General features: G+C 39.5%; 2 protein-coding genes and 1 long non-coding RNA gene across 4 annotated transcripts; 2 read left to right on the forward strand and 1 right to left on the reverse strand.

The window, feature by feature from the left end:
• The first annotated feature begins 21402 nt into the window (after positions 1 to 21402).
• CCNH (cyclin H) lies at positions 21403 to 35095 on the forward strand. Of its 2 annotated transcripts, XR_012832917.1 has the most exons (10): positions 21404 to 21548; positions 21797 to 21919; positions 23201 to 23274; positions 23553 to 23763; positions 24071 to 24234; positions 27508 to 27578; positions 29441 to 29552; positions 30131 to 30191; positions 33248 to 33381; positions 34148 to 35095. XR_012832917.1 is itself a non-coding variant. In XM_075739274.1 (9 exons), exons 1-9 carry the CDS (start codon positions 21432 to 21434, stop codon positions 33284 to 33286), a joined length of 972 nt encoding a protein of 323 aa, XP_075595389.1. In that variant the 5' UTR covers positions 21403 to 21431; the 3' UTR covers positions 33287 to 33437. The 2 variants fall into 2 exon arrangements, 1 of the variants encoding a protein (XP_075595389.1); XM_075739274.1 differs by lacking the exon at positions 34148 to 35095 and having other exon boundaries at positions 21403 to 21548; positions 33248 to 33437.
• A 134-nt stretch (positions 35096 to 35229) lies between these two features.
• RASA1 (RAS p21 protein activator 1) lies at positions 35230 to 100147 on the reverse strand. The gene is made up of 25 exons (XM_075739273.1): positions 99674 to 100147; positions 82461 to 82610; positions 78798 to 78933; positions 76740 to 76810; positions 74398 to 74515; positions 73364 to 73395; positions 71685 to 71737; positions 70833 to 70983; positions 65182 to 65260; positions 62094 to 62214; positions 59747 to 59903; positions 57292 to 57379; positions 54562 to 54639; positions 53144 to 53301; positions 52772 to 52848; positions 47546 to 47718; positions 47176 to 47335; positions 46860 to 47002; positions 46029 to 46144; positions 44936 to 45022; positions 42479 to 42546; positions 39567 to 39655; positions 37931 to 38008; positions 36795 to 36929; positions 35230 to 36102 (listed from the first exon to the last, which is right to left on the reverse strand). Exons 1-25 carry the CDS (start codon positions 100132 to 100134, stop codon positions 36019 to 36021), a joined length of 3063 nt encoding a protein of 1020 aa, XP_075595388.1. The 5' UTR covers positions 100135 to 100147; the 3' UTR covers positions 35230 to 36018.
• Positions 99953 to 104521, forward strand: LOC142599374 (uncharacterized). The gene is made up of 4 exons (XR_012832918.1): positions 99953 to 100090; positions 101197 to 101289; positions 102017 to 102382; positions 103770 to 104521. It is a non-coding gene; the product is annotated as an uncharacterized LOC142599374 (long non-coding RNA).
• Positions 104522 to 144179: the final 39658 nt, after the last annotated feature.

The raw sequence follows: 144179 nt of genomic DNA on the forward strand, positions 1-144179 counted from the left end.
TTTTGAATGAACAGAAGGAAGCTGCCTTTATTGGCCTGACATCCGCTTTTATTGGGAAAAAAGTTGTAGGTGACACTTTTCCTCCTATAAATAAACAGCTATACGTTACATGCTTATTGTTAATTTATGACCATCTCCTAATATTGGAAGAATCTGTCTGTAAAAAATACAGAAGCTTAGCTATAAGAAAACTTACATTAACTAGAAAGTTGCTTAAGGCCTAGAACTGTTTTAAAGCCTAGAATCGTGGGAAAGGGGTTTCTAATCAAGGTAATAGGTAATGAAGCTAACTGACCATGGCAATGTACAATGCTGCTACGTTCCTTGTACAGTCCCTACCCAACCGGACAATAGGCCCGGGAATATTAATCTTATGAAGTAAGTTGTTATGGACAGGTGTATCCACAGCAAGGATACTGCGCCTGCCTGGACGAAGAGGGTCATCCAGCGAACACGGGTGCGAGACCACTGACGACCACCAGAAACCCCTGAGGACCACCAACTCAAATCACTGAGCATGCGTGACGGGGAGGGGAATATGGAAATGGATTCCAAGAAATGATTATCATCGGACCGCCTTTTCTTGGAAAAATAATGAATATGTATATTTTGATTCTATAGAACCTGTATGTTGGTGATCACCTGGTATGCACGTTTGGTGGAGCTGTTTCCCCCGTGCATCCAGTGCTGCAATAAAGCAAACCTAGGGTAACTCACGTCTGGTAGATTTTCTTTAACAGATGGCGACCCAGATGGGACCCTAGGATGCAAGAGGAAGAAGCACCAGTTAATTCTCTGGACAAACCCATGACCAACGCTCAGTGCTGGCAAAATAGGTGAGTTCACCTAAGAGACTTGGACACAGGTGTTTCCAGACGATACTGGGAGTACTCCTGTGTTTAAACTTGCTAAAAGATTTGGTAAGAGGAAAAGAAGTAAGAAATGGGAAATACACCCAGCGTTGAAAGGGGGACGCCCCTTGTTGAGGTTTTGGAAAATTGGAATAAGGTTTACAGGGCACAGACTTTGCTAAAGAAAAGACTGATTGTGTTGTGTCAGGAGGAATGGCCATTCCTAACTCGAACTCGAGGGGGAGGACCTATGGATATTTGGCCTCCCAAAGGAACTTTTAAGCCCCATAAGTTCAAGTTTTTAAGGACTATTTTAGAAGATACTGCAAGTCAAAATATTGATTATTGGTATATTTGGTATAATTGGTCTTGTCAAAGGCGTAAGCCATCTAAACCATGGGTAAGCCCACTTCCCTCTGCCCCTGAGTCCGAGGAAACTGACCTTCCCCAAGCAGGGATATTTCCCATGAAATTGGATTACATCCCAAATCCCAGAGCAGGACCAGGAGCTCCTCCTGATGTCCTTGCAGTGACTGCTGTGATGCGCCACGAACCTTGGAAATAAGGTGATTTGATTATGTGGCAAAGCAAAATGCCAAGATAAGAGATGATGCAGAAAAATGTGCACAAATGCTATCTGGAATAATCACTGATTATACACCTAATTGGAGTGACATGAAAACTTTGTTGAGAGAACTATTCCAGATGGAGCGAGATAAAATTTTTCAAAAGGACCGAGAAATTGCTCAGAGGGGTCAAGGATTAAATCCCTGGCCCACTGAAGACCCTAACTGGAATTTAGCCACAACCGATGGAATGCAAGCTTATCGAGCAGCCATCGGACAATTATTGGAGGCCATACGGCAATGTGGCGAAACAGTTACACATTGGACAAAGGTCCTTGAATGCAGACAAAAACCTGATGAACACCCCAGTGATTATTGGATAAGATTGAAAACTACCTTGTTGAAATACGGGGGAATGACTAGAGAAAATTTTCAAGAACCATTGGCTATTAGTATATTTGTGGAGCAGTCTTCTCCTGATATAAATAAGTATTTTAAAAAGCACATGCCCGGGTGGCAAGAGGAAACCCCGACTAAAATACTGAGTATTGCTGCGTTTGTTTTTGATGGTAGAGATGAAAAAAAAAAAAAGAGCACGAGAGAAATAAACAGGAAAGAAAACGAGAGCAACAGGAAAAAGAGAGAGAAATTAGTTTGTTGGCTGCAGCAATGACACAGAATTATCAATCAAGAGGAAGGGGCAGGGGAATTTCAAGGGGAACTCCAAGAGGAAGGGGACGCGGGGGAAGGGCTCCCTTTCTTTCTTCCCTTAACCAATCTAATTCTAATACTTTAGAGTGTTTTTATTGTGGGAATATAGGACATACCCAGCGAGAGTGCCCACTCTGCCCAGTAAGCGCTGGACAAGGATCAAATCCACCGTATCCACCGCGCCCTCACTCACAATAGAAAATGAATGAGCTGAATTCCATGCTTACCGAAGGACTGCGAAAATGCCGAATGAAGGAGTGAAGGTAAATGAGTATGGACAAATTACTGCAAAGGTAAATGGACTTTTTGTCAAATTTTTAGTAGACACAGGAGCAACTTTGTCCCTTTTGAATTATGCACTCCCACAAACATTGATTTCTAAGGAGAAGGTACTTATAAGAGGGGTTGTTGGACAAGAAATAAAATATATTTCAACCCCACTTCCAATTATCATTGCAGAGAAAATGGTATGGGGAAGATCTGTGATATCTCCAAATTCACCGGTGTCTTTGCTAGGACGTGATCTTTTGCAGGAATTTGGTACTCAAATACTCCTTGCTCCGGCTGGAATCAAATTAATAATCATGGGAGCAGAAATTGTGCAAATTCTACAAGAAGAAGAATCGGCTTTTAAAATTCCAAAAGGACTTGAAGCAGTTCCCCAGGAACTGTGGAGCAGCTCTGGTGATGATCTAGGATTATTGTTATCTGCAGAACCAGTAATAATTAAAACAAAAGGAGGGTCACCTCCATCACTTAAACAGTACCCGATTGCAGATGAGGCTATCCCAAGTATTCAAAACCAGATTGTAGTTTTCTTAGAAAAAGGAATACTCAAGGAATGTCAAAGTCCATATAATACTCCGATCTTGCCAGTAAGTAAACATTGATTAGATAAAGATGGGGATCCATTATATAGATTTGTTCAAGATCTCTGTGCAGTAAATGAGCATGTCATTTCCCCACACCCTGTTGTCCCTGACCCAAATTTAATTCTTACCCAAATACCTGTATGGGCACAATATTTTACCGTTTTGCATTTAACAGGAGCATTTTTCAGTATACCTATTGCTGAAGAAAGTCAATTGATTTTTGCCTTCACTTGGCAAGGGAAACAGTTGACTTGGACACGCTTGCCACAAGGGTTTACTAGTTTGGGGCTAGTTTACTAGTTTACTAGTTTGGGGCTTCCAGACTATTCTAAACCCTTTAAAATTTATTGCACAGAAAACAAAGGAACAGTAAATGGAGTTTTAGTTCAAACTTTAGGGCCACTTGAAAGACCTATAGCCTATTATTCTTGCACATTAGATTCAGTAGCAAGAGGAACTCCATTTTGCGTAAGAGCTGTGGCTACCGCTGCTGAGTTAGTAGAAAAAAGCCGGAACATAGTCTTGGGACATCCCCTAGTAGTCTGTGTGCCACGTGAAGTTGAAATATTATTGAAACAATATGCCGAGAAAGCACTTTCTCCACAAAGAGCACATAAATATGAACTAATACTTCTGCTTGCTGACAATTTAAGATTGGAAAGATGTAATACCTTGAATCCTGCCACCTTAATGCCACTGCCCACGGATGGAGAAAAGGATGAACATGATTGTGAACAGGTGATCAAAATGACGAGCAAACCACGAGACAACTTATGAGATCAACCTTTGGATAACCCAGATATGAACTTGTTTACTGACAGTTCCTCCTATTATGAAGAAGGATGGAAATGTACTGGGTTTGCTGTTACCACAGAAACTAAGGTATTGTTAGCAGGACCTTTGCCTCCCACTCTAGGTGCTCAAGGCGCAGATATCATTGCCCTCATGAAAGCTGCACAATATGCAATCGGAATATGGGTTAATTTGTATACTGACTCTAAGTATGCGTTTGGAGTTTGTCATGCTACAGGTATGCTGTGGAAAGAAAGGGGATTTCTCACATCAGCAGGTAAAACGATTGCCCATGGACAGCAGATTCAAGAACTTTTGGAGGCGATCCAATTACCATCTGAACTAGCAGTAATATCTATTAACCAACCAAGAGAATCAATTGGCAAAAGGCAACGAGCTTGCCCGACAAGTCATCTTTGCAATGACACTGACCCATCAAGGAGAGCTCGACTGGGAATTGCCAGACATGCAGAAGCTGTATGAGGAACCTCCCGAGAAAGACAGCCAGCTCTGGGAGAAGCTGGGAGCCGAACGGCAGAATGGACAATGGACTCTAGGGGGGAAACCACTACTCCCAAAAAGGTATTTAATACCCATCGCGCGATGGCACCATGAGAAAACCCATGGTGGACCTGAGGACCTGGGAATATAGCTTTGAGAGTACAGAGACTGTGGGCAGCACCAGGGATTTACACTGCTATTAAGAGAGTTTGCGAAGGGTGTTGACTGTGCAAACAGTATGTCTCTTTGAAAATCAAGGCACCAGCAGGAAAACGACCTCCAGCAACGTATCCTTTTCAAAAACTACAAATTGACTACGCGGAAATGCCTAGGGCTATGGGATATGCTTATTTACTTGTGATTATTGATCAGCTTTCGGGCTGGGTGGAGGCTTTCCCAACTCGAAAGGATGACTCAAAAGCAATAGTTAAAGCATTGTTAAAAGAGATAATACCTAGGTAACGGAGTTCCTGAAATAATTGACTCGGACAGGGGAACACATTTCTCTGCCGCAATTTTAGTGCAAATTTATTATTCATTAAATATCAAGATGCAATTGCACACACCTTATCATCCACAATCGTCAGCACAAGTAGAAAGGATGAATAGGATGATCAAAGACAAATTAGTTAAGACCTGTAAACAAACTGGCTTGAAGTGGCCAGAAGCATTAAATTTAGTACTTTGGGACATTAGAAATACACCGAGGCAACCAGTAGGTGTATCTCCAAGCAGACGTTTTATTTGGGAGAATTTTAGCAGTACCTGAAACTTATATTCCAGCAAAAACAAGCCTTTTGGATGGAGATGAACAGGTAACTCAATGTTTATTGTACTTGCAAAATTCTTTTATGCAATTACGAAATCATGCTGATTGGTATCAAGGGATAACACCTGAAATTCAGGTACACAATATTCAATATATCAATATACAATAAAGTGTATATAAAGAATTTTAAACGGAAAAATAGATTTGAGCCCAAATGGGAAGGATCTTACGTGGTGTTATTAACCTCCTTTTATGCTGTAAAGGTACAAGGAAAAGAGACGTGGATCCATCACTCACATGTGCTTAAAGATTCCGTGACAGAATGAAAATCAATGCACTGCTGTATTTGCTGATTTGTTTTCTCTTGAGTAAGACTGATACCTTGTGGACAAAGTTCATCCTGCGATACCAAGATGTACTTACAAATGGAACCATAATACAATATAGTAATACTAGGCTCTGGGAGCAAACCTTTTGTAAAGTTTGGGGAACTAAGAATGCAAAGGGGGGAAAATATTGTAGTGGGTAGAAATACTGAGATTGTATGGAATCGTTTGTTTAATCCTATTGTTTTTCTAGAATTTTTTATTAGATTTGTGATGGGAGATCCTGAGAATGGAATGGAATCATCAAGAAGTTATACATGGAATATGTATCCATATCACACATATATATATGAGCCGCAAACATTTACAAACATTTTTTGTAATGTATTACATTATCAAAGATGGGTTTAGGAATTTCCCGGTAGCACATGATTATGAATCTCCATGGGGTTTTCAAACTGGCATTTCTAATACTGACAAAATAATGACCAAATCTAGATTAAGTAAATGAAGTTTAGTTGGAAATGAAGAGGAAACTTTTTGGTTAAATAACACTCATGTTTCCTTAATGAAGTCCTTTGCAAAGAATTTTAATTTATACTGAATGTTGGCTTTGTGCATCTTTACCAAAATCTGTAGGTCGAGGGTTTGATTTAATTGGTATTCCAATTCCGAAGGATTCAGTTTGGGAAAAGTTTTGGAGAAATACTTCTATAACGACTAAATATAAGGAGCAAACATTAACCATCAGAATTCCTCCTTTAGAAGAATATCATAACATCCTCTGTGTAGAGAGATGTTACCCCCCAGAGAATTGGACTTGGCAGTTTTGTCTTAACCACGCTTTTGTGGGAAATTGGACTAAATGTAACACAACTAATCATATTAAATCTCGCTTGAGCTGGGCTTGGAGGGGACCAAAGGCACTAGGAGTATTTTGGTTATGTGGTGACAAAGCTTATAAAGTACTTCCACCACACTGGGGAGGAATTTGCACTCTAGGATTGGTAACTGTGGATTTACAAATTCTCCCTAAAACTATAAATGTTCCAATCTGGCATCGCACCTTTTTAACTCATGTTAAAAGGACCAATAACCCACTAACAGAAAAACCCTCAGGATTTCACTCTTTTCTCCCATGGTTCATACCATCTTTAGGGGTGAGTGAACTGGAAAAAGCGATTTTAAACATATCAGGAGAAACTGAAAAATTGGCAAATTATACCGCTCATGGGTTAACAACCTTGCAAATTGAAATTGCAGAACTTTCAAAAATTACCCTACAAAATCGTATGGCCTTAGATATGATGTTAGCATTACAAGGCGGAGTTTGTACAATGCTAAATGTGAGGTGTTGCATGTATGTAGATCATTCAGGGGAATTATTGACTGACGTACATAAAATCTGGGAGATTAGTTCTCAAATGCGACAAGTACAAAAAGACGATGCATCTTGGGGTTTTACTGACACTGTGTCGTGGTTGACTTCCTGGGCTCCTGATTTATCTGTGTGGCTCAAAAAGGCGCTTGCTGCTAGCCTTATTGATCATAGGGACTGTATGTATAATAGCGATTTTTCAATGTTGCATAACCTGTTTTTCTAGTATAGTAGCAAAATTACAAGGAGCTTGGAGATATAAATAATTGCAGGGATGCAATGAAAACAAAAGGAGCGAATTGTAAAAAATACAGAAGCTTAGCTATAAGAAAACTTACATTAACTAGAAAGTTGCTTAAGGCCTAGAACTGTTTTAAAGCCTAGAATCGTGGGAAAGGGGTTTCTAATCAAGGTAATAGGTAATGAAGCTAACTGACCATGGCAATGTACAATGCTGCTACGTTCCTTGTACAGTCCCTACCCAACCGGACAATAGGCCCGGGAATATTAATCTTATGAAGTAAGTTGTTATGGACAGGTGTATCCACAGCAAGGATACTGCGCCTGCCTGGACGAAGAGGGTCATCCAGCGAACATGGGTGCGAGACCACTGACGACCACCAGAAACCCCTGAGGACCACCAACTCAAATCACTGAGCATGTGTGACGGGGAGGAGAATATGGAAATGGATTCCAAGAAATGATTATCATCGGACTGCCTTTTCTTGGAAAAATAATGAATATGTATATTTTGATTCTATAGAACCTGTATGTTGGTGATCACCTGGTATGCACATTTGGTGGAGCTGTTTCCCCCGTGCATCCAGCGCTGAAATAAAGCAAACCTAGGGTAACTCACGTCTGGTAGATTTTCTTTAACACTATCAGCCCATGTTCTATAGTGTTTTGAACCGGAAGACCTACCAACACCTCCCTTAACATTTTGAAGGAATATTGTACTCAAGTTCAGCTTGTTTATCTACAGGAACAGATACCATGTTTTCTATTTTCCACCAGTAAATTTTGAAAGAGGAAATTCTCTCATGCCCAGAAGGTTTCTTAGATCCAACCTTCCTCATTGGCATACATATAAAGCAACTGTAATTTTAAACATGTTCACTTTTAAGTTCTTGCATGAGGCATATGTTGATGATGTTCCCAGACACATCATTTCAAGACCACTTCAGAATTTAGGGGAGATCACAGGAGTAAATCATGAACCTTGAGTTATGATCTGACATATCCAAAGCTTTAGTTGCATTTAAGTATGTATTTGGTTCTTCATTAAGCACCCCAGAAAACTCAAAGCCCAATTTATTGCAGATTTGAACGACTGTGATTGTCATCATCAAGAGAAAAGTAGGTTATACCTATAAATGAAATGTATCGTATATTCCAAACAGGTAAGATATTTAATTTCATAACTTGCAAAAATTAATATTAAAAAATCAAGAATACAGCATTCATACAACACATACTCTTATGTGAAGTGAAAAGAAAAAGATTCTTAAACTCTAACCTCAGTAGAAAATCTCCTTTCTACTGCACACACGAGATGCTAGCCTAGGATCTCAGTTACATGGCAACCAGTATGACCACAGAACCATAGGGCTGAAGAAAATTTTAAGAGTTCATCACAGACTCCACTGGCCAAGTCAAAATCACCTCCTATCCATGGCATTTCTGACAGACACCCTGCGAAGGAACACCTCTTGTACAGCAATCCTATGTTTTTGCTAACATCTAAATAGAGTTCTCTTTTCTTCCATTTCAGCCCAAAGTTCTGTCCTTCAAAGACATGCAATCTTTCTATCACAATTTTTTCTCCTCATGCTTCTTCTCTATTTACTTCAGACAACTCCCATCTTTACATGACTATCAGAATTTCCAGCTTTTCTTCCTTCTTTGTTTTAGACTCTCAAAGAAGACAATACTTTTTTATTGAAAGTGCCCCAAATGGGGAAGAGGTCCAGCCATACCTGTGCTAGGCAGAGCAAAAAAGTAATATTAATAATGACACAGCCATTTTCAGCAGCCTGACATTGGTTCATATTTGGCTTTTCCAAAGGATAGCTACGCACCAAGGAATAACTAACTAGCCAGGTGCTTCGCATCCAGTATTTGTGCAGCTCATCCTGCATAACCATATTTTGCACTTCCATAAAATTTTCTCAAAATCGCTTTAAACCTAATCCTCTTTTCCAATGCACTTGCAGAGCATCCCAGGCTACAGTTTTCTGCAAATGTAATATTTGTACACATATGATATCACCCAGGTGAAACTAATGGAGCACACAAGATGCAGAACAGACTGTTATGGAAGCCTACTCAAGCCTACTGATAGGTTTTTCCCTTGATCACAAATCATTACTGTGATAATTAAAATAATTTCACTGTTCCTGGTTTAACAATAAAACAGGAGTAAACATAGTCAATTCCAAGTTTCCACACATCACAAAGTATTCCTATCCCACATGTAAAGGCATATATTCAAGGAAAAATGGGATAATTAATTTGACACTGTCTTTTCTAAATATACAGAATATGTTAGATGTTTTTTGTAGAAATAATTCTGAACCTGTTAACTATTTAATGTCAAGGAGAAGAGAAAATACTTAAAAGACTAATGTCCATGGTCATCAGACTGCCCTGCTAGCAATTCAAGGCTATTCAGACATGCAGAGTCACAGCCAACTTCTCTCTTTCTCCAGGGCCAAAAGAAAATTGTAAGTCCTTTTGGGAACCATTTATATTTCTAATAACATTTCTTCTCAATCAGTCTGTTGGGAAAGATAAGGATTTCTTTCCTATGAAAAGTCTAGTTTGAACAGAATCTCTTCCAAAATATTCACTACAAGCCAATGGTTCTTAAGGCATGTCAGGGTCCAGGCTGCCAAAACCCTCTGCCCTGCTTGCTCCCCTAAATTTCTACTCCTCTTTGTCCCCAAAGAAGAGCTTGGCAGTACGAAAGGTGACAGCGAACATGAGGCAGCACAGTGAAATTTTAAGATTTGCAAAGGCATTTCCATAAGGCAGGTACCCCATCTCTGCAACCCAAATCCTCTTCCAGCAAGGAAGTTACTTTTGAGTAACAAAAAGAAGATCTGTACCATTTCTTGCAACCTCCTATGTTCTCAAGTCAGTGGTTATCAAGTCAGGAAACTTTATATGTGCAGCTAGTAGTTATTTAGCCCTCAGAAAATTGCTCCCTGATGAGCCTAAGTTAATAGTATATTTTGAGTAATGGGTCAGAACAGTACTTTATATATGAGGTTTCATATCATCCGATTTGCCTGACAATTTTGGACCATCTATTTCTCAAATTCTTCATTCATTTTCTTTATGCCTTTACAATGAAGCTATAAAAGCACTTGCCAGCCTTCATCAGAGTCCTTTTTGTTACAGTTATTTCAGGCATTTTAGTTTAAATGCCTTGAAGTTCCTTCAGTTCAGTATATCCTACAGAGAAGAAAGAAGAAAATGTTTTCTTGCTGAATTTAATGCAATTAAGAAGTTAAACAGAAGAAAAAGCAGCTAAACCCACTTATACAAGGCTGAACTCTGTAAAGACCTACCTCTGTAAGTCCAGCAAAGAACAACTTTCAGAATGCTATAGGCCATGAGGTGTATGGGGGATGTTGGCTTGGCAATGCAGGTGACATGGTACACCATCACTTCGGACCATCCGTTGCTCAGAACAGCATTCTCTCTTCTGGCACTGTAAGCAAGCCAAGCAGGGGGAACATCCCACTTAAAACAGGCTTATGGCAAAGATGAAGAAGAGAAGGAATGATTTGATCCTGGTATTTCACAGACCATGAGCTGCTAGGTGTTAGTAAATCTCTTCATTCCTTGTCCTGAATTTTATGAATCTTGTCTTTTCTATTACTCTTTCTTCATCTTCAGAGGCAAAAAAAAAAAAAAAAAAAAAAAAAAAAGACAAATGGGTAAGTGTCTCATTTTCAGTGAAAGGGTGGTGTGGAAAGACAGTCATCTTGCATCCTCTCTTCCTTGCAGAAACACCTGCCCTTTAACAAAGAAGATACGAGGAGGAGGGAGGAGGGAGCAAGCCAAGTAAGGAAGCAACACCACTCATTTCTAAAGTAGTAGAGAAAATAGGGATCTTTACTATCCAGTCTTTCAAGTAATTACATAGGACAGGTCAGGCTTTGTCTCTCAGTAAAGGATTCTGGGTAAGATGAGTTAGAAAACCACAAATATGGGAAAATATTTTAATTTAGAAGTTTATTTTCATTCATGAACACAGCTATGAATAGAAATTATGCAATTCCCACAGAACATTTGGATGCCATAGCTAATAAGGAACAATGTGAAAAAAGTAAATACCACAAACCATAAAATACAAACTGCCAAACTGTATTAACTGTTTGTATTTAAGAAAGGAGTTTCGATTCTCCTGGGTTCATTGTCAGCATTGAGAAGTTTCTCATCTCTACCTAATTTTATTTCATTTATTTAAAGATATGAATAATTGCTTTCCTTCATAATAATTGCTACTGGTCATGTCACTGTCATGATCTCTGGAAGAGGTAATGAATTCTCAACCTTGTCTCTCAGTCCACTTTGTCTCAACGACATAGTGAAAGCAGTGACCTCTTCATAGGAAAATTTCTTATTAATATATTATGGTCTAAGAGCCACTTATACATTTTCAGATGCTTCCAGCTCCTGTGGCTTGCTGTAATTCCATCAGGGACAAAAGATTCAGAATCAGATGCATAGCATCCAACTCCATTATCTGCGGCATTTAGACCAGAGGGCAAAAACTCACATGATGAGCTGAGAAGTATTTTTGTCTGCTTCCACACAGCTGTGGTTGCCAGGGTAACTACATCCTCTGAAATCCTTGCGTGCAGCACATCTGCCTGGCTTCCCACTACCACTGGCTCACCCAGAGACATCACAGCATGGCAGAAGCGCGGGAAGAAGGATGAGATTGGCACACCACACTTTCATATATGAGATGCTCACATATAAAGGCTTCTTAGAATGCCATGGCCAAAAGCACGTAAAGTAATCTCATAAAGTAACTTTAATTTTCAGTATTTTGATGCCTTAGGATGAGAAAGAGAGCTCATGGATATCTTCAGGCTACACCTATAGGGTCAACACAACTGACAGATCTTGCAGTCACACAGGAATTTGAAGGTCTCAGAAAGAACTCCAGCAGCAAATAACCCTGAAATTTAGCAGAGTTTGCATCAAACATTACCTTTGCAACAACCTTTTCCCTTTACGTTAAAGTTAACCAAAGCCCCAGCCCTGAGCACTATGTTCTGGTACAATTCAGGTCCAGACCTGGATCTCGTGTTGTAGCTCTGATTTATTTACAACAGTGGTATCTGCTTGTGCTAACTAAACATAAATTTAACGATCCACATGCTATCTTGGCTTTTCATGATCATAAACCTTAAAGAAAGTGTTTGAAATGTTGAAAAAACTGAACCAGAGGTGTTCACCCCACATCTTTTAGTCTGGAAGGGGCCTACTTCTCCTACTTATGTGGCCTTCAAAGATATCTGCTTATTCTGCAGTGTCTAAGTTCTATCACTTTTAAAGCACATTTCAAGCACACTTGGTTCCAATAAATCTTTGCAAATGTGCCACAACAGCACTTTCTGAATATCAAGACGGTTGCAGTGAGTGACTCAGAGGTCCACATCCTCAGTTTCTTCTTAACTTCAGGGTACCATCAGTCCCCACTGCTGAATAAATGTGATGCCTGTAATTTAAGAATAAACAAACATCTCTGCTTCAGCATATTTAAGTTTTGCTCCCATGATTTGTGATTTCTTTGAGAGCATGAGCTTAATGTGGTTTTGAAGTTGTTCATTATTAAATGCAAAAGATTTCCTTAGTATTTTAAAAATGTAAAGGTCAGGAATCCCAAACTGTTGTTTCCGGTCTTTTTTTTTTGCTGATTTAAAGTCTGTGGTTTTGCTAAAAATCCTAACGTTTATGTCTCTGTATTGCATAATCAATGTAAGTGAATTATAGCTATATATGTATACATTTTTGTACTGGTTTGAATGACCCATACATTTTGCTAATACAGAATAGCACTCCTTTGACAAAATAATCACGCTCGTATCAGTGAGACCAAATAAAAAATAATATAGTACTTAGCATAAGCAAGAAAGGTAAGAAATTAATTTTACCTAGTTTCAATGTTAGGACAATAGATAGTCAAATACTGCAAAGTCAAGTAGAAGTCCCTATGATTTTAAATTATATATTCAACAAAGTCAGGACTAAAACATAGTATTTCAAATATTAAATTTAGGACTACTGACAAATTTTCAGTACCATTAAATATAGCAAATATTAAAATCATGTGGTAATAAATTGATGCATTTTCCCCGCTAAGGCTTTTAATGCTCTCCAGGACCATCTATAAGGTTAACTTTTTCTTTGAATGTATCACCTCCATGTTTGGAAGCTAGTTAGTCTCTGCAGTTAGGCTTGATAACAACACCACCACAAGAATAACAGAAAATTAATTATCCTTGTACTCGGATGAATTATGAGAAAAATGAATTATATCTCCTAAAGTTACCAGGATTTGGCCATTGATTTGAATGAAAATGGACTTAGCCCCTTGGATTCGAAAAAAATGAGGCACCTGTAAAGAACCTGAGATGAGGAAAACATAGTCATTGACAACAGTCTGAAAATATTTGTATCTGAAGACAATTTTCCTTCTGAGTACCTTCACAAAAATCCAATTTTTTGATGTTACTAAAACTTACAAAGACTATTATGAAAAATTTAAGCAAACAATTTTATCATTAAATCACAGGCTTGTTCTTTTCTCACCACTCACACACATAATCCTGAATAAATTTTTCTATATTTTTTGGTGAAATGCAGCTCCTCTGAGCTCCTCCATAGTTTTACAATACATGTGACACAGATTTTTCCACAGTTTTCCCATCTTCGGTTTATTATTGTAAAAGCACTGTATAGTAATTACTGTTTGTATGTCCTTTAGAGTACCAGCATAATTCATTAACATTTAGAGGCCATTGTACAGGACTTTTCATTTACAGTTTTTAAAAAAACCTACCAAGGTTAGTTAGCATCAATATTAACAGGGATATGATAAATGGAAATGAAGTGTCCCATGTAAGACAGTGGGTCAGCAAAACAAGTCTTGATTCCTAATTATAGGTGTTTCTGATCATACCTCAGGAAACTAATTTTTCCTTTATGGAAGCTTACAGGAACATAATTCTGGGTAGTTTTTCAGGTTCAAGTTCCACCTTTTCTCGTGGTGTTGCATATATGGTATGCTTTGAACAGAGAAACTAAATTTTTAGGCAAAGAAATCAAGATGAAGGTCACAGGATCCCAACTGCTGACACTTACAAAGGACAGCCTCCACTTAGCAGGCAATTAGTTTCTATCATGGGTGTTAATGGTCAAGCCTCTATATACCCACTGATCAGGGCTAAATTAACTCTGTTCAATGGATGGACACTCTGCCTGACCTTACTGGTAGGTCCCCACAATATATCAGATATGGCTGTACTGTGGGGGGACTTGGGGGGAAAACAGGACAGGTATCACTCCACAGAGAACAGCAGCATCCTGTCTCCACAGCTCCTGGTTATCATGTGTGGTGGGGTGACCCAGGCTGGAGGCCAGGTGCCCCCAAAGCCGCTCTGTCACTGCCCTCCTCAGCTGGGCAGGGGGGAGAAAAGATCACGAGAGGCTGGTGGGTCGAGATAAGGGCAGGGAGAGATCACTCGCCAGTTACCGTCACGGGAAAAACAGACTGAACTTCAAGAAAAATTCATCTCATTTATGACCGAACAAATCAGAGCAGAGCAATGAGAAACACAGCCAAAGCTTAAACCCCGTCCCCCCAGCCCTCCCTCCTGCCCGGCCCAACTTCACTCCCCATTTCTCTCCCTCCTCCCCCCCAGCGGCACAGGGGGACGGGCAATGGGGGTTGGGGTCAGTTCCTCACACGCTGTCTCTGCCGCTCCTTCCTCCTCAGGGGGAGGACTCCTCACACTCGGCCCCTGCTCCAGCCTGGGGGCCCTCCCACGGGAGACAGTCCTCCACCACCTGCTCCAGCGGGAGGCCTTCCCACGGGCTGCAGTTCTTCACCAACTGCTCCAGCGTGGGGCCCTCCCACGGGCTGCAGTCCTTCAGGAACAGACTGCTCCAGCGTGGGTCCCCCACGGGGTCACAAGTCCTGCCAGCAAACCTGCTCCGCCGTGGGCTCCTCTCTCCACGGGGCCACAGGGCCTGCCAGGAGCCTGCTCCAGCGTGGGCTTCCCACGGGGTCACAGCCTCCTTCAGGTGTCTCCACCTGCTCCGGCGTGGGGTCCTCCATGGGCTGCAGGGGAATCTCTGCTCCACCATGGACCTCCATGGGCTGCAGGAGGACAGCCTGCCTCACCGTGGTCTTCTCCAGGGGCTGCAGGAGAATCTCTGCTCCAGCGCCTGGAGCACCTCCTCCCCCTCCTTCTGCACAGACCTGGGTGTCTGCAGGGTTGTTCCTCTCACATCTTCTCACTCCTCTCTCCAGCTCCAGTTTATTTGGTGTTTCTCCCCCCTTATCTCTGTTACCCCAGAGGCACTACCACCACCGCTGATGGGCTCAGCCTTGGTCAGCGGTGGGTCCATCTTGGAGCTGGCTGACTGTGTCAGATATGGGGGCAGCATCTAGCAGCTTCTGGCAGAAGCCACCCCTGTAGTCCCCCCGCTACCAAAACGTTGCCACGCTGTCCTGCTTTCAGCTGGGATAGAGGTAGTTTTCTTTGCAGTAGCTAGTACGGGGCTCTGGTTTGGATCTGTGCTGGACACAGTGTTGGTAACACCGGGATGTTTCTGTTCCTGCTGAGCAGTGCTCACACAGAGCCAGGGCCTTTTCTGCTCCTCACACCACCCCACCAGCGAGTGGGCTGGGGGTGCACAAGGAGTTGGGAGGGGACACAGCCGGGACAGCTGACCCCAATGACCACAGGGATATTCCACACCATGTGATGTCATGCTCAACATATAAGGGGTTGCGGAAAGAACAAGAAAGGAAGGATGTTCAGAGTGATGGCGTTTGTCTCCCCAAGTCACCGTTACATGTGATGGAGCCCTGCTGTCCTGGGGATGGCTGAACACCTGCCTGCCCTGCGAAGTGGGGAATGAATTCCTTGCTTTGCTTTGCTTGTGTGTGTGGCTTTTGCTTTACCTATTAAACTGTCTTTACCTCAATCCACAAGTTTTCTCACTTTCACTCCTCTGATTCTCAACCCCATCCCACCGGGGAGGAGTGAGCAAGCAGCTGCGTGGTGCTGAGCTGCCAGCTGGGGTTAAACCATGCACATGCAAACCCAATACATGCTGTGCCTCTTTCCTACATCACCATAACAAAGGACTACCTCTAGAACAAACTCATCCTAATGAAGGTGGTGTGGTTTTAAAAACTCATGGTGGTTTTAAAAACTCATCCACATTGTGATGCATTTCATAAAAAATGAATATGGAGCTTTCCCTGTGGCCACAGTTACTCAAGCTTTTTCAGAAGACTCACGCCTGTATTTCTGGTAATGATTTTTGTACATGTATTATGTAAATAAAGCTTGCAACTCAACTGAAGGGCTGTGCACTTGTGTTCACAATATCCCTCCTCCCATATTTTTTAAAAGGACACTATGGACAACAAAGCTGAAAGGTTTTATGAATGTTTATTTTCAACAGTAAACTCTACAGGGCAAGACACTGAGCTTTAGGTGTCTTGTCTTAGGTGGTGCGTGCAGTGCTTCTTGGCCCTGCTCAATCACCTTTAGCTGTTCCAAGAGATCCTGGTTCTCTGTATCACCCAACACAGAAAAAAAGCACATTCACAGCAGCCATGGCCATCATAAAAACATTGCAGCACTTTGGTTTTGTTGGGCTAGAAGGAGCACAAGTCTGAAGGACACCTTGGACTAAGCTGAGCAAGGCTGGACCCCTTGATGACACTTCCTTTGTACAAAAAAACCTTCCCTGTTGAACGAAGAAGAAATACATGTGTTGCCTCCTGTTCAGGCCAAACCTATGGTAACAACAGTACCAACAAGAGCAGAGCTGTACGTGAATCCAACTGCAATGAAGACTGCAAAAATGCACAGTGGCCATCTGCAAGACCCTTATGCTCTATGTGAGACAAGGTGTTTTATAAAGAGACAGTAAGAACCAGCTGGCTCACACTTAAGGCAATGGAAGTTTTATTCTGAATTTAAATAGTGGGCTACTCACTTATTCCAGGTATGTAGCAGGGGCAGAACATTTTTGGGATCCTGGAAAACTGTCAGCTATTTTTTGTATAAGAGTCCTGTGCCACAGGGCCATTCCACCCCATCTCCCTTCAGGCAAAAAGGACATCACAGACAAAAATTCTTGGCAGACTTCGCTGGTGAGCATTAACTTCCCTGGGAATGGGTGGAGTAGGGAGTCACCAGAAGACCTCACATGTCAAAACGTGACTGAACTCAACCCATGGCTGCTTTGAAGGGGGAAAGCTCCCAGGAACTAGAAGCAAAAGAAAGAGTCCAAGGATGCAGAGAACTGCAAACCTGGGAGAGGCCACAGAAAGAAAGAGGAAGAGATGCTGTCCCTGGGATGCCAATGTGTCTCATTTTGACTTGAGGATTACCATTTGTTGCCTTCCTGAACTTCCTCCCACAGAAGTCAGTGCTTCTCCTTGCAATACAACCGAATCCTGGAAGCCTTGGGGAAACCTGTCCTTCAAAGAGGAAAGCAATGGGAGAGGTCTACGTTATATACTATATATAGCAAACACACCTATTTGCTCAGCAAGTTGCATCCACAGTGATGAGCCTACCCTATTGTCAAACCACAGTGTGTTCCCCAGGCAAGCCTCAGACCCTTTACCTCCTGTCACACACCTCTCATCAGAATTGTTCTCAAGGAAACTCCTTCCTGCCTTTCCAAAAATGGATGTCCTTAAAGAACTTTGTTCCTGAAGAACTCTCCAGCTCTGCTCAGACACTGCATCAGGAATAGCTCTGCGGCACATGTTGATACAAGCAGGTAAATTATGCTCCATTTATAATAATTAGGCGGTGGACATCATTCATGCTTTCAGGTAATTTTTCTAAGAAATTGTTAAGCACATTTTCAAATGCCTAGGCAACCAGACAACTTTTATTATCTCACAAGGTTTGCTCTGTTATCTCAGTATTTGCATAATTCTGAAAAGTATCTTTGTACATGTGATATTTAAAACCAGAATAAAACATAGACTGCAAACATTTACATTTGACTGAACAGAGCAACTGATTAATAACCCATACAGTTACTTATGAAAATTCAGACTGTATCTCTAATCTCATGGCTGCCTGTGGATGCTTTGCCCAACATGGTTTGGCATTTCATAATTAAGTTGCTGGTTTTTAACTTCAGTTTTAGATTTCAGTTTCCCAAAAAACTTTCTGTTCTTGTCATTACCTTTCTGATTTTAGCAACAAATTATAACTACTCTAGACTGTATTAGTGTATTCTACACCATTCTTTGTAGATTTTGTTACTTGTACAAAACCCACACTGCATCATTTCTACTTTTTATTAACTTCTTCAACTAAGAGATAATATATTAAAATTGTGTTGTAGGTAAAAAAGTTGTGAAAAGTGCTATAGTCAAAACACAGCACTAGAAACAGTAAATTTTTGGTTCTGCACATGGCTTGATAACAGACTTGCCAAAGGTTTGGCTGAGTATTTTATGATTACATTTTTCAAATGTGTTATCTGAAGCTGCCTTTCTCCACTCTCAGCCTAAATTTTAAAATCACTAATAATGCAGAATACCAGCTAAAGTCAATGTAGGACTAAAATCAATAAAGTCAATAGTTGTGGGGTATCCTTATAACTTGAACTCATACTGAAAAGTGAAAGGTATAAAATCAGTGGATATTTAAAAAAAAATCTGCTTTACCCTCTCTGCTACTCTTTTCCTTTTCAGAAATTGTCATTCCTATTCTTGTATGTTTTACACTAACACTGATGATGTGAAATGATGTATACTCCCTCTGCAAATTGACTGATTATTCAACTACACAATTCCTATGATTCTCTAGTTTACTATGGCAGTGTTATGACTAGATGCACAACAAAAAGGTATACTGTTTTGATATTTTTGGTATCTATGATTCTTAAAAATCAGATTTGTTCTGATGTCAAACTAGAGACGTTTGCTGCAATTTAAGGCAAAGAAATGACAGATTGAGAGTATGTAGACAATAAAATAATTTCCCATTATTTTAGGAAAAGAACCTTTGACATTTTAGACCACAAGAAACCATTTAACTTCCAACCCTGTGAACAGCCACATGAGCCTAACATACTTATCTTACATACTTCAAACACAAATGCAGTAACATCTAAAATCTGGTTGTTAAAGCACAAAGGCTATGAAATCCTGCTTCCACAACTTAATTGGATCTTATATGTAATGAGTATTTTGGGGGAGCAAGAGACTATTGAAGAAACCAAAGGGAGTATTATGAACCTGCAGGTTTACACGGATAAAACTGAAAGAGAAGCAGAGTGTTGCTATTATGCAGGAGTTTATCACATGCTTTTTGCCAAGGTTCTTACTATTCCTCAAGGAACTTTGCAGATAGACTTGAACTTTTAACTTGTAATCTCAGCTCTGGATCATCCTACCTGTACTTACTGAGTCTGGCTGGGATGAAGTTAACTTCCTTCGCAGCAGCCTTCATGGTGCTGTGTTTTGGATTTGTGACTAAAACAGTGTTGATAACACAGCAGGGTTTTGGGTTGTGCTGGGCCATAAAAAGAAGTATGCAAATAGTGATTAAATCTTAATGTCCTTTCAGCCACTGGGTATTGCTGCAGGTTTGCCTTTGTCTCAACCCACACATCTTCTCGCCTTCCTTCTTTTTTTCTCCCCAGCCCACAAGAGACGGTAGTGAGTGGCTGTGTGGGTGTTTGGCTGGGGTCAGCCCACACTGGAGCAGGAGCAGAATGTGTGGCCAGAGCCATAGTAATTTTGTAACTAATTTTTTAACTTTCTCTTTTTAACAATAGTGGAAAAAAATTGTAAGAAATGAGAGTGGAAAAAGGTTTGCAAGGTAAGACCAGTGTAAAGAAAGTTCTGACAACCGGGTATGTGCTGCCTAGAAAAAGAGGCTGAACAGAAACTCAAGTGTATGTATCTGAATGTCAATGCTATTGGCCTGCCTATATAGAAGCAGCTGAATAATTATATTAAATGAAAGTGGCAACAGTGAAAATATGCAAAATACTAGAGAGAACCATACGATTGGTGAAGCTGTCCTGGTTTCCGGCTGGGATAGAGTTAATTTTCACAAGAAGCTAGGAGGGGACACAGCCAGGACAGCTGACCCAAACTGGCCAAAGGGACATTCCGCGCCATATGACGTCATGCTCACTGTGTAAGGGGGAGCTGGCTGGGTAGGAGTGGTTGCTGCTCAGGGACGGGCTGGGTATCAGGTTGGCGGTGAACAAAATGCCTTGTGTATCACCCACTTTGTATGTTTTGTCATTAGTATTGTTATTTTCCTCTTCCTTTGCCATCCCGGTAACTGTCCTTATCCCAATCCACCAGTTTTACCTTTTTCTCTGAGTCTCCTCCCCATCCTGCCAGGGGTGAGGACTGAGCGAGTGGCCATGTGGTGCTCAGCTGCTGGCTGGGGCTAAACCACGACAGAAGCGATGGGACAAGCTACCGCAACAAGTTGTTAAATCACCTTCATAGAGATATTCATAGAAATCATACATCAACTTACAGGATATGATTAACGGTAACGAAATCAACTCTGACGTGTGATTGGACTATAGACTAGAACTGCTAGAGGACTATTTCTTCTCACACGTATTTCTTTGAAAACTCACTGCGATTGACTGCACTTGGTAAAATATAAAGGATTCCCTGCTTTTTTTTTTTACCCCCCTAGCAGTATTATTATTTGATGTTGATAAATTACATGCTTTCATAGCTACATGGATGGAAACTCAACAGTGAATGTCTTTTTTGATGCCAGCATGCTTCATGGTACTTTTAAAAAGCTTGAAAAAGCATGCAGCTGCATTTTATAGCCATGTATTACTGTGAACTGACGCAAGCAGGACCATGTAAGCTAAAGCCTCTGTACCACACACGGACACGAGGCCACGGTGCTCCCCAGATCCAGTGTAAGCGTAGCAGACGGTCTGCCTTAGCTAGCAGTACTTTTTTATTCCATGGAAAGACCCAACGACAGATCAAGAGTGTTTTTTGCGCGGCGTTTTGCAGCTAAGACCAGCACGCCGGCTCCAAGGAGAAGTACCTCACTCAGGCCTAGTCCAGCTGGTCCCTTCCCCCATGGCGGCCTGGGTCCTTCCCGTCCCCTCCCGCAAGGCTCGTTACCTTCATCTCGCCCCGCCAGAGCTCCCTCCAGCCCTCCGAGCTCCGCTGCCCATGGCTGCCCGCTGTACAGGGGCCGCCCCCCCGCCGCCACACACTGCCTTCTCCCCTGCCCCAAGCCCTCACGGAGCTCCTCGCCTCCCTCCCGCCAAACTACAACTCCCGGCACGCCCCGCGCCCGCCGTAAAGCGCGGACGTAGGGGAGCGGCTATCGCCGGTGTCGCCGGCGCCATTATCATCGTCGCGATGTACCACAGCAGCACGCAGTGTCGGCACTGGACCTTCCGCGGCGAGGATGAACTGGCGCGGTGCCGGGCCGACGCCAACCGCAAGTTCCGCAGCAAAGTGGTGGCGAGCGGGAAGGTGCGGGGCGGAGGGCCGTGAGGGGGGCGGCGAGGCCTCCTCCCGTCCGTCCGTCCTGTGGTGGGGGGGGTGTGTGTGTGTGTGTGTGTGTGTGTGTGAGGCGGGCGGTGTGTGTGTGTGAGGCGGGCGGTGTGTGTGTGTGAGGCGGGCGGTGTGTGTGTGTGAGGCGGGCGGTGTGTGTGTGTGTGTGTGAGGCGGGCGTGCCGGAGCGCAACCCGTGAGTCAGGCTCAGCTTTGCTCCCCTCAAGGTCCAGCAGACTGACCCTGTGCTTTTGGAGCCCCACGAGGAGCTGGCGATATGCAAATACTACGAAAAGCGGCTGCTGGATTTCTGCGCCGTCTTCAAGCCCGCCATGCCGCGGTCCGTGGTGGTAAGCAGCAGAGCAGCGCCTGCCCGGGGTGGCTGGGCTCTGCTTACGGCCTGCGGTGTGACCAGTCGCTGAGCCGCAGGCTTTGCCCTCTCCCTCTCTCTTCTCTCTTCGCTTGCAGCTTGCTTGTCGTATTCTTGAGAGCACGTATGGGTTTCCAGTTTTTTGTCTTCCAGTGCAGCAGCCTGTGTTTTGGACTGCTTTTTATCTCATTCTATTTTCTGGGCAGTGCAGCGGTTTCAAAAACAGAGTTATTTCTCAACTTCATCCGTTCCTTGTGTCTGTTACACTTGTGTAGATGGCTTAAGGGACAGGAAAGAAAACGTTAGCAAAGAGTAGAAACAACCCTGACAATATATGGGGTGACGATACAATGAAATTATGTCACTGTAGCTAAAGGAGGCGGTCCCAGAGTTGGGCTGTCTAGTCCAGTTGTATCTCAAGCTTCGGTGCCTGACTGACTACAAGGCAAGCAGCTTCAAGCACCTGTACTTGCACTAAACTAGCCTTGAAAGGAAAAAAAACTGAAGCAGGGAATGAAATTGTGCTTTTTTTGTCACCTAGCCATTAAGATGTATAACATATATTGTTCGCTGTCAGTCCTTCCCTATTCCATACAGTGAATAACAAAGATGAAGAGTGTCTGGTCTGAAGATGTGTTTGAAATGTAGGAGTAGGCTGCCCTTACACGCTCTGTGGAGCCAGGCCTTGTGTTTCAGAGGTGGCTCCTGTAAGAGTGTATGTGCTGCATCAGACTTGCCAAGTAATGGTTTTGGGAAACATCTGCTTTCATGACAGTGGTGTTCAGATCAGCTTGGAAATTTGGCACTGACAGACTGAAGTACTTCTAGACACACAGAGAAGCATAAGTGTTAAACATGTTGGGAAATTTACTGATTTAAAAAGTCAGATCTCTTGGCTGGGATTACTCACAACTTTCAGGATAATTTTTTCAGTCTTTGTTTTGTAAATTTAATTTAAATATCATATTTTTCTCATTAAGATATTGTAGGCTTTTTGAGCATTGTCTTCCCACATATGCCTAAAAATGGAGGAGAAGTAACCAAGCTGCCATTTTGTAAGGCATAAACGCATTAGACTTTGAAATATTTAACGGTATGGCATTGTGTGCATTTCACTGCCGTAGTGTATCATGTATGCCTGTACTATATATTCAAACTTCCCTGTTCTGTTTTGTGGTTTATTTTTTTTAATTTATTTATATTTTTCTTAATCTGTTTTTTGCTTCTATACTTAGTTATCCCTCACTTTTTTTTAATCTAGGGAACAGCTTGCATGTATTTCAAACGCTTTTACCTGAATAACTCGGTGATGGAGTACCATCCTCGGATAATAATGTGAGTTATCAATGTATCATGAGTTATTCTATCAAGCAGAACACTTGAGGTATAATCTTTATATCTGTAAAGACTTGAAAAAATGAGAAAGGAAATCTGAGAGCTTAAAGATGATTAAAGACAGAGTATGGTCCCTTTCATTTACCATTTGGAAAAGTTTGACGTGTTCAGAACATGGTGTTTTGAAGATAGACATTTTCTGAACAGAACTCTTGATAAAAAGGTAGATGCTGCATAAGTGTTTGTTGGTTTTATTTTTTTTTTGTTCCCTCCTCAAGGCTAACATGTGCATTTTTGGCCTGTAAAGTAGATGAATTTAATGTGTCCAGTGCACAGTTTGTTGGTAACCTTCGAGAAAGCCCTGTTGGACAGGAAAAAGCTCTTGAACAAATACTGGAATATGAACTACTGCTTATTCAGCAACTCAACTTCCACCTTATCGTCCACAACCCGTACAGGCCATTTGAGGGATTTCTAATTGATTTGAAGGTAGTATTGTTTTATATGCTACATACTCTATATACTAACGTAATTCAAATCTGTTGCAGGTTGTGTTAGAAAACTTTATTTTCTTTTGTGCCTGTGATCTTAAAGATCTAGTTTCTAAAGTGATAGGAAAATACCTGAAAGGAAGTCAGTTAAATTGTGGTCTTTAAGCACTTTAGATTTATTTTTGGAATAAGAAGATGGCCTGTTACTTTTTACCTTTAAATATAGTGTTGAATTGTGTGTTCTGAGCTCACAAACCAGAAGACAAGGAACAGCTACTTAATTTCCTAAATACTTATTTTTTTAGACTCGCTATCCAATGCTGGAGAATCCTGAAGTTTTGAGGAAAACAGCTGATGACTTCCTCAGTCGAGTGGCTCTGACAGATGCGTATCTGCTCTTTACTCCCTCGCAGATAGCTCTCACTGCCATATTATCTAGTGGCTCAAGAGCAGGAATTAATATGGAAAGGTAATCTTTTCTTTTTCGTTATAGGTATGATTTCAACAGTTTATTTGCTTCTTGTATAAAACTTTTTTGTTCTAGACATTCTTAAGTAGTAGAAGTGTCTATTTACACTTGTTAACACTCTGATATGTTAAGTATGTTTCAAAACTGAAGCTGAGCTGTACTGGTGTTTGTTTGTTTTCCAAGAAGTAGGTGCTAAATGCAATTAGTTGGTGTCTGGAGTTTGTATTCCTTTGGAAGAAGAAACAAAGTTTTTTTCAAACTGACAACATTGCCCTAATCAGAACAGAACAGGAATTTCAGACTCATCTTGAATATTAGAGTGAAGAAAGTGGAAATGCAGTGGAAACTAAGAGTACGAAACCTAAAGAAAAAAAAAAGAATTGTAAGGTATCTAGGGTTACAGAGTCAAATGAATTTATACTGAACTGACAGCTACAAGGCATATGGAAACTAAGGGCTGTATTTGGCTGGTACAACTGTTCAATTTCCATGGAAACAGATTAACAATAAGTTAATAATAACTGCTAAATCAGTCCTTTCTTACCTTTCTGTGGTCTGGCCACTGGTGGTTGCAAAAGCATTACCAAAGACTTGGCTAGCCTTGCTGAGATACTGTGGTGGGTTTACCCTGGGTGGGGGCCAGGTGCCTCCCAGAGCCGCTCTATCACTGCCCTCATTCACTAGACAGGGGAGAAAAGGTATAACGAAAAGCTTGTGGGTCGAGATAAGGGCAGAGACAGATCACTCACTAATTATCGTCACGAGCAAAACAGACCGAACTTAGGGAATTCATCTAATTTATTACTGAGCAAAACAGAGTAGAGGAATGAGAAATAAAATCAAATCTTAAAACACCTCCCCCCACCCCTCCCATCTTCCCAGGCTCAACTTCACTCCCGGCTTCAACCTCCGCCCCCCCAGCGGCACAGGGGGACGGGGAGTGGGGGTTACGGTCAGTTCATCACACGGTGTTTGTGCCGCTTCTTCATCCTCAGGGGGAGGACTCCTCTCATCGTTCCCCTGCTCCAGCCTGGGGGCCCTCTCACGGGAGACAGTCCTTCATGAACTGCTCCAACATGAGTCTCTCCCACGGGGTGCAGTACTTCAGGAACAGACTGCTCCAGCGTGGGTCCCCCACGGGGTCACAAGTCCTGCCAGCAAACCTGCTCCGCCGTGGGCTCCTCTCTCCACGGGGCCACAGGGCCTGCCAGGAGCCTGCTCCAGCGTGGGCTTCCCACGGGGTCACAGCCTCCTTCAGGTGTCTCCACCTGCTCCGGCCTGGGGTCCTCCACGGGCTGCAGGTGGAATCTCTACACCCCCTCATCCTTCCTCCATGGGCTGCAGGGGGACAGCCTGCTTCACCATGGTCTTCTCCAGGGGCTGCAGGGGGATCTCTGCTCCGGCGCCTGGAGCACCTCCTGCCCCTCCTTCTGCACTGACCTTGGTGTCTGCAGATGTTCTTACATCTTCTCACTCCTCTCTCTGGCTGCAAAAGCTCTCTCTAACTGTTTTTTCTCTTTCTTAACTATGTTATCACAGAGGCGCTGATGGGCTTGGCCTTGGCCAGCATTGGGTCCGTCTTGTAGCCAGCTGGCATTGGCTCTGTCAGACACAGGGGAAGCTTCGAGCAGCTTCTCTCAGAAGCCACCCCTGTAGCCCCCCAGCTACCAAAACCTTGCCAGACAAACCCAACACAGATACATGTTTTTTTGGTTTGGGTTTTTTCAAGGACAAAACACTGTTTTCTTCAAAAAACGAGCTGAAGTAGTTGCTGTAAGGAGCTATATCTGGAGTGGTTTAATTACATGATGCTCTGTGTGAGCACTTTGTGTCTAGAGTGTAATGCGTACAGGCACAAGGGCTGATGCTAAATGCAGACAATTCTATTTAAAGAAGCTCTCCTTTCACCTGCCTTAAATGAATCTCAAATCTCTCTTGTTCTGAAAGGGTGAGACGGTGTGGGAGTATCCTCTACAGGGTTCACTGTCCTCTCAGAATAGTGTAAAAGTGTTCAGGTGCTTACTGTAACTTGAAACTTTATCTCATTGCTGAATTTATATGCTGTACTACTTATGCCAAAATTCAGAAAAGTGTGCTTACAAAAAGAACTTAGAATAATTTGTAGATAGTGTGTGAATCAAAGTGTGCTTTTTCTTTGCATATTCATGAAGAACTCAAGTCTTTGTCACCTATCCGCACCATACATTTGCTGTAACCTTGTTATTTATTGTTTTACCTGAGTTTGAGCTGCTGGACCTGAGAGAAGCTAATGCTGCAGCTCAGGTCTTGTGGACCTGTGAGTAGGTGGGACGGAACTTGGCAGGTTTGAAAACCTGTTGGTCCCACAATGTAAATATTCAAAAAGTTACAGCTTCAGATAAAAACAGGTGCCACTGTGCTCTGGCAAACAGGTGGCTCCAAATTAATTGTCAGTTCTGTTATCAGCACAGGGTTAAATAATACTCTTAAGTTTGAGCTATAGAAAAGCAGTGACGTGAACAGAGCAGCTCTTAGTGCTGGTGCCTCAGTCTGGGAGCTGCAACTGATAACCTGTGTGTGTCCATTAAGTGAGTTTGAAGTTAACACAGACTGAACAGACTGATGCACTTAGGAGTCTTTGGATTTTTGTAATATATCCATAAGTGGACTTCCCGGGAAGGGATAAAACTAGTTGCTTGTTGTGGATCTGGGTGAGGATTGTTGCTCACATGTGTTGGGGTTTTCCCCAGCTGGTGTGTGCATGTGGTAATGCTCTTACTAAAAGGAAATTTGAATCTCTGAGGGAAGAGGAAGGGACTGAAAGACTCTGCAAGACAGCATTTGGGATTTGCTTTCAGCTGCCAGCAGAAGCAGTCCTGTATTGCAAGCTTTGCTATCTGTTGGTCTGTCTGAAGACTACTCTTCTGTAGTACTTGCTTTTCCAGCAATCATACTGTGCAATATTGTGATGTTAGTGTGACACTTCATAGAATGTTCAGCGTCAGTTGTCTTAACTCAGCAAGGCTTACTTACAAATGTTTAATTCTGCAGTGTTGGAACTTTGTTTTTTTACGTGGTCGGGGAATACTTCCTGTCATGTTCTTACAGAAGAATGTTGCAAGTAACAGATTTGCTTTTTGATCGCTTCATAGTACTTATGTAACCAAAGTGTTTTTACTAAGTCTAATTATAAAACTCCAAAAAAGAATAATGTGTTATATTAACTAATGGTAGCTGCCACAAATAATTATGACACTTTATTTTAAGAACTTATTCTTCTGTGTCTCTTTGCAGTTATTTATCAGAAAGTCTTATGCTGAAAGAAAACAGAGTATCCTTAGCCAAGCTACTAGATTGCATGAAATGTAAGTAAACATTGTAAAAAATACGTTAAGCGTATGTCTAAAGGAAGAAAAATAGTTTTTTCCAAACAACAAAAGCTTTAAGCAGAAGGGTGTGCTTCGAGTGGTTTCCTTCACCTCCGGGCTTGCATAAGGTAAGTAAAACACAGGCAGTACAATGGACTACCTGGCACGTGGATGCAAGGGGAGAAAACATTGAGACATTCCTGTGATATAAACAGATGAAATTAAAAGGCAAAGAGCCAGATGCTTCTCCATACGTAAGTGCTATAGTCTATTAAGTGCTAGCAGCTGACTCAACAGCGAGAAATCTGTTTTGGGAAGTAGATAATGGTTTCTGTAAATCAGGATGAAATGACTCTTCAGTCACAGTGACTTCAAAATTACACCTTCAGGCAAAAGCCTGCACATCACTACTACTACCACCAGAGGGTACTTTTTCTAAGCTAAATGATTAATGTTAAGTGATCTGCCAGGATTTATACTTCACTGCTGTTTTGCAGCTATAAAGATGTTTCAAAAGGTGTTTAGGTTTGCTAGTATGAGAATATATATACACATACCAAGAATGCTAGCATGGTTTAGTAAAGATAACAGAGAATATAGTACACTGATTGTTACATTTTTTTAATTAAATTAAAAGTCTAGGATATGAAATTTCTAGTAATCAGTTATTTAATGCTTTAAGCTAATGCATGCATTTAAAATGGGAGAGTGGTAGCATTAAAAATCCAGTCCTTTGACTAAGCTGACTTTAGTAGTGAATGCAGCATACAAGTTACCAGGGTCTACAAATTCATTTTCAATTGAATTTATTAAAATTAAGTTGCTCTTCCCTTTCTCTTCCTGCTAACAAATCCAGTCTTCAGGTTTCCATTGCTGAGGTGCAAAGGGAATGCTGGGATCTCTTATTCTTCACTTGCATTGTTCTGGAAGGTAGCTGTAACCCAAATGCAGCTCTTCTGTAAACATGATGCCTGGAAGGAAATCTTGAAGCATCTGTAGATTACTAGTTTTACACAGAACTGGTGGTAGAGGAAGAAGTCTTGTTTTGTGCAGGGTAGCTGTAAATTTCATTTATATTCTTAAGAAGACTGAAAACAATTTTGTTATTTTTTTTAAGAGTGAGGTACAATGCTGTATGTAAAAAAAACACAAACAACCCTGTGTATTTTGAAGCTTGTTAGCAGAGAAAAATGAACTTTACGTTGTTATAACTGACCTCGAGGTAGTCCCAAATCAATGGTGCTAATGACTTGTTTCAATGTAATTCCTTGTGCTCAGCTTCTGCTGTACCTTGATGCTACAATCTTCAGATGCAAGATGATAGTTAAGTCTTACATATGTAATCTTTGATCCTCTAAAGTTTGAGTGCTATGTGGGATGGGAAGTTCCGTAAGCAAGCAGTTTGGGAGGAGTTACTAGTTTGAATGTCTAATGCTTGCTTTGACAAATACAAGGATTTTACTTGGTAAGCTTTCTGTCTCAGCTGTTTGCAATATGTTGCATGTTGCCTTGTAGTGTCTTTGGAGTCTTTTTAAAATCTAGATACGATGCTTTCAAAACCTTACAAAAGTGCGAACTTCAAAACTTCTTAGATTCTGTTTTTTCTCTGAGTACCATTTTGATCTTTTTTTTGTGTGTTTGTAGGTTTGTTTTTTATTTTCCCCCTAGTAGAAGCTGCTTGAAAATGTGTACTGTGCTCCTGTTATAATGAGGGAAGGGAGGGTAAATTGTTGGCTCAAGCTTAAGTATGAGGGGTAAGCAATAACAGTAGCCATACTACTGATTGATAAACTTGTGTAATTCACTAGGTAGAGCAGAAATAATTTAATTTGCTTAGAGCTGTGTTGTTGCCTCTGCAGGCATGAAAAGTCTCATAAAGAAATACGAATTGCCAAGGCCTGAAGAGGTTGCTGCTCTAAAACAGAAGTTAGAGAAGTGTCACAGCTCGGAGCTTTCACTTAATGCAAACCTGTAAGTAGAGACTTACTCTTTAATGTGTTGAACTTCTGCCTTTTTTATTGCTATAGAAACAGTAATTTTCCCTGATCTGTGTGAGTGATTGAAAATGAAGACATCTAAATGTACTCACAAGGATGTCTATTCACATGCTTACTATGTGAATGTCTACTGGAAGCTGAGAACCAAAACTAAAGGTAGTGCTTTCAGTAATGAGTTAATATGTTGTTTTGTGCTGATTTGCACTGCAAGCTGCAATACTGATTATTTTGTAACTCAGAACTGGAATCCCAGGTGGCTTCTAAGTTCTGGCCTCTTGATGTCATATGTAATGAGAATCAAGAGCTTTAAAGTCATGCAATTCAAACAAGAATGTGTAATGGGTTAACTTTTTCTTAAGACTTATGTGGATGGCAAAGGACTTCCTGATTTTTCATTTCTGCCCTTTTCACTTTAGTACCCACTAAAGCTGTTAGTTGAGGCTTTGATAGTTTGTGACAATTATGTCCATAAACTAACCTTGTGGCCAAATAACGGGACCCTGAGTTACAAAAATACCTAAACATTTCACTTTTTTCCTGGATGGGGGTTAGGAAGAAGAGGAAAGGATATGAAGATGATGAATATGTCACAAAGAAATGTAAAATGGATGAGGTCAGTAAACCTATTGTACAACTACTTGTTTTTCCACTCTTAACTGCCAAGACAAAAGTGACAGCTCCTGAAACAAACTTCTCCATCTATTAATATTCTTTTACGTGTGGTTTTTTCTTTTCTTTTTCTTTTTTTTTTTAAAATGAGCCAGAGTTCATACTAGCCTGCATTTGGGAGTGTTCTTAAATACCAATCTTTTGTGGGGAGGGGAGAGAACACACAGGCCATCCTCCCAGTGGTTTCCTGTGTTTTGAAAGTCTTTTGACAAACCATAGAAAAACATGAAGATTAGTACTTAATTCCAGCGTGTGAAACTCCGTGATGCTAGTGAGGGGAAATAGCTGTGAAACTGAGATTTGGAATATTGTGATGAAAGGAGGTTTTGGAAGGCCGGGAGCTGAATACTTGAGGAGAAATCCTAGCTCTACAGGTGGAAACTCACTTCTCTGAATGCAGATGACATATTTGAGTATATGCTGAAATATAATCAAGCAGGCTTTTTTCACAGAAGTCTTATGTGGTGGTTTTTCTGCTGGCAAGCATTTTTGAAACTGTTTTCATTTACTTTATTTGGCTTCTTGCACAAAGCAGAAGTCAGCTGCTGGACTAAATTTCTATGTCAGCCCATTTGCTAGGAAGACTTGCATAAATTCCAGATGGGTAGCTAGTATCTCAGGTATAAGACCAAGTATAAATAACATGGAAACAGACTGAGGAGGATGACTCAACTAATGAAAACAGAATTAAGGTAATCCTTTAGATCCAATCTGAACACCTTTTGGAGTTTTCATTTGTAATGTTGACTGGAAGATGTAGAGAATACATTCTGGTGGAGGAATAGCTTTGTGAAGAACAGTGAACTGGCCTTCTTTTGATACTGAAGATACTGTACCTCCTGATAGTCTAAGACACCTTAAGAAAAACCTTTGAACAGCTGAAGAGGGTCATCTGTTAAAATCTTAACATAGAATGCAGGGTGTGTGGGTGGTGGGTTTGGTTTTTTTTTTACAATTCTGGGAGTCTTGCTATTACAAATCATCATAGTAGGTTGATGCTGTAATGTCAAACTAGAGTCTAAAAATGATTTGAACAAGATTATAATAAAGGCAGCACTGAAAGTATGTTCTAACAAACGTGGAACCTGAAGCATATTTTACAATAACTATTTAATGCTGTAAAAACTTTGAGTAGTGTTTACTCCAAATGCCAGTCTGAAAAATCATATTGAAACTGGCAGCTCCGTAAAACTAGCACTTTCATAACTTTCCATGTTCTCACAAAATGACTTGGAGAATGGCTCCAACTAAGCTCTGGATACTCACTTCTTCCCGACCACAGTTTATTTTGGAGGGGGGGGTCTTATTTTAGTTACACTGCTATGGTTTGAGGCAGTTTTGATTTTGGGGGTTGTTACTTTATTCACAATTGTTTTTCCAAAGGAATAAACTGATTGGATAATTGCCATAGTCTACAGCATTTCGTGATAAACTCTTGCACAGTTTTAACAGCTCTTGAAACTTAGGATTTTTAAATATTGATATATCTGAACTACCAAGGGTTTTGTACTTGTACAGTTTCATTTCTGAGTAATTATCACATGCAAGAACAGATCTGAGCTGGCCAGGACATAAAGGAGAAAGTGTGCTTAACTTTTTGAAAGCTTATAGAATGTGCATACTGCTCAAACCTTGAGACTTTACTAATCCCGTAGTCACCTGATGTTAATGATACTTATATCTGTAAGTGATTAGGCTGTGGTGTACAAGTGCACAATCACTTCTAATCTATTTGTAAGATTTTGTTTCTTGATGTAGTGGTTTACAGCTGAAGTTAATAGCATGGCCATAATTGGTACGGAGGTCTCATCAATGGGAAATCATAGAAGAAACACACAGGGTATGGGTTGGGCACAGATGACAGCACTGCCAAGGCAATGAAGCCACAAAACCCACAAGATATTAGAAAAAGGTTGCAATATAAGCTCTTGTGGAAATCTCTACATGGTTGTCCATAATGCAGAAGCATGAGCTGAACCTCAAACAGGAGGTAACAAGGGGCTGCTAAAATGACTGGGCTACCATGACTTTAAGACTAGGCATGGATAACTAGCTTTAAGTTTAAAGGGCTTAGTTACCACTAGTTAAGATCTTTTTTAGTCTTCTGTTCATGGAATACCTGTTAGGTATTAAATCCTGCCTGTAAAAGCATATCTTTTTTTGGTGTGGCTTTGGTGGGGGAGGGTGGTGGTGTCCTTGATAAGCATTGTGGCATGCTCGCAGAAGGAAGTAGGGCTTGGTGCCACGAGGCTTTCAGTCCTGTGTTCTGGGATTAGCCACTACTAGCTAAAATTAAAAAAAAAAAAACCTAAAAATCTTCACTTTGATATATTTACTTGACTAAGTTATTTCTGTTTTATTCCCTGCACAAGACACTGAGCACAGTGGCTAATAGTGCTTGGGAGGGGCATGCAGGAAACATTTCAAATGAATCCAGGAATCAAAACTTAATTGGAGTCTCACAACAGATTAGTGCACACTTAAAGAAGCTCCTTTGACTGTGCTTGTGTTTAGCAGTGGGAGCAAGTCTGAGCGGAAATCCAGATTGTGGGTAGCCTAAGGAAAGGAAATAATACCCTTTCATGCTGTTCAGCAGTTGTTGGCCATGACCTTGGGTCAGGCATGTCATGAGAATCTGAAGGGGAACTTGATGTGTGTTTTGTCAAGTAACTTCTGTGTAGGCCTTGCAGGAATTCTTATTTCCAGTTTGAGCTAGCCTGGCAAGTTGACCAGGACTGACAGTGCAGCAGTTGAACAGAGCAAGATAAGTGTGGTTCATCTGTCGAAAGTAATGTGGACAAGCACTACGTTTCAAATCAGTTTAAAGTTGCTATTTAAATCTGTTACTGATAGCAGCCACAGAAAAGTGCGTGAAACGTAATCTGCATTGGAGAATTTAAGTAACTGGCATACGTAGAAGTCACCGCGATGGCATGTGCAGCGGTATGTGTACCTGCAGCCACTTGCTGCTCAAGGTGTTGCTCTTCTCCCTTCCATTAGGAGGAGTGGACTGACGATGATCTTGTGGACTCACTGTAAGGGTGAAGGAAGAGGGAATCCTACCACTGCAGAAACTGCGGTTTGGAGTGAAGTGTGTGCCTGTCCACCACACGTTCTTTACTCTCTGTCATGAGGTATTCTGTCAGTTTTCTTTATCTTTACAATAAAGCATGTGACTTTACTAAAATAATTAGTTGTAGTTCCATTAAACCCTCATCCATTCATGGTCAAACTTAATACTAAGAAAAGTTTGCTTTAAGAACTGTGTCACTCAGGGGAGGGTCTTGGTTCAGGAACAGTTTGGGGTGTGACTTCAGCTGCTGCAACACTGCACTTGTCAAACTGGGCATTCAGTGAACAGGGTAGGTGGAAGCAGGGGACAGATCTGGTAAGAGACCCATACCAGCTGTAGAGCAGGATGTGCCCCCCTCTGCCCAAACTTGTCACTGAAGCAGCGACATGACACTTGGTACATTTGGGAAGTTCGTCTCAAATGTACTAAAACGCTGCAGCAACATACTTTACAATATGGAAAGTAATAATCACACCTTTGTGACTTAATCTGCAGCTGTGATCTCAGATTAGGTTGCTGTGACTAACTGACATGAGGGCAACTGAGAAGACTATTTTAAAAATCTTCCTAAGTAGTTACGTGTCTTCCAAACTGAGAGTGAAGTCCATTTCCTTTTCATACAGTGTTTTTGAACACAAGCAGTCTACAACAGGCACACCTTACTGCAACTTTGGGAATTTCCTGGTTCAGTTCTCAGCACTGCATTTTCTATGTAATGGGTAAATAGCCAGCCAAATCTGTTTGTTATACTACCTACACCCAGCCAACTAAATCTACAAAATAACCCACTTTATCCACCCTGGTTTTGACAAATCTTTCTATACCAGGGTCATCAGTTGACTAGCCAGGGAAGAAAATCAGATAGCACAACGTCACTTCAGCAAGCCTGACACCATTTACACACCGCTTTCATAATCAAGTGAAGAAAGCATGACTTAACACTGTGTTAGGTTGTGTGCTAAGTTCTGAACTAGTGGGAGGCTACAAGCAGAGCATTAAACTCATCACACACAAAAATGTTACAATGCAGACTGTGACTCATGTGACTGAATAGTGTACAGAGAGTAGGGCAGAAAAAAAGATTAATTACCTTCTCCTCTGAGATGCAGTGTGATACAGGCTTGGCAGCAATAGCTCGAGCAGTGGCTTGAGGGGACAATTTAAAAAAAAAAGAATTTGGGAGTACCAAGGTCTTGCAAACAGGTCTGTCTTCACTAGGCTGTACTAAGAGCATCCCCTCTGTCTACTAAGCATAGTACTCGCGGCACCTGGGAGCTCTTGTTGCAGTGCTGGCACCCACATTCAAGAAAGCTGCCCCAGCTGGAGAGCAGGGCAGCACTGCAAGAGCTGACTGCAAATCTCAAAGATGTGCACTAGTACAACAGCAAAGACCCAAAGATAAGGCTGAACAACGTAGTGTGGCAGGGAATGGAAAAAAGCAGTTCTGATTGATAGGCAGGAGGTACTGCGCAGTTGTAATGGTGTGCAATGCCAATTACACAATTACAAATGCAATTATCTCATTAGTCTTGTCAATCTCAGCACCCTTTTATTCCTTATTAGATCACTGCCTAGAAAAGTTACAAATAGTGATGCTGAAATACCCCTGAATCAACTGCATATTTTGCTGCTAATTTGTTTTAACAGTTTTAACGTCCACTTTCTCGCCCCATGAGAGGTATGTACAAATTGAGGCACGTGGAGGATTCATGCTAAAAAAGTGACACAGCATGAACATTTCAAAGTACATCACGTGTGCGGACACTGTAAAAAATATCCACACCAGCCAAAGTTAGGCAGTTTCCATAAAGAGTTGATCTGCAGCTTGATTTATTTTAAAAACTTAATTTTCACTTATAAAAATAATATTTATGGTAGACTTACAGTACACAAAAGACCAACCAATACATATTTTATAAAATGGTTTAATGAATGCATGCATGTCTGATACAATGATCAATAAATTTACTGAATTCAAATTATTTACTGTTGTAAACATTTTACAAAAGCATTGTGATTTATCTGGATATACAGTTCCTGATGGAAGAACTATTCAGACTGAATCAGTGGCACATCAAAAAATAAAGCTGACAAGACCCATTCTGCATATTCTCTTTCAACATGATTCCAGCAAGAGAAACAGCATGGTATAAAAAGTGTACAGTAAAGATTGTTCCTACCATAACATCAAATTCTGGAAACTGTAAATACAAGTTAAAGTGGTTGAAACAGTCAAAAGTCGTTATTATTGTAACCAGTCAGAAATTACAGTAAGAAATGTTATCCAGTTATATGTAGCTGTCAAAACAACGCGTTTCTTTTCATGTCAGTTGATAATTCTTTTTCCAACAAGACAGCAAAACTTTGGCAATCAGAGGTGCTGAAATTAATTCTCGAAGTTCAGGACACAGTCACAGCATTTTCTTTGCAGAAGGTGAACTGTACACCAAGGCTCAGAGGTTGTGAAAACCGTTTCCAAGTGGAAAAAAAGTGCAAATGTCCTGCACAGATAGCTTAAAAAGCTGCTGGTACAATCATTCACCAACAGAATCTTTGTTTTCTTTTTGCATAGTTCACACATCACTGGGAATGTGACAGGGTGTGCTATTTTTGGCAAGAGCAAGAAGAAAGTGATACTGGTGTGAGTTGCCATGTTGGGCATGCTGGATCCATGCAGAATTCAGGTAGAAGAGGGCTGCTACCTGATGTTATTTGACGCTGAATACTGATTTTGTTTTTGTTGAAGCAGTTCAGTAATAGCCAAAAGCTTCTTAAGAACATGCTGTAGAAAAAGTATCAGTAAAACCACACATTAGCAACTGGAAACGGAACAGTCTTGCTTGAGAAGTGTGTTCAGCATCAGCCTAACAGACCTGCTACTGCGTAGTTTAAAATATACTCAAACAAACAACCCCAGCTGATTCCCTGCTCAGTAAGACATTACTTTCAAAATGGAAGCCTAAACTGGTGTTACGAACTTTGGCTCTCCACCCACAGATGTGTTTGCTGCTTTGTGGTTTAACAGTGAGGCTGAGAAAGTGCACTGCTAACACACTGCGGGGTTTGCTGGAAGAGTTCGCTGTGCTTGTTTACAAAGGTAATTAGGAAGCAGAAATTGGCAGTATCAATAGAAAGCTAACAAAAGTAAATGTATCTCTCAAGTGAAAAGAACCAAGATCTTAAAACTAACAACCCAAAGAGCCTGTCAGGAGACAGTAATTTTGTGGCTTTAGGCTTCCTCTACATACTAAAACTTACTCTGGAAACTTTAAAAAAAAGTCTTTGGTTTTGCTGCATGAAGAAACAAAACTATGGACTAAGTATTTACCTTTACAGCTGATAACTTCCTGGTGAAATGTGTGTATTTTAAAATGTTTATCAGTCATACAGCTAGCCAGAAATACTACAAAAGTATTGTGATATGAAGGAGGGACTCAAGACACACTGTACCGTTTGTTAACCTTTGTTGTTTACCTGCATGACACCTCGTTCATTACTGAGGGTCCGGAGTTCATCTGAGTGTGCCACACAAATCTCGTGCAAGGCCGCCAGATCACGAGACAGGTCAGTTCTAGAGTGCTCTGTAGTGTCTGGAAGCTCAGGAACATTCTTCAAGAAAAGAGACAAAAGCGGGGTTAGGGCGCACAGGAAAAGTTACAGCTCTGCCGACAGAAGTGTTTTATACTGCGAACAAGTACTGCAACGTTAGTTTTTCCTTACTATGAATTATGTATTTCCTCCTCTACACAAGCACACATTTTATGAGTGTACTGCGATTTCTGCTCCTGCTGGAAGGGTTCTCACTAAAAGCTGGCACTGCTACACTACTGTGGAGCTGGCCAGAAAGCTACTGCATGTAGACACTCCTAATCAGTCTCTTCCATTAAATGAGGGGGAATCCACCCACTAGGTGCTTTTTTTTTTTTCAATCTAAATGAGAGAACAGCAGCAACAAAAATTCAGCAACTATCAAGTAACTCATTACAATGGGCATAAAACAATACTATAGTAATTAAAACTGTAGATTAATCCAACAGTTATTTTCAAACCAACAGTTTTCAGAGACCTCATGCAGAATCTGTCATTTATGGAAAACTAACGTATCATACTATGCAGAAGTTGCAAATTAACCAGAAAGTTAAGTTTAAAAGAATACAGTAACTGCAGTTCACTTTCAAACTACAATATCTAGAATGCATGCAGTGATACATTGGTAATGCGTAACTGAAATTCAACCTACTGGCTTTTAAAGCATAAAATAAAACTATGACAAATTATATAAGGAAATTTTGCTTTAAAACATATTTTTAAAGATTTGCATTTCTGGCCCAAATTTCTAATTCTCACAGCTATAAAGTCTATTTGAGCTTCCTACAGCTACAGAGGCACTAAATGAATAAAGTCTGAGATGAATTTGATAGTTTTAATTCTGTGTGACAGGCCAGCAATGTGCAGCTTCTAGACATGCGTAAGAACAATTTATTCAGTTATAAGCATTCAAAATTGTGTGGGAGCTGATACAGCTTTGAGCTAGTTAATAAGAAGTGTAAAGAATTTTCATTTACAATGCTGCTATGTAACTTCAGTAAAGATTTTTTTTAACCACTTACCCCAAGTTCATCCAAGAACATGATCATGCGATGTTTGTTGCTCTTAATGAATGGATTTACCCCTTCCATATATGGCTCCTAGTAAATTTTAAAAGTATTCATTAGAGCAAATCAGTGCCAAGATAATTGTCATACCTGATGTGAACACAGTGCAGTCAAATGACACTGCCAAACATCATCTGGAGTGATTTTATTTTTTCCAAGTGAATTTCTAATGTCTAGTGTGCAGACTGCAGAATTTGGTATTTTCTTATATTCAGAAGATTCAGAGTATTTCTTATATATGCATACTGACAAGAATTGCATTAAGACGAATGTCTTTTGACACCCAGCTGCAATGAACAAATGCTCTACTTTCAAAGGTATGATCAGAATAAGTGCCCTTGTTCTTGTTCTTTCAGTAATGCTGACATTCTGAGTTAGGTGTGTCAGAGAAACAACTTCATAATGCCGGCCCGAAGTCACTTCCATTATGCTGAAGTCAACAGATTTGTTTTTCAGCCATGTTTCGGGGTGGGAACCGAGACAGACCAGTTGTTGCTGGCATTCTCTTGGTGTTATAATAGAAACTTTACTGAAAGCTTGGTTTACAGTATTAATTATGCCTGACAGTATGAAAAAGAGCATGGATAGAAGGGGTGCTTTGAAGTGCTCCACCACAGAAAACACCAACCTAAGGAGTAAATAAACGCAGGGTGAAATCAGGGGAGGGCGAAGAGTCGGAGCTTGGCAGTTCTTCATTTGTTTCAGAACTGGATAATCTATACCAAACTGAGCATTTAAGCCTGATTAATCTCAATCTGAAAATTAATTACTATATATAGGTAGAACATGCGTGTGGAACACATTTCAAGGTTGTGTACAGAAGCACGCCAGTGGTACTGAAAGGTGCCTCCCCTTTGACACCAAATAATGAATAGAAATGCAGAAAAAAGCTGCCATCATCTATTTAAGGCAGAATATTTTTCCTTCTGATTCTTTACCATCACAGATTCCTGCTCTAACAATTTTCAGTTGTGTTTTTGATACAGATACTGTTGTGGTGGGCTGGCTGCCTGCCTTTCCTCTCCCACTTCTTCCCCCTAACGCAGGAAATACCGGAGTACGACTGCTACCTTTTCTGTTGCAAATGGAAAAAAAATAATGCTCTGCATACTTCCTCTGTTGTTAGTGGAACAGATGCCTGCTGAGTTTATTGGTGTTCTCATAGCATCAGCATATGGTAGCACCATGCTCTGTAATATCTACTGGCATGCATGGTCATTTATTCATCAATTATTTCAATGGACCACTGCTGGCATTCCTCCTACCAGATTCAAATTCTTCATGGGATGTACCACATCATGAACCTGAGTTTCTAGATCACTTCCTCTCAAATGATTACAGCTCCTCTTCCCAATTTGACCAGACTTTATCCTACTGCTGTAATTCAGACTGACACCCTGATCAGCTCTAAACAAAGAAGACAGAAGAAATTGCAGCAACAAGGCCTCCTTGCTGATGAGGACAAACAGGAGATGTAATTGGGCTTTGCACAAGAAAACAGCAAAAAATTTTTGCACATATTAAACAGGAGCATTGAAAAGTACTGGAAACATAGTTTTAGGCTGTTTTGTGTGTGTAAAATTATATTCACCTTAGCTCCAAATTCAACCAGATTTGCTAAATTCTGCACAGACTTGGCGACCAGCGTCAGCGTTCTTGCAGCAGTGGGGGAAGGAGAATCTGGCAGGAATACAAAGTAGAGAGTTACTGGCCATTCCATTTAAAATGAACAACAGTCACATGAAAGTAAAGCTCTTCTCCAATTCGTGTTTTCTCATGGTATTTTTAAAGTATTTTTAATATTATAACAGAACTGCATGTGGAAGATTTCACTTGGTGAAGTAAAACTTCTGTTGCTTTAGTAACCTCCACAAAAATATACTAATATGAACATCAGATTTTCTGTAATAGTTGCATACAGAACAAATATGGGAAGTAAGGTGGTGGTAGTAAGAGTCGGGTAAAGTAAAAACCATTTTCATAAAATGAAACAGTTCTGTTGAAAGGAGGATTATTTGTTGTTACAATAAAAAACCCCTAATTTATCTTCAGAATTTTAAAAAAAAAAAACAAAACACGTTTACCTTTTTCCTTGTTTGTGCATACCCACATAAGTGGGCTCTGACGAGTTACACAAATTATACTTTACTGGCATCAGAAAAACAGAGCAAACATTACATGCAATCATGGCTTGTATTTCCATGAAATTAGTGTCACGTGCTGCACAGTACATGAGACTTAACACCTGACATTAACCACTTTGTCAGTTAAATCTTCCTTTTCCAACAAGTTGTATTACCCAGTAGTATCTTAACCCTCCAGTTACAGTAAGTGGCCGGGCTGACAACCAGGTGTGAGGTGTTCCAAAATTGGCATGGTTATTATATAAGCTCTATATTTTATAATTCTTCATAAGAATGCTACATGCTGTTCATTGTCTACCTGCATCTTTTGTTGTTCTTTCTTCCCTTCCCCCTCCAAAATCCACTGAAAAATAAGTTCTAATTTTCCTTGCATAGCTGGAGCTATGCAGCTAATGTCAGTTGTTCATCATCTCTGGTGCTTGGTGCAGTACAAGCCTTTGAAGCAGCAATGCTGGAAAAATTGACTAGCCTTGATCTGGAACTTCAGGTTACAACTAACATAAAAAAGTGAATTACTTTAAACTCAAAGAAAGGATCTAACTTTTGAAGCAAAGATTTGTTTTCAGTTACAGTTGTCAAGGTGACCAGACTGCTGCTGATACTGAGCCGTACCTATACACCCAGCCTTCAGAATACTTTTTTCCCTGTTATGGGAAGAAGGTATGCTGGAAGCTTTGCTCCCAAAGGACTGCCTCATCCCTTTTTTTGATCAGCTCTAAAAGCCCTCCATGGAGTCTGTACGTTTACCTTAGCGGTAGTCAATATTAGCTGGATGTACACGAGCAGGACTTTAATGCTGACAGACAAGCTTAAAGGAGATTACTCGAATTTACAGGTAACTTTTTACACCTGCAGACACAGTGCAACCCAAGTTAGGAGGTACCTAACTTGCAAATTACCTGAAGAAAATAAACTCCTAAAGACAGGATCACTGTGTACCAGACCATGTTTCTCAAATATTTTCTCCAAAGCATGTACAGAAATGATTACTGGGTGAGAGAAAGGAACTTTCTGTTCGACACAGCCCTTCTCATAAGGCAGCTTAAAGCTCATAAGTATAGCTTAAAGAGAGACAATAGAAAGCATGCTACATTATCTTAAGAACTGTCTGAATAAAGAAAAAAAGCGTTTCTGAATCAGATTTCTGATTTCCTCCTATTTCTAAATCAGCATTTTACTGGTAAACATGAAAAAAACTGCTAGGGAGGGAAGGAGGAAGAGCAATGGCTAGTGCAAACTAAAAGCCCTCTAGCTTGGGGTCATCTTTGTCAAGAAAAAAACAACAGGAAACAAAGATGAAATATAACGTATGCAAACTTTTAAAACCAAGCAACTCAGATGTCCCAATATTTTAAGTTTAGTAATAAAGTTTTCAGTAGTTCCTGCCTTTTCTTTTTTCCTCCCACCGAAGTTAAGTTAAAAACACCCACAGACATTTCTAGGTGCTCAAGGCCATTGGCATGGGATAATCCATGCCCTGTTAAAGCTTCGCGACAGGAAAGCCCCACGCCAGCTGCATGCCAGATGCGGTCCCTGCTGTGCGCCACCACCCAGGCACCCCGGGAACTCCTCGGGGGAACAGCACCATGCCACAGGCCAGTGGAGCAGCTCTGCAATCCTGTTCTTGCTCTTTTAGTTCACTACTCTAGTGCACTCTACCAAGAAAGCATCAAAAAACTGAGTGAGACTTTACATGGTGAGAACATTCACTTAGGCAAGCCCATGGGAGTTCTCCTATTGATGGCCTTGACGTCAACCAAGATGACCATCTCAAGTCTGCACAACCTACCCTTTCCAAATACTACTCCCCCTCTCTTTCTCACCTTTAAGATTCTGAATATGAGATGGACTGTACTTAATGAGTCAAAGACTTCTCCAGTGGAAGCTATCTAAGCAGGATGTCCAAACAAGTTATTCAAGTGTAACTTTCTAGGTGCACAAATGTATTCTGAGCTCTGCAGACACATTTTCAACTTTATAAATGTTGCTCATTTAAGAGATACCATTGAACTTTAGCCGGTAATTTTGGCATTGCATTGTATTCAAAGTGACATCTGAAGATCACACACACATTTTTCACACTGCTAGAGTATATTCCACATTGATAGACTTTAACTCAAAATTGTATTAAATACCACAATGCATGTTTTTCTGGACTTTAAAACAACATTAGGGATTACCACAATCTAACTTCTGAGGGTGAAAAGCATATGCTGACTGCCTTATGGCAGTCAAGTGAAGTGGGTAGCATAACTTTGGACATAGCATTAAAAAAAAACTTATTCTTTTGCTACATTAGACACTAATTTAATGCCTACTAATGTATGAAGTATGAATTCAATCTGAAGCATATAGTCACCTGAGATGATATTAAACATCCTTGGGTTCAGGATAGCAGGACAAATCAGTCGAAGAAAAACAAAGCCACTGAAATAGGAAGAAAATTGTATTTTGTTCAATAAAATTAAAGAATGAATGTAAAATTGTGTAGTTTTTAAGGGTTCAAGTTAGCATGGATTCTCTTTGAGGCAGACACCAACCAACCGGCCTGTGCTCTGTGAATACGTTAACAAAGAAAGAATGTCATGCTATGACTTCAACTATGATAAAAGCTGGAAGAATAGGCATATTGATTTCACAATTAAGGTGAATGGTTGAAACCACGTTGGAAGAACTCAATTGTAAAGCCAGTATTGGCCCACACCAGCTTCAAAAAGGAGCAGCCCCTGGTCTCTGACCTCCCAAAGGTTTTCCATTGTCTGCTACAGCAAGGCATCCATCTCGCAGCCACCGGCTCCCCCACGCCAATGTAAGGAGCAGCGCAGGAGCGGTGGGCAAAGAGAACCTCTCTTTTGGCAGCAACACAGCCTTAGGTCACTTTAAGTCCATTCATATCCTGACGACAGGATGCTACAGTAGAAAAATAGTAAGGGATCTGCTACTTTCCCCCCTGAACTAATTGCTGCCATCTAGAAATCTGGGGAAAAAGTGCTCTGTTTTGACTGCAGAACTGGGACCTCATTCAACAGAAACAGAATAGCAGAACTTCAGTAGCATGAGAAAAATCTAGCTTTCTGTTAATAGCAGAAGGAAAACACATCCACCTCAAATTCATATGGACCAACTAAAACAATCTAAATCTTCTTTGATTTTGTTTGGAGTGCTTGACTGGTTTATACGACAGCAATACCAAAGCCTGACCACTTCTAAAAGAAGGAAGGAGACCTTATGCTACCTTGCCTGTTGTTAATACACAGTGATGGTAATGTCCATATTGCTTGAAAATGACACACACAGTAGTGAGGTTAACACACCTTCCATATGTGCAAGACACAGAATATATAGTGTTACACATGTTTCTTCTCCAAAACCCGTGAATTATGGGCTAGTAAGACAACGATTCTTGGCCCTATGCGAACTTAAAATATATTCTATGATACGAATTTAAAGCTATGAGGAAGTAAATAATTTTGAACTCATGGCATGTACACATATTCCTCTTTTAAAGTGCGCAAAGTTGAAGGTCAATGAGGTATGAATCCAGGGATGGACGTTGCTGACACAGAAGACCTGGTGCTTCTTACCCTGGTCAAGCTGCCTAAATTAAGAATGAGTCAATATCTACATGGGGGTTTTAGAATCAGAGAGAAATGGCAGCACCTTCTGACTGATATTGAAGGCAATGCCCCTGCATAATACCCTGGAAGACATAAGGCTTCTGGCTTCAAAATGATAATCACACGCCAAAGACAAATCCTCTGAAAGACTCCCTCCATGGGAAATTAATTTCAGCAAATCGTATGTCTGGCAGACACTGCAAAAAAGGAAAGATGTGGCCCTTAAAACCTCCAGTAGCTTTAGAAAAACAGTGTCAAGACCACATCTTCATCAAGGATTTTTGTTTGACCTGCACAGCAATGGGCAGGAAGAACTTGTGTATTGCACTAGTGTGTGAATGTTCACTGCAGGTTTTGCGGTTGGTGTGAGTTCAGAGGAGCCAGGTTCAGTAACCTGTGACATTTTTAGAGGAGCTCTGGAATATTTCAACATGATTGGGCTGGAGCAAAGAAATGAAACAAAACTGGGATGGCACGGAATTACGTATTTTCGGAAACCAACACAGAGTGTTAATTCAGAGTGATCAGAACCAGCAGCCCAACACCACAGCCTGAGAGGCTCCTCTGATGCAGAGAACTACATATCCCAACACAGACAGTACCTCGGTGACATCTGACAATGCCCCAGTTGTCTTTACGAGAAGCCATTAGATTCCTTTCCATGTTCGGTCTGCATTTTAAGGGGTGTGGATCTTAAACCATGTAAGATTTCTCCAGCAATTAACACACACTATGTAAGAGTCCTTGGGTAAGGCATAGTCCTCCCAGAAGGCATATGACAGGAACACAATCTTCAGAGATCACTGCTCTCTAGAGGTATCACAAAGGTTAACTATTGCTTTCAGAGTTGTTCTTCTTTCCCAGCATGAAAAGGGAAATTGCTATTTTAGATTAGTTTGTAAATATTGACACAATGCAAGTATATTCAGAGTGAAAACTATTAAGTAAAGCTATACTGACCTCTCTACAACATCATCTTACTTTGTCAAGGCTCTGAGAGTATGATTAAGAATCTAGCAAGATCATAATCCTTGATTGGGATATCATGCCTCAGCATCTTAAGTATCTTAAACACTGCTATAACCTATGTAAGTAGTATACAGTTTTGTCATTGAAACAAACATAGATAAGCACTCTGAAGTATGTCTGTAACAAGACTTGAAAACATTATTTCCAGAATAAAGTGACAAGTAACTTACCTAACAACTCTGGTTCTCATGGTGGTATTAGCTGGCCACTTGTTTTGAACAGACTTCTGTAGACACCCATAAATATACCTCAACGTCCTGCAAAAATCATAGCTAATGTCTCATTCCATTAACCGTACAGAATCAAAAAAGCTGGTCAGAAGGGATCTAGACTAGCCTCCTACTTGATACAGAACTATTATCGATTCTGTGTTTATAATTTAGACATAAGCTTTAACTTAACTTTAACTAAAAGTTAATTTGTAAGTTAATAAATTCATAAAAAGTCAATTTCTGAATTTATAAGTTTATATTAAGAAATAATTTATAAATGACACGGAAAACCCTCCATTAATACACAGTTCTATATGCAATTCAGTGATTATACAGATGTGCATTAAATGTTTTATAACTGTTTCCTGTTTCATAAATACTACTTCCTTTAAAAAAAGACAATTTTGATGTTTTGGGGTTTTTTCAAATGTTTATCTTCTTAACTAAACAACAACAACTATTCTTTCCATAAATGAGGGTTAGGTGTTTAAGAGTTAAGCAACCACAGCAATAGTCTTCTCCCATGAAAAAAACGGGAAAATTGTGGTGTACTTCAGAAAATGTTGACAGCTGCATCATATACTTAAAAGGAGTGCAGCTTTCAGTGCTAACCTTGCCAGCAAACACTTCTGTCCTACTCTGCCATCTCAAAATTGAGGATTTTGTTTACTTCAAAAGCTAATGACACAGTGAAAGAAAACTGTTAGTACTATCCACTTTTTATTAGATGGTTCAAATCTAAACTATGAATGCCAGTTATTTAGCAACTAAAATAAAGGTGAAAAAAATAATATCTGCATTTCTCTAGCACACAGAAGCAATCATAGCATGGTATCATTCCACTATTTCCTGCTTCTATTTTTAATATGCTGTTAATAATTCCATCTCTTTGTAAGAGGAGGAAGCCTGGCAAGAATTTGTTATCAACTTAGATATATATAATTGTCTGCTACCTTTTTGTGGAAATATGATATTGATTAGTTTTATTATTCTTTCCCCGACCTCTTGGGAATTTTCAAATACAAATCTGAACAGAAAAGTGGAAACTTACGGAGGCAGTATCTCTGCAGCCATGAATATTTTCTCCACCAATTCTGAAAGTATACTGAGTAGATGTGCCAAATTAGTGTTTACATCTTCGTTTTTTTCTAACTTTGAGGGATTTAACTAAAACAAAAAGAGAAAAAGATTAAGTTTCTTCTCCTAACTAGAACTACATATGTAGTTTCATAATATTACATGCTGAATACCACTTCAAAGTAAATTAAATACTCTGCTTCTGTACAAGTGTTATAGGACTCACAAGTCTGTTTCAGTGGCTAGTCAGGAAATGTGAAGAAGCAATGGTTTTAGGTTCTAATGCACTAGGCTTTTAACAGCTCAGATATTCACCACTATCCATCTGCATGACCTTTTTGTCTCTCTCAAACCAAATTTCTGAGGGCTCTCATCCTTTCCACAATTAAGTTAAACACAGAGGTTAGAAGAGTCATTTTAAAAACAACAGTTTCAGGATTAATAACAATCATTTAATATCAGGAAGTTTTAAATTAAACTAAAGTTTAGACATTGACTTCTACGATATCTTGAGTTTACTAGTTGTTACTTAGGTTAGTACAGAACAGCCTACAAATGGTAAATAATAAATACGTAATTTAAAGAAATTCAAAAGTTCTTTAAAAGTTCTACTATGAATATTGTTCAAACCAACATCTAGGGAAAAAAATAACCTCTTAATGAATTCAGTTCCTGTATTTCTCATGTAAATGAATTTTAGTTCTGAGAGGTTAATAAACGTCTCTGAAGCTAATGTTTAATGCAATTACAATGGTAACTGTGTCAACAAACCAAAAATCTTTAAAAACATAGTTTTAGGTATCACCTCACAGGACTGCTTGCTCTCCATTATCTTTAATATAGAGTCTTTCAATGCATGATGAACAAAACTTGTTGCTGTGGCTTTCATATACTGCTCCATAAGTGTACTTGCTAAAGTGGTGGCACGAAACAAGGTAGTAGCTTCATCTGAAAAAAAAAAAGACAGCAAAGAGAAAACGTGAGAAAAGGAGACAACAAAAAGTAGAGGAAAAATGGGCTGTGTTTACACTTTGATATATGTTGTAACTAAAGAAGGAGGAAAAAAGCCCTTCCCTCCCCACCTGCCCAGATTTCCAGTAAACTGTAATTTAGTGCAGTACCTTCCATGCTTATCTCCCTGTCATTTAGTGTTCGCAACAACAAGGACTCCAGCTTTTCATGCAGAAAAATCTTCAATAAAATGCCAGCCAACAGTGTTCTATCCTGTCCACAAACATGTGATAAGGCATAGACTACATGAAGCTCTTTCTGGAGTATAAGCTGAAAAAAAAAACCCCAGAATTTTAAAATATTCAGAAGCTTCTCCTAATGTATAACAGCTTTGAAAAAACTGGTATCATACATCTGCAATGATACATGTTACTATAAATATTATTTAATGATGTCAACTTGTGTTACTGAGATCCGTTTCAAACAAACAAAAAAAAGAGTTTTGACAGATGAACCAAGGAAAGTTAAACAATGTCATACCTCTTTAAATTCATTGTACTCCTCTTCTGGCATGATCTTCTCCATAGAATATCGTGCTCGAACACGCAAAGATCCTGGCTCTATACCCTTTAATGGTACATGGGAACTGAGTTGAAACCACTCATCTGTTGCATGTCCTTTTTGTAATCGGCTTAATTGGCAACGCATAAACACTTAAGGGAAAAAAGCATTGTTCAAGTTATCTCCAGCAAAACAGTGCTACTATTGAATAAAAAAACATTTTCAGCACATGTCATCTTGTTTCAGAAAAAGAGTATTAGTAAGAGTAATCAAGAATTTTGTCATCAATACATTGACAGATTCTCTCTTTAATGGTTTAACAGACTCCTGTAAACTGAAGAAGAAATACAAAGCGTTGTGTAAAGAATGTATACATCTACATCCAACAATGCCACAGATATTGACACAATTTTCTTTGTAATACCGAAGTAGTAAGTAAAAAAATGCTACCCTGCAAATCCAAGTAGCAGTCAGAAACTAAAACCAGATAAAGTGTTCAGAATTCGCTGCCCTCTTTCTAGCCTTGGGCTGAGACCACCATTGGGTCTGCTCCTTGAACACTTTGTAACTTCTCACTATTTATTAGTGTTGCTATGGCTTTCCAAAATATTACCATACCTATTTCTTTTATAGTAACTCCCAGGTTAAAGCTGTAACAGTTTATGCGATTTATGTAAAAAAACTGTTCGGAGGCAGCCTGCTGCCTAGATAATGATGAAAGTCAACTCGAGAACAGCCAAATTATTAATTCACCTTTCAGTGGTGTTGGTCCACAGTTCAAGTTTCACATTTAGCCCATCAGTCTGGATGTTTCAAGCAAACACCCTCTCTTTCCATGTCGCTCAATAAGATCTGTTTTTCAGTTTGTCAGATTAAAAAAAAAATCCAAAAATGAAACCCAAGAGTTTTGTTTTTTTCACATTTCTGCAAAGCTGATGCACCACACTGCCTTGCAGAATTTGTCAACAATTCCAGTAGATTTCCCATTGCCCCAGTGTTGAAATACACTGCAGGATATCATTTGATACTGGAACAGAAAAACATCACATTTATAATGCTCGCTTCAGGACACTCCTGTCGCCTATTTCATATTCTTTGGAGTTGGTAAACTGATATAAGCTAATGCATTCAAATCAGCCAAGGAGTGTGAAAAGCAATTTATCATCATCTGCTACTTATCACCAGTGTGGATGTGTATGTCTTTAGATCAGATAATCAACTGACTTTCCTAGAATATTTCCCCCCATCATCAAAGCTCCTGTACCTCCAACTAAGCAATGTGTTTTTCTTCTTATTTTGCTTGCATTTGTAAGGCACGTATAGGTCAGTGAAAGGAATGGTAAATGCAATACAGGATCTAGAATAAACTGATCATTTCATTTTTCCCTGTGGTTACAGTAGCGCATCATAGCTATACTATAAATACTATGATCTTGCTTTGATTAAAAAAAAAAAAAAAAAAAAAAAAGGTCGGAACAGAAATATCCATACAGGGATTGCAGAACAGTTGCTATTATAATTTATATTCAATAACTTTAAAGGAACAAGAGTTTTTCCCATTTAGCAGCTTACATTGAATTAGTAGCCTACCTTCAGTAAGAGAATGCTATTAGTTGAAAAAAATCAGGATATTTGCACTTTGCAATATAGCACATTTTAAAAGATATATAATATACAGAAAATCATCAAAACAAACAATAGCTAATCTCTTCTCTCCAGACACAAGTAAGAATTCTCCTGACAACAATCTTGATCTAGAAAGAACATTAGTACGAAAAACAGAAGACTGAGTTTTCTTAATGGCTTATTTGCTAATGAAACTTTGGGCATAATATTTAGTAACAAGGTTATATTTTGATTGTTAGTAATTAGAACCTGGGAATCAAAGTGAAAAGTGGTTCAAACTTAGGTTTGCTCCAGTCTTTAGACTGGAAATGAACCTGCATTTACTATGAAGCCTTTGTCTAACCCTGCAAAACGGAGCCATCAAAAAACCCTAGAAAAATCTAAATACTGATTCAGAATAAAAGCCATTTGAAATCTTGAGAAAGAGGAAATTCCTCGATATGTGGACATATTAAATCCTGCCTTTTGCAGCCACAAGTCACTGTTGCATAAGCACAGTCCATCCTACAAACTGGTGAGGAGCTGTTCAGGACTGGGAGCTTTTGTACTCACCTACTTCTTCAGAGATGCTGCTAGTAATGTCCTTTTGTTCTCTTATGGTGGCAGGCACTATGCTTTACTACTATTAATAAGCTTCTGATGGGCCCCACAGCCTGAGTTTGTCCCTTTTGCCCAAAGCCCATGTATGTCTGCATGAACATGCTTGCTACATGCATTGCACTAGACAAGCTTAGTGCCTGTTTCCTGGAAAATGTGCACCAGAACAAAGTTTCTTCCTGCCAGCTGCATCATCTCAGCTACCAGTTTCAAAAACAAGCTTTGACACTACTGCAAATAACAAATGTGCCTAAAAGGAAAGACATTGGCTAATACTTTGCTCTATGGACTTGCCTGCATGAGGTGACCACCTCCATTATAAAAATATTTCTTTTTCAACAAGAACTAATTTGAAATTAACCATCATGCTGCAAAATCAAACCAGAACTTCCACTCCAGTTCAACACTGTGTGGTATTGTCCTGAGAGATTTACTAATTTAACTGTCTAATCATACCTGACCATCCCAGTTTGCAGTAGCAGCAGATGAAGTCTTCATTCTAGGGCTTTATTTTTTCCTAGCCATAATATATATATTGATTCGAATAAATCCTTATGCAATTTGCAGTTAGAGAAACAAAGAAAATTTAAATAGGATTGATACTAAACTGTTTACTATGATTTTGACTACTGGAAATACTTTTTAAACCCAAAAATACTAAAATAATTACAGAATACTCATAATCAGCCAACTTCAAAGTCAAAGACTTGAAAACTCAGTATGTGTTTTAAAATACTGAATAAACAGCCTTCACTCTGGTATTTAACTTCTGTGTACTATGATGAAAGAAATAAAGCAGTGAGACCAATAACAGTTTTGGGTCTTCAATCTGCATTACGTGGCAAAAAAGCAAGCAGACAAGCTGGCTTAACCAATTAACTGGGAAGATGAATAGTACTAGCCTCACATGACTCCCACTTCACAGCAGTCCACATTTAAAAGCTATGGCTGAAAAGGAGAACGTCCAGGAAAGGAACCAATTCTCTTGCTTTTGATGAGTTCAAGGGTTACTCAGGCAATGCAGCACATAGGTAAGTTAGATAAGGTCTGGTTTAGCTCTTTCCCCACCCCCTGCACTTCATGTATTTAATAGGGCTGGGGACATAATCAGAGGTATGTGTTCTTTCAAGCTGACTTAGTCTAATCCTTATCCAAAAACAAAAGGACTGTTGGGTTATGCTATAAGAGTTTACCTAACCGCAATGAAGAAACTCAGCCAATCCTGCTCCTGAGCTAGATAACCTTCTATCACCTCTCATCAGCTGGATGCATCCAAAGCCAATACAACCTCCTTCATCTGGACAGAGGACAAAACTACAAAAACACTTTTAAAGAAGCTTCTCAAGTACTCCATTCAAGAATTCTCCTTTTAAAGACTCTTCTACTAACCAGAACTTTGGTGTAGATAGGTAACAGGTTTTCCAGCTCAAATGAATAGAAGAACAGTGCAAGAACATGGTCACAACTGCAACTAGAGCCCTTTTGTCTGTCAGACAGAATGTATCTTTTTTCCTCCTGCTATGCATAAAGTTTTCTAGTCAGAGGAAGAAGAAAGAGGTTTGAAATTGAATTAGGTTCTTCATGAGCATTCAAAATGAATAGTAATTCTTCTACTTTGGTCAAGGTTTCCCTACAAATCAAAGAAAAAAAGAAAAAAAAAAGAAAAAAAAGAAAAAAAGAAAAAAGAAAAAAAGAAAAAAGAAAAAAGAAAAAAGAAAAAAGAAAAAAGAAAAAAGAAAAAAGAAAAAAGAAAAAAGAAAAAAGAAAAAAAGAAAAAAGAAAAAAGAAAAAAAGAAAAAAAGAAAAAAAGAAAAATCAAGAAATTAGCACTGAGGCATATGTAACAGGCCAGTAAAGCAATATATATAACATATATAACTGAAAACTAATGCAATAGATTATAAATACTCTGACAGGCTTTAGAACAGACAGCTCTGAACACAATGGAAAAGAAAAAATCTTGTAACAAATTTGAAGGGGGCAGGGAGGGAATCCTGCCCTGCAGGCAGCAAAGAGGAGGCAGGGGGTTGCAGTTGCTCCAGAACAAGTATGGTGGGAAAAAAGATACCTTGAATAAGAAGAAAGAAAAGAAAAGAAAAAAAAAAAAAAAAAAGAAAGAAAAACTAAACCCACATTGTATAGGAAGAGAACTAACCTAAAGAAACCCCAACAATTTAAAAAAAAAAAATATCCATTTTTTCTATCGATAAGCTCAGAATCCATGTTCTTCAAACCCTTCTTTTCTAGGAAGCTGATAGATCTTACCACCTTGCTGTTAATTTGCTGGAACAGAAACAAAACCACAGTTGAAGAACCAGCTGTCTGGGTTAGATGAGGAAAATAAATTCTTGGAAACTTCTGTAAAAAGGCAGAAGAAAGTATCTATCCTTTCCCATTCAAAGTGATACTGACGTAACTGCAGATTTAAGCCCAACATACAAGGTGGTACGAAGAAAGTAGATATATGAGGTAAAAATGAAGAGAAAACAAAGCAAATTTTGTTTGGAGACTGCCAAAATTAAAAAAAAAAATCAATAAATTTAATGATGAAAGTAATACACCTTTGCTCCCTTTCTCTTTCTCACTGGAAGCAAGAAAAAACCTGAAAAGGAATTCCATGCAATCAGACTTACAACTCCATGGAACTTAACATTTTATGAAGCAGACTCACACTGACAGCTTTTCTTTCCTCTTGCTTTCTGGTAAGCACAGTGATTGTAAGGCATGCTGGCAACTCTAGAGTAGAGCTAGGAAAATCATCAGGTCTGGATTACTGTGCATTTTATTACTAAAAAACATGCAGGTTTGTAAAAACATTAATGCAAGGCCAGTACGAGACACGCAAAACATACAAACACAGCAGAATGGTGAGTGTAACAATGTACTTCATTCACTTGTGACAATGTGTGACAAAGGTAATGAAAACCACCCGAAGTAGCGATTGCTGCAATATATATGCATCTTTAAGAGAAAAATACTTACATATATCTGGATCTTTACTTTTCTTTGTTTTGTTACTAAGACTTATTTCAAATCTATTAATATCAGATGAAAGATCACTAGGAGAAAAGACAGAAAGTCTCAATTAATACCATACTTGACTGCATTTATGCTTATTCTAAACTCATTTCAATCCTGAGTTGTCATTATCAGCCAAAACCACTTATATTAACACAGGTATTTAAGTGCCTACAGAAAATTCTGCCCATATAGAAATTGGCTGAAAGGTTGCTGCTGTATAAATACACACACAGTATTTTTAAAAAGCATATGCAAAACAGCGCAGTGTTAAGAACCTTAAATGCAATGCAACTTACAAGTGAAATTCAGTAATTCAAGACGATTAAGACTTACTCAAAGACAAATTCTTCTGACCAGACAGGGTTCTGCCCTTCCCTGATGTGTGTTTTTGCTACCTGGACACTGTTCAGGTAGATGTTACAATATGGATTAGTAAAATGCTTTACTGGGAGCGTATGAGCTTCTTCTACATGCAAAATGAGACTGCTGACCTAAAAAGAAACACACATAATTTCCTTTTTGTTGCTAAAACAGAAATGCAAACCACATGAATGGATTATTTTTTTTATTCTCTGTGTGAAAGCAATGTTAATATATGAATACTGAATACAAACTAAAATTTTCTAGTAAAGAGAGCAAGGAACAGAAGTAATGGAACAACACTTTAAGAGGCAGCAGTGACAGAGTAACTCCAATAATTAATGAAAACAAATGTACAGCCCCATGCTTTTAAGGCATCTTGTTTTCTTCTTCTAAAATTATCTTTGAGGCATTATGATTTGCAAATACTACATTTCTGTGCACAGAAAATTTTACCAAAATTGAAGTCTGGGACCTTGAAGAAGAGGCATGGACGAATTGAAACACGATGGCTTATTTGGTGCCTTCCTAACAGATTACGTACAATTGCTTTATGCAACACATTGCATTCTATTCCTTTATGTAGATTAACATTTTCTTCACTTTTTGAAGTAAACAATTATTTCAGATTGTCACTCTTTCTGTTTAGTTTTTGCATCTTGAAGTCCCCAATTTCACCTGCCACTTTAACTGTGAATTCACCTAATTTAGCTCATTTACTCAGAAGTATCCAAACATCTTTAATGTTAATTACAGAATAGTTGTGCATCCTGAAAAACATCCCATTTCTTTCTCCGCTGTTAAAACAACCACATGCAATGTTCCTAATGTTCAAAAATATGAGGGATTCTTCAAGTATTTTCCTGTTATTCTCCAATCATCACAGATGTAGCCATTTATGACTACTCGTCCTCTACCTCTGAGGAAATTCTGGCAAGCACAGCACTTTCAAGAGGCCAAGAGAAATTAAGCCACAAGCATGGTTCAGCATGTATTTGTTACTGAAAATGAATAACAGCAGCTAAAGAAAACAAAATACACATAAGTCTGTCAAATTTTTAAAAAGTTTCCCATATGTGGTAAATTTTAAAAGTTGATACAAACACTGACTTCCTTACACTTTTAATCAAATGTCGTCAGAAATTAATACCTTGCAAAGCACGTGCAGATTGCCTAAAGCTATTTTGTTATAATATCTATGTACATAAAACCCAAAGTATAAGTCATTCTGGTTAGCTTCATAAGGGTACTGCGTAACTCCAAAAAGGGAAGTAAGTACATGCAGGATTTACTACTGTTGAGAGGAAAATTCTCCAATTTATCCTTGTTTTGCAACAAGGAGATAAAACACTCCCACACATGCACCACCAATTCCACAGTATCAGCTTCACCTGACGCAGACGTTTATTTGATGTTCCTGGACTGGTTTTTCTTAAACTGCAAAACATCTGCAGAGCTTTCATCCAGTCCTAAGAGAGAAGGATGCAGAATAGTGTAATAAAACAAAGTCAGATATAGCTTCTTATAGTGCAACAGATGTATCTAAAAAGAGTATCTGAAGTTTTCCCTTAAGCTTGGCAAAACCTGTTTTCTGTAATTCCAAAGTATGCAAGTTTGAATATTAAAGCAAAATCTTTACTGAGCAAAACCTAATAAAGCATTTACAAATCTGAACCATTTTCTCTTTTAGAAATATCAAGCATTACTAATGGATATACAGTGTGATGTTTACCAATTTTCCAGTCTAGTAATATTACGTGAAATTACAAATGGTATAAAAAATGATGCAAAACTTGTTTGCTTCTGAGAAAATTACAGTTGACAAGCCAAACTGTTCTGGTGATTCTCTCCAGTACTTCTGTATGGCAATCATAATACTGTATATACTTCAAACAAAAACTAAGACAGTATTAACAGAGAACCACAGAAGCATATATCCAACATTCCCCACTTTGCTCACAAATGCTTAAAGCAGAGTGGATGGATGGATTCCATTTTGATCAAGGAAATAAACAGGTTGTCTAACACCAAACTGACTCTAGAACCTTTGTGCATATTTTTTTTAATTAACTAAGTTGCTAAGAGGCATTGCCAGCTAGCCAGGCCACCTCTGAAAAAGTCACTGCAGCGTGAGAAAGTTGCTAACAGAGGAGCTACGCAAGGGGCTTTTGGAAGGTGGAAGATAAGTTACAGCCTCATTCTCTAGTTTTTATTCCCCAGCCACCAAATTTTGTATAGCTCTTGCAAAGCACAAAACGTAGGTTTTGACCAACAGCCTTCTTAAGCCTGTATCTCAAAGATCCGCCATCTATTCTGAAAGTGGAATTTAACGATGTCATTAAAAAACCCATAACACTGTTTCAATCTTAGCCTTCACACTATCTTCCACATCTTAAAAATACAGGAACATGCACTGCAGATATTCTCAGCTAGACCACTTTGCGAGTCAAGTTTCAGCTTTCGAAACCTTCCACAGAAGGAAAAGCTTTCAACTATGCATTACAAAGTTTCAGCAGCTTGTTTCCTTATTCTCAGGAGTGGCAATCGAAGAAACAAATGTCTCCTAAACACTCTAACAGAAATATTTCCTGGACGCATAGTACGGCTCTATCCTCACTCATGGGTGGAAAACCTTTCTCGTTTAATGCCAAAGCCTACAGCAGTGAGAATAAACAATGTGCCACAGTAAGCGCAGTGACACTAGCACATAAGGCTACATTTTACATTTGCTTTTGTACGAAACAAAGACAACATGCAGTCCATAGGATGGCACTGCTTTGATATTTACTGTAAGAAAGCCTTAATATACAAATAAAACTATTCTTCCATGAAAAGTTACAGACCAAAGAAAGCTGAACTTTCTCAAAAGAGAAATATCTATAAACTTTCCTGGGCCAAAGCCATATTATAAAAAAACCAACCCTGTATTCTGTATAAATGCAGTGAACAGCTTGTTCAGCAGATCAAGACCAAAATCAGATTATACCAAATGTTCAGGAAACAAGACAGGATATTCTGCCTTCTACACATTCTTAATTCTTTTAATTTCTAGAACATAAAAGACATTGGAGATGTGACAAAAATCCATGTACAGTAATAAGTGTGGAAATTAATGTATATATTCTCAATTACTATACAGCATGCTGCTTCTCCAAGACAGTACATTAAGAGTTGTGTGACAAATGCCATTGCATCATTCTGATGTCATCTCACCGACTTTCATAAATTTGTAGTAATTTAACAGGAAAATTTGTGCTTTCCTTTATATACAACACAAGAAGAATACTAAATTTATACAGCCTTCACGGTCTAGTGAATAGTAGTCTATTACAAGTACTGTAAACAGCTTCAATTCCACTCAAACAAAATCAAATGCAAAGCTTAACTTCTGATGCAAGAGTTGTATTTCAGACCTGTGGACTTTCAGAGCCATAAACTTCATAAGGACATTGCCTCATCTTAGATATCCCCTTCTGCTGGTGAGTGAATCTCAGAGAATTACGCTTCAATCCTTCAATTCTTACTCAGCAAACATAACTGCTACAGAGCTAGTAATGAAAGGATACCAACTAAAATTAGAAAACCTTACTTTCTGTGCACGATCCAGGCCCAAGACCATGAACAAGCACCAATTTATGGACAGGATAAGCAACTGCAAAAGGCAGGTGTTCAATATACTTTGGTCACTGGGCACACATATATGCGTTAGCATTTTAGTTCATATCAGCAATATGCCTTTGAAGGAAACCTCCCACTTAGTGTGCTTGGGTTTATAACATGCAAAAGTCTTGGAAAGTAAATTATTTTTCTGAAATGAACTACCTAAAAAAAAAAATGTTCTCCAGAAACACACGATGGAAAATAATGGAAGTTCAGTGCATGGGACCTGACTGGAACTTGTCCAAAGCAAAACCCCCAAGTGCAGGTTAACGTAGGTGCTGGATTCTCAGCTCTAACTGCTCCCCTTACACGTCCGCTGCTACTCCATTGTAACACCTGCTAACATAGACACAGCCACTAACTATTTGTGATACACTTCCTGTTTAAGAAGGGCAATATCATTAAACACCATATGGCAAAAAGTTACTTTAAAAATTGTATTTACCAACAAAAACTCTCACCTGTGCTTGTTCTGGAGTTTCGCCTGCAAAGTAAAAGATGTAATGCTCTTCACTAAAGTGCTGAACTACTATCTGAAAACAGTTTGGCCTTAAAAACAAACAAAACAAAACAAAGTTTTATTATTCTTTGTAATAGTAACAGACACTTTCACTCATCCATCTGTGCCAAAACAAAGTTTACACCGAACTAATATATTTCTGCAGTTTGTCTGTATGGAGCATAGAACATTGCATCAATTTTTGTTTGTATACACGTAGCATAATCTCACATGGCAAGAGGAAGAACTCCAACTAAAAAATTTCTCAGGTTCTTCAAAACTGCATTTCATTTTGAATGTATTATGTCATTTTAAGAAAACCACACTTCAGTACAGCTAGTTTGTTTTGAATATCAAGAAACTTTTAGAATGGCCTGTACATGCTGACTTACACTCAAGGCAAAAAAGAGCCATCTGGTAACGGAAAAGACTTGTCAACAAGGACTATTCCCAGAGACTTTAAAAGCAGGAGACGTTCACCATTAGTTCCCAACCAGTTAACTGCACATTAAGGATTTGTTCTTTCAGGAGTTCAGGAACAATATTAACACAAAGAATCCCCTATTTGAATGTGTCCCACAGCTCTCACAACCAATAAAATGTGTATTGGATCATATACTGATCATTGAATGTCTGTGACACAAACCTCCACAACCTTAAATGCAATTATAGTGTCTTTGCCTTTTTATGTACCTCCACTCATTTGCCAAAAAGTCAATCACAAGTACTTCCTGTTGTTAAATTACAAGCTATTTAAAGTGCACGCTTCACTCACGACCTTACACAGTGTGCTCAAGGAAATGTATCTTTCCCAAAACCAACGTTACATGAAGGACCCTACTTCATTTGCAAAGGAGTTTCAGTCTTCAGTTCCCCCATGCATTTTACTGCTGGGAGAAACGCTGACACGGTACTCTGTGGCCATCCGCAGAAGGGTGGGGGAGAGCAGGAAGTAGCAGAGTCTGGGGCTAATTAAATCATTGCCACCAAAGAACCATCAAAGCTAGACTTCACTGTACTTCTGAGAAAAGGGGAACATCAGTTTTTACCAGCTACTTAAAATGCAGGAGGAACCTTGTCTCTCCTTGAGCTATAGTCTCTCACCAACGGCTTCCTAAGCTGGTGCAACCATGCATCTCCTCCTACCCTCGTTTAGTACCACTCACTGTCCAACTATACTTTAACCCACAGCACAGTGTTTCTTAAAAACTGTTTAAGAGGCAGTCACTGTTAACTATTGTTTACAATATACACCAAAGCTTCCTGCATAATTGCCAACTTACATAAAAAACATTTCAGTATTTTTTTAATTACTGTTCCGGTACTCCTTATTTGTATCTATGCTCCTCGTTCCATTAGTTTAACCACTTTTTTTCAAAACTATTAAAAATATTTAAAAACCCCACAAACCAGATCAAACAAAAGCACCAGTTTTGCAGCTTAAGAAATGCCACTAATTTTAAGCATTTTTCTTGAAGTTTTTTCACAAAAATAACCAGAAGTTGACTATATATAATTTTTTAATAAATATTAAGGTCAATGGGATAACTAGAATTCCTGTCTAACACTTGTAGGACTAAGCATACCTATTTCTTCTACATGGTGTTATAACACAGGACGGCACAAGTTTTTTTTGCAACTACCAATGAACAAATATGTTAACTCTTTCTTGCTAATTACCAATGACAGCAAAGACTTTTGACTCTCAACTTCTTTGCTGATACTCATACCCCTTGCAGTTGGCATATTTTGAATCTCAAAATACTACAGTAAATAAGATTTGATGTGAAAATTAGCTCTGAATACATTAATTATGCAAAAACACATTTCTGAGGATGTTGACTTAGATGAACTAGTTTACTACTAAGTTGGTCTAATCTAACAAAAGTACTTGTTCTTAAATAGAAAAGCACTTACGGACTCCATCTAACCAAGTTAGCTTTCAAATACCTATCAAAAGAATGTAGATCTTTCGGAACTGACAAAATTCTTTATCTTGTCCAAAGGATTAAAACCCTTGGTTCATAATATCTAATGACTGTAATATGAAAGTTGGAACAATTAATGCACTCAATATTCAAAAATTACAATGCAAAAAAGCTCAAACCATCACATCTTATTTCTCAATAAAAATTTAATACTAAATTCTAAAATGTCTAGCTAGAAGTTGTTCATGTACAGTTGCTAGCAATCGAGTTGCCAAGTTACTAAACAGTTACTTGCTAAACAAGTTACTATTCACCAGCTACATCTGTCTACCTATGCTCTTGCAATCCACACCAACTACAGACTCTTGGTATGAACCAAGAGCCACAATGCAAGATGGGGCAACACATTGCCCGTGTCTCATGTACATGCCTCAAACTAGCAGTCAACTCTGCCGCTGCACATACGAGAATTAAAAGCCAGTGTCCTACCTGCCAAACAAACTGTCATGTACTCCATAGACGGAACACACGCTAAGGTCTATTAGTCCTTTGGGTTTTGTGGCTCGTTTTTCACTTTCAAAATAAATAAGCTGGGCATCATTTCCCTCTAATATAAAGTACAAGTTTTTCCATCTCTTTCCTTTACCTGTAGGAGAGTCAAGAAAAAAGTTACGATACTGTTTAAAAGAAAGTATAAATTTTGTAAATAAAAAAACCAAGAGGGCAGTTAAGTTTTTGTCAAATTGCAAACAGAAGAACAATGTACAGGTAATCAGAGTTAAGTTATATTATCAGTATACATACTCAATTTGATGCAACATGTGGCTACAACTAGACCCTCTTCACAGATGCAGGTAGCATTGCACAACGTTCTCTAAACATTTTCACTGATTTTAACAGCATTAAGCAAGTGCATATAAGCTGCTTGGACAGTGGATTCCTGTCAGTGTTAAGACTCCGTATCTAAACAGTTTGCAAATAATGATGGGTGGATCCCATTTATTACAATTTTAATGAAGAAACAGACTCTTGACACGAGAAAGTTACTCCTAACCTCTGACTAATGTTAACAGATTGTATTACAGTATATTAAAACAGTATGGCTGGAGAACAGAAATGGGAATATGTTTTATGCAAACTTAAATCTGAAACATGGCCCAAACATAACCATATCTAAGCATGTGGCTGGTTCCACTTGTTTCAGAGAAATTTTTCTCTGAACTACAACGGATTAGGAACTTTCTGCAACTAATTAATACAAAGTCCCAGTACCATTCGGAAAAAACTTTCAGCCTTAATTTTATACTTTGATCATCATAAAACAACCATGGACCTCAGTAAATGAGTATTAGCATTATTTTGAAAAGACAAGTCTAGCATCCAGTTATTACACTCTGCCTCCTAGATGAAAGTGATCTTACTGAGTTTGTTCCATATGCAGCTATGTGCATCTCTCTACACCTACTCTGTATTCCGGTTTGCACATTTAAAGTATCTCATCTTTCTTTTAGCTAAAGGTTTTCAATTAGTTCTTACTTGATTCCTCACTCTGTGACACCTTCTCTCAAAATCAGCCTTCTCAACAGAAGAGATGCTTTTCTTGTTCAGTTCAAAGGGTCTACAGTTTGGGGTGGTTTGTGTTTTTTAATGTCTCCTTTATATTTAGCTGTATTTAAAATCATACCCTCTTTCTCACTGTTGTTTGCTGTTCAGATTACAATCTGTAGCTTATCCTTCCGGTTATGGTCTCTGTCATTTCAGAAATTTTATTATTGATAGTTTATCTGTTTCCATTAATGCTGATTTTTTAAAAAGTAGAAATGTAACACTTAGTAAGGGACTAGCTTCCTCAGAACTTCAAATACTTGCTCAATGGCAATTCTTCAGGGTTATATCGAGATGAGTCAAGCAGTCAGCTTCTAATGTATTAATTGTATGTTATGTTGACTCTTGTCAGTGTTGGAGCCCTAAAAAAAGTTGCTATGTATCTTGTACAGCAGAATATACATTTTAAACTTAAGATTTAAAACATATGACCTAACTTGGAATAGCAAAATAAAACCAGCTGTGCTCTCCAATGAATGTACAGATTTATACTGTTCTATCTCTAACCTACTCCATCAGCTAGAATTTAATGAATTCTGTATTAAATAAAAACACTTTTTATGAAAATATACTTTAATGAGCTTGAATGCTACCTTTGACAAGGATGCCTATTTTTTGTGCTGCGCTCTGATTTTTTTCAGAACTGCTATTCAACGTTTTCACACTGCATGTAATTTTATCTATCATGTTGTTCTAATAATGTACTACTAAAGGAAAGAAGTCTTTCAAACTCTTCATACACTTTGTAGAACCTTTTCCCCACTTCAATTCTAATACCACTACTAAATTCACTAAGTATGCATGTTCGGCTTGGAGAAGAGAAGGCTGAGGGGTGACCTCATCAGTGAGGTGTGACTTCATGGTAGTCTACACCTTCCTCAAGGAGGGCAGTAGAACGGGAGGTGCTGATCTCTCTCTGGTGACGCGCGACAGGATACAAGGGAAGGGAATGAAGCTGCGTCAGGGGAAGTTCAGGCTGGACATCAGGAGAAGGTTCTTCACTGAGAGAGCAGTCGGTCCCAGGGAAGTGGTCATGGCACCAAGCCTGTCAGAGTTCAAGGGGTGTCTGGATGATGCTCTCAGTCATATGGTTTAGTTTTACATAGTCCTGTGAGGAGCAGGGAGTTGGACTGAGTCTTACAGGTCCCTTCCAACACGAGATATTCTAGGGTTCTATAATCCATACCTGCATTTTCTTGTTCAGAAAAATAATTTATGGAAGCAAACTCACTTTTTTTCAGAAGATAACCTTTTTTGACAATATTTTTATAAAAAGCATCCTTTGTTTTCCGACGAATTGTATTGTAGATTTCCTTTCCATCCACTGTATCATTAAGCACTTGTTCTTGGTGCTGGTAAACATGTAAGAAAAACATATTTTAAGCTCAGAAACTGCCATTAAAAAATTGCATACTATGAAACCACAACCAAGATCATCTTACTGAATGTTACCTACTCACTACTACTGTTCTTTCATGCATTTTAATAAAGCAATACCATTTTTCATACAATACCTTTGCTATAAATGTAATATAACTATTTCCATATTTCCAGAATTATGATGGAAGAAGAAAGTTTTCAATACAGACCAACTTCTACAAAGTAACATTGTGTCTTTTTCATATTAAATAGAAAGCAGCATTTCAGTGATTTGTGTTAAATTTATGCAAGTCTTTCAAGATTTATCTAGCTTCTAATTGTCTTCTACCAAAGTTTCAGGACTGAGTAATCATGGATAAACTCTGAAGCAATAAGAATGGTGCAGATTACAATTAAAACCGACTCAAAGTTGCACAGTCTCATTAATTTCATTAGAACTCACATGTCCTAACTGAATAGAACAAGACAAGAGAAGAAAGTAGAAACTAGAAACAGAAAAAAGGATAAATTCACACAGAAAATTGTAGGATCTGGAAACGCAAGTAACAAATGAGAATAGCCAAAAGCCAAGCCAAGTTTGACCTTACCAAGTAAGCTGATCAGCAAAAGTTCTTTAGCCATAAGAAAACATGAAAAGCAAGACTGTCAAGCAGTAAGAACAACATTGAGATAAAAAGCGATACGTGAACTGGCTCATATTAAATATTCTACTTTTCTTCCTGCCCATATATCTACAAGAATTATGATTTTGAACATCATGACAAAAGCAAGATGAAAAATACTTTGGTAATACTAACAGGAATTACAGGATGTACAATGGAAGCAACATCCAGGTGTTTATGAGCTGAAGGTAATCTCCATAATATAACTACACAATGAACAGTGCAGAAAACAACAGATCTAGTGACAAATATTTTCAAGTAAATTTGATATTGTACACAGGCACTCAATCAGATTGACCCTAGAAGTGTGCAAGACTTTTGAGTATCTTTTTTTCCACCCTCAAAAACATAGAGCATGGTAGTATGTGAAAGGGATGTATCACAAAGCCAAATAAATTGCACCACTGACCACTGAATTTTTAAACAAAGCAAGTCACAAATACATCTGAACAGGATAAAAGAATCTGAAGTAGTCTCACATAGAAAATTAGTCAATGCACAGATTATTAATACAGGAACTGCAAGTGCATATGCAAAAAGCTAAAATGAAGACAATTACTGCCATGATTCAAGAACAATGGTGGAGCATGAGGAAAGTTACTAGTGAAGCCTTTCAATGAGCAGTCTCAGGATTCACATTTGCTTTTTGTCCCAAGCACATTACTGAGCAAGAGTTAACAGCAGCAAACAACTGGGAAGCACTGATGACACAAGACAATTAGCAGTATAGGAAAGATCTGAATAACAAGGTGTAAGTCTACTAGTACAACATAAAAGTTACACCTGTTGATACTTACCACCAGAAAACAGAAAATGAGAAACGTGAACAGCTGAGTCATTCACAGGAGGACTGAGCTATGACATAACATGGCTATGACAATATACTGGGTCTTACAGGGATAGAGTTAACTTCTGTCACAGCAGCCCCTACAGAACTGTGTTTTGGTTCTGTGACTAAAACAGTGTTGGTATGGCACCAGTGTTCTGGCTCTTGCTGATCAGTGGTTGCACAGCCCAGGACTTTCTCCATCTCCAGTGGGACTCTTGGGTGGGCAAGATGCTGGGAGCAGACACAGCCGGGACAGCTGATGCTAACTACCAAAGGGATATTCCATCAATATAACATCATGATCAGCAATAAAAGTAAGGGTGTGTGAGAGTGTGTATGTGTCTCTCTGTCTGTCTTCCTCAGTGACCACTGCTCAGAGACCAGCTGAGCATCAGGCTCCTTGTGGGAGGTGGCGAGTTAGTGCCTTTGCATCACTCCCACCACCCCTTCCTTTCCTTATTAACCTGTATTTATCTCAACCCAGGAGTTTTTTTGCTTTTGTCCCCATCCCGCAGGAGAGGGGAGTGAGCAAAGGTGGGTCCTTAGCTGCTCTCCAGGGTCAACCCACCACAGAAAATGACAACTATATTCTGTTAAGTATTTCTGTTAAGTATTTTCCAGAGAGAAAGGGAATTACGTATGACATCGTACTGTAAACTGTTCTGGTCCACCTCATTCAAGAAGGGCAAGCTTGCACCACAATTGGTGGCAGCAGGGCAACCACAAAAACATTAAAAGGGGACAGGATCAGGTTTGCTATGCTTAGCTTAGTGAGCTGACTAAGGGAGAATACAAGAAATGTTCTTGTATTAATGGGACAGATCTCACAAAGGGGTATGAATTGACCATAACTCAATTTAGGGAGGAAATTAGAGGCAAATTTCTAACCACTGAAACAAGAAAGTTTGGGAACAGAGAGGGAATAAAATATACATCTATACTTTATAACAAGCTATAAGGTTATGAAAAGTTAAATGATGTGGTGTGCTTATTACTGGTGGTCTCTTAGGATGAACTTCTGCTATGGGGGAAAAGCGCTCCAGAACAAGTCCTGCAATCACCCCTGAAGCTCTTCTGTGCATACAGGTTTTCTCTGGCAGAAGAAAAACCCCAGACACAAGACAGGAGGGTAGCCTGGTTCCACCCAACATGGGACTAAGGCACAACATGGTTGAGCCAGGGACTAGAGCTAGAGGCACATAGCAGAGGATGAGCACCTCAGAGGACAGAGAGAGCTTACCATATTTTCTGTTGACTACAAGCCAACTTTTGGTAAGTGAACGCATTTGAGGATAAAACAAAAGAAACACATAAGTTGAAAAAAATAAAATTGGAGATGATGCTGTTTAACTACCATTGGTGTATCTGCTGTAATTCAGTTCATAAATTGATTTGATGATGACTAGGTCTGTGTCTTCAACAACAAACACTCAGAGGTGATGTCTTACCTGCATTGGAACAGGATCTTTAAGGTAATATCCTTCAACAATCTGTTCTTTTCTATAGTGCTCAATGATGTCAGCAATACTGTTCCAATAAGAAATACAGGATGTACACGTTAAAACAGGTTAGCTTTTCCTGTTTGAGAATTTGCTTTTTCATACAACCACAGAAAACTTTCTCACAAAGTTTTAATAAAATCAAGCATTAAACATCATAATCTCATTTGTAGCAATGAGAATTTACTACCATACCGAAGTCAAGAAAGTTCACAAAACTGTATTCAGAATGTATTAAGTCTAAACTCTGCAAAATATTTTAATTCCTTACTTAAAATGCCAGATGAGGACACTGCTTTTTTCAGACTCAAGTAGCACATGTGCATTACCAGCTCCCCAATCAGGCTAAAAATTGCTGTTTCATTGGTAATAATTTTCAAAGTTTAAAAGAACTAGGGAAGGGGAATGGGAGATACCCCAAGTGCAGAGAAATTTCTTTCTAGGAAGACAGGAACAGAAAATATTTAAAGCAGAGTTTACACAGATCATACTCAGAAATCACTGAGCAATCCTGTGCAATTAAATACTCCATCAGTAGCATTCCTCTACAGGGAAGCATTCATTCTACTTGCCAGATTGAGACTGCAATTGCATTTGGAAGGCTCATGAGAGACGTAGTGACAGATACAACCTGAAAACTCAAGGCATTTGAGTCGCTCTAACTTATTTTTGCACTTACTGAAATTTACACTGTAATAAAGAACAGCAACATGAACATCAATAAAAATTAATCATTCATATGCAAAATACCAACCTAAAAAAAGAGCTAAATAATTAAGTAGAAAACAAAAATATATTGAGCATGTCTTCTCACTTCATGTGTACTTAGCTATGTGTGCAAAGATAATCAACAAGGCATGCAGCAATTAAATCTTTGAGCTGTTACAACTGGATACAGTTGTGTTCAACACAGGAACAATATCTGATACTGTAAAAATACTATCAAAAAACATTTACATAAAGCTATAGCAAGGTATCTTTGTTCACTTTTCTCTCATTCCAAAGCTATGAACTAGTGCATGATTCATAAAATGATTACTCTTCCCATAAATATTTTTGTTTGCCAGGGATGACATGAATTTCTCTTTCAGTGTTACTGAAATCAAATAATTTATTTCCATTTTTACTGAGATGCAGTCTGCATATGCCATCTTCCGCATAAAAATTTAAATTTTGCAACACTACAGAAAATAATGACTCAGTCATTATATTTTGCATGTTGAATAGCTACTGCCAACATCTTGTACTAAGTAAAACAGCCTTCTGTAATTTTTCTCCCTCATCAAAACAAGAATACCTTGACTGCCAATGCCTCCTCTCCTTGCTTGGTTAAAAATACCAGCACGAGTTCCTCAATATAAGAAGGAGGGTACCTAATTTTTTCCGATTTCGTAAAATGAGCTGAAGAATAAACTCAGTTGCACCTGAAAACTCCTTTTTGCAGTCAGAGCACCATGCAGACTAGGACTTTATGCCTTGACAGAGCGACCAAAGGCTTGGCTCTGCAGCCCTCTCCCGCAAGCAAACTCGATTCTGATGGCCACTGGTATTATTGCCTTACTGCTATGACAGCTCAAATGTCTCAACAAACTGAACACTGCAAAGATGCCAGGTATCTCCAGACAAGCACACTACAGAATGTGAATCTGCAAGTGATCAGACTTATCTAATATGTAAAACACCAAGCATGAAATCAGACTGACCACAAAACTTATCTAGGGGACAGGAAAATGAATCATAGCCTTCTTCAATGTCTGACAGCAACAAAAATCCTACTTACACAAAATGTATCAAGAAAGGTACAAATAAGCACGGATTTTAAAAAAGATGCTAAGCTTGGTTTGATATACAGAAATAAAGATGGATCTCAATACAACATTACAGTTACTTTAGTAACTTTAAAATGCTCAGTATAGGGCTTGTTAGGTTCCCCAGGCCTTGGTTACTTGAATGATTTTAAAACTATCTTACCATCACGAGTAGTACCATTTTTTTAATATTTAAAGAGTGAATTGAGAGCTATCTGAACAGCTGACATTTCAAATAATGAAGAATCCAGAAAGCAGAACTAAGCAACAGAATTCTATACACTGTTTAATTATAAAGGCAACAAATTGTTAAATTGTTTAGCCCATCACAATACAGATTAATCTACCAGTTGAAACAAAATTATCTGCCAATAAATTTTCAAATTATTTTGAAATATATCAAATACTCCAAATGTCTCAAATTCAAGATAACTTGAAAGCTTGATCGCTCTATAAACTATTGGGCTAATGTTTCTTATCTTCTCCTTTGACATAGAATCACCAGAAACAAAGAATCATCCCGAATTTTACAGGTTTTATTGAATGCTACCTGTTACGTATATTGAATTTTGGAAAGAAGGCAGATAGGGAGAAGAAGAGGATGGAGAAATGGCCTGGTATGCTTTTGCTACCACATGTTCTAAAATCATAATTGAAACATTAATAAATGCTGTCTTACATAGAAACACTGTGAAACACATATGGAAGTTATTGACAGAACAGCTGAGCACAGAAGGCACTTCTGCAGACCACCTTGCCCAAGCCCTCAGCTCATAGCAGGGCCAACATGATGGCAGGTTGCTCTGGCCCCTGTTCAGCCACACCCTGAGCATCTCCAAGGATGGAGACTCCATACCTTTCTGGGTAACTTGTTGCAGTGTTTGACCACCCTCACAGTAAAAGCCATACACCACGAATTGTGCATCTTTGGACTGAGATCTCACAACACAGTTACTAAAATCACAACTGTGCAAGTTCCACCTGGGACAGAGTTAATTTTCTTCCTATCAGCCCATACAGCGTTGTGTGACGTATGACTGAAACACTGTGTTGACAGCACACCGGTGTCCTGGCTATTGCTGAGCCACACTTGCAGTGTCAAGGCTTTCCTTTTTCCCACTCTGCTCCCCTGCCACCCACATTGCAAGTATCTGGGAGCGGACACAGCAGGACAGCTGGCCTGCACTGGCCAAAGGGATATTCCCTGCCACATCATATCACACTCAGACATAAAAACCTCAAGAAAAGGAGAAAGAAGAGGAGGGGCATTAAAAGGTTGTGGAGGGGTGACCCCAGCCAGCAACTAAACACCCTCCAGTGCTTACACATTCCCTGCCCTCAGGATAGGGCAGAAAACAAAAAAAGCCAATGTGACAAAATTCATGGGTCAAGATAAAGACAGTTTAATAAGCGAAGAGGGGGAGGGAGCCAGTGATGCAAAAACAATCACTCACCACCTCTCATAAGCAGACTGATGCTCAAACAGTCTGAGCAACACTCACTTTGGAAGGTGCAACATCCCCTTCAGTTTCTATTACTCAATATATCTCTTTGGTCAGTTTAGGTCTCTGAAAAACGGAGAAAGCCTCAACACTGTGCAAGCGTTGCTCAACAAGAGCTGAAACACTGGTGTGTTATCAACACTGTGTTAGCCACAAATATGAATCACGGCACCATACCGGCTACTGTACAGAAAATTAACTTCACACCAGTCAGACTCAGTACAACCACCAAGAAACAGCGTTGCCAGTTTTCTCATGAAAATGTAGAAAGATGACTAATGGAGTAATTTGTTATCCATGGAATAAACAGAAAGATCCACAAAAAAGTTAAATGGTTTACCAAAGTCCATGGGAAAATACTTCCTCATTACATAGTCAACATGATTCCTGCAATACGTATGCAATACAAGTGCTATATATTGGGACCTTCAAGTGAACACCTAAAAGACTACAGGCTGGCTCTTCTGCAGAACTGATGCAAGAGAACAAAATAATGAAAGCAGATCTCTGTATGACAGACTGCAAACACAGCCTGTCGGTCATACTCATCAACAGAAACTTTAAGCATTTACATAAAGAGTGGTGGAAACACACACAAAAGGAACAGGTTGGTGGAAAAAATAAGCCTACGAGCACAGACTAGGAGATTCCTGAGAAGTACCCAGGACCTCTTCCCTATGATCACGGGCAGTAATGTCTTCTGGAACACAAGCAGACATACTGTTGCTTATATAGGTTATAGTGGTCCCAGTCCCATGTATAGATATTCAAAATGTCAGAGAAATAAAACAAACTTCCTCCATTTTGTGTTTCCTTACTATTCTTTAGCTTCTTTCTTTTGTACAGAAAATCTAGGTCTATAATTTATTGAGACTGTAACTGTAACCAATACTCTGTAGACAAAGAGTAGATTGCTTTCATTTTCTATTTTATTCCAATTACAATCACAAAAATTGTAAGAGAATATTAAAAATACTCTACTATCAAGGACAGTTTTGTAAAGATCTATTCTAATGCTAATACCAGATTTCAAAAGAGATACCTTAAAAGCATTTATTTGGAACAGCTTAATATAAAAAAAGCTAAAAGTTAATGGGAACTGTTGAACATAAGAATTTAAACAACAAGAAACACTTCTTAAATCTGAAATTTTCACCTTGAAGACAACACTGCATTTTTAGATAAGTCACAAAGACAGAACTCTCAGCACCAAGAAATGCTTATAAATAGTTTCATTATCTTGCATAAATTCATACTTTGTATATCTCTGTTCTGGATTCAATGCCATATTTGTTGTTTTTTCAGCCACTTCCGATTACTCCATACAACAAAGCCATATTAGTCTTCACATACTTAAAGATTTCTTTCTTACAGTGTCCCCATGAAATGAACTAATACAAGAATTAAAAACCCCACAAAGTTATTCCCTCTTTCCCACTCCTAATTTATTGCCCTCTCCAGTAGATCTCTAGAGGATTTTGGCAGTTACTATCTTCATGTTGTGGCCTTATTACCTCGCATTGCATACTTCATTAGATGCTTGAACTTCCATGAAGTTTAGCAACTTGCAGTACATACTGAGTTGGACTGAATTTACGCCTAGGAGCATAGTACAAATACTCCAAAGCATGCAAGAAAAATGAAGCCTTCAAATCTATTCAGGTTCTCTTTCAGGAGCAAGATCTCTGCAAACTAGGTACCGAAATATTAAAAAAAATTTCTAAAAGCATTTTGTCATAACTTCATGCCGCTTAACTTTACAATCTTGTTTTCTGTTCAACATCATGGAAAGAATCTTCTTCAGATAAATGTAATTTATATACATGCCTCAAGTGAATCCAGCACTCTATTCTAATCTAAAGTAGTAGCTTGCTTAATGTAGTAACTTTCTGAAGATACACTATTTAATGCTGCAAAACCATTTGAGACTGATAAGAGTTCCACTAATTTGCTAATTAGTTTGACATCACCTAGAGTGCGGGCTCCCAGCCTGTCGTCCTCCCAATAAGCCATGTAAGTAGAGAAAGAGCAATCCACAATTTATAGTGTGAAGAAACAGGTTTGCAGAAGAAGGACAATAATTTGAAAGAAACTACGGTGAGGCTTCTGCTAGCTTTAAGAATTTGCTCAGTTACAAGTAAATACTATGCAAGTTAGGGAACATCGTTAGTATACTATTAAGAAAACTACAGTCTCATAATCATAGCAGTAATAATTATCAGGAGCAAGTTATACAAATTCTTTACACAAATACAAAATACGCACAATTCATTTTACTGTTAAAACTTACCTATTATAGTATCTGCCTCCCATCATAAACTGATTGTTTGATGTTGGACATATTTTAAAACGCTGAATGTTTTCACTGGTCCGAAAATAAAGTGAATAATCACCAGGTGTATTATCTGAAGGCCTCACAAGAAAACTGCACACCTGACCAACTGAAAAGATATTGTAATAGTGTTACTTCTCTTAGTGTTATATATGAGCCCTTACTAAATCTATTTCCAACGTAAATTAGCAAGAATTGCGCACTTCAAGAAATACAAAGTCTATGAGGTAAGTTCAGTGATCTTGAACTAGATGAACTAGTACTGAGATGCCAAAATTCATGCAAAATAGTTTAGCTGTAGCTGGCAACCCAGCCACATCTTTGCCGCCTCTTTACAAGAGCATACAAAAAATAGTTTGACAACATTTTTTTAAAAATTAACAATTTCTGTTCTAATATTTAAAGTATGCTATTTAACAAATTCAGTCAGAAATCTTGATGTTTTCATTTAAAGAAATTTGTTCTATGAAAAGGCTAAAAAAGTTTGTAATATATTTTCTTTCAAGTAGATAAAAGCATATTCTCCACAGCATTTTGATGAAGATATCATTAAGTGAAATAATTTATTACAGATATATTAATTTAAAAAAAAAATAAAGAATTACTAAATTAATTGTACTTGAGAACATACCCAACTCACAGCCACAATAGTTTTCTTCCAATGTAGTATTTTACAGAGGTAACAACCACAGGGGCTGGTCAGACTAAGACACTAGTGTGTTCACACATAAAAGGAAGTTTTGCCATAGTTTAATAGGAATAGGATCACTTTGTGCCATCTCACTACCATTCAATCAGAAATACAAGTACCTGTCATCAGCAAATTGTAAGCCTCTTGTTTGGAGATCTTCCCGTGGAACCATCTTAACAAAGATGAAGAGAAAAATTAGAAAGCAAGACTACCAGCTCTCTTTTTTGGCTGTGGTGACATCCAAGGCTCTGGCACCTATGAATTGATCTTTATTTAAAAAGACCTAATACATATAGATGAGATAATCAATGATTATGCTACTTAATGATTCTGTTCTACCAATAGCACGAAAAAAAATAACATCAACAGGTATGTAAATAAATTGATTTCTATAAAAATGTCGGATCTAACTGTGTTTAGAGATGAAAATGAATTGTCTAAATGGTAGATAATTTGATAGGCATTATTTGTAGTCAGTCTCATACAGCAATTTAGTTCAATCATGAAATCCAAAGCTCAAACAAGGAGGTTAAATACTGTTCAGAAAAATTCAAACAATTTTGCCATCAGCTGTGGAAATAAAACCTGGCTTTGTTAGAATATTGAATACAAACTCCTTTGATCTCACACTTCATACCTTTTTAGAGTCCTGTGTCAGAGCAGTATCCTAAAAATGTTCAGCAGCCTCTGTCCAGTCTTGGCCTGATAATTATGACTATACAGAACAGCTTGACATGCTACAACTTAATAGCTTATTCTGTCCTTTAAAGCACAGCTAAATTATGGACTTTTTATGTATCAGAAAAGAGCTCTAGTTTTAATTTTTTTTCTATACTACCTTTAAAGGACAATTTCTGGCTACTGGAACATTCAAAGGAATCGCTGTCTCCCCAGGATTCCTTTGAGTGGCACAAATAACTGCAGGCAGAGAGTATCAAAGCTCCAGGCATCTGCTACAAACTACTTTGCAAACAAGTAAGTAAAAAATCCTACAGTTGAAGGCATCCCTACTGCCAAATTGACTAGCAGAACACTAGCAAACAGTACACAAACAACAAACACACCAGTGATTTTCTTTCTGCTATTATGATAACAAAAAATGCCTCCTTCAGCCATCAGCCTCTTGGAGACCACAAACTGGGCAACAGAGAAAAAAGCAGCAGGGGCATATACAGCAAGCAAATGGAGGACAAATGACATAATCAAGCCACTAGAAGTTTTTCTGAACTTTCTTTTGCCACTCACCTTTACTACTGAACATAATCTGTCAACAGCTTGACATATCAATACATTGTTGATTCTAAATTGTATTCAATCTTTAAAACAAATCAAGTATTTAAGCAAATGGAACAAATCTTATAGTGCTTTGTCTTTTTCTTTAAAGCTTAAGTGTTATTACATGAAGGTAACAGAGACAAGCTGTAACTATCACACTACCATTTTCCTAATGGTACTTTGCTCTCTCTCCAGCATTTAGAGTTGTGCAGATCTGAAAAAAGTTTACCTCTAAGGCAAACACTATGTTCAAGAAATACACCATTGTGCGTATTTTGGCTGCAAGTGATCACACAGGGACTCATCTAAGATGTTAAAACTGCAAAACCCATTAGCAATAGGCATACCTATTACATCACTTTTTCATGTTAATTATTCATGCATCTTTAGCAACTAGTATTGAAAAAAGCCTTGAGATGAATACATACATCTCTTTGGTTCACCTTCCCAAAGCTGGGAAATCTCATAGTTGAAGTTTACAAACAGTTATGACTGCTTTTAATAACAAAACAAAAATCCTTACATTTTGCCTTCATGTGGATCTTCTTCTCTTCCCTAATGAGAAAATTAACATATTAAGTGCATGACAACAGTACAGCTCAGTTTAAAAAAAATAAACCTTCATAGGTTAAGACCTTTTGTACAAAAAAGCCCCATTAAGAAGTCTGAGACATTTTTGAACTAAAGGGCTTGTTGCAGTTCTATGTAAAGAAGTTTTCTTCTTCATTCACTAAGTGGAAATTCAGCCAAAATATGTTATTTCAGAGGACTGCTTCTGTCATGTTTCAAGTCCTTCTGTAGAGGTGGAAGTTTTTTAAAAATCTCAGCTTTCCTAAGGTTAACCTAATCACTGATATATCATCCTATAGTTCAATAGTCTGGTACTGTAACTTCAATTTAGCTATTCACATCCTGACAGATCCGTGAGAAGCACCTGCAGGTAACACTGCTATTAGCAAAACACATGTACTGTGCAGAAAAATATTATAAAAAATATTTGATAATATTTGACTTCAAGATAATGTTGAGCTTGTTAAAAAAAAAATTCCCCCCCCCCCCCCCCTTCTGAAGTATATTAAACCATCTGTTTACCTACAGTAACTGAATTATCTGCAGGTCACCTGGTTAGCTTCCTGCACCCACACAAGCCCTTCTAGGTATAATTAACTCATCAATACATTTTTAACCCACACTTCATCCTTAAAAAAAGAGAAAGACCTACCACGATGCAAAATTACATTCTGTACAGTTGTGAACATTTCATGCCAAATATACAATGGTAGCAGATTCTTCACCAGGACAGTCAAGTCTAGGAAACTGCCTAGTAAATTTACAGCACCATTCATTTGTACTTCTCTTTGGATAACACATAAATAAGCACTTTATTGATACTGAATTAGGCTTAAGGTTTGATATACTATTTTAAAACACGTAGATCCAATAACTATGTTTGGAAAAGTACAGAACTAGAAAACAGGCTAGCTTTCGTTTATTTCAATATTATTTTACCAAAAAAAAATCACTAATTTAAGAAATTTTAATATAAAAATTACTTACCACTTCTTCTACCAGGTCTTCTACAATAAGACCTTGCTCATCTGTCCGTAGGTTTGTAACCCACATCCAGCCATCTTCCAATTCGTTATGGACAATAAACATGTCTCCTTTAAGGAAACTAAAGAGGGTTACAGCAAGATTTAAATCAGAGATACAATCATAATGTTAAGTTTAATGAACACAATGAATTTGAGTATAATTTCTGCAAAGTATTTGAGGAAACCTGAAAAATGCATGAATTGATACTCCAAGCACCTTACATGTCTTTTCCCTCACAGTTAAGTGGCTACTGCACATGAATACTTTGTTTCATATTTAGTATCTAATACATAGTTCACTTCTGTCAACTTCAAAGTGTGCTAAGGATGTATAAAACAAAAATAACATCACCACTATATTAAAAGTAGTAATATTGTTCTTTTATGAAGAGGGATCAAATACTAAACACAAGTATAAAATAACCAGAGATACCCTTAATTGTTTTTCAGAAAATAATACTCCTTTCATCAAAAACTAATCTTGTATAATAAAAGCCCGTGGAATATCTACTCTTTATGTTATCACATATGAAGACAAGTTCTACAAAGAGAATACAGAACAGTTAGCAGAGAAGCCATGCAATTAGCTACAAGACTAGCATAAATAGGAAGCATTAACTTGTCTAAGGCAGTTTCATTTCTGGAAAGTTAGTCTAAGTTACTCCTTAAGTGTTATCCCAAACTCAGGTCATATGAAAACCTTTCACTGTAGCACAGCAAGACTTCTCAATCAGGTTTCATCAGGGTACAGGAAATAACAATAAAGTATTGAAGCTCATTAACTACTATTTCAGTCCACAATTACATAGCAAATTTCCATAGCATTTCTTTAATTTGAAGTAAGCTAACAGAAAAGGTATTAACTTGAGCACTAAGCAAACAGCAAGAACAAACCCCAACGAAACACTATTGAAAACACAGAATAATGAATCTAAATACTAAAGTAATCTAAATCCTAAGAATGGGTGACAGACAGCAAGAGCACCCTCCATCAGCTCTATTACAAAGAACTATACATTAAGTTTCTGCATGGAACACAGGCTGAAATTAACCCTGTAATACTTCAAACTTTTTAAATATTAACTATGATATTAAAATTTGAAATCAAGATTCTCTGAAATGCAGAAGTCTTCAAGAGCATATTAATTCAACCTAGAACAAACTGAGAACTTCGGTCCCAGCTATGCTGTGAACAAAACTGCTTTAGCCATGTGGATCTCAAAATCCAAGATCTTTGCATTTTAGCTGCATACTAAAAAGAGAGAGAAAAAGGTATAATTTTCTACATTTTTTGTTATAATAGCAAAGTAATAAAATCCTTTTTCCTCTTAAGTTGGTAGGTGTGATAAGACACTTAATGGACTCAATCTGTATTTTTATTCTTGCACATAGTAGGAAGCCTTACTTGCAGTATGCAATTAGAGTCCCATCCCTGTCCTACCATCTTCTTCCCATCTGCTTAGAATAACATCATGTCAAAGACAAATATCCTCACAGCATTCTTTAAAGAGGTCAGATAGGACTGGATTGTGAGCCTTGGGATAAATTTCCATCTCAATGAGGATATAAAGCTCCATATGCCTTTCTCTGTATCTTAGGCTAATGCTCCCAAACCCAAGCCAATTCCCAATTCAATTGGTGTGTTAAAACAACTTAGGAAACCAAGAATCATTCTCTCTCCATTTTATGGATAGAGAAGTAAAGAGAACTTAGAAAAAATAGTCAACAAGTGTCTAAGCACAGATAATAAAATGAATACTGGAACATTAAAGGTAGAGGTTTTTTAACATTGCTCCTTTTTTCTTATTTCACAGAAGGCATTAAATACTCTATTCTTCCATTTATGTGTAGTCAATGCTCACATTCTCTTTCTAGTGGTCAGAACTGGTTTGGCTTGAACTATTTATCTGCTATTAGTTCTGTGGTAGTTCAGGAAAAAAGCCTATCTCATTTATTTCACACACTGCATAGAATTCTTGCATACACAAATTTACCCTCTTGGAGACAAAATGTAGGGCTCTATAAAATGTACTTCAAAACTGTAACATTACTAATTTTACTTCTATAAACCTAATGTAACTTTCATTACAATTAATACAAAAAATATACTGAGAATAAAAATTCTTATTGCTATTTTCAAAAAAAGAACCAAAAAAACCCAACAGAGAGGCACCATCCTTTAACCTAACCACATTAAGTTTAAGATGCAACTGGATGGTATTTGCATACGAGCACATATTTAAATCCTTAGTATTTATAAATACTCTTGAGAATTTCACAACTGCTACTATTATTAAAACATACCTTATTTCATCAGTATCTGGCACTTTGGTGTAAGGTAGAATTGCTCGAACTCTCCTCCTGTCCTCCACAGGCTACAATTTAAAAGAGAGCAAAGATAATGCTTTTTCCTGTTTGCAGTGTAGAATCCTTCTCCCCACCCTTACGCTATTCTGAAGCAAAGGACTGGTAACAGTCACTTACATCCCCCTTGCAAGTTTTAAATTGTCAAAGCTCAAAACCACTGAGAGCTAGAAAAGCATAATTCACAGAGTTAGCTACACAAGCTCTCATTTTGTTTCATCTTCTAGCATGACAGATGTGTATCATCTTCAAAACAAATTACCAGCAAGATAATTCCCATAAAATTTTATTTTTAAACTTTCTTCTACTTAGAGTGAATATTGCCATAAGTTCAAAATTCAGAAACATCTTTATTTACATTTTGGGTTTTGTTTATGGGGTGGCATTATGCAGTGTTTTGTTTCATTTTAATTACTTATGTTATTTTAAGGATGGGCATGTGAAAGAAGCCCCATTTGCAGAAACCTTGGTTATTTCCAGGATGCATATTTTGAAATCATTGTTAGATACACAAAATGGCATAAAAGAATAGAGGTTACATTACAATGGTGCTCTTTACTAGCCAAGAACTGCACATTTTCTTTTTTATTTCTGTTTACTTACTATGTTATTACTACATCTGGAGATAACTGCAACATCTGACACCTAGCTTTCTCATTACACGTTTTCTTAAATAGCAATTTTCATTTTTTTAATCACTACTTTGCATCAGTAAGAATGCATTTTTATATTCCTTATTTTGCTGGGTTGACCCAGGCTGGAGGCCAGGTGCCCCCAAAGCTGCTCTGTCACTGCCCTCCTCAGCTGGGCAGGGGGGAGAAAAGATCACGAGAGGCTGGTGGGTCGAGATAAGGGCAGGGAGAGATCACTCGCCAGTTACCGTCACGGGAAAAACAGACTGAACTTCAAGAAAAATTCATCTCATTTATGACCGAGCAAATCAGAGCAGAGCAATGAGAAACACAGCCAAAGCTTAAACCCCGTCCCCCCAGCCCTCCCTCCTGCCCGGCCCAACTTCACTCCCCATTTCTCTCCCTCCTCCCCCCCAGCGGCACAGGGGGACGGGCAATGGGGGTTGGGGTCAGTTCCTCACACGCTGTCTCTGCCGCTCCTTCCTCCTCAGGGGGAGGACTCCTCACACTCGGCCCCTGCTCCAGCCTGGGGGCCCTCCCACGGGAGACAGTCCTCCACCTCCTGCTCCAGCGGGAGGCCTTCCCACGGGCTGCAGTTCTTCACCAACTGCTCCAGCGTGGGGCCCTCCCACGGGCTGCAGTCCTTCAGGAACAGACTGCTCCAGCGTGGGTCCCCCACGGGGTCACAAGTCCTGCCAGCAAACCTGCTCCGCCGTGGGCTCCTCTCTCCACGGGGCCACAGGGCCTGCCAGGAGCCTGCTCCAGCGTGGGCTTCCCACGGGGTCACAGCCTCCTTCAGGTGTCTCCACCTGCTCCGGCCTGGGGTCCTCCATGGGCTGCAGGGGAATCTCTGCTGCACCATGGACCTCCTTGGGCTGCAGGAGGACAGCCTGCCTCACCATGGTCTTCTCCAGGGGCTGCAGGAGAATCTCCTGGAGCACCTCCTCTCCTCCTTCTGCACTGACCTTGGTGTCTGCAGGGTTGTTTCTCTCACACCTTCTCACTCCTCCCTCTGGCTTCAAAAGCTGCTCCTCCTTTTTTGTTTTCCTTCTTAAATACTTTTTCCAGAGGGACTACCACCATCACTGATTGGCTTGGCCTTGGCTGGGTCCATCTTGGAGCCAGCTGGTATTGGCTCTTTCAGGCATGGGGGAAGCATCTAGCAGCTTCTTGCAGAAGCCACCCCTGTCAAAACCTTGCCATGCAAACCCATACACTTGTACTTCAACATATGCTGAACCTATGCAGAACTACAGGGAACTTTCTACAACGCTTTTTCTGAAGAAAACTATGAATGGTGATTAAAGTTACTAACATTTAAGTAAATGACACTTAAAAATTTTACTATAAAAATTTTACTACTTGCCTCTGGAGGTGCTACTGGAAATAAGAGCTTTTCCCCTTTCAGCAAACAGGACACATGACTGTAATAACCGATTAGGTCTGAGAGCGAAGCAAAACGACGTCCACCAATGTAATAGTCTCCACACATGGCAATAATCCTATTAATAAAAAAAAAAAAAGCTTGACATAAAAAAAATTTTTTAAGAAAAAGGAAATTAGTATGTTTAATTTTTAAAGCAGCATCGATATTCAGCAAAATGCAATATTACAAGCTCTCTATAGCATGTGAGTATATATCGCATGATACACCAGTATTTTAAGACTCTAAAGGAAGTGCTGATTCACAAAAAAGCCAGTACATTTGTCAGAACTAAATGAAATTAAACATAAAAATTGTAAGTGTCCTGAAAACTGAAATAATGCACTAGTAGACACAACAGCATTGTTACCTGTATCATGCAGGACATAGACCTTTTATGACAGGCGTTCATACATATTTAACAAAGTATTAAAATATCTTAACAACAAATAATTGCACTTGATTATACAAGGCAGAAAACGAACACCTTCAAAAATCAGTCACTTTCTTACAGTTAGTTTAGCATCCATATTAAAATTAAGAAATTACTTTGTAATAATCAAAGTATCTCCTTATACTCAATTTAAAATTTGCTAACTAATGGGAAAGACGCTTACAAAAACATTTCAGTAGTTTAACGCAACAAAGAATTCTCACAAAACTGTTTCCTTTATTCTTTAAGGGTTGTGTTTTTCTGAAAGTACAGAGATTTGGTAATGCATTGTCATATCAAAAATGGGAAGTAACATGTCTGTTCACATTGACAATCAATACGAATTCTAAAAGCAGTCAGAAATTATTTAGGTAAAAGGGTTAACAGTATTCAAAACAGGCCTGTTACACTCAAGAGTCATTTGCAAAAGTGAAGAAGTACTTAATCTGAAACAACTTTTGCATTTTTGACCAGATAGTCCAAAGAAATGATCATATTATGTAAATTGATGGCATCAAGCAGACCTGAGTTTTTCCAGCAACACACAGATCAGACAGGAGACCTGAGTAGCAGCTGACTTGCATTATTACAAAAATGTAAGAAATTGAGAAACAAATTATTACCAAGCTAAGTAAATTTTGCTGTTAAAAAAACCCTAAAATCTAAAAGGTCATGTTAATTGTCTCTCCAGTTTCCAGAAGAGAGACAAATTATCTTAAGGATATTTTGAAATAAATTACAGTACCAAGAATAAACATATTTGAATCTTCTTAGTGTTCTACTTCGTTTGACTCTGCAAAGCTTGTGAACAACTCAAAAACAAATGGAGGAAAAAAAACCTCAAGCCCAAACATTCAGTTGGCAAGAAACTTATCCTTCATCCCAAACGAGTACAATCTTTATTGGTTTCTTCCATTTTTACTCTCTTTCTTTAGCAGGTCAGTATTGTGATACATTCCTGCCCAAAAATCTTCCTTCTCAGTCAGTTCTTTGAACAAAATTATTTCTCCCAAACAGTGACGTATCCCAAACATGTATACAAAAAGATGAGTCTTCAGAGATGAAGTCTAAAGTTTTTAAGCGTACAGCAGCACTGCAAGTGGAGTTGGAAAACAATATAACTTCAAGGATATAGGCTAGATCTTTTGGTATATTTTCTGTAAGATTGCTTGGTAAAACTATTCAATAAAGATTAGGTTCTAAATGAAATTTAGTGTTTCAGATTATTATTTCATCAAGCTTAAATGAAACCTTTCTTCAGAACACTGAGCTGGCAAACACAGAAAGACTACTGTAATCACAGAAAATTCTGAAGGAAAAGATTAAACTATAAATATTTTCCTTCCAAATATTTTGTATCACTGACTCACCAAAAGAAGGTAACACTTCAGTGAAAGAAGATTTAGTTTTGACAGATTCATATGCTATAAATCAATCATATGCTGCATGAGAATATATGTCTTCATGCAATTTTCAAGAGGCACCAAAAGAATTAAAAGAGTTTAAGAAACTTTCATCTAAAACGTTGGGATTTCAGTTGCACAGAAATCTAAGTTTAGTGTGAAAAATAACACTTTTTAGGAAACAAAATATGAGGGATATTTTTTAGCAATGGAAGTTTCACGTATTCCTGGTAGGCTGCAGCTGGCAAAGATCAAGCTTTGGTGAAAACAGCACTTCTGCTCTGTCAGACACAGGACATCCACCCCTGTATTTGTTTAAAGTTACTTTAAGGCTGCCGTTCTTGAGGTGGGAAATGTTCTTGACTGTAACACTCGTCTATCTAATAACAAACAAAAATATACACTTGGCAGTCAAAGAATGAAACTAAAAACATGTTCAATCTCTGAAGACGAGTATTAACTAACAAATTAATTCCCTTTGGATATTTATCTGTGTGCTTTATGGATCTCAAAATGAAAGGTTCTTTAAGGTCTGAAAATATTCTCAGGACTCTTTCCTTAGGGAATCTGAAATCATTGGACTATTTTCAACCCGAGATGCCAGAAACACTTTTATTGTGGGCATGAACCAATAGTCAACTACCTGATACTGACTACCAAAGGAGAAGTTATTAAAAGTAATCCAGGACTCTAAAACAGCACTAGAAAGCAAGTATTAGCACAGATTACTTTTCTGCTACTGCTACACAGTAACCAGTTCCCAAACAGCATCAGTATAGCTGAGAAGCTGAAATTGATAGCTCAGATGGCAAGATGCAAACATGAGATACTATTTCTGTGCTACACTGTCTGCACCTTCAGAGAATTATGCCTTCATGTCAATGGTAGATCAGGACCTCTGAACCACACTTCATCACACAGCAGATGCAATCAAAAAACCCCCTACATTTGCAAACCATGCACACAGTGGCTCATATGTTGATATTCTGGATAATTCCCAATTTCAGAAGTTGAAGAATTTGCTTTGAATTTGTTGCTATCAAGGCAACTGACAAAGACTTCTACTGCTTAAGAAACATTTGCTTTCCTATTTTGTAAGATGAACATTATACTGCAGCGCTCCACTTGCTGACTAACCTTCAAGTTCTTCTCATAAAACATGTCATTTACACTAATGAATAAATGAACTTACTAATGTACTCAGTTTGGCAATGATAAAATAATCCTAGTTACAACTTTGGATAAAGAGCTACTTGTATTTAGAACAACTAATTCTAACACACAATGAAAGCTGTTTCCAGCAAACCTTCGGATTATTAAATACATAATCTCTCTGTTTCTTCTTGGGTTTTTTTGTTTTGGGTTTTTTTGGCAGTTTTTCTCTCAAAATTAAAGAAGCAACCAGATGTGCTAGCACTTTAAGTACGTCCTGTGAGCTACAAAGGCTACTATGGGACAGACTCAAAACAATCTCCCTGACTGACTAATGAAACCTACATATTGCTTTAAGTCTATTCACAACCGCTTTAGACAGGCTTCTCTATCCAGATACCAGTTTCCTCACATTTTTGTTCTTTAGCCTATAAAGTAATTTTTAAGCAGCATATTTTAAACCAATTAAACACAAGTAAAAAGATGTATCATGCAAGAATGAAGAGTCAAAAATATTCAATTATAATACAACGATTTTTTTCTGTTTGTACTCTATTGTGTTCTAAACCCAAAAATACACAGATTACAGTATTTTAAAATAAAACATTTAATTCTCACCTAAAATGATTGACATTTGTTTTACTAAGGAATGAAAGCACAAATGAACCTGGTCTCCGATCACTCTCTCGAATAAGGTAACTTCCAGGTTTTCCCGCTTGTCGAAGACGTTCTTCTGCAATTGTTCTGTCAAGTTTTCCATGATACCACCTGAAAAAAGAATAACAATGCGTATTCTTAGAACTCAAGACCTATGAAACTAACAAAAACTTTCAGTCAAAACTGATTTAACTCCAAACCCTTGTTTCAAAGTTATCACATCTTTACATGTTCAACCTCTCAGTTTACTTAATTCCAATAAATATAGTTTTTCAGGTAACATGCTCCTCCCAAGGGGCAGAGGCTCTACAGATATCATCAGCTTTTGTCTCCTCTCTAATTTGCTTATTTTAAATAAACAGAACCAGAGGTGACTGATGTGACTTGGAAAACTGTTGTATTTTGAAGCCTACACAGGCTTCAGTTCAGGCTGGATTTTCCAAAAGCATAAATTGAGAAGTGAATTGTAACAACCTGTTTCTCAGCTGACGAACACACATACTGCCGTAGCAGAGCGTGCACTGAATTGGAGAGCCACCAGACCACCATCCAGCCCCAAAACAGTCTTTCCTAATCACAGTGTGTACCCTATCAATTAAAATATAGTGCAGAGAGATGCATGGCAAATCACAAACTGCTAGAGGTACACTTCAGTCTAAAGTAAAGGTTAGACTGCTACCATTCAAGAATTCATTAGCATTACCTCAGTTTACTTACACAGCTTTGTCAGAACACTTCACTCAAGTATTACTTTACTTTTTTAAAAAAGCAGCAATGGAGAGCATCATTCAAATATAAAGCCAAGCATTGTTCTCATCACCTTCATAAAGCCACAGCATGTGCCACAGCTACATACGGTAATAATTTATCTGCTCTGCATCCATCGTCTAACTATGCTCCATTTAACCTTTAATTTCCATGCTCGAGAAAACATCAGGTTCCACGCAGCCACTATTTTAGACAATTTAAATCATTTACCATTTCAGACCACTCGCCTTTTAGTTCTAACAGTTCACATATGCCTTGCAAGAGTCACAAAAATGCATTTTGGAAGAGATATGTAAATGACCTTTTGAACTAACACCAAAAATTGCACAGATTGCAGTTCTGAGGAAAAAAAAAAAAAAAGAATAGCTGAGCTGTTGATAAAATCTGACCAGAAGCATTTTCTTTTACGAAGTGGAAGCAAAGGTCTTGAAAGCTTTTATCAGAATGAAAATCAGATAGACTAAACCAATAACCATCACGTACACCAGAAGAAGCAGCACCAGTGTAGATACTGTTTAACCTGGCAAAGCTGTGTGCTTGCTAGCACAGCTCTCCTTTGCTTCTCTTCCTCATGCTGATCAAAACAAATTAAACTAGGAAAAATGCTGTTGTGTCTGTACAATGTATTGCACTTGAGGCTGCTGCAGGTTGAGTTATGCCAGCGAGATCCTGTCTCATCCCGTTCCAGAGCATTGCAGAAACTTGTCGCTTAAAGATCGTCTGCAAAGAAGTGGATCATACGCCCACCAGGAGGGTCCTTTAGGAAATGAAACAACATCAAGACCATCTATTTTGAAGTACCTGGGATGAAATATTCTGCTTCTCAGTGTGCACAGCATGGTGAAAACCCAAGTTTGTTCATTCCTTCCCAGCACATTCACGACAACCAGGCTTTGCTATTCTGGATAGACCAACTGTCACCAAGTAATAAACTCCCCAGAGAACCAAGAAACTTTCTTGATCAAGAAATTCTTTGAAACCAACATTCCATGAAGCCTATTTTAAACTAACAATAGGTTCACTAAGCTTTTATTTTTAAAATTATCTTAACTCTATTGAGAGACACATTGTGTCATTCCAAACTGAAGGGCACACTTTCAAAATGGGGAAGGTGGGAGTGTTAGTAAGAATGCAAATTACTAATAAAAACATCCTAAGAAAACAAAAAGGCAGGATTACTTGCAAACAAAACATTCCAACTTTTCTGTAAGGGACCGGATTCCTTACAATGATAGCACAAGCTTGGGTGTTCCAATTTTAAGACCAGAAGCTTTGAACAAAGAGGACACCCTTCTTGCCGACGACAGCAATATATATATCTCGCCCATATTGGAGATTACTCCCTCTAATGCTGAACAGGCTATATGTATTCTCTCCCATTCAACAGTTTTATATCAATCATAACAGATGACATTTATTACCAGGTAAAGTAGAAGCAGGGCTAAAAATTATTTGCTTCCTCATTTCCGAAGAGGTTTGTTTTCTGAAATAAAAATTTCTAGTTAATGTCTATGTGCAATTAAATTCAGTGTCACTGAGCACATATTTGAAGTATTAACAGCTGATGCAAAATATTGTACAGCTCACTGTGCATTAATGTAACACACATATTAATCTATACCACTAGCTACAGAAATAAGCATCAACACTGGATTTAACTGCCAACTGATATGAAGATACAAATAGCAGTAGAGCAGACAATACAGAGCAATGATAGCAGAAAACAGCTCAAGTGATATCCTCAGGAAGCCTCTGTAGATAGCACACATCTTTAAAAAACAGGATACACACTGAAGTACAAGCTTTTAAGATAGCATTAGAGCGTGCAAAATGCTTGTTGAGAAATAACTGCATTTTTCCAGAGAGGAGAGTTTCATAACTAGACAGAACCTCTTTATTCAAGCAACAGAAAGCATTAAGTGTTGAAAGACTTCATTTTCAGAAGTGCCCGTCTTATATTTCATCCAGCTATTACCTGTTTTCAGTATTATATGAAGATGTACTCTGCAACTTTGCATTATTAGCTTGAAGTAGCTTGATATCAAATAGTAAAGACTATTTTACAAAACTGCAGTACTCGATCTGATTTAAGGATATCACATGCTAAATTAAGGAGCGGCATTATCTTTTTTTCAATACTTCTGTTAAAAGGTTGTGAGGTTTTTTGCTTTGAAATACATCTGTAGATCAATTTTTTTCTGAATATTGGCTAATGTACTGAGCACAAATTCATACTAGTGAAAAATGGTAAGATCACTTATGCTGTATTATCAGTTATAAAGGAAGAATCCAGCCAATACTCAATGCTATCTAAAGAAAGTTTAACAGAAATGAACTACAGAACTTGTCCTGCTCATAATTTCATTGGAGAATAAAGAGTGCAAAACACTCTGAAGGTAGGACCAGGCTATCATAAATTCTCAAATAAATCCCAGATCCTCTGACTTTAACCCTCAATCAGGTATCTCAATGAAACTTGAGTTCAGTGTTTCTGCAACAATACATCACAAGAAACTGGAGCCCTCTTCGGAGGCTCTGCACCATTTCGAGTTTTATAGGTCAAGATCAACAACTTCAGTATTTTTCAGCTGTAACAGCTTCAAGTTTAATCTGCTCACAGTCAGAAGCAATGCTTAACCAGATTGCTTGATTTACATCAAATATAGCTTCTGAACAGATGTAAAAGGCAGTCCTACCTGCAGTACACTATGAGTCTCGTGAAAGGAATTAAGGTTTGGATAGGAGGGTATCAAATAAAAAAAACCTGCCTAGCTGTTCATAAATATAAAGTTGCCTCTGTGGCTGTGACTTATCAAATGCATGCACTCAAAACCATAACTCACTACCACTTAGATATATATCCTCCATCATTTCCAAAGACAAGATCCCTATTATTTGTAGTCAAGTCACCTCTGCTTGCTTGCCTAGTCCTACTTAGGAACACTTTTGTATTTCTAACATTTAACTTTGCAAATTTTTAAATGCTGACAACCCACTATCTTCACAGTGTTTTGAGCAAACATAATTAAATGACACTGAATCATAGCTAGTGCCCTGACAATACACTAGCTATTACAAGATGAATTAAAAGAGAAAATGCAAGTATCCTTGCAACAGAATGTTATGGAGTGATTCAAGTATAAAATGTCTTACCAAATACAGATCACAATTTAGATGGTTGTTTCCACAACCACCCTAACCGCTGTAACAAACTTGTAAAATTGTTACCTAAATTGAGACCTTTATTTTGCTTCTAAAAGAATACCAATAACAGGCTTGCAGGTTTCACAGAACAGTCAGAAGCTGTGCAAGAAAATACTCCCATCTGCCAGTTTATATCAAAGGCAGCATGTTCAGAACTCCAACCCTATGTATAACAATCTTAATTACAGCAAACAGACAGAATGCAGACACAACTCGCAAACAGCTTATATTTGCACACAAGGAACACACAGCTGCGTAGGAGAATGGTCCCGCACTACAGCCACAGCCACATCATGTGGCTGACAGCCGTAAGTCAGGTCATAAACCTCATGAGATGAGCTGCACTGCAGTTAGAGCTGTGCAACCTCTGGCCTGCGAACAAGAGCTCCTTAATTTTCCTCTGCTGCATGGAAGATGCTGGGTATCAGACACCCAGTCGCACCAGCTTCATTAGGCCCAGCCAACACTTTCTACTGTGAGCAGGAATGCAATTAGACTGCATCCCTTTAGCAAGTTCACAGTTTAGCAAGTCAAAGGACTTTTGACCCCCAACATGGACACACCACAAGGTCCATACAAGGCACAGGCTGTTCGCAAAGAGGTAGCAGATGGTAAATTTACCATCTGGAAGGAGGCAGCTGCTATTGTGCATGTCACATTGTTGAACCAAATCCTTTTATTTACATATTTCCTTTTAACATGTGGGAAAAGCAAATACTACAAAGCTTTGTTGTTCCACTGAAAGATTCTGCTGTTACAGTACACTGCAATTTTTACTTAGAAACATAGTACATTAGGGAGGAGGGAATGCAGGAGAAAGTGCTGTATGGGAGTAAAAGTGCTTTTCAGAACTTAGTACAAATGCAGATGTTGAGAATAGCTGCAGACCTATCTATTTCCATCTAGAAAAAAGTTATGGTGCACCAGAAAAGCAGTCATCAAATGCCACTGCCACTTCACTCAAAGCTCTTCTTAGCCATATCTTGCTGCTTCAACAAAACCTGCAAGAATGGAGAACTTTTAGGAGTCATGGCCAGAGCTCCCCTCCTATCAATTCAGTCACTGCCTTAGCACCTTTCACAGATGACAAGTTCTTGTTATCACCTCTGTGAACTCTGTTACCATTAGAAGCAAAAGAGAGCAAAGATTACTACCTTAAACTGGGAAAATCAAATGGGACACAGAAATCTCAAGTACAGTTTCATGAAGACAGAGGAGGGAACACAAAAAAATAATCCTGTATTCTTGTTTGTTTCTTCTTATCCTGTTGATACCAACCACCCCTCTCAAGCTTTCCATCTGAAGACCAGATGCTCCCATTCACTGTTCAAGTTTCATTTCAGTCTTACAGCTTCTCTCAGCCTAAAACACATTCCTGGTTTTACCATTTTTATCCAGACTCTGCCTTTTAACACTTCTAACCCCCATCGCTGTCACATTTTTAAGGCTGCATTACTTCCTTTATGCACATTATTTGTAAAGATTAAGTTTCACTCTGACTTTAATTCATGTCCTCCTTCTATCTTGTTAGTTACTACTATTCAGTAATTATCAATTTTTGACCGAGTCTTTGCAGTTCTCTGCATCAAAAAGAACTTCCTGCCAGAAAAAGCTCTGCAAATATGTGTCAACCACTAAACTGGATGCACCTTTAAGATAATGATGAAAGAGCTGAAACTAATTTGAAGCTAATTAAGTGTTCTTTGTCCAGTATGCATGAAATTGAGTGTCACATACTCTTCTAGGAAAGGCAGGGAGGTGTTTTCATCCCCTTGCATTGCAATGCCTTTTTCTAAGAGGCAGTACAATGCATGTAAGTATAGCCAAGTAAGTCTAAAGAAGAATAATTCTGCTCCTCTCATTTGACTGTTCCAAAACCCCTTAGAAACAGCATGCGGAAAACTGCGCCATGCTGCACTTCAGGAACCTGCCAACTAACATGGAAAGTCTCTACCATAGGCACTCCTCAGTATAACAGCTGTGCCAACGTGTTAACCATGGGACTTGCACACACCTCCAGAAAAAGCTGTTAAAACACTTTCAGCAGAGTTTCCCTCAGCTCTGGGCTAGAACAAAACAGATCAACCAAAAACCTCAGTACATCTTTAAAAAATGACTATGCAAAGATAATCAGACAGTTTAAAAGGAATACATTTAAATCACTAAGGAAAGAAAGGTTCTGAAAGTTTCAATTGCTCTAACAAACAATGCTATAAACTTTAAAAGAGACAGAGATGTGACAACAGCATAACATCTGACATAACCAAAAGATTTCTTCCAGTCCTACCTGATGTCCTTACTGGAAAGAAGACTGATTGGCTAACTCATTTTTGCAAAAGCCACCGATAAGTAGGTGAAATATAGCTAAACTGGCTAGAAATAGTTCTTGAAACAGCTTATATTTTCTTACTGAAGGATCAGCTTAGGAAGTGAATTCTGGAACTCATTAAGGTTTTTACAAATAAGCTTCCCATTTTTACGTGCTTCCTACTTGTGCTCTCAGGTCATGGAGGTTTTTTCCACTCTTTGAACTAAAAGGAACTATTACAGAAACAATGTTAGTACTGCTAAACAAATCAACAGATACTCTCTGGTAATAATTAAGGAATTTCCAAGATGTTGTTAATCTTGTCTGCCATTAACTGCATTAAATGTACCACATACTGCTTAACCTTCCTCCTCCTCCTTGCACCTCATCCTCTCTAACCAAGCAGAGGAGTTTTTTTGTGCTTCACTCTCGCCTCCTCTTGCAAGCTGGAATGTCTCCCTAGAGAAGGGCATCGCACCCATGGATACGTAACTGCTTCTATATCGAGAAAACCCCGACCACTACGCACTAAAAATTACAGATAGGTAAAACACCTGAATTAAAAGATGTCCAATACTTACCACATGTACTAGGAACAACAGCGGGGCAATATAACCTAGAGAGTACAATCCATACACGACAAATCCAATAGCGTGACATAAAAGAACTGCGTGTACAATTAAGAAGAGACAAAAACACTGTTTCTAGACTTGAATATAGAATGATATGATTACTACAGAGGCTTGGTTACATACTGCTTTTGTAAGAATAAATCCATTTCTCTAGCATCCCTTCTATGCCAAGGAGTGGAAAGAACAAAAAGAAACACAGATGCTTAAAAAGCACAAAAATCTATACAAGAAAAAATCTGGTAAAAAGGTGTGGTTTGAACAAGATAATGCAAGCAATTCCTTAATCTTCTGGATTAAGCGAGTATCCAAGCTTGAATCTTGTAACATCTCCAGAGCAGTGGAACAGGCTGCCCAGAGAGGCTGTGGAGTCCCCTTTGGAGAGATTCAAAACCCACCTGGATGCGATCCTGTGCAACTTGTTCTGGGTGATCCTGCTCTAGCAGGGGGTTGGACTAGATGATCCTCAGAGGTCCCTTCCAACCCCTGCCAATCTGTGAATCTATGTCACTCTTCTAACAGATGGCAATATAAAAAAGGAATTGACTGACTTATGGATACTCCTAAATTTTATATATAAAGATGATACAATTTATCTATAAAATAACCATACAAAACCCAATGAGTAAGTCACAGATAAGAAAAAAAAGACAAAAATTTTAGAAAAACTTCTTACACAAATCTACACAGAATTACCATATGATTCCTGAGCTGATTATCAAGAGTTGGCTAAACCTAGATGTTTTCTGGAAACTACTCCGGAAAAGAAAGCAGTGTACTCTGCAAGGGGAAGTTCATAGAAGAAATCCTTGTCCAAATATCTGTAAGTAGCTATTAATAAGATCATATACGCACCCCTGCTGAGCCAGTGACAGTAATCCTTACCAGCAAACCGTAACATTTTAAATATTCCCATGTAGTTACATACTCCTTCAAGTATAATTACATACAGCTAACAACACTAACATTAACTGGACAAACTGGCAAGATACAGACTGAATGGGTGGTCTCCAAGATAGACAGGAGATTGGGTCACAGGCCCACCACTCAGAGTGTGGTGATCAATGGTTTGTATTCTATCCGGGCCCCACGCTGTTCAGCATCTTCATAAATGATCTGGATGATGGGATTGAAGAACCCTCACAAAGTTTGTTGATGACACCAGACTGGATGGTGAGGTGGACACGTCAGAAGGGAGAACCAACTCACAGAGAGACCTGGGCAGGCCGGAAGAGTGGGCTGGCAAGAACAGTATGAAGTTTAACAAAGTGCAAGGTCCTGCACCTGGGACGACACAACCACAGAGCCCAGCCCAGGCTGGGGTCTGTGTGGCTGGGAAGCAGCCTTGCTGAGGGCAACCTGGGGGTCCTGGTGGACAACAAGCTGAACAGGAGTCAGCAGAGCACCGCTGCAGCAATGAAGGCACATGGGATCCTGGGCTGCATCGCAGGGGCATTGCTAGCAGAGACAGAGACTTGATCATCCCACTCTACCCAGCACTTGTCAGGCTGCACCTGGAGTACAGTCCAGTTCTGGTCCCCACAATTCAAGAAAGATGGGGACAGACTGAAGAGGGTACAAAGGAGGGTCATGAGAGATCAAAGGGCTGGAGAACCTGCCCCATGAGGAAACACTGCAGCAGGTAGGTGTCCTCTCCCTAGGGAGGAAAAGGTTCAAGGGGACCTCACCACAGTATTCCACTACTTTTTTTTTTTTTTTTTTTTTCTCCAGTGAGAACAATCATTTCCTGGAACAAACTACCCAGAGATGCGGTAGATCCCCCATCACCGAAGGTTTTCGAGATAAGATTCGACAGGGTGCTACATAACCTCAGCTATGCTCCCTTTCCCACAAAAGGCTCAGCCAGATGGTGTCTCAGGGTCCCTCCAGCCTTGTTTTATGGCTCCATGATTTGATATATTCCAACCCTGATGAAACTGTACACTTACAAATCCCAGTTAGCACTTGAAGATGAACAATTATTACTGTTTGAGTTGAACAAAAGAGGAAACCTTAACAAAAAAAAATTGTTTGGTATGAAGTTGGGCTGAAAAGCAGCTGAAAACATCAAAACTTGAAGATGAAAATGACTTTTTAAGGGCCTGATCTTCACAGGAATCAGACTGCTAACCTATCCAAACACTGACTGGGTACGTTGAGTGTCCTGGCGACCTCGATACTCCTTTGCTGAAATACAACTGGAGCTTTCAAGCTAATTTAGCTATCTTGGTTTGTACACATTAATTTGTACACATTAATAACTGTAATAAAAAGATAACTTAGAAGTAAAAGGTAGACATTCCAAGCAAATTTATTAGATATTTAAGCAGCACTGTTAGCTAACTTAGAAAGATTTATTTAAAAAAAAAAAAGGCAAATTCTTCAGCTTTTACAGCACAAATTAGGAAATCTGCCTACATAGAAAACAATGAAATACTCTAATTACCCACCTAAGGATTTCTTGTACTTTCCTTTAAAGTCTTCCTTATTAGCTACTGCCACTGATGTGATTCCTGCCTACTTCAAGAAACAATTTTCAGCAAATAGGTCCTGTAACACTGATCCTCAACTATAAACAGTGTATTTATACATATACAGAATTACTTAACTTGGAAGTGACTGCTGGGCATATAGTCCAACCCCCCGTTCCTACCCCAGTCAAGCGGGGTCACCTACAGCAGATTGCTCAGGACTGCGTTCACTTGAGTAATGAACATCTCCAATGATGGAGACTCCACAACCACTCTGGGCAACCTCTGCCACTGTTTAACCACCCTCCACAATAAAAAAAAGGCACTTTTTTATATTCAGGTGGAATTTAAACATTTTTTAATTTGTTTCCATTTCTCTTGCCCTGTCACTGGGCACCACTGACGATAGTTTGGCTCCTTCATCTTCATTCCCTCCCATTCGGAATTTATATGCATGGATAAGACCCACTCAAGCATATTGTTCAGGCTGAACAGTCCCAGCTCTCAGTCTCTCCTCATCTGACAGATGATCCAGTCCCTTCATCCCTACTAAGTACACCCTCCACCAGTTTGCTGACGACACCAAGCTGTGTGGTGCGGTCGACACGCTGGAGGGAAGGGATGCCATCCAGAGGGACCTTGACAGGCTGGAGAGGTGGGCCTGTGCGAACCACATGAAGTTCAACAAGGCCAAGTGCAAGGTCCTGCACGTGGGTCAACACAATCCCAAGCACAACTACAGGCTGGGCAGAGAATGGATTGAAAGCAGCCCTGAGGAGAAGGACTTGGGTTATTGATTGATGAGAAGCTCAACATGAGCCGGCAGTGTGCGCTTGCAGCCCAGAAAGCCAACCATGTCCTGGGCTGCATCAAAAGCAGCGTGACCAGCAGGTCGAGGGAGGGGATCCTGCCCCTCTACTCTGCTCTGGTGAGACCCCACCTGCAGCACTACGTCCAGCTCTGGGGGCCCCAGTACAAGACAGACATAGAGCTGTTGGAGCGAGTCCAGAGGAGGCAACAGAGATGATGTGAGGGTTGGCGCACATCTCCTATGAAGGCAGGCTGAGAGAGTTGGGGTTGTTCAGCCTGGAGAAGAGAAGGCTCCGGGGAGACCTTACAGCACCTTCCAGTACCTAATGAGATCTACAGGAAATCTGGAGAGGGACTGTTTGCAAGAGCATGTCGTGACAAGACAAGGGGTAATGGCCTTGACCTGAAGGAGGGGAGATTTAGACTGGACATAAGGAAGAAATTTTTTGCAATGAGGGTGGTGAGGCCCTGGCACAGGTTGCCCAGAGAAGCTGTGGCTGCCCCTGGCTCCCTGGCAGTGTTCAAGGCCAGGCTGGATGGGGCTTTGGGCAACCTGGGCTAGTGGAGGGTGTCCCTGCCCATGGCAGGGGGGCTGGAAGTAGACGGGCTTTAAGGTCCCTTCCAACGCAAACCATTCTAGGATTCTATGATCATCTTGGTGGCCCTGTACTTGGCCTGCTTCATAACTCCATGCCTGTCTTGTTCTGGAGAGCCCTGCACTGGACACAGCATCCCAGATGAGTCTCACCAGTGCTTAGCAGAGGGGAAGGATCACCTCCCTCGAGCTGCTGGCAATGCTTCTCCCATTGCAGCCCCGGATACTGTTAGCCTTCTTTGCCATGAGGGTGCATTGCTGGCTCTGTCCACAAGGACATCCAAGTCTTTCTCCACAGAGCTGCTTTCCAGCTGGTCAGCCCCCCGGAATGTGCTTGGAATTATCCCTCCCCAGTGCAAGAGCCTTGCATTTCCTCTGCTGAATTTCACGAGACCCCTCACAGCCCATTTCTCCAGCCTGTTTAGGTCGCTCTGGATGGCAACACACCCACCTTGTGCTTCAGCCACCCCTCTCAGTTTTGCATTGTTTGCAAACTTGCCAAGGGTGCGCTCTGTCCCAGCGTACAAGTCATTAATAAAAATGTTAAAGAGTATTAGTCCCTGGGTACACTCTGGGGACCACCACCAATGACTTGCCTCCACCTGGACTTTGTAACACTGATCACCACTCTCTAGGCATGGCCCTTCTGCCGGTTTCCAATCCGTCTGACTGTCCACTTATCTAGCCTGTACACTGTCAACTTGTCTGTGAGGAGGCTATCGGAGACTGTACCAAAAGCCTTACTAAAGCTGAGGTAAACTCTCCCCGCTTCTCCCCAGGCCAATGACCTCACTGTAGAAGGCTGTTAGGTTGGTTAAGCACGATTTCCCCCTCATAAATCCAGGCTAACTACTACCCATTACCTTCAATGCAAAACATAATTTAAAGATAGACTCATGTAAGAACAGAAATTTTTTTCTGCTCCACAGTGATAAAGCAGATATTTTATATAAAAATAAAAAATACTAGAGACCGCTTGCAGTCTTTTATAGTACATAAGAGTATATAAAACAGGACAAGTATATAAAACTTGTCAAGCATTGGTAAGATTTTATTGGTGCTGACCACACTCCAGAGGGACACAGAATTGTTTCACTGCAATACTTCTGTGCAGAAAAAAGACAATGCTAAAACAAGATGCCTTCTCCTCCCTCCTACTGGGCCTAACAGTGAGACAAATACCAAGATTTTTTTTTATTTTGTTCAAGGAGAAAGGAAGATATGTGCGAAACTGGAAAAATACTATGAAATCCTAAGAATTTATGGCTGAAAGAACAGGGGTCCTACACAGAATAGACTTGTGTCCCCACGGGTAAAAGTAGTGTTCCTCCCCACTCCCCAGCCACAAAACATTAAAACAAGCAAAAGTGAAGAAATACAGCACAATATTATGCTTCTCAATAGGGCAGGCCAGTAGATGAAGTGCTTAAGTCCCACATTGAAGTTCTGGGAGTCAATATATGACACAAAATAAAAACTACATAAAGTGCAGGTCAAGAGACTCTATTCACTGTTTAAACAAATGACATCATCTGATGTTAACTAGAAATATTGACTAAACTACTGAAAAATCCTCCTCCAACTTTTTCCAGCATTAAATGCTGTTCTACTTCTGGTTTTCTTCATCTGAAGCTTTCATTTATACATGTACCTAACATACTCAGTTTACTTACTGCTTCACTTCCTATATATGGCTAGGTACGATTTTGTTCTGCTTTTAACTATTCATTTCAGACAGCACTTCTAATACATTGAGCCAGAACTAAAAGCAGATTTATATTCAGGTCTATTTTTTAAGTGGCCAAATCAGTACAGTACCCATCAACTTTTAGAAAAGTAACATGTTTCCCTTCAGTAGGTAAATAAATAAATAATAATAAAGAAATTCATTATCTAAAAAAAGTTTACCTGCTAACCACTTTAACTGCGAAACAGAAAAGAAACCTCATATACTAAAATCAAGTTACATCACATTTAATTTCTTATTGTTTATACACAATTTAATTGAACATGCCAGTATTACTTCCCTTCAGTTTTCAGATTTCTTCATCAGTATGGAAAAAGGCCTTCAACCATTATTCAGAAAAAAAATTCCTTTTCATGAGTTACTAAAATAAACAAATGCTGCTGAACTCTGGACTTGCCACCTTCGACACTCATAGGAAGAAACTATAACTTCACACCATGTTCAGGCAGAAAAATAGTCTAATGCAATCCGCACTCATTTAATATTTCTCTCTTCATCTATCTTCAGCTCTTTTCCTCACTATTATGTTGCCTCAACAGGCACCAACAGCGACTGCAGAAATACATCTGCTTTGATTAAGATTTATTTTAACCAGACTGTATTTTGACAGTGTATTTCATTTTGTATGGTTGATAGCTTTCGATTTCAATTGATTTCCATTTCAAACTGATAACCACTGCTCAAAAACATTGTATGAAAATGTCAGTCTTGCTGGAATATACTGGAACTGCTTCTGCCACCTTAATGCAACACTAGGATCTAAAATAATTTTGTCAACTTAGGATCTTTAATCTTAACTAGCTGAACTATTCCACATACTGTTGGTTTACAACCAAATAAAATAGCATTCATTCATTAAATCTGACAGCATTTCCTTACACTACTTCAGCCTCCGTCAGCAAGCTTTGCAAATGGGGCAGAAAGCATGGAAAAATTGACCAAAACAGAGTTGCCCACTTCATTCCCTAGCACCCTGTGCCTCCCACCTAGCATTAAGCTACAAGATAAACATGCTACTGCTGTGCTCCAGAAAAATGAAAAACCACACACACACTGTACAGACAAGCCTTAAGTCAGTTTAACTGAGGATCAAAGAAGATAAAAATCAACCCTACTTGGGGATTTTGAGTTTGTGAATAAAGAGAACCTGTCACATGCTGACAATCTCCACCCACTGCTAGAAAATTAAAGAAAATACACCAAGAGAAGACATATTCTTCTTTTCCTTAGGTAGGTTGAAAAGAAAAGAGGAAATTAAGTGCATTAGGTGCTTGCTAGTGAAGACAAATACATCCTGACTACTCCGAACAAACTATATTTACAGCATCCTGATGGGAAGTGCAGAACTTGCATCTGCTTCGTTTCCCATCCCTTCAGGTTAGTTACTGTGAAAGTCAGACTGTCAACTATACAGTATTTTAAAACTCATTCCTATTAAAAAAAACCCCAGTTGGTCTGTAACACCTTTATGGCCTAACACTTGCAAACTGAGACCTCAGATTTTGGTTGCTGTGTGTGTGTTGGTTTTTATTTTTAATTTGCAGAAACAAGTTAGGAGATGAAAAAGTGATAAAGGTGTGTATATACAGAAAGCTTCATTTAATTTTAAACTGAGAAGTCTAATCTAAGATTGGAGTATGAACTTGGAAACACCAGCAGCAACCTTTACCAGATATTTTTGTTTGGAGTCAGTAACCAACCACTCAGTAAATGCCTGAAACACCACACATGTCCGTGGGAAGGCAGAGAAGCCTAGTGTGGAGTAACCGTTATGAAAGAAATTAATGCATTTTCATTCTTATACAGGTAAATAGTAATTTTGTATCACATAAAGCCAGGCCAGGAGTGAAGAGAACTCTCAATTTGCTGATGTACAAGTAATACATTGTAAGCAATTCAGACAAAGAAACAAAACCATCTGACAGAATCGTGGAATTATCCATCAAGCCAAACCTGCATGCCTCCTATAAAAACTGAATGAATGAGGAGGAAGTGGGAAAGGGTGGAGCTGGCAGTCACATTTAAACAAATGGAACAGCATTTTGTAATCACATTCAACTGGAGAAATTCAATCCAAGTTTAAATTACAAGATCAATTACTGCTCTTAAAGACTTATATTGGACCCTTCCTTATAGAAGATGACAGATAGTATTGATCTTTGTTTTTGGTAATAAATCAAGAGTTCAACTCTGTAGAAGCAGATGGTGTGACTACAAAGAAAGGGTACTTTCAAATTAAAACAGCAGCACTGTAAGGATACAATTACCTATCAACATATGGTCAATTTAAATGACTTAACTGAGAATGGTAAAAACTGATGCTGTATAAAATATGTAAGAGATGAATGAAAGGGGAAAAGGCTTCTAATTATTTTAATCAGCCAACTTTGTATTATTTTCATGGAAAAGTCACACACCGAAGATAAAATTACAAGGAAAAAGGTTAAGTATATGAAGGCATGAACTTCTGAATCAATTTTTTAAATGTATTTTATTTATTAGATGTTTCTGTATTAAAGAATCTTCCAAGAGAAGAACATTTAACTACAGAGCTATGCCCTGGTCCTGCAAAAACTTCAATGCCTCCTTCGTCTGAATAAAGTAAGCACCCTTGTCAACCAAAACAAAATCAGGGCCTCTGCAGTCTTCCCCTAGCAAGTACTCCTTGTCAGAAATCTAACATCCTCTTTCATGAAAGTTAACTATCATCCTTGCACATGACAATCAAGACAATATTCTGACCGCAAAAATCCACTCAGAATTGTAAATGTGGTAGCAATTATTTAGAATGAAACAGGTGATTATTCATAAATAATTATCCCACTTTCTAAAAAAATATTTAAAAAAAGAAATAGCTTTTTGGCTTTTTCCTCAGCTCTCTGAGGAACTTAGCTGGGTCTAACAGAAGAAGCAGTCTGATCTTTCAAAGAGAAAAGCAGAAGAGCAGAATTCTGTATCTCACCAGCTTGACACACAATACTGAAGAAGTAACTTTGCTTTTATGCGCTTCTGTGTCCCTCCTTATCCTTTGTCAAGTCTGCCTAATCCTATTTCTAGCTCGTTAGGGAAGTCTACAAGTTTAAGACTATTCAAACACTGTCTTCACAGAACAAGGCCTTAATGATTACTAGGAAGCCTGTCAAGGTTAGAGAGATTAATTTAAAAGAAATTCTATAACGTTACATTATAGGAGGACTTCTTACAACTGCAATGGCTCCTGAAATCTGGGAAGTACCTGCAATAGTGCATAAACTAACTCTGACAGTGGAGTTATGAGAACCCAAATTCAGATGGGTTTTCAGATTAACTTTCTGACCTATATCTTGAACACATCTTCCACCCTGCACCTCAAAACCCCAAATTATCGATTAAACTCACTGTAACTTCAGAAACAACGTATTTCTAGATACTGATGGAAGCAATTGAAGCCTTTGAAGCAATTTCATTTTGGGGAGGGCAAGGTACCTGCTCGAGGGCTACTTTCTGTTCTAATACAAGCCTTGCAAGTGCTTTAGGTAAACCTGCAGACTTTCTGCAGTTAAATCCAAAGGTTGTGTTTAGAGTACTTACTAATTACATGAATGCTATATAACATTATCTGATCTTATATTTCACACAATATAAACACAGAACTGGTCTGCCTCTAGTACAAAATTCTTTCTATTACCAGCACTGCAGGAATCCCGATTAACCTAATGGATGGATAAGTGTAATAAAACATAACTGCAGGTTTACAGTTTCTTTTTTCAACTGCTTCCTCTCTCCAAACACAATCTAATTAAAAACAACTTTATTTTAAATTGGTTGAGCAGCAAAGCAGTTAGACATTATTTATAGAAACAGCTTCTCTGCTAAGTTTAGAAGGAATTATAATTAATTTTAAATCCATGTTTCAAGACTGCCTAAGTTTAAAAAAAGACCAAACACGTGTGCAGTACTTTGGCTATGTTTGTGTACAAAACGCAAAAGCTAATTTTTTTTTTTTTTAGTAGAAAGCAATCCAATTCAAAATTATGACATGGCATATGAATTATTTTATGGCACGGATAGCATTTTTGTTAGCTTGTATTTTTAAAAAAATTACGGCTCTTCTGAGAAAGACTACGGCGCTACCGGAGACTGGAAAAGTCTCCCCAACAGGTAGTTAAACCACAACCGGAATAGCTCACTCTTCCTGGCAGCTTGCAGTATCGCTATGAAAACTTGCAAAAAAACCTAACTCGGATCGAGCAGAGCGCCTTTTTTCCAGGAGCTGACCCCAGTTATTACCGGAATACCGCCTCCAAATGACGGGGCTGTCGCGGCTCGCCTTTCACCCACGGCACAAGGCCGGGCCGCCCCCTCCGCCGAGCAGCCTCCGGGCCGGGGCGGCGGATCTGCCCGCAGCTGGGCTCCCGTCCCCGGGCACTCTCCCGGCGGAGCAGCCGTCTTGCTGGAGCGGAACCGGGAAAAGGGGGGGGGGGGGGGGGGGGGGCGGGGGCAAAACTTCTGCGGGACTTCCACGGGAGTTTGACACACGCTTTGCACCGGGCGAACGCGGGGGCCCGGCGCAGCAATCCCCGCTCCCGGGCGGCCCGCGGGGGGGGGGTGAGGGGGAGAGCGGCCGGGCGTGGCGGGCCCCGGCGGGGCGGCAGCTACTCACTGGTTGGTGGGGGGCGCGTTGAGCGGGATGGCCACCTCCTCCTCTTCGTACTCCGGCCCGTCCAGCGAGTCGCCTTCGTCCACAGTCCCCAGCCCCCCGGCCAAGGGGGGCGGCGGCGGCAGCGGGGGGAAGGCGGCGGTGCCGGGATCGGTCGCCCGGGCCGCCTCCGGTCCCTGCCCCGAGCCGGCTGCTGTGGCGGCGCCGCCGACCGCCGGAGGGACAGGCCCCGCGCCCGGCTCCAGGAGCCCCAGCCCCAAGCACAAAGCCGGGCCAGCCGGGGGGCCGGCGCCTGGGCTGCTGCTGCCGCCGCCGGAGCCAGCCGGGAAGGGGGCCTGCGGCCCCGGCCCCCTGCTCCGGCACACGGCGGGGTAGTGTCCCGGCTCCGCGCCGCCGGCGGCTGCCGCCGTCCCGGCTGAGGTAACCGAGCCGCCCTCCTCACCCCCGGCCTCGGCCGCCATCATGTTGAGCCTCCCGCCCCCCCCCCCCAACCCCCGGTCCGGCCCCCCTCCACCGGCAGCCGCACGCCGGGGAGGTGGCGACAAAGGGGCCCGGCCCCCCCCCCCCCCGCCCCGCCCCGGCGGGGAGCGGAGCCGGGACGAGGGCAAAACTTCCCCGGCGGAGACGGGCTGCGAACAATACCCGGCTGGGCGGGGGCTGGGCGCGCAGGGCAGCTCCGCAGGGCCCCGGCGCGGTGCCTCGGCCCCCGGCGGCCGCCAGGGGAGCGGCTGCCGCGGCCCCGCGCTCTCACCCCGCCTCCCGCCGGCCAGCCAGGGAGCGCGCGGGAGCGAGACGGGCCGCGCCGCACCGCGCCTGCGCGCCGCGCCCCCCCTCACACTCGCACACAAACACACAGGCGCACGCGTGTGTGTAGCCGGGGGCGGGGGGGTGAGGAGGGTACCCACCCTCCCACCGTCTGAGGGAAAAATAAATAAAAATGGCCAAATCACCCTGCTGGGTGGGTGGTAGGTGTTGTGCGGGTGAGCTTGGCCGTGAGGAGGGCCCGGGCCCGGGCCCGGGCCCCGCCGTTAGAAGTGGGGGGTGGGTTTTGCCGGCGCTCCCGCGGTGGTTCAGCCGGTGGCGTGCCCCTGGCGCAGGTGGAGCCCTCCCGGGGGCAGGCGTTCCGTACCGCCCCGGCGGGGTTCGTTCGGGGGCAGCTCCGGCCCGCGCTGTGGCCGCCGGGTCTCGCTGCCGCGGCGCAAGTCCGGCGGCCCCACCACCCCGGCCTAGGGGCAGAAACCCTCGGGCTGTGGGAAGAGCCGGCGCCTTTGGCCTGGCTGCCTTCGTACGCGGTGGCCAAGCTGCAAACGGGTTGGTTTTCTGAGAGAAATTGACCTAAGAAGGACCCTTTCCTTTGCGTGTTATTGCAAAGACCTGATACTCTCACACTAAGAATAAGAAAAATACATTCTAGAGTCTAAAAGATAGTTTATCTTGTGAGAGTTGTGACTGCATTGCTACTAAAAAGGTATTTACTCTGCACTTTTCTGAAATTGTACTTTTTTTTTTTTAACTTGTTACTCAAGCCTCCAGACTCTCACACCCCCAAGCCTATCTTTGTCATTAATAATTCTGTTAACTTAAGGGGGTTTGCTTGGCATGCCAGGTTCACCTCGAATGTAAGTAGCTCTATGATCAAGAAGACGTTGTGTGACAAACATTACCAGGCAATATAACATGTAGATATCTTTTGATTTTTATTCCCCACCCCCCAGTGTTAAAAGAGCTGACAAATAGCAGCACGTTGACACTTGTATGTCTCTCGAGAGTTCTCAGAAGGCATCTAAACATTCAGGTTTTCAAAGCTTTGCATTACCCAAAAGTATTAAGTGAATTTTTCCTGAGGCCACTAAAACAAACTACTACTCCCACTTTCACAGCTCTTCAGCCAACCTCTTTTTATCTGTTGAAATTAAGTTTCATATCTTGCCTTCTAAAGGCAAAATTTACTTCTAGCTACACCACTAAGATGAGTGGAATTATGCTAGATTTGAACTCAGCGTCAGTGAAAGGAGAACCTGGCTCCAGCCGTCCGTTTACAATGTTGTAATGCGTTCATACCGTGCCATTTTTCTGTTTTAAGAAATTGCAGTTTCAACAGCAGTTTCTTAGAACTTTGCTTTTGCATTACTGTGTGTCAGTATTACAATTTCAAATAACGTTGTAGCCTGCTGTCTCTGTGGGTTTTTATTTACTGCTGTTTGCTTTCCCTGACAGATTTCTAAATAAAATTATTTTAGCACAGCCTTGTTGCTGTTATAGAAGTGATATGCCTAAGTATAGAAATGCAGTGTAAATATTTATAAGATTCCCTTTCTGAGGCAGGCTTTTCTAATTGCCTTCCAGGGCAGGAGCATGTGTATGGGTGTGTGGGGACTGGAAGGACAGCTGTGCTAAGTGTTTCCTGCAGGACGGAGTAATGTAGCTACGGCACTCCTTCAGGAGGTTTATTTTGAGGAGACTAGTTTTAAATTTGGCAAGGATTCTACAGAAAGAGAGCTTCTAGTAGGACCAGGTGAGTTCTTGCATTGCTGCCCCTGACACACCATTTCTGTTCACTTTGCAGGCGAAAGTTGTCTGTTCCCTGTCACTTGGCGCTGCAGGTAACGCACATCACTCTGCATTTCCTCTTAAAGCTTTCAAGTTGACTCCCGTTATACAAGCCTTCGTGGAGCTTTATTTACATGAATGTATTTGGATGAAGGAACAAGTGTAAGTATTTTTCTTGATGCTTTTTGTGCATTTGCAAATATGTCTCTTTCTGCAGTCCCTGGTATAAATGATGCTAGGATAGTTAGTCTTTCATTCCTGCTGCATGGATGGTGTCAGGCTAGATTCTACAAAAAGTCTATTTGCATATTTCCTAGGTTCAGTTTGTGGGATGGTGAATCAGGGAATATCCATGATTTTCTTTGCTGGCTATTGGGCCTGGTATCCCTTACACTTGGTCCAGTATTGAAATGTCAGAGCACAGGTAGATTACGATTTTTCTGACCTAATTTGAAGGCCAATCTGTAGAAAGGCCAAAACTGAGTCTGACACGTAAAAGTACATCATTGCACATTTGTTAGTGCTGCCATTAGAACTACCTGTTTATTTGTTGATTTATGGTAAAGAAAATTCTCAGCACAGGATTCTGCCTGTGGAGAGCTAACCATCTGCCTGTGCTTGTAGATAAAACTGAGTGTTCTCAGGCACTTGAAAAGGATTGCCTGCAGAGCCCAGGGCATAGCAACCTTTCCCGCTGCATCTCCCAGCATCTCCCAGCAGACCGCCAGCTCGGTGCTGCTCAGCGGTGGACATACGTACAGCAAGCACCCATCCCAGCTGGGACTCTGCGTGCAGCCACCCCACTGAGGGAACCAGGAGAGCTCCCGTCTGGATCCCCATCAGGGATGCTTGGTTCGCTAATGTAGAGTAGTCACAGCCATAATTGCCATTGCTTTATTAATAGTGGCAGGTGACCTTCATAGAGCTAGTTCATACTGCAAAGACTGTGGGATGCAAAGCTATGTCTTGCAGTGTAGCATGAATTAGAGCAGCATTGAGGCCTTTGAGCTACATTACTAAATCAGAGACCCTGGTGTATGTAGGATACTTGTGCCATACCACTCATACACAGGTGGGACTAATACAATAGTATGTACCATAGGATTGGTGCAGTGAGATGTTACAGGCAGCTGAATGCATGATTAAGAACTCAAGAGTTTTCAGGCTGGGTTTGTCGCTGATTTGTATGGCCTTGGGCAAGTCATGTGAACAAGGTTACACTTTCTCCATCAGTAAAGTAAGAAGCTATTTCACCGATGTGTCAGAGGAGTAATTAGTTATTTTACAACATTTGAAAGCTGTTAAACATTAGTGCTTATTAGGATGAAGAGCCAGGTAAAGTGAATGACCCAGTGTTTCAGTTATTTATAGAGAAGGTGTTGCTTGGATCATAGATACAAACACCACGTAACCTTCACTTTCACTTCTCATTTCAGCATAAAACCTGCTTCTGTCCTCTACCTGAGTGCAAATTATTTCCACATTTCCAAATGTGTTATCATATCTCAGAAATAAATAGCAATGGGAATTTTCAATCTTTCTGTCGCAGGATGGAGTGATAAGAAAGCAGCCTTCCTGTAATGAAGAACCTGGAATGCTCCAGCTATTCCAGTTCTTCCTCTTGTACTCCCACAGCTGTATAATAAACAATTACAGAGTGAGTGCTGATTCTTCCTACCTGCATAGCCTACCTGTTATAACCCTATGGGAGGCCACATGTGTTGCTGGGGAGGTGAAAAGGTAAGGAGAGTCTGGGTAAGAACTTGAGTATGGTGGTTTTATTTCCTGTAACTTAAATTCTTCACTTCCATAATGTTTATATTTTATTTTTATGGAATAAAGCTGACTGTGCTCCCAGAATGATTATCATCAGGTAATCATTGAATGGTCATCATCACTGTCTTCATATTTAATTTTAAGTCTTTGCTGTCAGTTCTCCAATGTTCATGGTACAAATTAGAAACTTTTGTTTGCATTGAATTTTGTGTTTGTATTGAATCTCTGAATAGATCATTAATGATAAGCTATATTTAAAATCTTTCCCTTCATTTTAGAAGATCAATAGTTTTCCAATGTTATTTTTATTTAATGACTTCCTAATTATTATTGATTTTCAAGAACATTTTTGTCACGAGAAATGATCTCTTTCAACCTCCAAACTCTTCCATAACCTTCTGTCCCTACTCATTTTGTTCACATGTAGTTTGATATGCTTTCAAATAAATGTTTAATCTGTAGATTAATTAAACCCAAATAAAAGATTATAATCCCCATACTAATAGATATTGTATCCTATCTTAAGAGTCAGTATGTATACAACTTTAATAAAGAAATTACTACTGAATCCTACAGAAGCACTACCTTTATTTTATTAAAAAAATGCAAAAATACATGTGAACAACTACCTTGAGGTAATAATTTTTATTAGTATGTGATACTGTTCTCTTGGTTTCTTTTCTCGTCCTTCCAAAATGGTTTATAAAGCTTTTATATAGTTGCCTCTAATTGTTCACTTTCTCTTTTCAGTTTTAGAACAGCACCATTACATAGAGGCATAGGTTTTCGCTTGTCTCACTTCACTTCAGGCTGCATCTGGAAAAGAAGTTGGTTTTTTTTCCTCCCCTCTAATTTTGCATATTTCATGGGTTTGCTGGTGTAAATAGACGTGTGGTATTTCAGTCCCTTTTCATGAGCCCTCAGTGCACTCAGCAAATCTTCCTTTCGGAAACAAATTGATGTTACAGTTCGATACTCAGCCTCAGCACAATATGCCTTAGAGTCTGTAGCCTTATGTTTATTAGAACATTGAGGTTCAAAATCTTTTCTTCTGGCAGATCTTGCTCCTTGCTGATCTGACTGTGGCCATGCTTCAACCCAGTCATTCCAGTCATGAACATTGATGGAAATACTTTTCCTACCTTTATTATTAGTACATCATGACAGATGTGCTCAGAACCTATTCCGTTGCTGTTTTCTTGAGAATTGGAAAGCATTTGGAAAGTGTCTGTGCCATATCATTTAAATGTTGTGCAGAGCTTACGAGTTTAAACAAAGAGTAATTGTTTTAACTTTTAAACAAATTTATTTCTTTAAGTGTAATACACTGATGTCAGTATACGTTTTACTCTAATTATTACCACATTACCAATGGCTTTTCAAAATACTGTGTATTTTGTACTGTATTTTTCAGTTTGATACATTTCTAGTTTTAGACTGTTTGCTGTCGTCTTTTATTTGGTGTTTTGTACCACGCCAGTGCAAACATACCATATTCATCTGAATGAATATTCGTCTTAGGTTATATAGTATATCAGCAAGTGAATTATCAGACACAACCATTTCAAGCAAGAGAGCAGTGTTCAGTAGGACTCTGTGTGGAGACATTGCACAGCCTCCTGGCCACACCTTGGCCTGTGCTAACAGGGAGTCAGAAGCTTTGTTTGCTGCTGCCCTTTGCCTGATAAGTCTGTGCGCAGGTTTTTTTTCTTTCAGACCTTCTACAGTGACGAAGCAGATAATGTTTTTTTCCACAAATCCTAACCAGGTGCTATGAAAATGCGCCTGTAAAGATTAATACCATTGAAAGTACACATAGCGTAAGAGAGTGCAAAAAAAATGAAATTGTGTATAGCAAAACCAATGGAGAACTGTACCAGAACACTCAAAGTGTTCTACTTAGTGTATTTTCCTGTGGCCAAATATTTTTCTATCATTCTGTCTGAGAAAATGCACGTTCACTGATGCACCTTGCTACAGCTTTTTATGGCATTGCAGGATTTTGGTTTTTAGAAAAGCCACTGTGGTTTGACTTTTGGATTCTTTTTACCTGCCAAGTTTAGGCTGATGTCCTAGGATCCAGGTAATAAAATTTTACTGGTTCTTGCATTCAGATTTTCTAGTTGTAATTGTTACATCTCAATAACTATCAGCTTGTATCTGGCAAAATACATTGACAAAACAGTATATTTCAGAGATCAGGCTTGTTATTTCAGGCATAGCATGTTCACATCCAGGTGCACCTGTGCTGGCTTGTTCTCGGAGTGTTGTACTGCACAGTATGGTCTTACACAGCCCTGTGTCAGTGCTAACTTGGAATGGTCAGTGTTGTGTTTTCGTTTATATAAAAACCTGAAAATTCAAGAGCTAAATTCAATCCTAGACAGGATGATACTGATCAGTAAGCAGAAACTGCAGGTCATATATCTGGCCATGCCAAGGAATTGCCATCTATAAAGTTTAGGTGTGTTATAGATGAAAAAATGATAAAGAGGTAAGTTTCAGTCACAGAGGTGGTGGCATCTTATCTTAGCACACAGGGAGCAGGTGGGAGTTTGCTTTTCATATAGTACTGCACGGCGGCGGTAGCTGCCACGATGTGTGTTCTACCTGAAATAGAGCAGCAACTGCAAGGGCATAAGTGGACACGGGGCCCAGAAAGTCGACCAGCCATGCAAATGGTGTATTTTTCCAAAGGAAATGTTGCAAGAGTTAAGTCATAATAACAAACTGGGGCAAAAAAAAAAGGCACACACACAAAAAAAGCACACCTAAGAACCTTTATTTTATTTGCTTTCAAAAACTGCTTGTGATTTTTCCATATATGATTTTTCATATATGTCTTTAGCAGTATCCGCTCTGACAGATCTGCTGTCTTTTTTAGTATGTAATAGTTATTTAAGCAGCATTAATTAAGCGGCACCAGGATTTTTCCTCTGGTGAGGAAAAATTTTTCCAGTTCCGAGAGCTGGAGTTTATGTCCCTGAAAGGCCACAGCAAAACACCCCTTTAACTTCAGTAGCATAGGAGCAAGTGCTACATGAATGCTCTGTCAGTCTGACTTAAAGACTGTGGCCCTTAAGTCTAAATTCCCTATTATTGCCTATATTTAAATGCGAGAGAAACCTATTTATATTTGTCTATATTTATAATTTACGTCTTCACATAAATAAAGTACAGAGTCTCTCCTGAGCCTGTAAGTATTGAGTGACTCCATTTATAGATATACTGAACAGTTACATTATTTTTTAAGAAATGCTGAAAGTATCCTCATTTTTGGAAGCTGATTGATTAGTTATTATGTTTTTTTCCATAAGAAGAGATGAAAAACTGAGTTACAAAGGACAAACAACATTTTTTTCCATTTTGAATTTGAAAATATTTTGCATGTAGCAGTTTTACCTGCTTAGTTAATTGCAGCTAAGTTCCATCAGGTTTCTCAGCAATGAATGACCTTAGGTTTTTGCAGCGTATCTCTGACTGTTGATGGACAAAAATTTACACGTTGACAAACATCTTTGTATTTTTGCAGCTGTTTAGGTATCCTCTGGATGTTTGTATAGGTGCTTTTACAGGAGGTAGGGAAAGGAAAAAAGCTTGATAAGAATGAACAAACAGGAAAATGTGATTACGCTCGTAATACCTACGGAACTTCCTCTGAGACCTGTGATGTAACCTATGCAGGATAATCTCAGTCGTTGTGTGGAGGACTGTCTTTCGTTTCAAGCTTGGACAATTTTTCATGCTGTTTACCCTGCACTTTTAAATGAATGGTTTAATCACACTATTGAGGAATATATAATTCTCATTAGTTTCAATAGAAGTTTTCTCAGTTTGTGTTTATTAGTTGCAATGACTGAGTATAAGCCACCTACCTGTATCTTGTATTTAAATAAAGGATATTTCTGTCAGATGTAGCTAACAGGTGTTCCTATAAATGAAATTATATGCATAATGTGTCATAAATCAACAAAAGACTATAATGCATATATTACTCAGCAGGCTCATATTCTGCATTGATAATAGAAATGGATATCCTTCCTTAATAGAGAAATTCAAGTGTAAAATTTAAATAGAGTATTTCTAGATATAGCTGTAATGCAGGTAACAAACAGCTATATATTGGTCTTTTCAAAAAATATTTGTATAGTGGAGCTCATAAAATAATAAAATGGAAATTATTTATTTTTTAATTTTAAAATTTCACTTAAGTTTCCAGTTACTGGAAAATAATAACTCTTTTTGACCAATATTTTTAAATTAATATCTTCATGAATGGTGTCACTGAAACCTGAAAAATCAGGAAAGGAAGTACTGTTTCATGTAACAGATGTGAGTTTATCTAAGATGTAGCTAGATCTGATTTCATGGACATCAGATCTGCGTAAAGCCAGTGTTTTTTTTAAAAATGGCTGCTCACATGGTGCCAACAAAACTTGTGCATACACTTACTGACTGTACAGAAACCAGTATTTGCATGTCAGGCGTATAAAATATATTTGCAAAATTGGTAACTGTCTCTAAGGTCATATTTACACATCTGAAGTACCCATTCTGAATATGAAGATTCCGGTTTCCTTATGGGTATGTATATACTCCCATGAAACAAGTTCCTTCAAGTAGTACACTGGGATCGTTTAAGTGTCCTGTTCTACTTACAGCTTAGTTCCTATATGTCCTCCATCCTAGGATGAATTTTTCAATTAAGAAATGTTTCTAAATTAGAAGAAACAAAATTTTAAAATCCAATATGTTAAAACCAATTCTTAGCTATTTTTGTTATAGCATACAAGGACTTGTTTAAGACACAGTGTATTAATCTAATTGCAAAAGTTAATAGGTGAAGTGCTGTGGTTTATATTATGTAATTATTATGTTTATATTATGTAAAACTTCTTGACCTTGTAGTTTGTTAATGTATACTTTTCAAATAGTCCACTTACTACTCTTTCCATCACTATTCTATTTATTGCTTATGATAGTATTTCCTTATATGAAAGCAATTTATTTAAGATAGTTGTATTTCTGTTGTTGACTTTGAAATCAGTTCCACAGTAAGAAACTACTAGGAACAGAAACATAAGTAGTCCATAGATTTAAAGTGTGGTATAACTCATTCCAGAGTAACCTAACCATAATTACACAGCGATTGCTGGATTTTAACGAATTGTGGATCAAATGCTGGGACATATTAAACAGGAAATTACTAGCTGTCATCCCACTATTCTGTTTGACTTTTAAGTGAGAGATACCTGAGGATATAATGGTGAAATCACTGCTGACCCTAATTACTTTAAAAGGGGTGGAAGTCTGATAAATATGCTTCAACATGACATTCCTGATGATTAGGAAGATGAGAGGTTCAAATATTGCATCTGATATATGGCATTTGCTACATGAGGAAAATTAGTGTAGGAGCAGTTAAAAGTTAGTTATAAATAACATTAGTTACATGTGACATTTAAATGGTAACTTCTGCACACTGTTTATATTTAATCTAAGATTTTCCAAGATGTGCTGATGTATAGTTCTGTTGCAGATCCCATGAATATCTTTGCTGCCTTCACTGACATGGCACAATTTGCAAGGATACCCATTTCCTCTTAATCAGCAATTGCACATTGATTTTTCTATTTGTATATACGTAGAACGGTGAAAGGTGTCACTGTTTAGAGAAGTGTGTCAATCACAGAGTAAATAGTAAGAAGACGCAAAGCTCCGGGTCTATTCTGAAAATTTTACCATGTAAACAGCAGTAAGTGCATAGAATTTATAACAGGAATAGGGTCTAGCACAGTAAATAGAAAATTAGGCTAAATTACTAGTATCCTTCTATTCTAACTGATGAGAAGTTGCAGTATAGATGGTTAGAAGGAGTTTGTGAAACAAGGAGCTGCCTTGACATACACAAGGAATAAGCACGACCGGTCCCTGGAGCAGGAGAGCACAGAGGCAACGTGATGGAATCTTCCGCTGTCAGTAACACTAAGCAAGAAAACAGTTTAATAGTACTTCAGAAAGAAGAGGAAGCAGATGATCTGAGAGGCTTCGCTTTCTGCAAAAAGCAGCTTGCAACTGCAAGAGTGCTGTGAGCTAAAGATACCTCTGCATCTGGTGGTTAGCGGTGGGCACTCGCTGTTTCTGACACAGAACGTCAGGGATGGGAGGTTTCCCTCCAGGGCTTGTGAAACAAGCTCCAGCCTATTTTCAACAGAGCTGCAGTAAATCAGAAGCTATTTTCTCTCTAGGGAACAAAGGGTTCTGGCTTCTGGCTAAATTGGTGAGAGGTGATGGTCAGCAATTCCAAGAGGAATGAAGTCAGACTGGCAGGTTTCAGACAAGGCTAAAGTTACCTTTCTGATGGAATTCGAGCTGGCAACGGGACTGAGTCTCCACTGGTGCATATCTGTGCAGGATTTTGAGCCTACTACTCCTTCATTTAAAATCTGGTTTTTCCCTGTGGGAAGAAATCTCTCTTTAGCGACAGATTAGCTCATGTTATGCTTGCACAAGAAAACAAAGCGTCCCTTCTCACTGGCAAAGGGTGCTTCTTAACATTTGTGCTTCTGAGCTTTTGTGTGTGAGCAGGGTGGACTGACAGATCCTGCTGTTACCTCCTACCCTTAATTGTCTTCTCTTTAAACACCTGGCAATTCCATGCCTCAAGTTAAAGCAGATGCTGATTTGAAAAGTTATGGACTTACGTATCTGAGAGATTTACAGCAGTGCACATGATACTGTTTCAGTCTACAGCTTAAGTATAACTCACATTTCTGTAACTCGAATTTCCTCTGGAGAATTTATTCTTGTGGGAATGAAAAGTAATTTGCATTGACATAAATTTGTTTAGTTGCATCTGTGCCAGACTTTCTAGCAATTCTGCATCTGCCTTCCTGCTCTGCTTTCTCACCCTTCCAACCAATTTACCATTTTAGACAGCCAATCCACCCACTGGCATCACCTCTGTTTCCCAGGGAATAAAGTACCTGGGCAACGTGACTGCCTGCATGACCTCCTTGTCTGAATGCTGGGGTTTGGCCACGTTCTGCCTTTTTCTATCCCACAGTTTTAATTTCAGCAGAGCTAGAAAATACACTGTTTTAGTTAGACCTTTACCATACCTCTTCACCTAAGCTAAGATCATGGATTGTATCAGAGCCTAGGAAGGAATGAAAGCAAACCTCACCTATCAGGCACAGAAAACACAGCATATTTGAGAGTAGTACTGTGACAGCAGAGAAGCAAAGTCTCAGGTGAATTGCTATGCAGTGCTACAGTGAAAATAGGGTGCCGGCAAGAAAATTAAAAGCAACCAAGCAATTCCATAAGCAGCAATTTTTCATGAATCTGTGCTGTACATTTCTGTGCGTCTGTGCCTCCTGCATCTTCCCACATCATGACCATCTCTTCTTTTCTTCTCTAAGTACTCCCTGAGGAGGAGGTAGCTGGTTCTGAACCACTTGTGGACTATTTGATTGAAAGCCACATGCAGACCTGAGCCCTTTCTCTCGAGGGGGAGGGAGAGGAGGGAGCTTCTGGGAATCCATTCATCTTATCTTAATTTTCCTAAAACTTGAGAAAAAGTAATTACTTCTGAGTCCTGGTAAAGACTGAGTCAACATTGGGCCGTTAGGTTCAAAAGCTATTGGAGGAGTCAGACATTTTCACACACCCATACAGCATGATCACAGATTGTTGAAAGCAAAGCTAAAAACATTGCCTTAGAAATGAGGTTTATTGAATGCTATAGATATTATTATTTGTTTATATGGTACACACGTGTTTTTATTCATGGAAGGAATTACTTCAGTTAATTGCTGTAGCTTATCCAAAAAATCTCATCAATCAGTAAAATCTTAGTAAGTTACTTTTTATTAACATCAAATTTAGGCTATTTTAATCAACAGAAATTCCCATCTGTATTTCTTCAGCTTACTAAAAAAATATTGTAGCAATATGAAAACTTCATACTGATGTTGTGTTACATGGAGTATTTTACAATTTACCAAATGCTTAAGCTCCTAAATTGCTGAAAATCATTGCAAAGCATCAGTCGTGGTAACACAAAATTTAAGCCAGCCACAAGGTGCAAGAAATCATATTTTATTTTGCAAAAACTGCATATTAGAGCTGTAGGAACTGCCTATCTCCATCTGCCTTTCCTCAAATGATGAAATGGGAACCATTGTTGTCTTAAATTTTTTTTTTTGTGTCTTTGCTTGTATTTTTTGTCATGTATCCTTTAGCTGTCATGAAGAGATACTTATTTCTTTTGCTGTTTCATTGCCTGGATTGGCAAAATACCTTTCAGCATTAAGAATCCTGTAGAATGATGAATTATGTCAGCCTCCAAAGAAAAACTACATTTAACTCAGTGCCACACTCTACTTATTTTTTTTTAATTCAAATATAGCCCCCAAGACCTGTGCTACCTTTTTATTTTCCTTATTTGAAATGAAGACCAACACATCTCTAACCAAATGTGTCCCAGGTAGGGTGGGTCCACAGCATGGTTTTGAAGTATATGGGAAGAGAGGTAGAAAATGATGTACCTCCAATATTTAAAAAAAACCCACAACAAACATAAAAAAACCCAAACAAAAAGCAACAAAACAGCCCAACCCATAAGAGGTTCTGGGAAGACAGAAGTTGTACTAACATTCTCCTAAGTCTTTATTGCTATGCAAATTTAATATTGCAGAGTAACACCTTAGTGTCCAGATCTTGAAAAGCACTGATGTTAACAGCTTCTCACTGTCTTATTTTGTTTTAAAAAGGCAACAGCATAAAAGAAAAGGCTAACAGAACTACTGAAAACTTACAAGAATGTGGAAAGTTGGCTCAGCAATTCGTTATATTTCTCAAGTAAGAGATGGGCTAGAGCAGAAGGAGAAAGAAATGGACACAAAGATGGTGAAAGAAAACATCTCAGTAGCCACAGTGCTGGCAGGGATGTCATTTACAGTGACAAAATGGAGCCTCGTAGCCATCAGAAATAAAATCAGGCACAGAGGCAGTTGATGGAGATGTTGAGGAGGAGTCACCCAACACTGAGGGGACAGTCGGGATCTTTTAGGGATCCTTGGCAGAATGATGACGGCACTAAGCTGTAGTTACAATTAAAGCTTCATTTTCTCAGCAGGATATTATGATCAGCATAGCACGGAATTTACGATGGGAACGGCACAGGATTTCTACAGGCAGGGTCGGTGTAGCACAACTCACGGGTAGCACCGAGTTTCTAACACAAGTGACCTCACGGGCCGCGCTCTGCGCTGTCACACCTCCCTCCCCTGTGCCGGGGCCACCACCGGCACCGGGCTGGCCGGGTGCCTGGGACATTCAAGGCCGGGGAGGGGGGAGTAACCGTCCTGGTGCCCGGGAACCTTGGGGAGGGGAAGGAGAAATCTGTTTGGTTTATCTGCTTGGTGCACAGGACCTTCAGGGCCTGATAACGAGGGGAAGGGAGCGAATACGTGACCCGCTCGGTCACAGAGAAGGGCTGCTTGCGTCATACAATGGCCTTAGTTCTGCTAACCACGGTACCGGGGTCGGGAGCGGGGGTACCTTTCACAGCAGGTGCTTATGGTCCGTATAGACACTTTCCAATATTTTCCTCACTGGAATCCTGCTTCAGTCACAGCAGCCTGTTAGGCATCCTAAGTCTATGGAAAAACTTCACAGAAAATAAATGCCATGAATGCCCATCACAGTGTAACTCTGTGAAACTACATGAAACAACATGCTCATTTTACAGTGCAGGTGCACAGCCATGCCCCTGGCAGGCCGAGAGAGAACTGTAAAGCTGTAAAGCATCTTCTCAGCTCTGCAAAATTTTCTCCCTTGCTTTTCAGATGATGTGCGGGACTGAGCATGTGCTTGTAATTCCAGGCAGGCATTGCTTGCTGCCTCCAGACTCCTGATTACACTTGCTGTTTACCCATCAGTTTCCCAAGAGCATACCCTTCTATCATCCTGCATCCCCTTTTGTGACAGTTAATTCTTTTCTAATCTGATAAAAGGTTTCATCAGCCATACTGCTAGGGGACAGGCAAAGTCTTCTGGAATAGCAGAGGGATGCAACACCATTTGTTTCCAAAGCACAATTTTCTCTAACAAGCTAGTCTTTTTCCATTACAATGAACAGGTGGGAATGCCTGGAAATATCAGATTACAGGGGTTTTAGGCTAACTAGCAATAATGCTAATGGAATGTATAAAAGTGATCAGACACTAGAACACATTGAAGAAACTCATCTTAGTATATATGAGCTCCTCTATAAACTCCTAAAGGAACTCCTAGTATTTATGAACTCCATAAATAATACAGCCTAGATGTATAAATACATCCTACATGAGGATTTGGATAATTATAAATAGAGTGTGGGCTCTGCCAATTGTATGAATGTGACTGGAGGTCTGTATATTTACAAATTATTTCTGACAACTAGAGGTTGTTAAAAGCCTTGCAACAGAAAACTTTAATTTCTTTAGTTGCTGCACACCACTCTCCCGCAATGGTAACAGGAGTAGAACTGACCGTGTCAAATCTGTTAGTATTTATTGGGTAGCAGCAGTGATCAGGGACTGAGCGCTAATAATGTTAAATCAGTAAATGACTCACATCATTGGCTTCTTATCCGGGCTGAGATTTATGCAGGTCTTCAGGAAGGTGCTTTTTATAATGATTTTAGAATTTGACATGCAGTTATAGAATAAATAGACTGCTGGATAGATTGTGCTAGGTATTCCCACACATGTGGTAGAAGCAGTCATCATGAGATATCCACTCATGACGCTAATGTGTACTTCAGGGGAAAAACCCTGCATGTGGAAGCAATGACTCTTAGCAGCCGCCTGCTTGGACTAGACTAGATGATAGGATTAAATGCTGACACGAATACTGACATTTTTAAATATTCCTCCAACAATCGTAAGACCATCAGTTGAAGAATGATGAGAAAATGTAGAGAAAAAGAAAGAAGAAAAAAAAATAAAGATTGAAGTTTTTACTGCATAGAAAAAGTTCTGCTTCAGTTAATAGTGTAATTGACTATAATGACATATCTGATATATATCTGTAATCTCTCTCCAATTGTCAGATTGAAAAATAGAGTATCAGAGTAATTTCACTCAGTCTGTAATACAGTTGGATAGAATATTAAGATTTCTTTGCCCTGGATTATTGGGTATAATGCTGATTATGCAGCCAGAATTCGCACAATTGCTTAAAAATCAGTGCGATGGTTCAGGTTTATGCACAATACATTCAATAAAGCTCTTTCAGTGTGCAAAGGAACTGATTCAAATAATGCACAGACCACCAGCCTTTAGCTTTTTCTCCAAGCTCTCAGAAGTACAGAAAAGTACTAAAAACCATCTTCAGTTATCTTCTCAGGTCACATGTAATTCCACATAACTCCTACTGCAACAGGAGAAGCAAACACTGTCAAAAAACTGTAATGCGGTTCTTAGAGTTAGGATAATTTGGTTCCTCTAATTTAGAATTTAGTGTATAAATTACTTAATGATCAAAAGATAATTCTTATAATACTATATATAGTATTTCTCAGATGTTAATACACAGCAAAGTGGAATATATGAATTTTAAACATGAACTAATACAAAATAATGTGAGCACAATAATTATTTTTAAATGCTACCTGCACTTTTCAAGTCTTGTTTTTCAAATACTGTTTGTTTTTTCACTGATACAACCAACACTTCATTTACACATACACAAACCAGTAAAGAGTATACAGTGTTGCCTTACCCAGTTCTGTCGATTTTAAATGTCACCACATGTTGTGTGTATGCCATTCAGTGTCAAAGATAAAAGATAAAATTCATGGTAATGTGTATAAGAAACTCATGTGGGACAATGCCAAATCAGCTATGAGAAAACAGCTCACCCCAATCATATACTTGATGTGGGATTAAACCATAGATCTTTCCATTTGAATGAGTTTCTAGACTGTCTCAACATTTTTAAGATGTATTTTTTTTTTACCTATTCTAAGCAATCTTTTTTAGAATCTCTTTCTAGAACTGTGTGATTCTCTCAGTTTTTAAGATGTAATTTTTTTTTTTTTTTTTTTTTACCTATTCTAAGCAATCTTTTTTAGAATCTCTTTTTAGAACTGTGTGATTCACTCCACAATAGCAATGGAAAATGAAGGGTGACCGTCTAAGAGATACAGGAGAGATGTGTCGTTCCTTAATGTCTATTTAGATAAGGAGCAGAGTCTGCCAACAGTGTTCCAGTACAGACCCATTCGATTTAAAAGCGTCCTTTCAGTGGAACATCAGAGTTAAGCAAAATGGTTGATACTGAACCATTTTTAAAGCTTCTGGGAGCACTTTCACGTCTCTATGCTCTGTAACCAAGGATGGATACTGACGCGCCTCAGATTTGACTGCTCAAGATTCTGTTGCTTTTGGAAAGAAATGTTTGTATTCACTCAAAATAGTTTGGTTCGGTTTTGATTTTCATATTGCATACAATATTGCAAATACAATATGTTGTCAGAACAAAAGGGCTTGATCAGTCCCAGGCTTGTTCTCCTTGAATTTTCTTTCTCAGAGAATTTGAAAAAGCCAAGTTTTCATTCTGACTCAGAGTGAAGCAAAATGTCAAAGCCTCTATGTATTTTAGGAAACCTTACCAAACTTTCCAGACTTCCACTCTATCCAGACAAAGATGGTATTACAGCCCCACCCTTACTTAAGATGGTTTCAGAATTGTGTGTTCAAATGGGGTCTGATCCACTACACGCTTTTCTGTCTGCTGTAGTGAAAACCGCATATAATTTGGCTCATAGTTACAGAAAATGTGTGTTACACAATTGCGTATGCCTTCTGAATGTATAATTATGCCGTTGTGTTGGGGTTTTTTTGAAAATGAAGATCAGTGTGTCTCCCGTTCAAAGAATACAAACTGCTTGGTAATATGCCACGAATATTTCTTTGCACATGTCAAACCAGCTGACATTTACATCGAAACAAAAGAAGAGAAGGTCGTGAGAGCAGGGATTGAAACAACCCAAAATACTCTTTGAAAGGAGACATGTGCAAATGATTCCCTAAAATCCATATGTGAGAAGACTTGAATAACGATGGGTTTAGATGTATCAGAAAAGGAAAGAAGCCCAAGTGTCCTGGGGTTTTGGAGAAACTACTTTGAAGAATATTCAGGTCCTTTTCAGTCTTACTAACCAGTTCAGAAGGACCATTCACCAGGTATTTCTTATAATGATGCCAGGAATTCTAACAGTAGCCTACAAAAATAAAGTATTCAGTGTTTTGGGATTCCAGATTAGCTGAGAGAGATTTGGAAAGAATAAGCAATGAGTACATTTTGAGCACAGGGATGAGAAAGTACAGAAAAAGGAGTCAGCTGAGGAGGAGAAAGAGGAGACTGGATAAACTACTTTAAATCTGTATGCTACTGTTAGCACAAAAAAAAAAAAAAAAGATTTTATATATCTTGGCTGATTAATGTCAAAATAATTTTCTGGTTTTGACAGTCAAAAAATTCTGGTTTTATAAAAGAAACAGTGGTTCATGTTTAATCAATGTGAAAAGTGGGAATCATTTTTTTAAATGAATAAATGTTGCCAAAATTATTTAATATGTATTATAACATACACCTGAAATGTATTTTTAAGCATGCTCACTCAGGGAAAATCGCACTACACCAGAGAAAGAGGAACATTCTGTATCTGTTTCTCTTTAGGTCTGGGCTATACTTTGAATAGGTTTCAATATAGCTGCACCATTGGCTGCAGAATATTTGTATTTTTACTGCAGTGAAACTCTGCTGAGGAAACTAGCTCCCATGCAAAGTAGCGGTGCCACTTCGAGGAACCTGAACAATCTGCTTCTGCGGTACAGCTCAGCACTGTCTGGAAATGCAAACTCACATCCTGGTGTCTTCTTAGCTTGATCCTACCTCCATCCCAGCATATATAACCTTACCAGGAGAGACACAATCAGGGATAAAATGGATGAGGCACGTGAAGCCACTGGGTTGGCTGATAGTAACAAATGGCAGGGACACATGTGAAGGTATTTGGTTTAATTTTTATTTTTTTTTCTGCTGACCTTTGTCTGACAGAACCTTATCCCACCTGTTCATGGATAGTTTTAGAGGAAGCTGTCACTGAAGCTACTGTATTAGCTCATTCCTTTTTCTGGGAATGCTCTTAAATCAGCTTTGTAATTCTCAGTAAAAACTCAAAGCCTCGATGATGTTATACATTGCCTTCATTTATCAGCTATTATGCGATTGAACAAAAGCGTTATTTTTCATTGGAAACCCCAGTAATTTATTTTTTTGTTATGCTTATCTTCCAGAAGAATGCCACTGTGTCTTGCTGATGAGAGAATTAGTGTTCTTTGTATTCAGGGCATGTAAAAGATTTCTGTCCAGCTGCGCTCAGATGTGGTGCTATTCACACAGTGTTAAAGGTAAGTTTTTCAAGGTGAAAAACTGTTGCTTTTACACTTTTGTTTGTTTATACTTCACTTTTACTATGGTACTGGACTATTGTCGTTATTTACTGTTCCATTTGTCTGAGACGATCTTGTACTATAGAAAAGGGAGAGGTTTGTTCAGACACATCCTTCTTAAAATAATTGATTGCTAATCAAACAAGATAGTGTTTTTTCTTTCCACTCTTTGTTCTTAATGGGTTTGGCTTGATCTATCTTGTTGCTCTTTAAAAAAAAATAAAAAAAAGAAGGGAAAAAAGTGTTTTCTCTTCCTCCTTTCATTTCTTTATGATGTGGATATCATTTATATTCCGAAGTGTTTTAGCCTTGAGATTTTTTTTTACAGTATCAGATTGAAATATCAGTTCCTTCACAGAGGAGCAAATCTAGTCGTTCAGAGAGTGAACTATACCCAGCTTTTAGTAAACACAAGTGAAACCCTAATGCTTCTAGTGGAAACAGAAAACCCACTTCTCTGGCTATTTTGGAAGATGAAGCTGGAAGGGAAAAAGCTGACAAGGTAATAAAAAATGAACAAGTGCTATAGCATTTATGGAGGCTGTATTTTTTCTGTTTACGAGACCAATTCTACAATTTCTTGTATTCTGAGTTGTGTATTTGTAATTGTTTCATTGAAGTAATTTCTTTATTCCAAATTTTACAAGCAGATTTTACAAGTTGGAGCAAAATACTCCAATATAGTTTTCATACATAAAGTCCCAGAAGGAGTGGGGAAGAAACTGTATGTCGTTTCATAACCAGTCTCCTAATATATATGCACAAAAAAAAATATAAAATAGTTTGGACAATTAATCTTAATTCTGCCATTTTATGACTCTTGAGTGCTTCTTTTAACCACCTCACTGTCCTCCTGCTGTATGTTTCATAAGTAATATGAAGAGATCAATAGTTATCATTATTTTCTGTTGTTCTTTCATCTACATCAGTGTGCAAATATCTCATGCATAATCCTTCATTAGCATATCCAGAGTGTTAGAGTCTGTCATGTGCATTCACACAATCACAGAATGGCTGAGGTGTGAAGGGACCTCGGGAGATCACCTGGTCCAACCATCCTGCTCAAGCAGGACCACCCAAGCCCAGTTGCCCAGGACCGTGTCCAGGCAGGTTTTGAATCTCTCCAGAGAAGGAGACTCCACAACCTCTATGGGCAACCTGTGCCAGTGCTTGGTCACCCTCACGGTGAAAAAGTGTTTCCTGATGCCCAGTCAGAGCCTCTTGTGTTTCAGTTTGTGCCCACTGCCTCTGGTCCTGTCACTGGGCACCACTGAAAAGAGCCTACCTCCATCCTCTGTGCACTCTCCCTACAGGTGTGTATATATATATATATTCACATTGTCAAGATCCGCCCCCAGCCTTCTGTTCTCCAGCATAAACAGTCCCAGCTCTCTCAGCCTTTCCTCAGGAGAGAAGCTCCAGTCCCTTCATCAGGGACTGGATGGCCTTCCGCTGGACTGTCTCCAGTATGTCCTTGTCTCTCTTGTCTTGGAGAGCGCAGAACTGGACAAAGGACTCTGCGTGTGGCCTCAATAGTGCTGGGTAGAGGGCAAAGATCACGTCCCTCGATCTCTGGCAACACTCCTCCTGATGCAGCCCAAGATACCATTCACCTTCTTTGCTGCAAAACCATGTTGCTGGCTGATGTTCAGCTTCTAGCCCACCAGGACCCCTAACTCCTTTACTGCAGAGCTGCTTTCCAGCTGGGTGGCCCCCAGCATATACTGGTGCCTGGGGTCATTGTTCCCAGGTGCAGGACTTTGCAGCTGTTGAATTGCATGACCATTTCTCCAGCCTGTTGAGGTTCTCTCTGGATGGCAGCACAACCCTCTGGCATGTCAGCCACTCCTCCCAGTATCAGCCAGTCATCCCGGTTTGGTATCATCAGCAAATGGAGGGTGCCCTCTGCCCCACCATCCAGATCATCTACAAAGATGTTAACTCCATTCCTGTGACTTGAAAGGGGACAAGCACTAAATTAATCAGTTATTTATTAGCTGTTCTTATAAAAAGTCAGGTATAAAAATGCAATCTCACAAGACCAATAATAAATGACTGGTTTTATATTTTACTTCAAGGTTAAAGCAAGATATTTGAATCACACAAAATTCTATAATACTATTAGTGTACTATGGTCTTCCTTCAGAGTCCAGTGCATCTGTAAATGATGGGGAATGAATGCATGACTCCCTAAATCTATGTGCAAGACAGAATTCAGCAAGTCCTCCAGCCATGTCAAAGCTATGAGCTCTAACACTTGAAACCCACAAGGCTGATGGTTCCAGTAAAGAAGGTCAACTCTGTCCTGTTTCTATTTCCATTGCTGTGTTTCTATTTAAATAACAGAGGGAAGAATCATTTCTCATCATAAGAGCCTGACACTTCTCCTTTAAAGTCAGAACTTTCTCACTTTAAGGGCTAATTCCAGACAAAGAAGAGAAGACAGAACTTTTTGTTGCAGGAGAACTAAGATTAGGGTTAAGTTTAGGAGGATTTGGGTAGGAATGAGAAAGACACATCCTCAGTTGTGTCAAATTCCTGGTTGATGCAACTGCTGAGGGTTAACAAAGACACTACATGCTGGACAACCAGGCTGGTTACCGGTGTGTCTTGACTTCCGTTGCATACAACGGTTCATGTCTATCAGCAGCGTGCATCTCACTTCTATTCGCATCCTTGGGCAGCTCTGTCTTTTGTCCATCTATACTCGGGTAGTCCCACTGCCGAAAGCAAACACTGAAAACCAGATTCTGCCCGAGTGACACAAGTGTTAGCTCTGTTCTCCTGCTCCAGCAAAGGCAATTTTGAGAAATATGTAAAGTACCTTGTGCATTTTTTTGGCAATAATAGGTGACTTCAGTAGAGCCCTGAGTGCAAATATAGTGAAGTGTCATGTGACAGTTGATATCCTTTTCCCCCATACAGAAATAACCACTTCCTTTTGAAAAGTAATTCAGAATATCTGAGTCATTAAGGGTCTGTCAGAATGTGATTTCCATCACGTTGCTGTTTTTGTGGTTTGCTTGCCATGTGAGTTATCTACACCAGCTTTTTTTTTTTTTTCTGTTTCAGATTCATTCTGTTGCTGCCTCTAAGGAAGAAAAAGATAAAATTTTGAACTAAAATGTGGTATTTCGTGAATTATTGTAGATTTTTGTTCTCTCCTTTCCCCCAGTATTGTTATCTGACTTAGTGCAGTTGTGTCAGTGATGGAACTGGTGGTTTCTGTCCAGTGGATTGGCAGGTGGAGGCTGTTGCTTATAGCAATAGTAAAAGTTATCTTAAATAAGCTTAGAAATCTGTTGTATAAATCAGGTACAGTAATTGCAGGTTAAATAGATTTAAGTAGTACGAGTAGTTAAACCTCTTTACTACCAATACTGTTACTATTAATAAGAATATTAAAGGAAACTGAAAATGGCAAGATTGATAGCAGTACCAAACTTATTTACATTTTCTCCAGCATCCTGTCTCTCCCTTCTCTTACAGTGTTTTCAGTGTCTTAGCTGTTTTTTTATATCAAAGGCCCAATACAATTAAACAAGTTGTGCAGTCTCTGAATCCTCTCTCTGTATAACTTCCCGCCCAACCTTCCATTTAGATATGTAATTTCCTCTTCTAGGAAAGTGTTTCACGCTTTCTTAACTACCTCAACTGCTTAACATCTGATCCTTATCTTGTCTTTTACTTAAATATTTGCCCATCTTCCAGTCAAAAGGTATTCAACTTGCTTCCTTTCCCTTTGTTATTTCAGAGTTTGTGTAAGTATAATTATATTGCCATAGTTTCTGTGCAAGATAACATTACAAGAGGAACTTTTTGAAAGCATAAAAAGACAGGTAGTTATAGTATTATTTTAAATGTTGTAGCCTACAGGTATAAGAAGTATGAGTAGAGACTTGGCTGTCATTGAGGTATATAGCCCATGAGCATGCACACAGCTTACAGAGTTGGGACAGGTGTCCTGCAGCTAAGCCTAGAAACTTGAGTCAGGATCTAGAAGGTGGACTGATACAGTTTTTTAGATGTGAAAATAATTTTCCAGATTTCTGGAGTTTTCAAGTCCATAGTTCTTACTTAGGAATAGTTGTACTGTGATCTTGTAACTTTTTTTTACATATAAAAAAGCTTTTTCTGGCAGATGGAAATCAATATTCTACCTGAACATGCATCTGCTTCTTCGTAACTGAATTCAAGGGAGGGAGAAAAAAAGTGCAGGCAGCATTCAGTTTCTGAAGTAACTGTCTTTTAAAAGACTCCTGAAGGCAAGGGACCCTGTGCTACATGGCGTTAAACACCAAAATGATCATTTCATTGTGAAACAAACAAGGTATTAGATCTCCCTTCAGGGGAAAGCCTCATCAGTAAATGAAGGTGCATTCCCTGCTTCTCATCTCACTTTCTCCACAGGTAGCACTGTGTCCCGTAACACAAGGAGTTCGGCTTGGAGTCTGTGTGTTTTTACACGCTTCAGAGTCTGCAGAATTGTGAAAGGAAAGGTCTGGAAATTGCCTACCAGCTTTTCTTTTCAGTCTGCTATTTATGTCACTGTTAATCTCACTCCTTTTTTTTTTTTTTTTTTTCAACTGAAGACTGCTTGGATCACTGAAGGGATCGTTAAACCACTTAACGATGACGTGGTCCCTCTGCTGAAAATCTGTGGAAACAGTTTTCAGAGTTGTATGTCCCCCCAGAACAGATTCCAGAAAGAATCCAGAAGAGTCAAACAGAGCAGCTCCTTTCTTTGTGGGACTCATTTATGAACATTGCACCCTGGTTTCCTCTTCATTTATGCTTTTACTTTCAAGCCTCAAATATAGAAACAGTAGACCAAAAGAAGTCTTGAAGGCACAGACAAAGAGCTGATACAGCTGCTCCACAATGAAAGCACATTTGAATCTCTATGCATGGCATTCAGAGAGAAGAAAAAAAAATAGCTCGCACAGAATTTAATTACTTTGAGTAAAATTAATCTCTGCAGTAACTCCCTGAAATTGAGTACTTTTTTTTTTTTTTTTTGAGCCAAAGGAACATTTTTTTAATATTTTAACAAATTCAAAATTAGTGATTGTTGCAATGTGAAGCCTGAGATTTTATATCAATATAAGTTAAGGCATCCATATTTAGCCTTCCCTACAAAGTTACTTTATTAATGGGACCAAATATACCACACAAACAAAAGATAATTTTTGTATAGACTTTTTTTCTTTAAGTTTGTTTAATTGTTCCCCTTCTTGCCACTGTTAGGTCAAGATTTGTAACAGTAACAGGCACCTGTTTGTATTTATTTTTTGTTTTTAATAATCCATTGATCTGAGATTTTGTGTTGCAACTATGAGTTAGCGCTTAAAGCCAGAAGAACTATATCTCATTTTAATTAGTGTTTCTGAAACTGCGAAAAGAGAAGATGGAGGAAGAACAAAGAAAATTAAATTCTTCGCCACTTGTGCTGAAACAGAGTTATTGTTTATCATTTTCCATTGTATTAAATGATCTAGAAGTTCTACTCTTTTTGTATTTAGTTATTCCAGGGCTGTATGTAGCATCACATAGCTTAACGCCACCCCCCCCCCCCCCCTTTTTTCTCATGTAATTTAGTGATGGTATCTCTCTCTCTTTGTTCCAAATAAAAGGAAGTTTTGCTGCCTTTATTCAAATCCCTGTGAGCTGAGCAACCACCTGAGATTCCGTTAGATGCCTTCAGCTCTTTACCAACTACTCTCAGCTCATTTGGAGCTTCAGTTCAGATTTGATGTATGGAACAAAAATATTTTAGTAACTCAAACCTTCATGCTTTTATAACACATGACATCAGTAATCATTAGCATCTCCTGGGCAATAGTTCATGTGTTTTGAATCCGTAGTTGAACACAGTAAAGTAATTAGATATGTCCCCAGGCTACATGAGAAAAGTACAATAACAGGTGCTTTTACTATTCTCCTTTTTTTTACAGTCATAGTCTTTTGCATCAGTAGTGTATTCAGATACAGCAGTGCTCTAGAAAGGCTGATATACATAAAGAGGCTAGCAGCGCAGGTTATTATTTAAAAATGCACCGAGGACATAGATCACAGTACTTATTAATATTACTTGTACATTTCATTTTTAGGTCTTCAAAAAGCTACTCAGAATGAGTACAGAAAAAGAAGGAAGTGCACCCATGTGGAAAAAAAAAAAAAGTGTGCTTTCTTATTTAAGCCTAACAATCAAGGTAATAAATTAACCCTGTCACAGACCATTAGATACATGGCTCAATAATACCCAACGTTCAATTCCTGTGTAAAGATCAAGGTAGATCTGAGGTGTTTATAACTAAGAATATTGGCTGGAAGATGATGAAGACTGGGACAGTTCTGTACTTAAACATACTGTTTTATTTGAAGAGATTCCATTAACAAAAGGACCAAGAGGATTTTTTTTCCCCCTGGAATATCGGAACTGCTGCCCTGTATTTTGTTTATTTGCTTGCTTTTTTGACAGCTCTTACAGCATCTATGAGGCATCGTACCTAAAGGTGTACTCCTCTGATGTCTTCCTTCCCCTCTTGCTGTCTTTTATGTAGAAATCAATGTAAAAGGAGTAAAATACAGCACCGTTATTTGAAGTCAAATGATGTCATGTGCTCAACAAAAAGGCATTAACTCTGTAGATGGGAAGAAAGCCCGAGTGCATTCTTGCTTATCTGCTTTGTGGCCTTCAGTTGCTTTATCTGTCAGGACTCTTTGAAGTCTTCAAGGCTCTGATTTGCCTTCCATCTCTTGATAATTTGGATTGATTTTCTTCCGGGTGGGGCTGCCCTTCTTGCTGTCCTTGTGCAGTATCTCACGTGATGAGGATCGACCTCAGTTCTGTTCATAATACAAGATAAAAATAGTGCCACTTTCTGCATCATCTGAAGGTGGTTCATCCTTGTGGAGAATTGTTTGCTATGCAAACATCCTTCATCATTTGGCATGGATATGGCAACTACAATCTAACTCTGCTTATCGTTGTTGATGCTTTTCCGCTTTGTAACAATCTTCTCCTATCTCTCATCCAATTACATTAATAACTATAGTCTTACATCTTCTAGGTATATATGATGATAATATTTGATATTTGCTTCAGAGAGCATACTTCCATACAAAAATTATAGAAGTAAGGTATGTGCAAAGGGTGAGTATTCTGATGTAGCATATAAGATGAATGAAACCAGGACACTGACCATAACTAGTTTATGGGAGTGTTACTCTGGCCACTGTGAAGCAAATAATTCTGCATGTCTTCTTACAAGTTTTAAACTGATGATACACCTTTAAATCCTTCAGCATACACTGTGCACTTGGGCTTCAGTGGCTTAAAATATGTAAATAGAAACAGCTGTGTGAAGGACATCAGAGAAACATCAACCATGAGAAGTTTGCTGCATAAAAATGAAGTATACTAAGGACACAGATTTTTCTATTATTAATGAAATGGGTTGCTTTGAACAAACACAACTAGACAAGAGTAATACAAAGTCATGAATTAAATAATGGCTTAAAAGTAAAAGTCACATAGCACTGCTGCATATGACGCCTTTCCGCTAACGTTTATTCAGTTTGGAACTAAAAGAGGATCTTTCTGGTTTTGAAGACAAAAGGTCATGAATGATCTAGAAAAGTTACCACATTTTCATAATGTAGGGAAGTGCCATCATGTCCGTATTGCTTCAGTCTTCAGATATTTTCTTCCCAAAAGAATTTGATAGTATTTTCTTACATTGGTCTAATACCACCTGATTTACTCAGAAATTCTTCTTCTTAATTTATAAGTAATAGACAGGGTCTCTCCTACCAAATTTTGGGTCATATCAACAGATTATGGTGAAAGGCTCACTTGGATAAGTTAAGTGAATTGTAGTCCTGTAATTAGCACCACGACTTTTCTTTGTGGTCCCTTGTTTTTTTTCATACCGCACACTATACCGGTGCCACCACCATCAAATACAATGTTCCTAGTTTATATTCTCTTGTTTAAAACACCCAGGAATCACAGCATATTTTTAATTCTATAGCAAATCCTGGTAAGTTCTTTTCAGATTATTTATCCGAGACCAGCAAGTCTGTCTGCCAAAGGCAGGGGATGGCAGCTCCCAACAACAGCTGATGCTTCACCACCCACAGCAGTAAAATCTGGCTGTTGGGTCAGTAGGGTGACAGCTCTTAGCCTTATTTTCCACCCATACAGATATGTGGTAACAACCCAGAACTCTGTGGCAAGTACAGGAAGACATGCTTGGTTTTTGCTGAAAGTCTGGGGAGGCATGCCTGTGCATTTGCCCGCATTCATGTGAGGGTTGGGGTGGGCTGTTTCTGTATCAAAAGGAAGAAGAAGTGGCTTGACACCTGGATGTGGCCACAGTGATTGACACGCTTGAATCCCTCTCTTGGATATTATCAGAGGAGACAGAGGTCATGGTAAAGGAACAAAATCCAGTTAAATGGAGAAAGAAATGCATCTAAAATTTGAGAGCAGGTTTCTGTTGGGTGATACAGTATAGTTTTATTTAAGAGGTGCAAGCTATTTCTTAGTAACTTTAAGAAATACCTTGGTTTTCCTCTGATACATTTTAATGATAATGTTTTTGGCCTGTACCTAACAGCGAGACATTAGAATTGACATGTCATTTGCACCAGCTTTACAAAATCTCGTAAGAGTTTTCATCATAGTTATTTGTGACACATTCGGCCTCAACATGCTGGTAGAAATCAGATTTTCAGCTGATAGAGCTACATGTTAGAAATGCCTTTTCACTGAGGTAGTGACAAATGTGTTTTATCTCATTTCCTGAAGACCACATGGAAGTGATGTTAAAAATAAAATCTGTCATCTGATCTAACAGGAACTTTATTTCTTTTCTTCCAGAGGCACTGATCTGCCTATTGGCATGATGTTTTGATGACGGGAAAAGAGAGAAAGCAACTTTTTTGTTTGTTTGTTTGTTTTTTTTTAACAAAGTGTAAATTAGGATTTTATAGCTGCAACAAAATGAAGAGCATTAAGCAATGTAAGTGTAAGTGAAACTTAGCCAACAAAGTGGTTAATCTGCACAGAAAGTGACATCGGTATTACATTTGTCTTCCCATGAAGGATCTAGATTTCATATTTTGTTTCAGGGTAGATTTTTTTTCTACAATAATGCAAGCTGAATAGCTGAGTGTAAATCTTCTGGTTTTGATATGACTTGTAAGCAACATTTGTTGAAGCAGCATAGGTCATCTCCGCACATCAGTGTAGGTCATCTCCACTTGCAGCCTTCCTGTACCTGATAGAGATCTTGTTGAAGTTACTGAAGAGCTGGTCATTGACTCCAGTAGGCTTTGGATCTTGCCTTCAGATGTTAGCAAGAGAGAGCTTACCACCTAGAGAGATTTATTGCCAATGTCAAGTACTAGCACTCTCTATACAAGATAGGTGAAAACTTCATTTCATAAGATCATTTGTCTTTGAGACTTTAGGTTTTGGGGACTGTGAGCTTGCTTCAATATTAGAATATCATATTCCAGATAATGAGAAAATATTCCTGTGGGTGAGGGTGAATCAACTCATGTGTCTGTATTAGTCACTGAGGAGCTGTCTGGGTGCAGTACAGTCAGCTCTATGCATTTAGATAATAGCAAGTAACAAATGTAAAGCAGGTCATCTTTCCCCTGTTCATTTCTGTAAAGACAGCAGAAATACTTATATTTGAGAGACAACCAATGCCAAGAAGCAGGAGCTAATATCCCTATGGGAATACAGTCTATTTTCTTCAGATTTGTTTCACCTTCTTCTAAAATTGTTTCTATTTGCCTTAAGAATGACATGCACCCTTATGTAACTTTTAGTGATACTGTTAGAATCATGGAATCATCGAATCATAGAATCCTTTCAGTTGGAAAAGACCCTTAAGATCCTCAAGTCCAACTGTTAACCTAGCACTGCCAAGTCCACCACTAAACCATGTCCCTAAGCACCACATTGATGTGTTCGTTTCCATCTCTTCTATTCGGTGTCTTCTACAATGTAGAACTGTGATCTGCTCTTTTTGCTTCTTTTTATTTTACCCTTACTGGGAGTCTGACTTTGGTTCCTTGCACATTTGTAACATAGATATACATTGCCTTTAACTCGTTTACCCTTTTGCTTCTTCAGCCTGGGTGAACCACATACTAACGTAATACATGTTATGTATAACTCTTCTGATTCATAATTATCTGCCAATCCTGTTAACGTGGTGTTATTTTTATTTTCGGTAGAAGTAGCAGGAATACTTTCCAGATTAGCTCTGTTAGAAGAGTGGTAGTGAAAACAACAACTTATTTCTCCTCTGTGACATTATTCTTGTAAAATCGGTTTATCAATCATTTACCACCTGCGTGTCAACCAAACTCTGAATTTTTTAAGAGATTTATCCGCATAGAGGACTGCGGGGTAGCTGGTTTAGATCATGACCTTTGCTTTTGTGGCAGCTGAGCAGCTGTTTCAATGGCAGAGGTTGCCCATTGGGCTTATTATGGCAATGCAGACAGCTGGAGGTTGCAGCTCTCATTGCTCCTCACATTTCTGTTGTTTGGATTCTGTCTTCAAAACAATATCTGAAGGCTTGAGTTGGAATGTAATGGACATTCATATGGCTGCATATTCTTTAGTTCCTGTCAGCTGTGCTGCAAGTCTTCATTTTTCCACTTTATTCAATGAAGCAAGAAGAGGAAGAGACAGAGAGTAGAGGCAAGACCCTGATGTTGGTTTACAATACCATTGATTTTCAAGGACTGGCAGTGAGTAACATCTTGGCATTTAAATTCCCTGCCTGAGTGCAGCTATGCCAAAACAAGTCACAGATTTATCGTATCATATTTTTTTCTTTCAAAGACAAGTACCTCTGGAATTATCTGCTGTAATCCACTAGGAAAAAAAAATTCCACAAGCTCATCAGATGGTGGCTGATGTTTCAGGCACTTTCTTCACCGTTGAGATTAAGTGTTATTTAGCAGTTATTGAGATGAAGTGTTCTTTCTTTAGGCAGTCTTTGCTTTCCTCAGTATTTCAGCTATTATCTCCTCTTGCGCTTTGGCTTCAGCTGTTTGTTTATTAACCTCAGGTAATATCTGACTCTGATAGTGATTTCTCTGATGCGACACTTGCCTTCCAGGGATGCCAATGAAAACATTCTGGGGGCTATCAGTCACCAGCAAAAAATGAGTTCTTGCAGCTAACATGGTGTTGTTCTGAGTGATGGGCATCATCCCCCACATCTTAACACTTTTCAGTGTAACAGCTCTGTCTTTAGCTTTCTTCCTTTTATATATCTTCCTTGTAGTATAGTCATGAGAATATTAAGAAAAACAAATCAGTGAAACAATGAATTGGTAGATCCAAGTGTCTGTTAACCTTCTGTCTTCTCTTCTACAAAATGTTTGCTTCAAGGGATTCAGTAGGACTAACTGACTGTTGTGGTCAGTCACTAGTCTTTTCAGAGATGCAGACATCTTACAAAGTATTCTTTCTTTCCCATGTAAAACCTATTGACCTTTGTTTTACAACAGCTTTTCTAGTAACCACAGGCAGAATTGTGTTGTGAAGGCGAAAAAGATATGAATTACCAAAATCAACACAAACCTTTATCTAAGCAAAATGTCAGTGTCATTTACTGCACTGTAGCTGTTATGTTGCTGCTGCTTAGTTGGAAAGTACCCAGAGGCACCCATTGGAAGAATCTGCTGTTACAACATGTAGTGATTTGAAACTTTCCATTTGAATAGTCCATCCCACCCACGCTTTTTAATGTGTCCTGCTCAGAACTAGACAAAAAAATGCAAGTATCTGTTGCAGTATTCAATGCCTGCTGTCTGCTCTTATGGTATCAGAAATTAAATTTGTTATTACATCTAAAGAAAATAGTTCATGTCAAGTGAACACAAGCTTATGTGTTAAATCATTGTGGTGGGCCAGCAGCTAAGCACTACGCTGCTGCTTCCTCGCTGCACCCCACGTGGGACGGGGGAGACAATAAGAAGAGCAAACCCAAGAAAACTCATGAGTTGAAATAGTTTAATAGGTGAAGGAAATAAGATGAAAAAAGCCTGACAAAACAGGTGGTGCAAAGGCAGTCACTCACCACCTCCAATAAGTAGACTGATTCCCAGTGTCCAAGGAATGGCACCGTCCCCTAAAACCCCCTTTGCTCAATTATTAATGCTGTCATGACATCACATGGTATGGAATATCCCTTTGGCCAGTTTGGGCCAGCTGTCCTGGCTGTGTCCCCTCCCAGCCTGCTTTCTGTGGGGGGGGAGTGGGACACAGAGAAAGCCTGGGTGCTGTGCAAGCACTGCTCAAAACACCGGTCTGCTGTCAACGCTGGTTTAGCCACAACTCTGAAACACAGCACCTTAGAGGCTGCTGGGAAGGGAATGATCTCCACCCCAACCAGACCCAGTCCAATCAGTAATAACTGAAAAAACACTTATAATGAGGGGAGAAGAGGAAAGCCTATGTAAAGCCATGCAATGCCTTTTTTAGCGACGTGCAATTTAAAAATGTCTTTTTTTTTTTTTTTTTTTTTAATAACCAAAACTTTTCAATCAAGTTTGTGTTGAGCAACTGCCAGCAATATTTCTTTGTGGAAGATGTTCTCAGCAAATCTATATTTCTTCAAATACGAAGTCGTTTTCTTAATATTGTTTGAGTGGAAATAAACTGCAAAGCAAGTTTATTTCCAAGCACTATACAAATAGCATAGAAGGGAAGAGTTTAGGTTAAAGTTTAGTTTATTCAGTGTAACATTAAACATAGCTTTATGATGTGATCAAATATAAATTTTGTGCAAGGTCAATAGACAAGTTGGAATAAACTTAGGTATATATAACTTTAGTAAAACCAAATCAGATGGTTTTTAACAAAAGCTTAAGATTTTAAGTTATAAATTGTCCCTAGGTCAGCAATCAGGATGTTGTTTTTATAACATTCTCCAACTCTGACTTCAGCCATGTGCTTGCACACTAAATGTGCAAGGTCAAAAGACACTATGCTGTCTTTAAAAGGGATGAAGAATTGAAATCTGAATTCAGTATAGACAACTCTGGGTCTTTTTGGAAACATTTGAATTCATATTCCCTCACAGGATTAAAAAATAATATTTTTTTTTCTGTTGAGGTCATTACGTAAGAGGTGGAAATAATGTGGTTTCTGATGCTAGATTGAGTGTTACAATTAACCTGTGCAGTAGGACTTACTTTCAAAGTTATGTGAACACAGCAATGCTAATGTAAGTATTGAATCCACACATCTGATAAGAATTGAATTAACAAAACAATCTGCAAGGAATGCACAAATACCTGTTTAGTTTTTTTTAAAAGATGGGATGTGAATGTTTTATTTTCTGCACACAGCTCTGAAATGCATTCTTTTGTTTTCCCTTGTGCTGTTCCAAAACCTCGACCAGTTGGTAGGAAGGATTTGCCTACTTTGTTAAAAGTTACTGCCTAACAACTTTGGTCTGAAGATTTGCAGCCTGTGAACATCCATACACTGAACAGAATCCCTAGACCCATATAGTAACAATTCCAGAGACATATTTTGAGGAGAAAAGTGAAAACTTGTCTCAGTGATTTTACAGGCAACGAAAGATGCCAGTTTACTTACATTTAATGTTAAAAGATTTAAATCTCAATTGATGGAACATCTATAATGACAGCCATCTTCATGCCCAGGTTTGCATCCACTGATGACATTTGTGTTGCTAGCAGAACTGTCCCTCCTTCCTCCATCCTGGAAACTTATACTAAGCTCACCTTTAGTGTTGTTCTTGATGGCTACAAGCTAAGCTATTGTCTGTCAAAGGGCTGGAGAACCTTCCTATGAGGAATGACTGAAGATCCCCCTTCACTGGAGGTGTTCAAGATGTGATTGGACAGGGTGCCAGATAATCTCATCTAGGCTCCCTTTCCCATGAACGCTTGGTCCAGGTGATCCTTTGAGGTCCCTTCCAGCCCAGGCTGTTTTGTGATTCTGTGGTTCTTCGTAACATGTAGAGGGGAGCAGAGCTAAATCTAGCCTGTAGCCATCTTCCTTCCTTCCAGTGACCTTATTTAAAGGTGGAAATGATTACAGAGCAGCCTCTTATGTGGCCTTCATGGTAAAAGTCAGTGTTGTTCTCTGCTTAATTCTATTAAATATCGCATAATCTCTGGTGGGATGTTGCAATATTTATGGCTTAGTTGCTTGTGTTTCAGAACTGATTGTTGGAGGTTGCTTCGGGAATTTCTGTGTTCACAATGTTCAGATTTAGAAGAATACAAACCTAATGTGCCTGGTGGGATGTATTCCACCACCGACTGTAATGCACCTGCTGTATACATGATATTCGATGAGAAGAACATCTAGTATACAGATATCAGGTGGCAGTAACAAGTCGCAGACTTTTGTATGAGGATGCAGATTGTCTTGGACTTACGTAAGGAGTTAGTGCAACTGCTCTTGCATTAAGATTCAAAACCTGTTAAACTTAGTCTGGTTTTGGTTCATAGCTAGTCATTTTGATGTGGACATATAATTTGTTAGGATGATTGTGATGGAGGCTTGGGGTGCCCTGAAATGTTTATCTGCAGACTGTGGTCACTGGAAACGTGCCTGAAATAATAACTTCCTCCCCTTTCTGCTCCCCACGACAAATCGGTATCCAAAGTGCATTTGGGCATAAATGAAGGCAAAAGAAGATCACAGAATGGTACATTATAATATTTAAATTAAAAATAGTTTGTAAGTTTGAATAGGCAGCAATTTTACATCAGCGCTGCATGGAGCTGAGAGTTTACATACAATACCAGACAAAGCTTTATATTCGTCCTTCAGATTATATAACTCATATCAGAAAAAAATCTGTCTTAAAATTCCTGAGTGGAAAATTGTTTTCAAGACTTTGAAGGTGTCTTCTCAAAGTGTGTACTGGGCCACTAAATAATGTTCTCACATAGCTTCCACCCTAAATCTCCCAGCAGCAAAAGTTCTCTCCGCTTCACACCTACTGGTACCCAAATTCCCTTTACTTTAAATATTCTCTATAGAAATAATGGTAATATGCTGCCCTTTCTTTCCCAGGGCTTTGGCTCCAAAGCCTTTGCCATTACAGGTGACCTTTCAATACATCTTCAGGATAAACTGACTTCAAAAGTATTTCCTACTTCTTCCCCACGGCTTCTCTGGGGAAGCATCATCGCATTTAATGCAGTAGCCTGGACCATTTGTGTAGTATAATGGTGCAATGACAGTTCTTTTTCTGTGTTTGAGCTCATGCTTGACAAAGTCAAGTGAAGTCAAGTCAAGGGCAGCCATTAATTCACCCTGACTCCCTTCCCAGCCACACACAGTGAGCATGGACAGGACCTACTACTGTGACATATCTTTATGGAGCATGCAGATCACTCTTGATTGGAGCGAGTTAATGATTAGTTCAAACTCTGTCATGCCCTAACTTTACAGCAGGACTGTGACCTATAGGAAGCACTTAGAAAATCACTTTCTCCAGCTGCAGGGGACTCTTTTTCCATGTAAATTTTATCTCATTTTAGCTCCACCTTACCTCCAGTGGAGTCAGAGAAGCTAAACAGTGGAGGGACAAGCTCTTTGCTGAGCCGAAGCCTTTGGTTTGTCCTTTCATGGGGATTCAGACCCTTACGTTAGAACACTGATTTCTCCAGTCTTCCATATCTCAAGGACCAGAATTAATTTTTCTTCTCCAGAGTGTATTTATTCCACCACTTTTTTTTAATGGCCTTTTTTTAGGATTGTTGTTGTGTTTTTGTTCAAAGAACATGTACAGCTGATTTTCATTTCAGTTGAGTATCTGGATTGAAAATTCTATAACCATAGGCTGCCTTCAGGATAAATATTATGTTCTGGATTTTGCCTGAAAAGGAATTCCATTTGAATGGCTCTTCATCTGTGGTCCTCAATTATACATCTGGCATGAAGAAGAAATTCAGTAATATGAGAAGAACAAAAATACTAAAGACATTATTAATGCTTAGTATTCTAAGTTCCGATGTTGTGTTTAGGTGTGATGTAAACACCTTAGAAAAGGGGGTTTTGGGGGGGAAATAATAATTTTAAATGTGTCTCTTGCAGATAAGACAAAGATTTATGGGATTTACTCCTATTTGAGGGATCTTCTATTAAAATATCTTTCTGCTGATATTTATAGAAGTCTTAAGTTGAAACTAAATTATCATTGCACATCATAAAAACAAATTTGTACTGCAGAGAAAGAAATAATCTACAATTAACAATAACAAATATGGGGCATCTTACATATACATCACAAACAACTGACAAGGTCATTCCCCAGTACACAATGTCAAGAAATCCCTATCCAGAGTCATCTCTAGTGTCTAATTATTCTGCACTCAGCTTTTGTTTTTATCTTCTCTGCTAAATGAGTTCCTGCATGGCAGCCAAAGGAAGTGGTGAACCACCCCCACGGAAGACTTTGTATTTGGTTTTAAGAATACTTTTACACAAGCTTGCTGTGGTTGCTTCAGCAGCTACTGCTAATATTTTACCCCTTTTTCAAGTGAAAAAAAATATCTTCAAAGTGGCAGAAGATTAGCAGCCTTGCAAGTATCCAAATTATGCATTTGGTTCGATAGAATTTCCATTAAAAGGAAGTGATAAAGGCAACTATTTGATATGCTCCAAGTTACTGATGTGATATTGCTATACAAAACCCAGTAAAAAATCGTCTTTGTTTCCTGTTGAAGTGTATTTATAGGTGAAAGGTTCTATGTTACTGCACGGTGGAAGTATGCATTGTATTGTGTCATGACCTTTCCTGGTATATAATCTCCAAGGGCTTTCATTACTGAATATTTAATTTAACTTGAGAGAGAAACCTACTCTCAGACCTTGGTTGCTCTCAGCCCAATACATTGGAAAAATAATACTGTCATGTACCAGTATGGGATGCTTGCCTTCTTGGTTCAGAAGAGCTGCTGCTTGTTGAGAGAACTGTGTTAGTAATTTTTTTTTTTTTTTCCCACTACTGCACTGTCAGTGCTCAGCACAGCTTGCTGCTTCAGGTTGATGGAAAATATTCATAAATTTGGATCAAATGTGCTGAATAGCTTTGGTCACAGCATACATTTCCGTTGTTCAAAATGCCCCCAAAACCTCAAACCACAGAATGATTCAATACTAGTCACAAGTCAAATGAGCAACTCTGAGACTGAAAAATATTGAAATCAATGAGTCTCACTTGAGTAGGTTAGAAGCGCTAATGAGACAGTTCTTTTTCTGAAGCCCGACTCACAGTCCCACACTTACTGCGACAATGTCTCTGAGATGGGATTGCCCCAAAAGAGACAGCTGCTTTTAAATAGATAGGAAATCATAGAATCATAGAATCATAGAATGGTTTGGGTTAGAAGGGACCTTAAAGATCATCTAGTTCCAATCTCCTGCTACAGGCAGGGACACCCTCCACTAGCCCAGGTTGCCCAAAGCCCCATCCAACCTGGCCTTCAACACTGCCAGGGAGCCAGGGGCAGCCACAGCTTCTCTGGGCAACCTCTGCCAGGGCCTCACCACCCTCACAGGGAAGAATTTCTTTCTAACATCTAATCTAAATCGACCCTCCTTCAGTTTAAACCCATTACCCCTTGTCCTGTCACTACACTCCCTGATAAACAGTCCCTCAACATCTTTCCTGTAGCCCCTTCAGGTACTGGAAGGCTGCTGTAAGGTCTCCTCAGAGTCGTCTTTTCTCCAGGCTGAACTACCCAAACTCTCTCAGCCTGTCTTCATAGGAGAGATGCTCCAGCCCCCTGATCAGCTTCATGGCCTCCTCTGGACTCACTCCAACAGCTCCATGTCTCTCCTGTACTTGGGGCCCCAGAGCTGGACGCAGCACTGCAGGTGGGGTCTCACCAGAGCAGAGTAGAGGGGCAGGATCCCCTCCCTCGACCTGCTGGTCACGCTGCTTTTGATGCAGCCCAGGACATGGTTGGCTTTCTGGGCTGCAAGCGCACACTGCTGGCTCATGTTGAGCTTCTCATCAATCAACACCCCAAGTTCTCCTCAGGGCTGCTCTCAATCCATTCTCCACCCAGCCTGTAGTTGTGCTTGGGATTGTGCCGACCCACATGCAGGACCTTGCACTTGGCCTGGTTGAACTTCATGTGGTTCACACGGGCCCACCTTTCCAGCCTGTCAAGGTCCCTCTGGGTGGCATCCCTTCCCTCCGACATGTCGACCACACCACACAGCTTGGTCTTGTTGGCAAACTTGCTGAGGGTGCACTCGATCCCACTGTCCATGTCACCAACAAAGATGTTAAACAGTGCCGGTCCCAGTACCGACCCCTGAGGAACGCCTCTTGTCACCGTTCTCCACTTGGACATTGAGCCATTGACCACAACTTTTTGAGCACGACCATCCAGCCAATTCCTTATCCACCAAGTGGTCCATACATCGAATCCGTATCTCTCCAATTTAGAGACAAGGATGTTACATGGGACAGTGTCAAATGCCTTGCACAAGTCCACGTAGATGATGTCAGTTGCTCTTCCCTTATCCACCGACGCTGTAACCCCATCATAGAAGGCCACCAAGTTTGTCAGGCATGATTTGCCCTTAGTGAAGCCGTGTTGGCAATCCAATAAACAATCCAATTATTTAAAGATAGTTTTAATAGCAGGAAAATACAATAAATACCTTAAGCATATAACAACTGCCAATGAGAGAGTGTCAGTTGGGAAAAGTCTTACAGCATTCTTCTCCCAAAGGCTGAGGCCTATTCCAATGGTCCAATTCTGCTCCTTTCACCTTGCTGGAAGATCCCATCCTGGAAGCAGATGGTTTGTACAAAGACCAGTGCTGAGATCAGTGTTAGATAATGGAAAACTCTGCTGCGAGCTAGAGTCTCCATTGATGTAAACACTGGCCATGGATGGGTCTGACCTCAAGGCACCAAATAGCTTGATCCTCCACAACTGAAACTGAGCAACCCTTCCACTGTGATCAACAAGTGTTAATTGGATAAGGATTGGAGCCATTCACAGCTGTTTGGAGTTCAGCTCTAATCACAGAGTATTTCTGATTTCTTAGCAAAGACTGTTCACACCGGCTAGGACTCAGAATTTACAATTCCACCATTACCTAGACTTCAAGGTGAGTGGTCAAGGTAGCACACCAAGTGTGTTTCAGGAATCTGCTCTGACCTGATGTTCACAGCCCCACTCAGGCTATCCCGCTGTGTTGGTTTTGCGTGGCAAGGTTTTGGTAGCGGGGGGGGCTACAGGGGTGGCTTCTGTGAGAAGCTGCTCGAAGCTTCCCCTGTGTCTGATAGAGCCAATGCCAGCCAGCTACAAGACGGACCCAACGCTGGCCAAGGCCAAGCCAATCAGCGCCTCTGTGATAACATAGTTAAGAAGGAAAAAAAGAACAGTTAGGGAGAGCTTTTGCAGCCAGAGAGAGGAGTGAGAAGATGTAAGAAACTCTGCAGACACCCAGGTCTGTGCAGAAGGAGGGGCAGGAGGTGCTCCAGGCGCTGGAGCAGAGATTCCCCTGCAGCCCCTGGAGAAGACCATGGTGAGGCAGGCTGTCCTCCTGCAGCCCAAGGAGGTCCATGGTGGAGCAGAGATTCCCCTGCAGCCCATGGAGGACCCCAGGCCGGAGCAGGTGGAGACACCTGAAGGAGGCTGTGACCACGTGGGAAGCCCACGCTGGAGCAGGCTCCTGGCAGGCCCTGTGGCCCCGTGGAGAGAGGAGCCCACGGTGGAGCAGGTTTGCTGGCAGGACTTGTGACCCCGTGGGGGACCCACGCTGGAGCAGTCTGTTCCTGAAGGACTGCAGCCCGTGGGAGGGCCCCACGCTGGAGCAGTTTGCTCCTGAAGGACTGCAGCCCGTGGAGGAGACTCACGTTGGAGAAGGTCGTGAAGGACTGTCTCCCATGAGAGGGACCCCATGCTGGAGCAGGGGAACGATGAGAGGAGTCCTCCCCCTGAGGATGAAGAAGCGGCAGAAACACCGTGTGATGAACTGACCGTAACCCCCATTCCCCGTCCCCCTGTGCCGCTGGGGGGGCGGAGGTTGAAGCCGGGAGTGAAGTTGAGCCCGGGAAGATGGGAGGGGTGGGGGGAGGTGTTTTAAGATTTGGTTTTATTTCTCATTCCTCTACTCTGTTTTGCTCAGTAATAAATAAGATGAATTCCCTCTCTAAGTTCGGTCTGTTTTGCTCGTGATGATAATTAGAGAATGATTTCTCCCTGTCCTTATCTCGACCTGTAAGTTTTTTTTCATTGTACCTTTTCTCCCCTGTCTAATGAAAGAGGGCAGTGATAGAGCGGCTCTGGTGGGCACCTGGCCCCCAGCCAGGGTCAACCCACCACACCCGCTTTTATTATCAAGTCACATTTTTGCCTTTTGCTGGAGTTCAAATACAAAATACGTTCAGACAGGCTGGAAAGATTCCAATCTAGAATTTAAATAATGTGTTTCTTCAGTATCTTTATAAATGTTTAAAGCCAATTTCCCTCCATTCATTGAATTCCAGAGCCTTGTCATATACCTTGCTTAGCTGTTAATGCTGCTACCATTAATCACCTGATAGGGAATGTATGAATTTGTCTCATTTGAAGCCCAAAGTTTTGGAGAGGTGGTAATTAAGTAAAAAAGCTGTGGTGGCTGTTTTGCAGCTTATGGTTTGAAGTGTATTTTTCTGAGGTACCGGTACCTGTGCTGTCTGATCCATGGTAGCACCTATCCTAAACATACCCTAAAACATCTTCTGAAACAAAAGCTGTTTCTAGCTCACTGACACATGCTGGGGACCCCAAAACCAACCATGGCCTTAAAATTTTCCTGGTTACTTTTGCCAGCCCGAGGTGGTCTGCTGATTTACCAAAACTTGCCGCCTTGAACCATAGTTGTCACTTTTAAAGTAGTGGCACCTGCCAGTTTTGCTACAGCCCCAGGAGCACTATCCTAATCTTAGCCTATCCATCCTGTCTAGACATGACACTAATCTCAATCAATTGGGAAGTCAACTCAATCCTTGGCTACTCAACTTTAATTCTGATTATTAAACATTAATGTAGTTTTTCCAGTTTGAATGTGGGCCCATAGAGTAGACTAACATACATCTGTCTAGTGAAGACATCAGGTAAGTGTATTTTTATTTGTTTGTTTTATTGTTTGTTTACAGATACAATTACTCTTAAATTCTAGATGCAACCTCAGCCTTTGCTCAAGGACTGTCTCATTTAGCAGAGGCAGTTTTGGACGTTACCACATCGGTCTCTCCACTCCTCTGCTGGGTGTTATCACTTTCAACATTGAAGGGACAAAATGAGACATGTGTCCTCACCTCTGTTTAGCCCAGTCTATTAACATTTTTTGGTATTTTAAACAAATCAGACTGTAAAGTAGGATAGCTGTAGTTCAGAAATGCTTTTTGCTCCATTGTTGCTGTTGCAGGAGCAGTAACATCCAGTGAATGAGCAGAACAGTCACTCAAGTGTAAAAGTGTTTTAAATGTAGCTTTACCAAACAGATTTGGTCTGCTGGACTCCAAGAAATGGGTTAGCAGCACTAAGGTTAGGATTAGGACTGAGGTTTGCCTAATCTTTTTAAGATCCCTTAATCCTTTGCCTAATTTATTAGCCTCACAGATTTGTCTAGAAGAGGAGAGATTTGTCTGGATGGAGGTCAAAGCTGCCACTGGTAAAATCTGTGTTAAAGTTACCTAGAGCAGTTTCCAGCAAAGCTCATGAGCACAATGTTGTGAATTATAAGTCCTGCTATACAAATACCCTTTTGTCAAATACACATTTTTTTTTTGGAGGCAAAACAATACAATTTTTTGAATCTTTATAACTGCTAACATTTGCAAAAAAAATGTTCTTGGGACAATTCCCTTAGGAATTTAACTGTCTGCCAAGAAATAAAGGCAGCAATGAAGGATACAGTAAAACTGGGGTACGGAAGCAGGTTCATGGACTGAAGTACTGTGGTCAAGGATAAGGATGCTAACTCCAGGGATATCATCTAGCAAATCTAGGTAAGGTGTGGTTATGGCATGTGCTCTTTGGGAAGAAAGAAATAGTTACTGCATGTCATTGGGGAAGATGTATGAGAGGGAGCTTACTGCTTAATAGTTTTACAAGTAACCTGAACAAGGTCACAGGAGCAATTCTTAAAATGTAAATTAATAATTTCTCTTGGAATGTAATCCTCTGACTTACTGGTCTGTACACATCTGGTACCAACTTGATTTGACATTAGCAGGCAAGATATAAGAAACAATCGTGTTCTGGTTTGAATTAATCAATTTCCCAATCATCCCCATTTACTGCACTTTGGTTCCTATTACAGAGCAGTCTTGGAGTTTACAAAGTGGATTTCTTTCAGTTTAAGCTAAAAAAAAATATACTCCAGGAGATCTTTCCTGTGCTGGTTACATTCAAGTCCCTCTGCCCACCAAGTGTGTACAATGTGACCATAACTCCTCCATTCCAGCTGTGTTGCTCCACAGTCTGCTCCCACTGGGCCATGCTCCACTCTCATGTAGATGTAGGCCAGTGTTAACTTGCCAGAAAACTTGCTTCCTGTCCTAAAATGAAAATATTTTACACAAAAATAGAGTTCTTTTACCTTTTGACTCAAAGTTCACTTAATTTATGATAAGGCAGCCTTTTACAGAAATGAACTTGTTCTAGGTCAAAAGGAGTGAACATTGAGTCAATCTGGTGTTGACTACATGTTTTTACATATTTTTTAAGATTTCCTGTTTCGCTATATAATTACAAAAGAAGTAGTTTTATAATACACTTTCAGGATATCTCAAGTTCCAACTGGCTCGCCCATAGAAGCTGAAGCTGCCTTAACATTTCAACAGATGTTCAGAAATATATATTTCCTCTTACTGAAGATTACGTACCCTTAAAAAAATAAATAACAGATGTGCTTTCCACTGTGTGTTGCAAATGGTTTTTACTTTGAGAAGTCTTGTGATTTAAGAGTCAAAGGGTAAGTAAAGCTTTTAAATCCATTAGTACCAAAAATGTTTTGATAAGAGGCACTTTGTATATTGGTTGTTGTGGGATTTCAGGGAGAAAAACAAAGTAGATGCTGTTGTGTTGTATGTTAAAATATTTTAATGTAAGATAAATGCAGATTAGCATCACTTGGAAGTATCTCCATTCATTATGTTGTGGGATAAAGCATGCTTTTGCTTTTATATATGTGTGTGTGTATATATATATATATAAAATTTCTTATGAGAAAATATGCAACTGAGCAAATAAAAATAATGCAAACTGGCACATTTAAGACTGCCAAAATTTATTGTCAGAAGATAGATGGGACTGAAAACATCTTTTTAAAAGTATATTGTTATCCCTGCTGTTCCAAAATGTGATCTCTCATTTCTCTCTCTTCCATTAGAGACTAACAGTATCTCCTGAATCCGCTAGATTTTAGACTTGATCCAACTTTGGCTGGAATACTTTTCCAGCTCTTGTACTGTGTGGACATATGCTGCCCATATGTGAAAGAATGAATCTTGTACAAAAAAAATATCTGCTGTCATTTTGTCACTATTCTTGTGACTCAGTGATTATTTTTGTTTGTTTGCTCAGATGAAGGGTGTGTACACATCTTATCTTACCTGCTTATCTCACTCCAGAGCTCCTTCCTCCAGAGTCTTTAACTAAAGCTCTGCTCGGTGAGTGGGACTATCTGTGTGGAGCACGTTGGCTCTGCAAGCACATTTCCTTGACTCTCCCAGAATGGTTCTTCTCTCAGATACCACTTTTTCACTGATGTATATGAGGGCTCTTCTTTGATGTGTCCTTGTTAATTTTATTTAGAGCCTACCATTCCTTTAGAGCACCTGTCTTTGATCCTTTGATCCACACGATGGGTTGACCACCTGGGTGCTACTTATGGACATCTGTCTAACAGGATAGACTGAAGAAATTGAAGGAGACTGAGAAGCCAACTTCTAAACCACAAATTCAGAGGCCCTGTTGATCCCACAGGTCAGATCAGCCTGTCCTCAAAGGTCAATAGATCCTGTTCTTAGCCCATCTTGCTTCCGGATGAAACCGCTTCACCATGACAATAACATGCACTTGCCAAGAGTTCATATTTGCACATGTAGGTTGACTGACACAGAAGAGGCTGCTGGTGATTGGAAAGCTGATTAGAAATTTCCTGGCAGGACTTTTTTTTCAACAGAAAATAATAATTACCACATCAAAACGAGTCAATATTAATAAAGCTCCAACTGTGACTCACTTATGTCAGCTTAACTTCTTCATAGTCCTTTCCATAGGTTGCTGTAGACCCAGACCGAATCTTCAGAAACATCTGTGGTAGGCTGAAGAGAGCCAGGCAGGTCCCTTGGTAGGACCTTCAGGTGCACCAGTGCATCAGGAAAAGTGTTATAGAAGTTCTGTGTCTTGTGCTTCTGGACTCATATGACAGAACTCACCAGCCAGAGATCCCTGAGTTGGGGACCTCCATTGCCTGGCCTAAGTAGCCTCCTGCTTTGATTTTACAGGCTTTCCAAGGTACTGAGATCAGGTCTCAACGTTGTTTCTCTCTATCCATTGAATGTGACTACCTTTTTTGTGCAATACTACCAGTAATTGTTAAAAACTTCTTGAAGTGCAAGAACTGACCATTAAAAACATTACTTAAAGACACATAAAATCCAGGGCGATGTTTTACTCAGCGTTGAATTCCTCTGACAGAGCAGACCATCCCATGGCTTAAAATTGTGCCAGGGTTTTGATGTTTAACAAAGTGGTGAGCACCATTTTGATTAATTGTTTTTGTCATACCACATCTGATTCTCTGCAACATCTCTTGGCATTAGCATGGAGAAAAGACACTGTGTGACTCACTATGATGCAATGCAGTGCAAAGTGGAAGACAAAAAACCCATACAATTTCAAATGTAAATCTGCTCTCAGTGTAGATGACAATCAATTGATCTTGATTTTTACAACTAATTATCTGGTTCAGTTACCCACAAAAACAGGGGGAATATTCCTCTATTTCCCACGAGCAATTGGTGCATATGTTTTAGCAACTGTCCTGTCTGGGTTGGTAGATTTCTTTCCCTGCATGAATCCTGTCTTGATCATTTGGCTTCATCTAAAAAAAAAAAAAAAACAACAAAAGCAAAACAAAGCAGTGAAGCTGCTCAGCGAAGCTTCCCTTGGCAGTAGGAGAATAGTTTTGCACAATTCAGTCCCAGGTGCTATCCTTTATCCCTTGCCTTGGAACTGCTTTTTCCTTTCTTCTCATATTTCCCCTCCTGTGTCCTTGTGTCTTCTCATGCTATTTTCTGCATTAGCTGTTAGGGTTGAAGTAACCAACTCAAGCTGAAACCTTAACATTGATTTTTGGAAAGGAAATCTGATCTGTATCTCAAATGCTGCAAATCCCGTGAGTCTTACAAATCCCCCAAATGACAGTCTTCCATATTGTTGGGGTTTTTTTCTGTCCATTTTCTCTAATTTTTCTTCTCTTCTCATCTCCACCCGTCTTAGCTTTGCTTACACATCTAACTACTTGGCTTTGTTACTTTTACAGAGACCTATATCAATTTGAAAGTAGCATGAAGTATCTCATATTTAGATTATTATTTTTCTGATAAATTAGG

This window comes from Balearica regulorum, chromosome Z (genome assembly GCF_011004875.1).
Source record: "Balearica regulorum gibbericeps isolate bBalReg1 chromosome Z, bBalReg1.pri, whole genome shotgun sequence".
NCBI lineage: Eukaryota > Metazoa > Chordata > Aves > Gruiformes > Gruidae > Balearica > Balearica regulorum.

What these genes read in the sequence shown, in the direction of transcription:
- RASA1 (XM_075739273.1), bottom strand. Translation starts at nt 100,134, where the DNA reads ATGATGGCGGCCGAGGCCGGGGGTGAGGAGGGCGGCTCGGTTACCTCA. An exon ending in AAGACCTGGTAGAAGAAGTG is followed by an intron (nt 73,396 to 74,397) that starts GTAAGTAATTTT and finishes TTTTCTCATTAG; the next exon opens with GGAAGAGAAGAAGATCCACA. An exon ending in CAAATAAACGTCTGCGTCAG is followed by an intron (nt 53,302 to 54,561) that starts GTGAAGCTGATA and finishes GTTTCTTTTTAG; the next exon opens with GTCAGCAGTCTCATTTTGCA.
- CCNH (XM_075739274.1), top strand. Translation starts at nt 21,432, where the DNA reads ATGTACCACAGCAGCACGCAGTGTCGGCACTGGACCTTCCGCGGCGAG. An exon ending in CCATGCCGCGGTCCGTGGTG is followed by an intron (nt 21,920 to 23,200) that starts GTAAGCAGCAGA and finishes TTTTTAATCTAG; the next exon opens with GGAACAGCTTGCATGTATTT. An exon ending in GCAGGAATTAATATGGAAAG is followed by an intron (nt 24,235 to 27,507) that starts GTAATCTTTTCT and finishes GTCTCTTTGCAG; the next exon opens with TTATTTATCAGAAAGTCTTA.